Raw genomic sequence first — 144,179 nt, forward strand, 5'->3', positions numbered from 1 at the left:
AAGTCACCTTGTGTAAAACAGCCTCTCTCTCACGCCAAATTCTCTGGTAGTCGATCTGGCACAGTATAACTGAAATTAAATAACCATCAATCATTTGTAAAATAAGAAAGTTCAATGCTCTTTTTATCAACAGATTTCTGATGTGCTTCTTGAGAATAGACTTTCCCAGGGAAGTCCGGTGTGCATGGCACAGACCTGAATGACAACACATGCCTGCTGATATCACCATGTCAGTAGACTTCCTTAAAGTCTCTTAAGTGAGAAAAATGCCCATTCTTTCAGACACGTCCACTTGAGTCATTGCCAGAGGAAATTTACAGGCCATCCTAGAGAATATAAAAGTGGTGATTCTTCCATCTGTCTTAAACCACATGAGTACTAAGCATGCTCCCATAATCAGTTCACTGCTCAGTTGCACAACATGCTCAAGGTTCAACACTTTTTATGCTTAACAAAGTCCTCTGCAGAGAACGACATACATAGATAAAAGCAAACTTTCTTGTGACCATCCTCACTGTTCCTCAGCCCAGGCAGGTCTGATTCATGTTTGCTAGATAGGGCAAACATCTGCTAAATCGCCAAATTTACAGAGAAGAAAAAAACAAGCAGTGTCTTCCCTTCAAGTTTGAAGACCTAATTTTCTCCATCTCTAATGCTACTGTGGTATCACAAGGCAGTATTCAGCCTATGTAATTGTAATGGGTTTGTTATTCTCCCTGAGAAGGAAAACGGAAATAGGATAGGTCATTTGATGTGTCTTCTGCCAATAAGATATTCCATACCATGTTACGTCAACTCAGATATATAAACAGATGGGAAGGAAGCGAGCTCTCTCTTTTCTTTCGGGTACTGAGCAGAACGGTTGGGGTAGTTTGTTCCAGAAGGAGAAGAGCATCAGCTGTGGGAAAGTATCTTTATTTTCAGTTTGTCTCTGTATGTATAGAGTTTATATCATTTTCCCTCTTTGTGTAAACACATAAACCATCTTTCTTAGCACTTTTGATTCAGTAGTAGTGTTTTCCCTTCTTTTTCCTCCTCCCCCACCCTTCCTTCCGTCTAGAGGACTGGGTGCAGCCTCAACAGATATCTGGTGTTCAGCCAAAGTAAACAACCACATATTGGTGCTGAAACCGGGAAGACTGCCAAGGAACATTGTTTATATAAACAACTGCCTCACTTATCTGTTTGTTTTGCTAACCCGGGAACATATAACAAAAACATAGCAATCCACCCAGTTTTAGTGGCTATACCTGTAATTTTACTAACAGTTTTGATAGGATGTGGAACTTACCCCTTAAAGGACCTACAAGGGGATAAAATCAATTTTTTCCCCTTCTTAATTTTGACATAGAGGGTCTTGTAATGAAGGTGCCCACGATCCTTACTAATCCTTACCTGAGCTATCTGGCTATGTTACTGCTTATAACCAACACTCTTAAAACAGTATGGGGAGTGGGAAAGGTAGTGTTGTCTTTGTTGCCTTGTGTTAGGACAAAACCAATTTCAAGAGAGAATTTACTGGGATGTTCTCTAAAGGGGCCAGTTCCTGGGTGGCAGGGCATGTGGATGAATTTAGGCAGGTTCTTAGTGCGTTTAACACCCCCTGTTGCTTGGGACTTCACACCAGAACAAGTATTCAATCCTAACAAACTGACACGTTGTTTAATGGAAGGATGCCTTGCCTACCCTGATCAAAACCAGCAACTACTTGCCCTGTACTTGGGCCTGGCATGTGCCTATGGAGCTGCAGTTCAATACTCTAAAAAGACTGTGACTGAGGCAGGGACCCAAACTACGACTGAAGTCTGAAGTCACTATTGTCCCTGTAGTGAAAAGGAAGACACGGGCAAGGATATCTTCAGGACCTACAGGCCTACCTCCACGATTATTAAGGGAGGACCAAAGTGAAGGACTAACGGAAGTAATAACAGGAGAAGAAAAGGAGGCAAGGCAAAGGGCCAGTTCTTCACTAGAGGAAGGTTGATCAACCAGACAGGAAAGCGAAGTTACCCAGTCCCTGAGCCCATCAGAACTTTGGAATTTGTGGAGAGATTATAGCCGCCAGCCTGGTGAATGAATTCTTACCTGGCTGCTCCGATGTTGGGTTATGGGGCTAGAAGTCACCTGTTAGAAGGTCGTGAAGCACAGCAACTAGGATCCATTGCCAGAGATCGTGAAATTGAACAGGAAATTGGAATGGAGAGATTTATTCATAGTCTTTGGGTTCGGCTCCTCATCGGTGTGAGAGAAAGGTACCTGTTCAAGGAAGATCTAATGAGGTCTCCAAGAAGGTGGACTACTGCAGAGGAAGGCATCCAGTACCTGCAGGAATTGGCCATACTGGAATACATTTACAGTGACCCAGGCGATCACCACTTCCTAAATCCAGAGAGTGTCCCTTGCATGCTACCCATGTGGAGAAAAGTAATTCAAGGTGCCCCTGCATCATATGTTAATTGCCTGATAACAATATATCATCCAAAGATGCACTAACCAAATGTAGATACAATCTGTGCCTGGATAGGAGTATAGCAGAAAGCATGGAAGCCTCCTCACTCTCCTGGTCCAGCAAGTCAGACTTCAGAGAAAGCTCCGATCTCCGACACTGGCGTACCCCCACTGGGGAGAGGATGGAGAGGCCTTACGAGTGCCCCAAATGTGAGAACTGCCGCAGAGACGGCCTAAGAAATTGGTCTTGGTCTCCTCCTGCTCCGCTCAGAAGGAAAGGAATTCCCAAGAGCAGGCCACGTGGTGAGCTATGGTTCTTTCTGCATGACCAAGGTGAAGACATGAAGAAGCCTATAAACTTGAAGCCCGGGCAAGAATTAAGAGGGAAGAAACCTAGCAAAAAGGCTGTCCATGCAGTTGATACAGAGGATCCGGAAAGAAATTGAGACGCAAAAAGACTGAGATCAATTCCTGTGATCCTGGTGAAGGGACCTCTGGCTGGGCAATGCAAGGATCAGACAGTGAATACTCTGACCAAGAACAGTAGAGGCACCCTGCCTTCAGCTAGGAGAAGGAAAGGGACAATAGGGTTTACGGGCCTGAGTGGGTTCGATGGCCTGGCACATCGGATCCACAGAGATATAAAGCTTTAGTCAACATTGGTGCACAGTACTTTTTGATGCCATCAGGGCATAAAGGCACAGAGCCCATCTGGATTTCTGGAGTGACAGGAGGATGTCAAGAATTATCAGTGCTAGAGGCTGAAGTGAGTTTAACAGGGAACAAATGGGAAAAGCACCCCATTGTGACTGGTCCAGAGGTCCCTTGCATCCTAGTTATTGATTACCTCAGGAGAGGATACTTCAAAGATCCAAAGGGGTATCGATGAGCTTTTGGTGCAGCCACAGTGGCTACAGAGAAATTTAAACAATTATCGACCCTGTTTGGCCTCTCAGAAGATCCTTCCATTGTGGGATAGTCACAAGTCAAAGATCAACAAGTGTCAACAGCCACTACAATAGTACGTAGACAACGATACCGAACGAACGGAGATTCTGTGATTCCCATCCATAAAATGATCTGAGAGCTGGAAAGCCAAGGAGTGGTCCGTAAGACTCCTTCCCTTCAATAGCCCCATCTGGCCTGTATGTAAGTCTGATGGAGGATGGAGACTGACTGTGGACTATCACAGCTTGAATGAAGTCACCCCATGGTTGAGTGCCACTGTGTCAGACATGTTGGAGCTCCAGTACGAACTGGAGTCCAAGGCAGCGAAGTGGTACGCAACCATCAATATTGTAAATGCATTCTTCTCCATCCCCTTAGCAGCAGAGTGCAGGCCGCAGTTTGCTTTCACGTGAAGGGGTGTGCAGGACACCTGGAACTGGCTGCCCCAGGGGGGAAACACAGTCCCACCATTTGTCATGGACTGATTCAGGCTACACTAGAGAAGGGTAAGGTTCCAGAACACATACAATATATTGATGACATTATTGTATGGAGGGACACAGCAGAGGAAGTTTTTGAAAAAGGAAAGGAAATTATCCAGATTCTCCTTAAAGCCAGTTTTGCCATCAAAAAGAGTAAGGTCAAGGGACTTGCCAAAGAGATCCAATTCTTAGGGGTGAAATGGCAAGATGGATGTAGTCAGATTCCAATGGAAGTCATCAACAAGATCATAGCGATGGCTCCACCAACTAAGAAGAAAGAAACACAAGCTTTCCTGGGGGCCATAGGTTTTTGGAGGATGCATATTCCTGAATACAGTCAAATCGTGAGTCCTCTTTACTTAGTGACCCATAAGAAGAATGATTTCCAATGGGGTCCTGAACAACAGCAAGCCTTTAAACAGATTAAGCAGGAGATTGCACACACCGTGGCACTTGGACCAGTCAGGACAGAACCAAATGTGAAAAATGTACTTTATTCTGCAGCCGGGGATAATGGTCCCTCCTGGAGCCTCTGGCAAAAAGTGCCTGGTGAGACCCGAGGCCAACCACTCGGTTTCTGGAGCTGAAGCTACAGAGGATCTGCAGCCAACTACACCCCCACGGAGAAGGAAATTCTAGCAGCTTATGAAGGAATACAAGCAGCCTCAGAGGTGATTGGCACAGAAACACAGCTCTTCCTGGCACCCCAACTACCGATGCTGAGCTGGATGTTCAAGGAAAAGTACCCTCTACACGTCATGCCACTGATGATACATGGAGTAAGTGGATTGCTTTGATTTCACAGCATGCCTGAACCAGAAACTCAAATCACCCTGGAATTCTAGAGATCATAACAAACTGGCCTGAAGGTGGAAACTTCAGTCTGGCCGATGAGGAGGAAAAAGAACAAGTGAATCGGGCTGAAGAACCTTCACCATACAATCAGTTACCTGAAGAAGAAACCCTCTTCACTGATGGTTCTTGCCGTATTGTAGGGAAGAATTGGAAGTGGAGAGCAGCTGTATGGAGTCCCAGCCGAGCTACTTAAGGAAAAGGTAAAGCGAGTCAGTTCACAGAGCTCAAAGCCGTTCAATTGGTCCTAGACATTGCCGAATGAGAAGGATGGCCAAGGCTTTACCTCTACACAGGCTCATGGATGATAGCCAATGCTCTGTGGGGCTGGCTGGATCAGTGGAAGAAGACTAACTGGAAATGTGGAGGAAAACCTATCTGAGCTGCTGATTTATGGCAAGACATTTCGCTCGGGTTGAGAAGTTGACTGTGAGAGTCTGCCATGTAGATGCCCATGTACCCAAAAATCGAGCTAATGAAGAACATAACAACAAACAAGCAGACCAAGCTGCTCAAGTCAAGGTGTCACAAGTAGATCTAGATTGGCACCATAAGGGAGAGTTGTTCTTAGCTTGATGGGCACATGATGCTTCAGGTCATCAGGGCAGAGATGCCACTTATAGATGGGCACGAGACTGAGGGGTGGATCTAACTATGGATACTATTTCCCAGGTTATCCATGATTGTGAGACATGCACTGCCATTAAACAAGCAAAGAGAGTGAAGCCCCTATGGTATGGTGGACTCTGGGATAAGTATAGATACTGGGAGGCTTGGCAGGTTGACTATATCACACTGCCACAGACCCGCCAAGGTAAGCACTATGTGCTCACCATGGTGGAAGCAACCACTGGATGGTTAGAGACTTATCCGGTGCCTCACGCAACTGCCCGAAATACCATTCTGGGTCTTGAAAAGCAAGTACTTTGGTGACATGGCACCCCAGAGTGAATTGAGTCAGACAATGGGACTAATTTCAAAAACAGTTTAGTTAGTACTTGGGCAAGGGAACATGGCATCGAATGGGTATATCATATCCCATATCATGCACCAGCTGCTGGAAAAGTTGAGTAATGTAACAGATTGTTGAAAACTACTTTGAAGGCATTGGGTGGGGGAATTTCAAAAATTGGGATCAGCACCTAGCAAAGGCTACTTGGCTAGTCAACACTAGAGGCTCCATCAATCGAGCCAGCCCTGCCCAAACAGAGCCCCTTCACACTGTGGATGGTGACAAAGTCCCAGTAATTCACTTGAGAGGTATGTTAGGTAAAGCAGTTTGGGTTAACCCTCCCTTGAGCAAAGGCAAACCCATTTGTGGGATTGTCTTTGCTCAAGGACCCAGATACACTTGGTGGATAATGAGAGAAGACGGAAAAATCCAGTGTGTGCCTCAAGGACTTTTAACCTTGGGGAAAAACTAATTCGTATTCTGAGTTGTATGTTGCAGGAAAAGTCACTAGATGAGGAAGACCCGAACTAAGCTGACGCTGGTGATCAACGATGGGACAACCGCAGAAGATAAGACTCATATAAGTGCGGGATATAGGTGAATAAAGGATATGAGTGTGATGTAAAATGGTGTGGAATAAGGGGTGGACATTGTAATGAGTTTGTTATTCTCCCCAAGAAGGAAAATGGAAATAGGATAGATCATTTGATGTGTCTTCTGCCAATAAGATATTCCATACCATGTTATGTCAGCTCTCTCTTCTCTTCCGGGTACTGAGCGGAGCGATTTGGGCAGTTCCTTCAGGGGGAGAAGAGCATCGGTTGTGGGAAAGTATCTTTATTTTTAGTTCATCTCCGTATGTATAGCATTTATATCATTTTCCCTCTTTGTGTAAATACATAAACCGTCTTTCTTAGCAGCTTCAATTCAGTAGTAGTGTTTTTCCTTATTTTTCCCCTTTCCGCCACCCTCCCCTTCCATCTGGAGGACTGGGCACAGCCTCAGTAGATATCTGGCATGCAGCCAAAGTAAACAGTAATGTTCCTGCAAAGTCTACTATATGGAGTGATAAAAATCCTATCCTATCATATCCTACTATATGGAGTGGAAAAATAACAAGATTACTCAATGCTGAATAAGCATTAAAGGCCTGTTAGAAGCTCTCTGCTGAAGGATTTTAGTTTTCTCTAGCAGATTCTCTGTTTTCCTATATCCACTAGCTATCAAATCCGAGAACAATGACTTTTTTTCACCTGTAAGATGTTGCATCAGACATCAGAAGACAAATCTAGATTCAGAAGGCAGTAAAACCAGCACTGGTTCCTATGCCTGTTAGTGGGAAGGAGAAAGGGAAAAGAAATTACAGACTCAGTTGTAGGTAATGCTGCCACAGTATTCATAGCTCTCAGTGCAAAAAGGTTTGAGACATAAACCATCGTGCCTTCTTAACTAATGTGAATAGATCTCTTCCAGTCTTCTGTAGAAAAGATAATGAACTTCACTAGGAATATATGTACAAGAAATCTGTTATTTCCAAAAAAAATTCTAAAGCTCCACCTACAAAGTAAAGTTTGCTTTTGCCCTGCACAAAAGACAATTTCTACTTATCCTCAAAAAATAGAAAACTAGTCATAGAAATTGTTAAAGATTTAATTCTTACATAGTACTGTTTTTTTCACTACAATTTAAATAGGTCCTAGGTTCTTATGTGTGCACTCCATTACTGAAAGTTACACTGCAAAAGCACACAAACAGTTCTTCTCAACCAAATGCAAGTAAAAATACTAGTAGAGTAGACTAAGTACAAGGCACGAAAAACTGAGGGAATGCAAGACAGAACAAAACAGGACATGAGTAACAGATTATCTGTTGTAAACTGCAGAAACTTCTCTGGCTGCAGTACTCTACAATGGCTTGCACAGATGAGAGGTCTCCTGGAATAAGAGAGAGAGAAGAGGGATCGGACTTAACAGTGTGTCACAATACCTTGTCAAAGTTGAATTTCAGGTGTTAACCTTTGTTTTAAGAGATCTTTGATCTTTGGGCTATCCAAGATGTGTATTCAGTGGTGGTGACTAGAGGTGAGCAAGCAAAAACACTTGCCAAGACAGAAATATCCTTTTGTAATAGTAACTGACTACTCACAATGGGTATTATAAGATGCATTGTTTGGAGGGGGGTAAAGGTTGCTATTTTGTTTCTTTCTACATAACTATGTATTTGACTACAGTTTCATGGTTACCATTATTTTTTGGCAGATTAAATATTTGTGTGTGTAAATGGATATACAGTACTGTGCATTTTAAAAAATAACTATTCTTGCAACATCAGCAACAGTATATAATTCTTGTTGCTCTTATTCATTAAAAAGTATAACCTCAGTGTGCTGGTTTAAAAGTTAACCAGCAGGGGAAATGAACTCAACTCAAAAGAGAGATTATAAATCAGAATAACAATTTATTAAAATAATGCAATAAGTACAATTATACAGACAGACAATTGGTTTTAACCCGCAAAACCCAAATGTATAACCCAGCACTCTGGGGCATGAACAAAAGTGGTGTTCCTTGGCCCCCCCTGAGTCCAAAGTAAAGGGAGAGGGGAAAAACCTGCTGGTGGGAGAGCTGTTGCAGTCTGGTCAGAAAGTGGTGATTGCAGTCCAGCTGATGGTGGTGGTCTCAGTCTGGTTGAGAGCGGTGAGCTGCAGTCTTCCTCTGGATCCCACGAGAGGTGGTAAAGGTTCCGAAACTCCCAGTTTATATATTCTCCAGTTCAGGTGGGAGTGCTCAGTCCCTCCCTCAGAGCGGGGAATTCCATAAAAAGGTATCAGGATGCTCAGTCCCTCCCTCAGAGGGAGGAATTCCATAAAAGGGTATGAGGACAGGAACATCCTCCCACCTCACAGGCCTCTACTGACAACAGTTTCTGGGAAATGGCATGGAAGGCTATAGAATACACAGTTTTGGGTTACACCCATCCAGTCATGAATTGGTCCCAGCCGTTCTAACCAGGACACTCAGGTATAAAATAATTCACATTTTAGTCACCAAAAAAAATCTAAAATTTGATTCTCAGAACTGGAATACACTCAGGAAGCTCTGCTGCCTCCAGTGAAATGACACTTGATGCCCTTTAGAGGATTTAACAACAAATATCTGCAAGTGTGAATGAATGCATTAGATGTCTGACTGTTCTTCTTGCCTCCATTATTCTTAAGGCTTCTTTTCCATCCAGTAAAACAATGATATCAGACTCACTCTTTGGTTCTGTGTCGGTATTTTAATCTGTAATAAGTATTGTCCCTTCATCTACTTAATTCTTCTGACTAAACTGGTATGAAATGGAGTAAACAAAAAAATACTGGTAGCCCTAACTAAAAGCTGGGGGTAACATCGGCTAACCTCAATTCAACAGGGACCTCCCTGTTTAGCTAGGACTGCTGATAAATGATGGAGTGTGCCTCAGTGAGCCCTTTCACCAGCTTGCTCAATGCCCTCAGATGGATCTATTCCAGCCCCATAGACTTCGGAGTGTGTAAGTGGGGAAGCAGGTCATTTTCCATTTCCTCCTGGATTATGGTGGCTTCATTCTGCTCCCATCCCTGTCTTCCAGTTCAGGGGTGGGGTACCCTGGGGATACCTGCTCGAACTACTAAAGACTGAGGCAAAGACAGCATTAAGAATCTCAGCCTTACCCCCATCCTTTGTTACTACTTTGGCATGGATTTTTTACATGGCATCTCACAGAAGCTGAACTCCCTGCATTACTACCAAACACAAAGGCTACCTCTCACTACCCGAGTTACTTTCCAGTACTTCAACTGAAGTGACGAAGCATAAATGAAGCAAATGAAGCTCAGATAAACAGTGAGGTTTAATTCTCAGACATTAACAGTCCCCAAGATGCATTATCACCATTTAAAATATGTGTAATTAATTCTAATCCTGCTTGGAATTTGCATATGAGGAACAGGCCTAAATCTTCGCTAGAAAAAAGTAACATGACATATATCTGTTGCTCACTTTATATCTAGTACTCATCACATTCATGTACGTTATTCTTCAGGAATATCAGCACACTGTTTGGGATCATTTCTGAACGAAGACTATATGGTATATCTAGTTCAGAAATTTCCTGATAAATTTTCTGCTCCATAAACCATCAAAAGACCAAAAAGTTTTCTTGCCACTTAATTAAAACTGATGGCAACCTCTGAATGCTTCTCAATATCCATCTAAAGGGCTAGAGCACAGAGCTCCCAGCCTCCAAGCCCCCCTGAATTCTCACCAAATCTAATGACCAATACCACCAATGAACCATTTTCCACAGTGCATGGCTGGTTTTCACAGCCTGCAGTGCCCGAGGACATCTCTTACCACTTGCCACAGATGTCCAGCCAGGACCACAAGCACTTTATGACTTTATAGGAACTGAAGGAAGGCAAAAACTGTGGTCAAGAGGATAACTTAAAAGATGAGTGCTCTCATTCCATTTCATCCAGAATTTTCCCAAGTAAAATCACCAGTTATTTTCTAAGATCTCTGCTTTTCCTCTCTGTGGTAAATTTTGGAATTTCTACTTCTCATTTCCAAAAGCCTGAATTTTGACTTTTGGACCAGCTCTATTATCTTGTTGTCTGAAGTAGACAAATCATCATCATAAGAAAAGGAACACCATGGAGGCGTACTTTCTGTGTGAACTATCTTTCGATATTCTTCCGTGGGTTCATCTGATGTTCTTAGCATTAAAATTTTAAAATAGGGATCAGACATCAGACATCTCCTTTACTTCCTTTTAGAGGAGACCTGCATGGGAAAGGCAGGTAAGATATGAGCAGGCACCCAATGCAAGGGGGAATTGCATTGGGTTGATCTGCCACCCTGCCACTCTCAGTGTAAGTGAAGAAGCAGATTTTGCCCAGACAACCTGTCCCAAGGAAGGCCAGTAGCAGCATCAGTTGCAGCGCAAGCAGCCAGCACTGGATTTGCCACCAGCACCATCGTATCCAGAGGGACCTGTAGACGACTTGCACAGCTCATCTCTCAGAAGATGGAAACAGCTAGCTCATCTGGCTGCACTACTGATTCCACCTTGGTTCCCCGGGGGAAAAGGTGGCATCCCCCTTCAAGGCTTCCCATAGCTGCTCACAAGAAGCTGATGCAATCAGTATGCTAACCTTGAGAAGGGGCATTTTTGGCAGCAGTCACCTCATGGATGGGGTAACCTCACTGTGGGGCAGAGACACCCAGTTACATACTCCGGTCTCAATTTATTTTCTGCAAAAGGAAATCTTTATGCTGCTCCACTGCTGCTGTCCATTATGCATCCCAGAGGAGATGAGGGAGCTGTCAGCAGGCACTAAGCGGACTTAGAGCCACTGGTGGCCATCTAGGGAGATGAGAAGATCCAGGTCTAGCTAGATTCAGTCATAAGATAATTTTGGTCTCTACGATCATACATCTGTGATGGGCATTACTCAGAGGTACAAGCAGTGCCAACTGGGGAGATATCAAGATTATTGTGAAGCCCAAAACAATAAAAATAAATCCAGGTTTGAGGAGAGAGATGCACACGTTTCATCCTTGCCTAGACATGACTCATTAGTACCCTCCTCTCCATGCAGCCTGAGCAGCTGCCCCAGCACTTCCATCACTCCCTCTCACTTACAAACTGTGTCAGCCATGAATTTACAGCTGTATCACTTTCCCTGCACACAGCTGGGCATATCGTGCATAGTAATTCAAGGACTACTGTTACACTACTGTTAAATAACTTTTTATTAGCAAATCAGGATGCAATTGGATCAGCTTTCACTGACTGACCTCGCAGCCGCACTACCCCCCACTTAGAAACACTGCTTCATTTGCATCACAACTTTGATGCAACAAAGAATTATTATTACCATTTTATGGAGGCACAGAGTGATTAAGCTGTTTGCTCAGAGTCAGCAACAGAATCCACAGCCAAAGTCATAAAACCTAAAATCCCACAACTTGAAAAATAGAGTTATCCATCGTCTGTCTCCTTGATAACTCCGATGCTACATGAGAGAGTTTCCACGGACGGTCATGTTCCACCACTTCTTTCTAGCCTCAATAACCATTTCCAAGATTTGCAAATAATAGAATAGAAGAAGGGAAATATTATAGAACAGGTTTATCTTTAAGCTTAAGAACAACCTGCAGACTAATTACACAATAAAAGCTCAGGGGATTATACAAAGAAGTACCACATAACACATTGAAGCAGAAAGGAAAATAGCTTGACTACAAAGGAAAATACTTCAAAAGTACAACTACAGTCAAAGAACTACAAATAAATTTACTTAGGAGTATTTAATGGAAATCTTACTAAGAGATTTGATCACCCTGGAGATAGCCTCCTGGGGGAGTTTTCATGCTCCTCTAGCCTTTAAAAGTAGCCCTGAACAGGCCTTTAAGAAGAGAGTGAGGCATTTCAGTGCATTCCTATAGCTTCCAATTCCCCCACTTCTCACTGCAGCACATGTTGTTCTGCAAGATGCTCCCCAGTTCAAAAGAACAAGATGCCAACTCACTGCATAGCTTCTCTCTCAAAAGATCAAGTTTAAGCACCCAGAAATCTAGTTTCCAAAAAGAATCTTAACCCTAAAGAAGGTATTTGCTACAGAGAAATGCATTAAAACTCAACCAGAAGGCTCATTTTCCAGATTTACAGGATATAACTTAAAGACTTCCACTGTTATACCACATCCAAGATAAAACACTTCTCTTCCTCCTATTCACTTTACAATTAGAAACCATGTGAAATGTGAAGGAGCTACGCATGAACTACACAATTTGAAAGTAAGTATAACGTAAGCAGAAGCGTTTCAATGCTCTTTTTCTTCCTTATAAACTGTATCCGATGTGTTTCTCAGATTTTTTTGATCCAAATTATTTTCCTTGTGTTTTTAAAGGGCTAACCATTTGCTTTGTTTCAATATAACTAGTACTTTCAAAACATATTAAAAGTTTGCACCATTTTTAATTGTCAAATAGCTACACAAAAGAAAAATATAAGCTTCTGACCATTTTATAGATTTTTTCTACCCCTCTACTCTGCTCTCGTGAGACCCCACTGGGAATGCTGCATCAAGCTCTGGGGTCCAAGCACAGGAAGAATATCAACCTGTTGGAGTGAGTCCAGAGGAGGGTCACCAAGATGATTAGAGGGATGGAGCACCTCCCCGATGAGGAAAAGCTGAGAGAATTGGGTTTGTTCAGCCTGGAGAAGAGAAGACTTCAAGGTAACCCAGTTGCAGCCTTCCAATCCCTGAAGGGAGCCTACAAGAAAGATGGAGAGAGACTATTTACAAGAGCCTGTATGACAGAACAAGGGGAAATGGCTTCAAACTGAAAGGAGTAGGTTTAATTTAGATACTAGGAAGAAATTCTCTACTGTGAGGGAAGGGAGGCACTAGAACAGGTTTCCCAGGGAAGTTGCAGATGCCCCATCCCTGGGTGTGTTTAAGGCCAGGTTGGATGGGGCTATAAATAACCTGGTCTAGTGAAAGGTGCCCCTGCCCATGGCAAGGGGGTTGGAACTAGATGATCTTTAAAGTCCCTTCCAACACAAGCCATTCTATAATTCTGTGATAAAAGTAATTTAATTATTCTGATAGATCTGTCATTTTTAGGTAGTTATTATTGCACTTGGGTTATATAAGGTGATATGTTCAGTTAAACATTGTGTTACAGTGAATAGTGTCGCTGTTGGGTGGACTTAAATGTTGAGAGTTTAGCCTGGCTGATCTCTAGTGATTCATGAAAATAAACTCATTATAACTTCCATAAGGAAATCATATATCACATGAAGGAACATAAACCAAAGGAAGATGCAGCTGCAGTACCAGGGAAAATTGCTATAAATATACACAGTAACTGCATTACGTACCTCAGAGGAATAAGAAAACAGCAAAGCAAAAATACAGTTCTCTATGAAAAGAAACACTGTTTTTAGGACATTTTCATAGGTTAAGAGCAAGGCAAAAAGGGGAAGATAGATAGATAGATGGATAGACAGATAGACAGATAGATAGAAAAGAGAGAGAGATTAAACTATATTTCATGGGTAAGTGAAATTTTGACAAATAGGATAAAGGTTCATTAACTGCCTCACTGTTAGTTATTCTCTCTGAAGACAACTTTGAACTCTTTTTATGGTCTGGAATTCAGAAACCTTTCTCTATGTCTGGATATCCACAGACAACAACAATGTCTGAAAAAAACACTTCACAATGGAACAACTAAGAAAAAATAATGAAAAAAATACCATAATCACTCTCCTTTTAGTGAGACTTCTTATATTTTTTTCCTGAGGGATGAAAAATATCAGTGTATGAGATTTATGATGGTAAAGGAATACCACTTTCTGCACAATTCCACTGTTCAGGAGGTTCTGCAGGATCTGCAGAAATACATGCCCAGATGATGTAACTTACACATCCCCAGTATAACCTTCCTTCTTTTCCTGTGTGAAAGACCTTTCTCTGCACTTTATTCCAACTGTAATGCCCTAACTGTACTCTTATCTCCAAATTCATAACAGTATAGCTGAGAGTCTGCCTTGTGGTTTGCAGACTGCTCACATACCTCTTATCTTTCTCTTCTCTCTTATTGTCCTGTGTTGGTTCTGTAGCTGCACAATATTACCACCATCCCAAGCATCTTCTACTGTCTGTCCGACAAGCATGTTTCACCTTCTTGGTCACCAGCCCTAGCAAGGTACTTGTTTGCTCAGTTATTCAGTAGTGGTTGACATCTTGCACTTTCTTCTAATTTGACATCAGGTATTTCATTATTTTCCCATCTTCCATGCAGAAATCCCATAGGTAAAAGTCAGTTGAGAATGATGCAGTTTCTCTTTTTCTCTCTGTCTCTCTCTTTTTTAAATCAAAATTCAAAAATCCTGGCAAATGCCATTGCTTTCACTGGACATTGAGGGGGCCATGTTTCAGCACTGTTTGTACAGAACTTTCCACTCAAGCCACAAAAGGATATCACTTACTTCATTTTGATAACACATCAACTGATGAACAGTTTTCTCTGCCTACCTCAGATTGTCCTCCTTCTTACATGGGCACCTCTCGTGTCCATGACACAGACTCATCAGGAAAATCTCATGGAACAGGACACTCAAAACTGAAGTTGTTCTAATGCACAAGTCTTGGTGCTTGGGTATTAGCTTACTCCTTTTCCCACGGGGAGTTCAACATATTCTTACTCTATAGTTCCCTTCACTTTGTCCAGAGAATACAAAGTGTTTGCAGATCTCAAACACATGCATAGCATTTCTCCCCTAACCCTTTTTAAAACAAATACTTGTCTTTTAATCTTGGATCTTTAATGTAACATTTTTATTTTTCAGGTAAAAGCATCATGAGCTGCTGTAATCATAAACCTCAGATGTCCTCAGGAAATTCAAAGTGCTTTAGCTAAGATGTCCTCAGTTTCAATAATGTGGATGTTTGGAATTAGCACTTGTCACATTTATCTTATGTTAAGAGTGGTTACAAATGCATCACTGAAACTATCACACTTTAACAAGCTGCCAGAACAGATTAGTGCTACCTAGCTTTTACATGTCATTTTAGATGTGAATCTCAAAGTACACTACAGAAAATTGTAAGTAACATGTCATTTAGCAGACAAAACAAGAGTGAGAGACAGTGTGGTTAAAAAGCCTGCAAGAGGAAAGCAGTTCCTTGCAGGGTGAGTAACATCCTGACCAAGGATGCTTTCTGCCTACCTGCCTGCCAGCAAAGATTCAGAAACAACTTGGAGCCATGGTCCAAAAAGCAGGGTTTCCATGCCATGTTATGGGTGTTGAACTCTTATTGCTGAAAAAGAGTAAAGGCGAGGCACAAGGCTCCCGACAAGAACTCATTTCTACAGATTGGCCTTTCCCTAAAACGTTTTCTCAGTTGCTTTTTCATCGGCTTTTTCCATTATAGCACATTCCAATGCCATATTTTGAGATTCTATTCAAACTAAATGCTACTGCTGAAACCACTTGAAACTTTCCCAATTTATAACTGAAAACCAAAGAACTACTCTAACCAAAACATGCTTTCATATGAAAATGTCAGTAACTATCTAAAGCTGCAATGTATTTCTTTAGCAGATGATTAAAAACAAACTGGCTTTTAGCCAGTCAGTCTAGTCTGCTGTGATCTACTCTATCTTCTTTTACTAGAGCATATTGAAGCCTTTTTTACTAATCATGCAGTCTCTAGCGTTGATAAAAGACAGGTTAAGCAGCAGACAGAAAAAAGAAAAAAGCACATTCAAAAATCCTTTAGGTAGAATACAACAAAGGTAGTTTATGCCAGCTTAGAAGGTGGCAAAAAATAGCAAAACCTCAGTTTTCAGAAGTAAACAGCTTTTAAAAATATTTATTTTAAAACATCCTTGTGAGAAGACTGTGGCTTGAAGAAACAAAATTCCAACTGCATTTTTCAAGTAAGAGAAGTCTGTGAAGCAGAGCTGGATATTCAAAACTGAATTTCTTGGCTACTTACAGTAGGTAGGAAGGAAATGCATAATATGCATAGAGGATCATCCTTAGGCATCTTTAAATCTCTATATGCCCCACACGTTTGAAGACTACTCAAAAGAGTAGTCCTCCTTCTCAGAGAGGACCACAGCACTGCCTAACTTCTTTACATCTAACATCTTGCCTCAGCACCACCTCCTCTGTCTCAGCAACACCTAAATATTTGCTAAGGTTGGAGAAGGGATTGGTGTGACATAGCATAGGTTTTCTGTTGCCTATCCTGAAGTCTTTTTCAACACTTTGAAGAGTGGATTCATGCTTCTTCAGCCATATAACATGGTTTAGAAGTAACTGGAATGGGAATTAAAATTGTAATTCGCACATTTAGGGTACAGTGCCCAAAATATAGAGTGAAAAACACTTTGAGATCTACTTTTGAATTGTTGGGCTTTCATGGCAATGGCAGAGTTCAAAACAAAACATATGTCCCACTTTAAATTACTCAAAGTATTATGAAGAAAGGAGCAAGAGAGAGATAAATTTTCAAAGGACTACAAAAAGTTTTTAAAATATATTTCATAATGATATTACATGGGGTTTCTAGTTTGAAGATTTCCTGTTTATATTCTCCTTGTAGGTAAGTCTTCCCAGTTATCTCATGTTCCCTTGTGATGCATCATTTGTACTCAAGATGGTTGTATTCCCTCCTGGCTTCTCCATAGTGAAACCCAGTCAGGAATTGTGAGCACTAGGAAGAAAAGGAACCTGAGGAAACAGAAGATTGCAGATCTGAGACTATTTTCAATAATAGATTTTCTGTGGAAAAGATTACAAGTTTTTTCGAAAAAATTCAGATTTTCAATTAGCCTCAGTTACAGACAGCAACTTCTTTTTTATTGGTAGATGGCCAGCAGATATTCTAAGAAAATTTCTAAAATTAATCATTACAATAGCAAATAACAAATTATCTAATTAGACAGTGATACGGAAGTTATATACACGTCTAAAGGAATTACTTTGCAAGTGAGCATATTAATATATTTCTTATACTACAATTTTCAATTTGCCAGCCTGACAAATAATACATACTGAGAGAAAATTATGGATTTTGGTGTCAAATTAAGGTTCTGTCCCAATCTTGATATTTACTATATATACACAAAAGGGCATGGAATAAGTGGAATCATTCAATAAATCACACATACATTCATAGCCAGAGTATTCAGCATGTTATATTAAGTAATAGCTATCAAAGCAGTAGTAAAGATAGCTATTGATATTTCTATCTGTGTATTGGTTGGTTTATTCATTTGTTACTGGGTGAAGAGTTTTTTGTTTTGAGTTAAATAATGTAATTTAGTTTTTTCAAAACTGAGAAACTGGAAATAATACCGTAATTTTTGGCTAAGAAAGGAATTCTCTGTATTGTCTAGAGGAAGAGCTGAAAAAGATAAAAGCAAGAATGTGATAATCAAAAGATTTTAATGGCACATAAGAGGGTACTCAAACCATCCCACTCGACTTTTTTCTTTTTTTAAGTGAATGGAAAAAAACAACAAAAATGTTCACAAGGACAGTGCAGGATTATTTATTTCAGCAAACACAGGAGTTCCCAGCCATCTTATTCCCTGAGCTAATATTTGGAAAATAGTGTATTCTAGAAGCAATTCCTAAAGCCCTCTACATCTTTGGAAGACAGAAGAGGGTATGAAAATTTCAGTGACCCATATAAAAGAAATACAGTAAGTAAAATTACTAAAATGATACTCCAGGGATTACTATACTGAATAGATGTTAGATTTTTTTTCTTACAGGATGAGGGTTAAGAAAAAGTGGTTTCAGGCTCACAGGATAACATTCATGCTACTTGCTGAGTTACAAGCTTCATTTTCCCTTCTGTGCCCTAGGTCCAGAAATATCCAACTTTCCATTCCTAGCTTCCCTTCGTACTCTCCAGGCTGCTCATTTTTTTTCTTTATCAGTTTCTTGAAATCCTATCTGAAATTATTAGAAAGACATCATTTTTCAATTGAACTAGAAGGTAGAAGCATTATTCCATAGAGAAATGACAAATCTACTCTCTATTACAAAGGAAAAAAAAGGAAATTAAAAGACAATTATGTGCACTTTGTTTGTCAAAAATACCTTTTCCTGGGCTTTCTTTAAAAAAATGTTCAGTGCATGCTTTCCACTGACGAGTAGCATTTCAAACAACAAAAAATTCAATCAGTTACTACCAATTCTAAAAGTCTCAATGCATAGGAGACTAAAAAAAAGGTTAACATAAATCCCATAAAAATATCATGAATTAAAAAACTTGCCTTCACAGGAATGTAACCATCTAAAACAACAACAATCACTATTCTTCAGTTTCTCCTCTCTGCCTGCATAAAGAAACCCAGTCTTTTACCGAGTGCCCTCTTTTCTTCTCCAGTTCTCTTCCCATTGCCTTTCTTTTCAAGAGCCATTTAGTTCTAGTTCAAACCTGTTTAAGCACAGCTTAGGGTATGCTGCAGCAAGTCACACCTGAGGCTCGCTGCCTCCAGATACATAGCTAGGACAAGGTGAGCCTCTTTCTTGTTCAAAATTATTTTCAAAGCCGTAACTTTTAGCAGAAAATTAGGCAACAATAAGAGTGACTCTTTATTTATATTTTCCCCTTTTTTAAGCCCTTCCACACCTTGGTGAAAGGATACATATGGGGAAGGAATCACAGAATATGCTGAGTTGGAAAGGACCCACAAGGATCATTGAAGTCCAACTCCTTAGCCCTGCATGGGACCATCCCTAAGAGTCACACCATGTGCCTGAGAGTATCACCCAAACACTTGAACTGTAAAGCTTGGTGCTGTGACCACTTCCCTGGGGAGCCTATTTCAGCACTTTCCTGGGTAGACAGTGGCTCAAAGCCAAAGCAATCACCAAAAGTGGTAGACACTGGATTTTGGCTTTCTGGCATCTGGGAAGAGGTGTTTGGCAGCACTCCGGTCATTTCCGTGCCCCCTGCTCCTTAGCGATTTTAAGGCAAGTTCTTCCCATTTGTGGAAGAGCAGTTTCTAGATTCCAGAACTTTCTTATGTTCCTTCATGTCTCACGTAAGGCAGCAGCAGTTACATAATGAGTATATTAAAAACAATTTTAAGATTAGGAAGAGGTAATTGAAGTATTTAAACAGTTCACACTCCTGTTGATCCTGGGAGTGGCACCATCCTAGCTTGCTTTCAGATGTTAAACACAACCCATGCAGGTCATTTCTGCATTGGATGTAACAATGAAATTTTAATATGTATTTCCACTATTATACATATCACATATATTTCTGGCATTACTTAGTGTTGGTTTTGTCAAATGCAGCTAAATAACATCATCAATCACTATCGTATCCTTGTTCCGCAGTTATTACATATTTACTGTACAATAACAGTTCTTGCCTTTTGCCTTATGTTATTCAACATATTTGCCTTATGTACTTCAACGAGAAGTACAGTTGCAATTAGCAAAAAACTTGTGAAAGCAGAGCCAAATCCATCAAGCTTTGGAAAAAAGAAGAGCTAAAGTAGTACTGATGTGATTCAGCTTCCATTCTGGGGGCTGACAGCTGTGTAAGATTGCCTTTCAATGCAGTGAGAATAAGTATTTCCCTTCCTCACTTGTACTGAGTAACCCACAGATGTAATTTATGATGGATTCACAAACAAACTGGTCAATGGTTCAGTACAAACCAAACATAAGCAGACACATTTCTAAAACCATCCGTCATGCTGCTTACACAATCTGTTGATCCATTGAACAAATATATGTTGAAAGATTAGGTGGGAGTTGACTGCCAATCAGTAAAATAAATGTAGACTAGACTCATTTTCTGCCTGACTTAACACTTAAGGATTTGTATTATAGGGGAGGAGGAGGGAATTCCAGCCACCTAGATCTTTGGAATGAGATCACCCTTCCAAGGACCTCACACAGAGGTCCCTACCACCCCTCTTTCACATACTGAACCATCTGTTTTCTGAACAAAATTGCTAGGCAAGCGAACTGGCATTCAAGGAGCACTAATTCTAGCTATTCAGGTGGGTTTTTTTCCTTGTCAGAAGACAAAAAAAGAAGAAGGATGAAGTTGTATGGGGTAGAGTTGTAAGTTAAAAGAGCTAGATGTGCTGTCATGATCTTTGTAATACTGTTGTTTCACAACAGAGTTGCAGGCTACCAAGCCAGAGAGAAAACTGAAGACCATTAAGTGGGGAAAAGCACTCATGCTGCCTACAGCCATCCCCTGGCATACAGTAAACCTAGTCTTTACTCCGCTGCTTTTTGGTGACAGTCCCTCTGAAAGCAGCAGCTTTCCTACAGGAAGGCTCTTTGGGTTTTGTCAGAAAAATCCTTCACCAAAAGGATTTTGGTTTTTGGAAGCTGTGTCCGACAACTGTACTTGAAGCATAATTTGTTGAGATTAGAAATAGTACCTAGAGGGAAATGATCTTTTTTTATGACTTGTGTTTCCCATAATACCTGGGAAATACTGGCATCCCCTGCAAAAAGGGTTACTAAAAGTTTAAGTGGGTGATCTGACAAGAGCTTCAACAGATTTAAACCATGTCAGGTAATTCAGCATCACAAAGCATTATCTTTTCCAACAATCAAAAAAAAATTCCAACATAAGCAGAAAGTTTCTCATGTATTTTTACAACACCGTGAGATGCAATTCTGATTATTTCAGGCAGATCTGCAGCACACTCCTGAAGAGATTTTGAAAATAAAATAGATACAGCTATTTTGTCAGGAAGACCTGGCTTTCAGAAATATGGCATAGAAAATGTGATAAAATTCCAGATTCACTTAAGTCAATGACAACATTTCTGCAAGTTTCAATGTATCCATGTTTTCACAAGCTTACAAAAAAACCCGTCTTTCCACTGTGTGTCTGAAGTTTGAATCCTATATGCTTCTGGGGATGTGTCTTATTGTAATGATTTCAGCAATCTATACCAGATGTCTATCTTATGCTCCTAGGTCTACTTGCAGTATCTCAGAGCCTTCCATCCCGTGATACCTGAAATGTACTTGTAAAGATTTTGGGGCAAGTGACAATTTTCTAAGTGTCTTGATTCTAACCTCCGACTCTTGCTCCATTTCTCACACAAGAGAAGAATTCTCAGGCTGGACATGAATATCATTACACAACCCCTTGTCCTGCAGTACTCTCTTGGACCAACACCAGCATGTTCCCTTGAGTGTTTTGCTACCTCACAAATAAGAACGAAAGCCTTGGAAGCATCAGTGCCTATTTCCCTTGTATTATAGGAAAGCTACTCTTCCAATTTATTTTTTTTCTCCAACCAAAAAAGCACTTATAGTGCTTACCTAGACTACGTCTTCACCTTTCTGCCAGTTTGTTTAATTTACATTTTCTAAAGAAGATCCTACAGTCTTTAGCACAGGATGCCTTTTTGTGTGGATCCTAATGGAGTGCTGATTCCTACTGGACACTACTGCAATACTGAAAGCAGCACCTCAGAAAAGTAAGTAAGCCCATTGTACCAGGTGCAGTAAACACTGTCCAAACACTACTATAGTTGATTGCATCTCTGTCTCATGTGCAAACACTAGTCTCTGAATATTTAAGTTTAAATTCACTGTAGAAATGGAAGCATCTTAGAAAACAGAAAAGGTTTTGCTTAATAATCACCTAACACATATGATAGCAAACCCAAGCATACTCATGCATCTATGTTGATGGGTTAGTGTTTTCTTGGTTTTTTTCTTTTATTCAGATGGAACTTTCTTCCTTCACTAGTAGTAGGTACTACATTTTCTTTAAAGATCTAATTCTATCAGAACCAACTCGCATAAAAACATTTCATTTAGGTTCTCAGAATTGCTTCAGTTTTAGCCTACTTTTATTAAACAACCAAATAAGAACATCTGTCCCAAATTTTGCATACTTCTGGCAAATCTTTGAAATAAGTTAAAAAGAAAATTCAAAACAACAAAAAGGTACAGGAAGAGAGTCTGGAGACATGGGTAGATAAAGACATCTAGCATACTTAGGACCAATGACTCTTATTGAATAAGTGACCCATCCATGATAGCAAGAAGGCAGATACTCTGGCTGAATATATTACCATTACAGCTCCATGTTATTCAAACATCTAGATTAATCCCAGACAAAACAGAATGTATTAGCTATCTTTAGACACCCTAACCCTAATTCACACTGTTGTACACTTGTGTAAATAAAAAAAAAAAGAAAAAGGGTAAGAAAAATTAGAATCCTTCAAAAATTAAATAATCAGGCACTTGAGATTTGTTTGCCAGTCCCAGGCTTTTTAACCTAGCTGCCAAAATTATACTAGAAAAGAAAGCTACAATATGGTTCTAATGAATTCACTGGAGACAGTTTGCATCTTAAGAAAACATAAACTTGACTGTCTGGATGAAGTTACAGCAGATTGCTGAGTATTTTTCTTTCTTTAGTCCCATGTATATGAGTAGCAACATCATATTTGGCACAGCAGTAACCTGTGATAGGCTCCATGGCTCTTTTGAAAGCCTGCTCCAAACTTGTGTAATTGAAAGGTAATTGTCATGACAAATGACAGACAAGAAAGCCTTATTTTGTAGTTTCCTTTGCTTAAGATAGTTTCTACTATCGTTCTTTCTTTTCGTGATGCCATAACATACTCAGCAAGTAGCATTTACCAACAGCTAAGTCAGTATGTCTGACCAGTTAGTGGTCAGACTCTAAAATGAGTATTTGACACCAAAAAAACCCACCAACAAGCCAAGACAAAAAAAGTACCTGCCCATAAGACCCATGTTATTGATGAGCAACTAGGAATGCAAAATATGCATAGTTCCGTTCTCCTCAAGATAGATGGATGTTTCAGTTTTTATCCCTACTCAACTGAAAGCAGGAACAGACAAGCTATATTTTTTATATTAGAATTAACAAACAGCAACACAGAAACCAACAATTAAAAGTACACAGACAACACAAAAGAAGTGCTATGCAGGAAGAAAAGGTTCAACAGCTACTGAAGTAGCCCAGTTCTCCATTCAGCAAAAGGTATTTGCTCTTCACAAAGCACACCAAATTTACATGCAACTTCTAGGCAGGTCAGGCATATAAAATCCTTTAGATTTTCTGCCCTGCTTGCAGATAAATTTGCCAGTTGCTAGAACCAAGAATTTTACAATCTATTCCTTACAGTGTACTTCACAAAGACTTTGAAGCTTCAAACACAATTAAATTAAATTTTTCAATGATAACAAAAAGAAATCCTGTTTGAAATACAGTAAGTTGAGAATCAAAGTTTTTCCCAGAGAGTAAATCTTGTAGCATATTAAAATACCTGATTCATCAGAAGGTAAGCAGTAGCAAAAAGAATGTATTATGTCTTGAGAACGCACAACAGATCACCCCTGATTTCTGTTTACACTGCAGTGAGCCTTGAAGCTCCTGGAGCAATTTGTTCAGCTGTGTCTACAAGCCACATTATGTGCCACATTTTACCTGGTAGGCCACATTTTATCTTACCATCGATATCCTCACATAGTTTTTGTTCTGTGGTCATCACACTGGAAAAACAATGTTTTTGCATAACAGGAACTTTGCCTTACACTTGATAACTAGCAAACATAATCTGTGTATCTCATTGCCATGGTGTCTAATTGGACAAGAACACAGTGGATTTTACAATAGCTGAAGCTACAAGTTGCTGCATAAGGAGCAAGAAGAGTAGCTCTATTAGGATCTCCACTGGCCCGTCACACTGAATTTGGACATATGTGCATATCTGACAGCACTAACAGCACAGTTGAGTACTCCCAGGTTTACCCAGTAAGCCCACCCAGAGGAAGATGGCCATGAAAAAATTGCTGTCCTTGTGAATTCATGTTTTGTATTATCACTAGCCAAACTCATTCTAGTGTTCCAAGTTCATTCCAATGTTCCCGTAACTGACTGCTCAAGCTATACAAAGAGCTCTTAGGATAACTTGGACACAATAAGAGCACATAAGAGTTTTTTAGTGCTTTGCACTTCACCTGAAAATAAGTCCTTCTCCATAAAGTCAGTGCTGCATGCAAGTTCTGTGCTTAAAGTTAAGGAGAAATCATCTTAGCTACTGCATAGGAGGGTTGATCTATACACAGAAGAGCTTCAATGGTTCTCAAGGATGGAAACCACAATGGCATTTTTAAGGTAAAAATTTCTTCTTCATATAATGTAGGGCAAATAAAATGACATGATTTTACAGGCCATTCAAGACTGAGCCATAACCATGGAGGAGTTAAAATAACCATTTCTTTTTTCCTCACTAGGGAGAAAGAACAGTCCACAAATTGTTTTGCCCCATAAACTATTTCTGCCAGACAGGACAAGGCACAGCTCTCTAGATTGCACAGCCAAAGGAGAAGAGGCAGCAGTCCTAAAGAAGAAGAGGTAACAGACCTTAAACTGACTGCATTAAAAAAAGTCATAATGTGAAATATTAGGCACTGAAACATGCTGACCAGTATCTCCATTCTTAGATTTAAGCAAAACCCAACTGGACAGGTCCTAAGCAACCCAATTTAACTTTGAAAAGGAGCTAGCAGGAGGCGAGAAGACTTTATGATAAACATCAGCATAAGGATTATGTTTCCTCATGGGTTTTACTAAACTGGTCATGAATAGAGACTAGGAAGCAAGAATGAGAAAATATGAAGGTTGAGGCCTACGTTAAATAAATGAGATAGTTTTATGGCATGAATAGAAGAGAACTGGCTGAAAAATGACTAGATTTTAGCGAAGACTGACATAGGTGTATAATTGAGGAGACCTATAGTGGGTGTGCATGTGCCATGCTCCCCTTGGTGGAGCAAGTAGGTCTAAAAAGAAAGTTTTTTTCCAGTCAATTGTTTGTTTTGGTTGTGGTGCTTTGTTCTGGTTTTGTGGTGTTTTGGAGGTTTTTTTGTTTGGTTGGTTTTTTCCCAATAAATTTCCTGCTGGATATGCCTGAATTGGTAGTTATGAGATGACCTCCCTCGACCCGCAGCAGGAAATCAAGCACATATTTATTGCACAACATGACATTCATTGCAAAGCCAACAGAAATAACAAAAAAGCTCCTTTTTCCAGTACAACAATATACTAACCACTGTAGCCTCCTAAGCCTCCTAAGCTGCAAACACTGCAGACTGGGATTTAGGACCATTTTTAACTGGTTTCATCTGAAAAGATCAGTCCTGATTTACCCAACCCACACACCACACAGGTTCCTCAGGACTGGATAAGAGAGAAATGGATATTTTGATTGTGTGCAAGTCCAAGACAAACAAAAAATCAAGGAGGAAAAAAAAGAGTAGAAGAGTTAGAGATGTTAGGAAGGTCTTTCAAATCCTCCCCATCTCCAATTAGAGATATTGAAAAAGGAAATGCTTCCTTTAAAAAGCTCAAAACTGCAACAGAAAATAAATCAGTGACAGTAAGATCAAATTAAAGCTGTTCCTCTGGATGGGGAAAGTTGATTGCTGTGGGATACTCAGACAATTGCTCAGAACTGAAGCTGCTCTTACTGTTTAATTTCTGTGTTCTTTCATTTTGCTTTTGTAATGTTTCTTCACATTGCTGTAGCAGCAAGCTACCTCCCAAGGAGCTAGATAAACAGTCAAATAACTGCCAATGTTTTATTTTTGATTGAATGTCTTGCTTGAGGCATATTTTCTGGCTTTGGATGAAAGCATGGGAAATTCCTATTGTAAGTGTTAGAGTTTTAAAAGTAGTGTAGTGGTGAAGATACTTTGCTACAGTACATATTGTGGAACATTTCAAAGCAACATGGCAGAACACTATCCTGCCACTACATATGAGAATAACAAGACTCACATAAAACCCACTTTTAAGGATTTCTATAATAGCAGACCTAGAAAAGCAACAATGATTTTGAATTATACTTGCAGTTTTCTGTATTATTTAAAAAATTTAGAGAGCAAAGAATTTTCAGTAAGATTGACAAAGGATTTTATATTTCTTTTGGTGATTGAAATTGTAAATACCATACAGTGCTCAGCACTTTGTGACACTGGCCTGTATTAGTTCCAAAACAGGAGCTAGTAATGTCACACTGTAGTTGCCCATGTTGAAAAAGGCAGAGCCTTCATCTGGGCAAACACCTCATCTGTTTCCTGTGCTATATGCATGTTCCAAAGTCTTCGGCTTGACTGATCAGGAGTTAATAGTCAACATGCTTGTACTGAGCATTTTCAGTCTTTTCTAGGTATCGTGTTCCTGAACAGAAAGATAAAATTCCCTACAAGTAAGACGTTTTCTTTGGAACAGAGAGGAGGATCTCTGATGGTACTTATATACATCCTACTTTCATTAGAACACTTGCCAGCAAGCTGTCTCAAATGAGAATGCTGAGTCTTTGCCAAAGGCACATTATACCTTAACCACAGTTGTTAGCCATCACTTGGTTGGATAAGACCATTTCTCAGGAACTTATCAAACATGCAGATAAATATTTACTTGGTTATTTGCTCTTCCACCGCCTTATTTCCTGAGGATACTGAGAAAAACTCAAAACAAAGAGTCATGTTGGTTGAACACAAATGCAATAATTCCATCCAGCTATCTTTAATCAAGTAAAAAGTCTTGACTTACCTTTTTGGCGTTACATCTTCATTAGTGTTCAAGTGTGCTGTTTCTAATGTATCTCCATTTCTTCTGCAAATGGAAAAGTCTTCCCTGCTGGTAGAAAAACAATGTTGTTTTCCAATCCGCAGGCATCTTCCTTTCCAGTAAACAAGCCCCAGATAAAGCAGTCCTTTGCCCTGGATGGAGAGAGGCAGCAGAGCCAGGGTGTAGAATTCCTTCCCCTCAGATGCTTCGAACCCACTGCAGAGCAGACTGCTGCAGGGAGGTGAGGGAGATGAGAAGTTCACTGTTAAATTAGTGGACACCTCACAAGTGGAAGCAACCACAACAGACCAAAGACTTGATGTCACCTCACAAACTCCTTTGTTTGAGGTCTTTTTCTTCACTTCTCCCAGGACCATCTTGGACAACCCCAGACCCCAAACAACATTTAGTGATGGGCCTGTAAATTATTTATTCAGAATTTTTTTGGCTCCTCCTCACCCACAAGAGATTTATTTATGCTGCATCTTTTGATCCCAATTTCCCACTTCTCACACTCTCCTCCCTTGAATTTCTCCTGGTGACCGTTGCCTCAGCAGGCCACACACAACAGACCCCTCCCTTACCTCCTCATCCCTCAGCTCCTTGCCCAATGCCCCAATGCCCTTTCCCAAGCACCACTGGGGATGACCAGGCAAGCCGGAGGACAAACTACAGCTACTACCTTGTATGCACACTGTTGCTCACAATCCACTGCCACGAATTTAATGGAGGTCCACGAGACATGGCACCTGTGCCCCTCCAAACCCTTGCTGGCCCTTTCTTGAAGGCCAGTGGCCTCTCTCAGCTCACAGTCCAGCATGAAATAAAAACTGGTCAAAAGGGAGGCTTTGCTCTTCACCTTCCTCCCTTCCTCTCTATTTCAAGCTGCCCCCACACTGTCCCAGCACTAAAAGCCTCTAGAAGGGCTGTGGTCATGTTATATGCCTTCTTAGTGGGCTTTTATAAGCAGGAAGACGAGTCTTTATTAGAGTAAAATAAAAACTTTGGGGTATTTCTTAGAAAAAAAAGGCTTCTTTGCTAAATGGGTCAAGCATTATTTGGATTTTGTTTCAGTGTTGAGTTCTTCAACTGAGTGGGGACTAAGTTGGTTTACTCTCAGCTAGAGTATCAGAAAGGTATGACACAGGAGAAAAGATATTTTCACTGAGCCCAGTAATGCTCCAATCAACTATTTCATAAAAATGAAACACTCAGTGAAAGCCCTTGATTGAGAACTTGAAAAAAAATTGTGAATTGTTCCAATGAATGACTGAATTCGATCTTGTGTACAATGCATAATTAAAAAAAAAAAACATAGTCAAAAAAATTTTGCTGGGGCTAGAAAAAAATGACACCAGCAAAAAATTCACTACATATCACAGTAAGTTAGAACCATCTTATGACAGTTGGAATACTGGAATTTTGAATAGAGATGAGCAAAAAACCCTGCATCTTCCTAGTGTGGAAAGTGAGAAGTGTTACACAGGAAGACATAATTAAAAACAAAATCAAGTCAGGTTGATTTAAAGAATTCAGATCTTGTTTTTCTGATGTATTAGTGGCTGTATCTATGCATTATGAAAAACATGGTCTGACCAAACTCAGACTGACCAGAGCTTAGACTGACAACAAGCTCTCTTTGAACTAACTACAGAAAAAGAAAGCAAGCACAGTTTACTGTGCTTTCTTTTGCTGGAGCTCATCAATTCTTATAGGATGAAGGGTGCTACTTACGGTTTGCACATCTATTCCAGTCATTAAGTGTTGGCCAAAAACTGGTTTGTCAGGAGGTTTTCCCCCCACCCCCCCAATCCTCTCTTAAACCATTCAACTATCCAGAGCAGCACTTGGAGCACTCCAAATCCCTCACAGCCCAGTCTGGATTTTGGTTCTTTCCATAACAAAGCAAGAGCTTGCAGCTTTGAATTTATGGCAAGTTTCTGCTTTTCATACAGAATGATTTGTTACCTCCTTGCTCTGTGTAGAATAATAGGCTTGGCCTCATTAAAGCCAGAGTATGCCTGCTGTAACAGTGTTCACAATCCCACCAGCCAGAAGAAATGAAATTCTGCACACTCTATCACTCAGTTCAGTTTGTCTGTTTGTGACAAGAGAAGGCAAATCCACTGGTCAGCCGGGGCAGATTTTCTGTATCCTCTAAATGGGGTAGATTTTCTGTGTTCTCTGAATGTTCTTTCCTCATCCAATACACGTATTGCACTATACAAAAAACCCACATTAATTACTAAATGGCAAGGTTTATTTTGAGAATGCAATTAGTATGTAATACCTTGGAAGATGAACAGCTATTGTAAATACAGAATAAAGGCTGAAGCACCATAGCTCTTCTGTTCCTGCATTTGTTTTACACATAGCACTAAACTGCATAACTTCCAAAAAAGGTGCTATAACTAATTCAGAAAGACAATGCCTCAACAAATTAGCATTTCAGGTTGACATATATGTGCATTCATCATCACAAGAATTCAAAACAGGGATCCAGATAGCCCCAAAACATGAAGTTCTTCTGATCCCCTTCAGCTGGGCTTTGAACTACAAGCAATACCTGTTTTGCCATGCTGCCCTATACTCTGCTCTTCTGCCTCAGCTCCATAAGGCAGCCCACTAATTTTCTCTAATCAGCTGTGTGAGGGTTCATAAGCCTTGTCAGCTCATTTACAACAGTGGACACCACTGTAATAGGAAATGAGCATATTGATTTCACTCAGATCCCTGGGCATCTGCCAGTTACCAACAGATCTCAGCTGCGTTTGAAAACAGCAGTTGCAAAATGACTTTTTCCCTCCTGCTGCCCTCCTCATACTTGCATCTGATCAATACATCATTCTGATTCACAAACACATCTTCCTCAGGAGGCTTTGAACCAACGAAGTACATTTGCAAGCTCAAAGAAAACGCTGGTATTTATTTTTATGTTGCAAATTAATTCTACATATCCCCTCTCTCAGGATTCAAGGAAAAGTCAACTTTTTTTATTAAAAGGTCCTATAAAAACTGAGGTAAAGTACAAGATTAGAAAGGTAGCTCTAGTAGAAATGACAGAGGATGAAATTCATTGCATATCACACCATAAAAAGCACATGGGAATTTGTTTAAACAAGACAGAGGTGAGCCTCATAGCAGCAAGAAATTTAATGCTAAGATCTATCACAACTAATGTCTGTTCCATGAATTTTTACACTTAAGAGTTACAACACAAATCAGTTCCATTTCACTGTAACTGCTCCAAAATCAAGTGTATATACACATAGAATGAAATAGTCAAAAAGCTGTTTCTAATCTGACCAAGGCTCAACTAAGCAGAGGCAATTATCAATTTTTTTGAGATAAGCTTCATAAATTATCTTTCAGCTTTGTCACTTATCCTTTGAATTTCATATGTACTAACATCATTTAAATATATAGTGGGTTTTGCCCATCTGAACAATGACATTTCTGTGTAAGGCTCTAATATCTCCCATCTTGCAATGGGAATGAGCTGGGGGGCAGCAAAACCTACCACTCATGCTTAAGCTCCCTGGAACAGGCTGACTATAAGCATAGCTAGGATAATAATTTGTTCCCTCCTTCAACCACACATAATACAGTCTTTATTCAGCAAAGTTGTTTCACACCATGCCAAACGTCAGCTTTTGCTGTGTTAATAGGTGCTCTGGGAGGATCAGTGTTGTGCTATCCTACATTTTTTCCAGGGCCTGGAGATGCAATTTCCTACAATCTGCAGGCAATTTCCCACTGATTTTCTTGGGGACCTAATAGGCTGTGACAGGAGATGGAGCTAGCAAGCAGCAGGTGGCTTCAGAAAAGACAAATTGCATCTCTGCCACCTAACTGGGCAATCTAAAAAGACAGAGTTCATAGCTTTGTAGTGTTATTGGGCCCCATGCTAACAGCAAACCATTCAAGCTGCTATCTGAATTTCATATTCTTTTCCTTCTGAATTGCTATCACCACACATCACTTTGTTGCACTTTTTCTGCGAATGACAGTTAGACATAGATCATGTATGATTACTAGTTTAACTGCCTTTTAACTAGACAAGCCCCGATAAATGCTATTCACACTCAGAAACATGCAGTCTCTCTGTCAAACACTAAATATTTTGATTATTTTCATACTTGTTAAGGTACAAAGGAGATGCCTATGGAAGGGATTTATTTAAAAACTAAATTCAAATGAGTGAGACAGTGTATAATACGGGAACACTAAAAAAATCAACAGTGAGCACACTTATTGTGCTAAGAAAGTCCCACTGATTATATATAGTACAATATGAAAGCATTAAAAAAAGCCAAATATGACTGGTAAGTTCTCCCTCTACTCTGGCAGTTTTTGAAACCTAAAAAGTTAACCTGAGCAGTTAAAACAGTTCAAAACCACTCATGCAACCAATTACCTTGCAGATCGAAAATTATTTAAAGTAAGACTACTAAAGCTGTAAGAATGTATCATCATATCCACTTTGATAGAAATGAAACTGATTTAAAGCTGCTAACCCCCACCTAAGATACAAAAAAAAAAAAAATTAATGAACTAAAGAAAGTGATTCAAAGGCACATAACACTAGCAACTATTGCAAGTTATATCTGTCACTGTACTTCCCCTTACTGTTACAAATAACCCAGGGGATAAATACTGTAAACACATTCTATTATAAAACCCTGTATATCTGTAAGTTTTTCTTCAAAATATAGAAGAATAGGTTTCCAAAGGCATGGAGATTATTAAAGACAACCAACAATAGTAAGGAAATTATAATTAGCAAAATTTGCAAGGTTAATATTTTTCTCCTCCCCCCTACCCCCAAGAATAAATTAGGTAAAAACAATCCCATCTAAATTATTGCTGTCTATTGGGAGACAAAATTAGTACTGAGATGTATAAAATTTTACTATAATTGAACCCTAAGGATTTTTTTTAATTACTTAAGTAATGAAAAAATGTAAAATTACATTGAACAAAGTGTTGAAATATTCTAACATGCATTTTGAAACTCTCACATTTAAACCACTTGTCATTAATATCCCCATTTTATATTTGTGGTTTTTAATAAGTTACAGCTTGATAAAATACTGAAGAACCAGTCAGAATTATAATTAAAGAGTACCAGGACAATAACTTGCACTCAACAAAGAAGAGTGTCTACATAAACAAATAAAAAAGCTATGAAAACCATTCAAAATCCAGAAGTATTTCCTTTTACAGAATCACTGATAAAAACACAAGAGAGTATTAGGATTTGAAAATCTTGAATCTGACAAATAAAAACTAATGATTTATCTATACAAGTTGATAAACTTCTTGAAGTACACATTCAAAAATTCAATTATATCATAGATTTGTGAATATTCACTCAACCGCTGTTAGAAATACACATCTCACCATAATTAACAATGAGAAAGACAGAGAAAGGTAGAAGCATTATGTACCCATAACTTATTAAAACATCTCTAGAGGTCTAATATACATTTAGGAAGAAACACAAGGGAGCACGGTAGTAAACTGGTCCCTGCATGAAAAAGGAAACTTATTGCAGGAAGTAAATTTAATGTGGCCACAAAAGTTGAATCACTTCAAAGTTTTGTTGCATGCATGGCATGCTAAGCAAATACCAAACTGACATTTAGAACATTTACACATTTAACAGCAGTGTTTGGCTGATTCATCAACAATTAAAAATATTTCAAATTTGTAAAGCTGTCAGATTGTATATTTACTTGAAACCAAATTAAAAAAATAGTCAGGTCCAATTGCAAAAAAACCCTCAATATCTGACTATTTTCTAAGAATAAAGGGAATTTTCATAGCTCTGCAAAATATCTTGCTACAGCAAACCACAAAATAAAGAGTTATTAGCTTACCATAATTGCAGCCAATTTTTTAAATAATGGGGTAATCCACTGTGGATTGCTGAAGGAAGTGTGACAAAGACTGTGAAATGAAGAGATGAATTTTATTTTAAACTAATTAGGCTCACTACCAGGAAAGTAACAAGTGATTTTTAAGTTTCCCAATGCTATAGGCAAACTTGCATTTACAACCCCTTCAGTCTGCTTATTAACTCCTTTAAACTGCCATTAAAATCAGTGCTTGAAGGAAAAACATTTACTGTTTGCATTTACAGGCTATCATCTCCATTTTCTATGCTAATGACAGAGTATACAAAAGGGATAATGATAACAATATGTTCGATTACTTAATCTCTTAATCTCTGTTGTCTTTGCCTCTAACTCATTTTTGGCAGAAAACAGATAGAAACAGGGTTTGAGAGACATTATACCTTTGTGCTGTGAACACAGCAAAGGCAATCCTTGCACACAATGGAATTGTTTAGCGTTCCTTGAAGCATCCTTTCTATGAATCAACATAACCTTACTATGGGCAAAAATCACAGGTGAAATTTTACGAGACAAAAGAAAAGATCTCAAAATTTTAAGCTTTACCTCAGAAGCCACCACAGAATTTTTCTATGGAGAGTCAACTACACTGACCAGCAATTTCACAAACAATAAAGGTATGAGTATGGAACAATGCAGCTATTTTATCTCTGGGTGCTTGCTTTAAGAGAAATTATTATAACATACACTAACTGATAAAATCTATGCAGCTATCTACCTAAATATTCAAACAGATTTTTCTGTAGTCTATGTATCACCAACAGGCTTATAAGCCACAAAATTCTTCCTAAGGCATAGTAGAGACCTTAGAGCCAGAAAGGACACAGATTGTTGTTCACCTTCCAGAAGTGAACTGTGGAACCCCCCAAAAAGAAACATGGGTAAAAAAAAAACAAACAAGATTAAGATTTGAAAATGCTCAGATTTGAATATGAAACCTGCTCAGATCTGAAAAAAATTAACATTTGTCCCCAAAACGCAAATTTTTTGGTATTCAGTTTTCTGAACATCAAGGAAACACAAACCCATCTCACTCAAGAATTATTATATCACAGAAGCAATAGGTTCTTAGTTTTGAGATACAGTATCTTCAAGAATATCCCACCCTTTAACATTCCACTCTTATTCATTTTTCTAATTTTCCTTCATGTTTTCTTGTTGTATTCGATTTATAGTTTTTATGTAAGATGAAAAAAGAAATAAATCAAAACAAAATAATAAAAAAACAAGCCAAAACATAAAACCAACTAAGCCCATCCATGTATACTTAAAGTACATTTGAAACAGGTTTTGCTGCTTTAGAAAACGTCTAAGTGATTGTTTGAGCTCTCCTAGCTGAACAGAAATTCTGAGTAAATTCCTCAGAAATGTCAGTAAGCTAGAACCATAGGGCAGATTTTTCAAGCACCCAGGTCCTACATATCTGGTTTCCCTAGCAAAATCTACCACATTGCACTAAGCCCTTAAGCTGCAATGGGACACATTTTCAGCATGCTGAAAATGGGATTATCAATTGCTTAGAAGTGGATCTTGAGCTACGAAAATATAAGGTAATGGGAAATATTGAGAACTAACTGTGATTTAACTCCCCTTTCTCTTAGGATTAGATGACTGCTTATGGATGTCAAAGAAATGTCCGCTTACAATTCCAATATGCAGCCCAGATGTCCTTGAATTACTATGCAGAAACATTTGAACAACCTTACAGACAAATTGCATACTGGAATCTCATTCTGTGAATTTCATAGATTACATATTAGATTACCCCTAAAATGTATGTGTGTTTAAGATCCCATTTTCTCTTGTCCAGCAATATGCCCAGCTGGCCAAGAAGGCCAATGGCATTCTGGCTTGTGTTAGCAACGGTGTGGCCAGCAGGACTAGGAAACAGATGTTCCCTGTCCTTGGCATGGGTAAGGGAGCACGTCAGATCCTCCTGTTCAGTTTTGGCCCTGCATCACAAGAAAGACATTAATAAGTGTCCAGAAAAGAGCAATGGAGCTGGTGAAGGGTCTGGAGCATAAGCCTTTAAAGGAATGGCTGAGGGAGCTGGGGTTGTTTAGGCTGGAGAAACAGTGGCTCAGGGGTGACCTTATTGCTCTTTACAACTACTCGAAAGGAGGGTGCAGCCAGGCAGGCGTTGGTCTCTTTTACCAGGCAACTAGTGATAAGACAAGAGGATATAGCTTCAAGCTGTGCCAGGAAAGGTTCACATTGGACATAGGAAGAATTTTCTCATAGGAAGGGTTGTCAAGCATTGGAATGGGCTGCCTAGGGAGGTGGTGGAGTCACCATCCATGCAGGTGTTCAAGAAATGACTGGATGCAGCACATAGTGCTAGGGTTTAGTGGACATGGCCATGTTTGGTTAAAGATGGGACTTGACGATTTGGAGGTCTTTTCCAACCTAAATGATTCTGTAATTCTGTCTCTCCATGTATTCCCTGCCATGAACACCTTCTTTCATTCTGGTGTTCATCAGGTTCTATTCTGAGTTGCTTCCCCTCTGGGAAAGATACCATGACTGAAGTCTTTTATAGACCTACATTCTCATATTCTTCCTATGTACTTGCAGTAGAGGAAAAAAAAAATCTTTTAAGGAGACAACAGAGTTGGAGTCAGTCCAGCTTCTCCAGTGAAGTGATTTAAGGGGTAAACACTTTTTCAGTAGTGTGAAATCTGAAGTCAGTACTCTTCCTTATCCTGAAAACATCAAAATCCACCTTCCTCATTACTAGAATGATGGAATTTCCCCATCAACTCAAACTTGCAACAATATAACAGAAAATATGAAGGACAATTCTAACTATGTTACATAATCCCACAGGTTCATAAGTGGGCCAATCTTTCCAGGAAAACAACAAACAAAAACCAAAACCCCTACCAAAAACCCAAACCAAAAATCAATTTGTCAATCTGAGTTTAAACACTTCAGAAAATTTTACTTGTATCACTTGTGTCACAGAAGTGTGACAGAAAAATTATGGTCAATCGTTCATAAATAAAACCATGTATAAGACTAGATGTCTAACACGTATAAGACATATGTAAACATGTATAAGACATACTCTGTATTGATGTTTACATTAAAAAATAACACTACTGTTAACAGTCTAAGAAATTAATATTTTATACCTTTAAAGGAACAAAAGCTTTTGAAATGCCAAATGAGATAAAAAGAACTAATGCTGATGAAAATTCTCTCTCGCTACCAGAGGCTTGTGGATTAACATGGGGAGCTATCATTGTTTGGAATTATAATCAAAAAGAGATAGTCTTACACACTGATAAATGCACTGTGTGGAATAATATCATGACTTTCTGCACAACTGATCTATAAAGGGTTATGACTGGTGCACATATACAAAATGTACATATTAGAGCTGACTAAGGATTTTGTTCAGTTGAATTGATATTACCACAAATCCCCTCTTCATCAGTTGCTGTTTGCACTGACATCCAAAATGTCTTTTGTAAGGACTCCCTACTTCTATCCAGCACTAGCATTTGCCAGAGTAGCATTTAGACATCTCTGAATACTGAGGGCCACTCAGCAAACAAAGACTGTCCCAAAAAGGGGCTAACCAAAGGAATCTATTATGACTGTAAATAAAATGACCAAAAAAATATTAATTACCTACACCATAGTTACTGGTGTACTTCTTTTTTCCATGTGGCCTTTCCAGTGCCTTTGCTGTCACTGCTTATCTTAGTTCATGTTTCCTCATTCAATATGCAATTATTTCCACCCACTACTTTACACAGGGCTATAAGAACTTTCAGAAGCTAAAAGCTTGACATGTTTCAAATCTTGTAGGTTGTTGTGTAGACAGATGCCAAGATTTCACTGAATCTATCTTTTCATTAAAAATTACATCTGCAGGTGGAATAGGCTTTACTGCCTAACAAATGAAAAAACCCACAATGTTTCATAAACCTAAAGTGAAATCTGAAAAAACAAATTGAGAGAACTACTTTATGATGCATGTGCAAGTTTTTAGACTCAAGGTTTAAAGTAAATCTGATGGGGGAAAAAGGAATTAATTTCTTAATTACAATCAAGAAACATATGGTACAAATATGATTAAATTCATTCACAGGCAAAAATAACGTCCAATTCCATAACTGCTCTGACACAATGTGCATTCTAAAAGTGAAGAAGACGAGGTATTTTATGATTTTCCTAATACTATTATTTTAATCCTCCTGATTGCCAAGAACGTGGTCTTACTAGCAAGCACTATGTTGTAACATATAGCACATCCATTATACTGGTGTTATTTTTCTTTAGTTTACATGGATGTGTTAGAACACTTGCATTCTTGGTTCCTCTAATATCAGCTTCAGAGAACGGCAAGAGAAGACCCATAAAGTAAAAGCCAAGGTGACAGCAATTTGGAAAAAATCCAAATGTTCCTAACTACAGCAAATTTGCCGGTACTGCTAAAGTCAATGATCATTGGCAGAATCAGATGTTCAGAGAAACTTCAATATGAAAAGTGTAAAAATCAAGTAAAATCTAGTAAACACTCTTTTTAAAAATTTTCCCTTTTAAAAATGACACAGCACTTCACAGTATTTCAATGTGGCAAATTCTCTGAAAATTAATTCTCTGAAAAGCCTGATGATTCTGCTTTTTGTGTGAAAGCAACATGGCCAGCACCTAAGCTGGTCTGTCATTTTCATACAGACACATATTGACAACACAGCAATTGACAAGGATATAGATACATATGGATAGAACACTAATTTTAAATGTCTAGGAGACCAGATTATCCTGAATGGTTAACATTTTACATTCCAAATGCAAAGTTAATACATTAAGGCTATTACAATTCTAGATGCTATAAAACAGTTTCAGTAGAACAGTCATGTAAATTGAAAAAAAACCCAGTGTCTCTTCAGACTGGAAACTAAGATAAATTTTGCCCCCAGATGAGAAATTCCTTATCTAGTCAATGCATCTGTCAGTCAAACTTGTTTCTTCCTAGATGCCTGTCTTTGAAAGAGCAGGGATATAGGTCATTGTAAAATGCTAGCAAAATGAGAAAGAAGTTCTTTACAGATGAGTCTTAAACTGTCTGGCAGTTTGTGTAATCTGAATTGTTCTGGTTATCTGTATTCTCCATTAGCAACAGAAATTCTAATTAAATTACAGAATGCAGGAAATGTATGGCCCTCACTGGAGCAATAGCTAGGTTTGTCTAGCACACAGTGGTTGAACTCATTTATCTGAAAAAACACAGAATAAAATTAACATGCTCTCCCCTGATCCACTGCTCTTGAGTACATCAAGAAAACTTGAAGATGCATAGCTTTGGTAACTGAATGCTTAGCATGGCTCTTCACAGATGTATCACACTCATGCCACAGAGGAAAGGACTCAAAGGTTTCTCCTTATGAATACATAGAGCCTATAGGCCTGTATAACATTGGACACTCAGGAAAATTAATTCTAATTAATTTGTAGAGTGAACTAGTTAAAAATCAAAATATTCCTTTGTCAATATTCTCACAAGAAATTAAGAGGCAAATTTAACTTAGTTTAGATTAATTAACTTCATTTGCAGCCCTGCAAGTATTTAACATCTTTAAGTGATCCCCTGTAAAACTCACACTTTTGGTAATTTAGTTAAATTTACCTGAGTATCTAAGTATAGACAAGACTTTAAAAAGGAAATGGTCATTAACTACCACTTCTCTGTAAAATATGAAGGATGTAACCTATCTAGCTTTTCTCATCACAGACATCCTCAGTTAATAAATAAAGGCTCTGATGCACTTAGCTGAACTGCAGTCTCACACGAATTCTGTTCAACTGGGGGAAAAAGGAGAGGGAAGTCCCTCTTTTTCTAGAGAAATGAATGAATTGAGTTATGATCAGGCACATATTACTGTTTCTGCCAAAAAAATTATACATAGGACATCAGAATAAACTTAAAATAACAGCAAAGCTTTATGAAATGTTCAATTTTTATATTTACACTATAATTAGTACAAAACTGCCTTTTAAGTTTTCTGTAGCACAAGACAGTATCTACCAGACTTGACACCCTAGTATGTCAAAACAACTACTTTGAAGTATGTTAAAGGAATCTAGGAATAGTTATAAAGAATAAGACACCATTTTCAAACTATACATAGTGTTTGCTTTTGATTCTAAAAAGGTATTTATATCCCCAAAAGGTTTTTAATTTTAAATAAGCGGGGCAGGCAGGGAGGGGGCAAGGGGGAAGACTGGTTGTTGATACTAAAACCTTTACTGTAGTAAACTAAATATATTTACAATTTATACAAATGTTTGACCTTCAACAAAAATATAAAAACATATCACAAGATGCAAAACCATGAAACAAGTTTATCTGAGACACTGTTGCTCTACACAGGACAGAATGCAACTTGAACTGCAAGGAACAGAAAGGTATTTATCCCCCATATTCAGGCAATGAAAAAAATTTGCACAAGGTCATAAATGAAAAAATAAAAGGCTGCAACATTCTTCAGTAGACTTGGCTTTTAAAAACTATGTCAAAAACCTAGGCTAAATCTGTCCATCTTGCCTCTGTGTTCCGTCTGGTCCATGTAGCCAGAACTTAGTTGCTGGATGTTGTCTTCTATTTTGAAAAATTGGAGTAGTTTCATGGCAAGGTCTGGAACCTCAACACTTTTGTTCCTTATAAAAGTCAAACCCCTTCTACTTCCACAATTAAGAACAATTTGGGCCAGTTCAACTTCTAAAAGTTATATCCCCATCATATTTTTCAGTAGATAACTTCATAGACTGTAGCTTTTTTGTCTCCAGAGCCAGTGACTATGTACTTATCATCCACAGAGATGTCACAACTAAGCACTGAAGAAGATTCTTTTGACTAGAAGAAAAATAGAAATATATTACATCATTAAAAAAAGTCTGTTACCCATTTTGGATAAATCACATAAATGAAGATATCTGAGTCCACTCTTGGGACTCTGGGTATTCTAACTTTTTCTTTAAAAGTGACATCACCCTCACCTGGAAGATACTGGCTCCGTAAGGAGTTCTCCATGCATTAAGAAGGTTATCCTTCCCAGTACTCACAAACCATTTACCTAGAATATAAACCAGAAGGACTATGAAAACATGAAATAGAACATCTGACAAATTTTGTGGTTTGAATTCTTATCAATGAAATCTGTTAACTAATTACCATTATAAAAGCTCTCACCACTAATCAAAATAATACTTTTGCTTACAATCAGTGTGGACACTCATGCTTTTGCAGTGCATTACATACTAGGAAATCCCTAGACTCTGTAAACAGAAATAGCTTTTTACACATGAATCAATCCTCACAGCAGCCTTTAGACAAACGGATGGCTGTTTGTAGATAAACGCATGTTAATTCATAAAGCAGAGATATTAATTCATTACTTAAACTGAGATACTAAATAAATTTTGATGATCAAATGAGCCATGGCTATATAATAATTAATCAGCAAAACACAAATTAGAGCCCTGATCTCCAGTTCTGTGTTCAGAGCAACTTACCACAGTAAGCAAACTTGAGTGACAATACACAACTCTCATGAAGGTGCAGCTGATATTTGTCCGGTTTATTTACATGTAGCACTTCTACATTGCTGCTCTCCATTCCCACAGCTAGCCATTCACCAGTAGGGCAATAACCAAGGGAAAATATCTGAAAATTATACCACATTTACATCTTTTATTAGAGAACTAAAGATAGTTATAGAAAACTATCTTTAGAGAACTAAAGATAGTATATAGAAGTAAAGATAGTTCTTTCTTCTGCAGTTAAAATTAATTGGGAGAGGGAGAGAGAGAAATAAGGGCAAATTCAAACAGTTCAACAGCAAGACTGCAGAATAACTCCTGTTCTTACCTATTAACTTAGGAAAAAAGAGCAGTGTCAGGCTATCATTTTGTTCTGGATTCTAAGCATATAAGAAAGCTTCAAAATATTGTGTTGTGAGCAGCCAAAAGGAAGAGAGGGAACAAGAGTGCCAATTGCACTGGGCTCAATCTCACCTCTCATCCTGTGTTTCCTTCTCACAGCACACAGTCCCCCAAGCTGAAGGAAAATCCTGTTACCTGTGATGTGAAGTCATGCTGTTGTAGCTGTCTCCCCTCTCTCAAGTCCCAGGATCTGACAGTGTTATCCAAACCGCCTGTCCAGAGCTTAGTACCATCATTAGAAATGTCAATACAGCTGGCTCCATCTGTGTGGCCCTGGAATTGCCTGATAAAAAAAACAGATTGAATAATTATTTCCTGCCAGAGCTCAAGGTAAACACTGTCGTAGTGTTAGTTTTGGACTCTGTACATGTGTGTCATCCCTTCTGTGTCCGCTGATGAGCAAGAATCAGCCCCTCCCTTTTACTGAGCATTAAATATCAGTATTACAAAAACATTTTCCAGGTGCTAGAGGAATGAACTGCATCATGGCTAGCTGAATAAAGTCAAAGCTTTCCTATCAGGTTTTGAAAAGCAAAAAACCCCACCTTGTGAGAATATTAAAGCACAGTAACTATAGTTAAAACCACTAAGGACAACTCAGATTAAATCAAGTGCTCAGGGAACAAAACTTCCAATTTCAGAAAACAGTTTCTGTATTTTTCTTTGGCTGCAAGTCAAGAAGATAAATAAAAGGCAGATATTAATAGAAAGGGATCCAGATAGTTAAACTCTAGCATTGTTGAGTCACAAGGTTGCATTCTCTGTGGCAGATTAGAAAAATCTAAATGGTGCAGTCCTTCTCATTAGCAACTCCCAGCTTTCAGCAACCAGAAGGTCATCTCAAGTTTTTCTTAACCCTTTGGGAAAATCCTATGCCTCAGTGTGAAAGGTGGAGGGCAGGTGGGGAAAAGACAACTAGCTTGGGAACAAAGGGTATGAAATCACTAAGAGCTGCCATGGAAAGGTCACGAGGCACATTTTGTTTTGTAGCTCTGATCTCAAAATTCCATGTGTCAGCAAGATCAGCCAGCAAGTGGTGGGAACACCTACAGTAAATATTTAAAAACCAAAACAGTTACAGATGAAGAAAGTGCACCTTTACAGGGACTAAGCACGTACAGGGCAAACGGAAGATTTTATATGAATAAAATTGTATTTATTGGCTCAGAACTTCAACAGAAAGTAAAATTTGCATGGATGTTAACATGATTATTTGCATATAATTTTAAGCTAATTATTGATATACAGAAACTTTAATTGAAACACAGCAAACTAAGCATATTCTTTAGTGTTTGTGTTCAGAACTTTTAAAGTAACATGGCCTTTCCAAAATTAGACTATCTCTTCTCTATTGTGAGCCACCACTTCTTTGGTAAGCATAAATTTATAAAATTTATATTCTAGTTAACCCCTGTGCTATCCTAAAGAACTGAGGTTCCACACTTCCATTAGCTTCTGTAAGATTCATTTTCCTACTTAACACCATTAAATAAGAATTGAAAATTCTTTTTATTACTTAACAAGGTTTAAGACAAAGGAAAAGAACAAACCTCAGAGTTCCCTAAAAGGCATGTTCAGTCTATACTGATCACAAAACTGCTTGTAGAAACCTGCAGACCTATCCCAACTATTTGAAACGCACAGAACTTTTACACTGCCTGCAGTAGGTTATGGACCAAACCATTAGGCCCTGAAAGCACATTATCCAAGACTAGGCTGAAGCTACCAAAACTAGTTTCTGCCTAACTTGGGTGCAAGCCATATTCTTTGAATAAAGAGATACTATTTACTTTGCTGTCAGGAACCCTATTCAGGTAGATAAATATTTATGTAGCTGTCCAAAGCACAACTTCTAAGAAAATCTTCTGTAAACAAGTAATGACTCACCTGACCAATGTCTGATTGTGCAGATCCCACACTGCAATGTTCCCATCACTGCAGCATGAAAAACACACCTTGGAATCAGGGCTGATAGCCAGTGCGTAGCAGGCAGGTGCTGAGGATGTCAGCTCTGCTTTTATACGAGGAGTTGGTGCTGCCAGGTCCCATATGGATAATGTGCTGGCTTCCCCGCCAACTATAAGGGTGCATCCATCAGGCAGCAATTTACAAGAGCGGATGTAGTTATCTCTGTTCTGTACAACACAAATCACCTCAGTTATGTTAATACATGCCTGCCAGTAATGACCACTAATATGACTCTAACTACATCAAAGTTTTAAAGAGTTTGCTATTTTTATCATTACCAAAGTACTGAAGAGGAACCAGCAAATTCTAAAAGGTTTCAAACACCTACTTGTCATCACTAATTAGAGACTGCAACTGCAGAAATTAAAACTGCAGACTCCTGTTGCCACAGACTACTCTGTTGCAAACCTGATGAATGGCAAGTTTTCTATTTCATTACATAAAAACAGAGACAAAATAAGCTTGCATTTCTGCAAATGCACTCCATAAGTGAAGGCCACCAATAGTAGAAATATTAAAGCAAATGATCTTTCATTTGGCATTTAGACAACTCTATAGGAAAATATAGTTCAAGTCTCATGCCCTTCAGGTTTTGGAATTTTTCTTTCAAATCCTATTTTGCATTCACTGTATTAAAGATTAAGTATTCCCATACTGGTCTTATGTTTATGTTGGTCCTTTGGTGTTCAACATGATTCTTATCGTACTTATCAATTTCGCGTTTGTGATACTATTGCTGGTTGCGAGGTACTACAGAAGAGTTAGTGACAGAAGACACTTCTACCTTCACTTATTACAAGTTTGCTTGACTGGTAGCAGTTCTTTAGTAAATGGATGGTTAAGATGCATAACTCAAAACAAAGAAAAAAACACTTGAAAAATGTAGTTAATTGCATTCCTACTGCTATTTTTTTTTTCTTAATTCAGTAAGCAGTGCAGTGGAAATGTTGGTTTAATCAGTCATTACTGCTCCGTAACTGAAATTAAGGCTCTGTATCCAGACACATACCTGCCACAGAAAAGAATACCTATTCAATTGCACTGTTACTGCTAGGCAATTAACAAAAGGATAGCAATAAATAAAGGGTAAAGGTGAAAAAATCAAAATCAAACCAAAAAACTCAGCCCATTTACTGAATTATTTTCATTCAGAATACATATTGCTGTGCTTTATGACATTAGGTCTCTTCAATTAACATTTCACAAACACCTACACTGCTTCTGAAGAGAAGAATATTTTAGTGAGCCACAAGTGAACCTTTTTTGAGTTAGCTTTTCAGCTACCTATACTACTGCACCCAGTCCCTTTTGTATCCTGCACATGTGATAACAACCAACCTATATGTATAACTTGTGGATCATGAACAAAAGTATAGACACATTTAAAGTGATCTTGATACCTTATCGCATTATTTCATTGTCGCTGTTACCATCTTACAAAACATGAGATTGTCACTCATCACGCAAGTGAAAGAACTAGGAAGATTCTGAGCAGCCTTGCATAAGCCAAGCTGCATTCCTTTTGAACTTATGCACAAAAATCATCAGCATAATGGGTGGAGGAGGGGGGAAGAGGGAGAAAAAAACATTCTACTCAGAAATCTGATCTGTTATTTGACCCTTAGTGATGATATTTATCCCTAAACAAACCAGCAATATTCTCTGTAACCTGTTTTGTGCTAAAAAAACCCACCAGGAAACAGATCTGCCTACTATTTCCTTGTCATATGAACAAAATCCAGTCAAGGACAGCTATTTCCTTATTGATTCTCTAAGGAGAAGCTACCCATGTGGACAAGTTCCTGTTCACCTACCAGGCAGTCCAGCTGAGAGACAGGGCTCTTGTTGCCAGGCTGGCTGATGTCCCAGACTTTGACGCACCCCTTCCCACCCGTGTACACGTGTCTTGTGGGGTTGCTGATGGTAACTGCACACACAACTTCCCCGTGGTTCAGAGTGTTGATCTGACGGGCATGGCGAGGGATTCCTGGACCGATGAGGGCATCTGGAGGGAAAGGAACTGGTTGCATCTGACCATCTGCAGTAACATGAAAGGAGTAGGCTCTTTTGGGGAAGAGGAAGAAAAGAGAAAACAAAACAAACACAAAAATCAGCCATTACAGTACTATGATGCAAGAAAAACACAATATTTTTCATTTTAATTCTTTGCCAATCATCATTTCATAAAAACCAGAGCTATAGTGCCAAGTAATACAGGCACATGAAACCTCAGAGGGAGATAAGGATTCACAAAAGAATTTTTCAGCTTGCCTCAACGTAAGTGTTTGTGTAGTGGGGAAGCAGGTTAAATTCTACCCTTAAACCTACAGCCCAAGGTCATGGCTGCTATCCCTCAATCACCTGAATAATCAAAAGAACTTTCAGCCCCTGGTTTCTAGCCAGCAGTTTCAAGTCTCTACACCACAAGTCCTACAGCAGCAGTCCCTCACCTGGTGCTACTGTCTCATCCTTCTTCCAGGAGGCTTGCACCTGGTGCCTTGCAGTAGCACTAGCCAAAGATAAGTTGTGCTTGATTTCTGCATCTTAGTTTTAACATCACCACCAGCTGTGCTCACATGCCCCTCTTTCTACCTTGTAACTAGTGCTTTAAGGAGAAAATGGAAACATGTAGAGTGGTTGTTCACACTTTTGCTCAGAAAGCTGATACCATCATATCATAATTGTTTTCCTGAATAAGTATATTGGAAAAGCTGAAAGGCTCAGTTTACCAGATAAGTCTTGGCTCTTCTGAAACACCTTTATTTTTATTCAGTGCATGATTTCAAGCACATGGAAATTGAGGGCTGAGGAAGTGAAATCCCAGCACTGAATAAAAACACTCCTCCTTAGGAGAAGTACCATGAAGAAATTATTTCTTCATGGTCACTCAAATGCTGAGTCAGCTCTACTCAAGGACAAGGGCACAAACACCAACTAATAAAGGTTTCAGGTACAGGGGTTTCTTCATTTGTTTTAAATAATAATGAAAATACTACTGCAAAAGGCTGGTTTTTGTTATACTAGTGAGCTAGCTTTGTAAAAGAGTGAGAAGAGGAGAGATGAAAGAACTGTACAGTTCTTTCATACAAAAGATAACAGTGGAAATGGTCACCCCATGAAATATCACAGTTTTCTCTGAAAGGAAGGGTAAAACCTGGTGAACAGTAACTGGTTTAAGACAGAGAAGAAATTAATAGTGCATATACATGCAATATCTGTACTTCATTTATGTTTCATGGTAGGACATATGAGCGGAAAGACTGCTCAGAGAATACACAGAAACAGAGGATGAGCAAGTGCAAAAGATGGCAGATCTTTTATGTCACAGAAATGTCAGGAATGGGAAATGTAAGGTAAGAAAGTAAGTCTAAAGTTCACTCATGTATACAAGAGTATATCAAACGTATTTTGTCCCACACCACCCTTGCTCTTTTTTGTATGAAAAATTACAGTAATAATAAAGACTTAACTAGAAATTTGTATCCAAGAGAAATAGAGACAAGACTGTCCTGAAGTAGCTATTCACTAAATATCAGATCAGACACAGGATGGGAGACGAAACAGAACAGGAGTGGCAACAAGACTGCTTGAGGCTGAACAACTGCTCAGGTTCATCTATAGAATCCAACTAAAGAGTCATAGCACTTAGGACACTGAAAAGCTGGGCCCCATCCTGGGGTCCAAATCTAAGTCAGTTGCAGAATATTTGTTAGCAGTAAGAGTACACAGAACTACACAACTTTGAAGTCTCAGCCTACCCTTGCTTTTATCATGGACTGAACTAAGACAATTAAGCAAGTATCAGGCAATTCTTCCAGCATGTTCAAGATAATTAATTTACTTGTCCGTGACTTTTTTTTTAATGGAAGGTTATAGCTCAAATGTTCTGTTCAATTCAAAATACCTAAATAATTGGTGTTTTGAAATGCTTAGATGCATACACAGAGATTCTCAGTTCTTGATGACATGGGGTATCAGGAAGACAACAGAACACTTTTCAAGTACACAATTTCGTGTGTACTGCAGAATTGTGATGACTCTCCTGCTCTGAAACATGAGACCTACCCAGTGTATGTTTCATTATGTACAATTTTACCAGTATGCCTGTGTTTAAAGTGTGGCTATACCAGTCATAGAAATAGTCTGTCTTTATCATCATGAGCTGGCATTTGCTTCCAATACTAGTTGATCAGGACCCAGGATGACTGAGTTTGATGGCCCAACAAACAGACAAGTGATAGTTTTGTACAAGGCAAGAGAGATTTTTCTACAATGCAAGTTATCTGCAATTCAGTGTAGAAAGAAATGGCTAGACTTTGCCAAATCCCTCTGCCAAGACAAGCACACAAAAAAGTAAATGCTCCTGTTTGCTTGAAGATATGCGGCATGTAATGCTAACATCACCACTGCCAGCATACTTATGGGTATGGTGGTCTAGTGACTTGTATCTGCTAAGTATTATGGTATAACTTTTTGTTACACATACCTTGTAACTTTGACAACATTTGCATTGTTTGCCAGACTGGCTCTCTCTAGACAAGGAAAGCTTCTGTCTCCAGAAGAACACAGTACTGGTGACAGCAGTGCAAATGACTCTGCAGCTCAATCACTTGTCCTTGGCTTCCTCTGCACAGGTCACCATGGTAAGAGGGCCTACTCTGCTAATTCTGGAAAGGACTGTACTTACAGTGCTACACTAACAGAAAATTTCATTTTTAATGCACGAGACATATTCACAGGCTGAATTCTCAAAATTGACAAGCATTTTCACTGTCCAGCCTCAAAAGCCCAAAAAAAATCCAGCGAATCCTTGAGTTCTCTAAAGCTCAAGATATTTCTTAACAGGTACCAATTGACCACTAGCTTTTTTTAGAACTGACAGGGTCGGTTAGAAAGTGTTGTTCAGCCTCACGACTAGCACAGATTTCTGTCTCACTCCAAGCATTCTGCCTATATGATAGATGGCTATCCAATCATGGATTCCATGAATATCCATCTTTGGCCAAATGACAGTTAGCATTAAGAGATCCCTTCCTTGTATTGGGCTAACAACCACAGCAAACAAAGAAAATTGTCTTATACAAATGCACTTACAATTTAATATAAAACAAGCTAAGTATATATCAACTAATATGTAAATATACACTTGTAATTAAATAAATATTATTAAAAGAACAACTACAAGACAAACTTCTGTGCCTTTTATTTAGAAGAGATCTGAGAAACAGTATACTGTCACTTATACTATTTCTGAATAACAGAAATATTCTTCTCTCTACTTCATCTAAAGACTTTTCTTCATCTGTGTCAAAGCAGCACGGAGAACCCACAGAGTTCCTATACACAGCAATACAACCCAGTTTCTCAGTTTAAACCTCCAATTTCCAAATAAGTATATAGCAAATATCACCTGACATGCTGAGGAGAGTTCAGAATAATTAATTCACTGCTCAAGAACGTAGCAAATAAACTAAACTATCTGCCAGCTACTCCAAGTATTCAAATTGATATAATGCATACAATTCCTGCCTAATTAAAGTGCCATGTCTTAAAAAAAAACAAGAAAACCCCCACAAAAATACACAGAACCTTTTACTTCATTCCTCCAATTCAAATAGAGTTCTTCAGCTAGCACAAAAATACCTCCAACAGCAAAACACAAAAGCAGAAAGTTCCTTCTACTCATGAGTGCATTTTACTTTCAGCTTTTCTTTGCACTTCAGCTCATTTTTAATTCTAGTTACCACAAGGAACAGTCAATATCTGAGTGTGGTGTTTCATCATATAGAATAAAATACCAAACAGTATTTGTACAATGTTCAACTTCATACATGTCATCAAATAATTCTATCCAGAGATATGTGGCAGGGACACACACTGCCCTTGCTCTCTTTCAATACAATAAAATTAGCCTTCCTTTACAATATCTCTCATTGTACATTCACTGAACAAGTGTAAAGACTGGTAGAACTGAAATCAAGCAACTCCAAAACAGCATACTACACCACTCCAAAACTACTAGTCAGCTTATAACTAGACGTTGGAAGAGTTAACATTTACCACATGAAATTTCCCTTTCCTACTAAAATGAGAAACATGCATTTTCAGCTCTTTCTAGTGTCTGGGAAAAAAATACTGAGAAATATATTTATCCTCAATGCTACCACTAAGTCACAATTTAAGACACCAAGGAAGCAATACTGTGGATATAAACCTTAGCACTAATCTTGAAAATCTGTGTTCAGTCCACAATCCAACTATTAGAAGGTATGATTCACATCAACCAGAAAGACTAAAAACCAAATAAGTACCTTGCTAGAAATACCATGGAAAAAAAAAAAGTTACAGTGACACACCACACACCACAAACTTACAGTGCAGTGCATAGTTAGATGCATCAAAACAATGGAGCACAGGACTTAGACACCACATCTATGTCCAAGGGGGTTCTTAACAGGTTAGTAATTTTTCTAACAAGCTAGTCATTAACAGATCTCAGAACACACACGGGTTAAAAAAACCTGTGTTCTAACAGAAATGTCTGTCTTTTAGAAAGAAAGGAATTCAATTTTTCCTCTTGAAAGGAGGACTGGGTGAAAAAAACAGTACCGGTATAACTATTGATAAAAATGTGAAGCCTTGAGCATATGGGTGGGGATTCAGTAGTTCAATTTGAAAAATCTCTTTACCACTTGCAACAAGACCCACTAGAACTCCATATCTCATAAAACAAATTCAATGTGACACCTTGACTGCACTCTAGGAAAAGTCATGCAGTCATGGCTAGGCTTCGCGAATGAAGATTTGGGAAGGGTTCTACCCACGTTTCTTGCAAGCGCGTTGGTGGCTAAAAAGGCCAATACGAGAAAGGCATGTCCGGTTGCAAAAGGCACAGCAGAAAGACTCCTTAGATGGTATATTCTGCAAGGCTCGATTCTTTCTGCGTTGTCTTTTCTCCTCAAGAGTGATCCTGCATGCGTTCTGAAAGGAAGCAGCAGCATTATAGATGGTGTGTCTCCAGACCTCCCGATTGGAGGCCAGAGGAGACCAGTTATGGTGGTCAATATGGCCAAGGCTGAGATGTTGTTTCAAGGAGTCCTTGTATCTTTTCTTCGGAGCTCCTCTCTTGTGGCAGCCGGTGACAAGTTCACCATAAAGCAGGATCTTAGGGAGGCGGTGGTCCTTCATCCTGGAGACGTGCCCTGCCCATCGCAGCTGCGTTCTCAGTAGCATGGCCTCAATACTTGTGATTGCTGCTGTTCAAGAACAGATGTATTGGTCACATAATCTGACCAGTGGATGTTTAGGATTGTACGGAGGCAGCGTTGATGGAAGCGTTCTAGGAGACGCAGGTGCTGGCAGCAGATGACCCATGATTCAGATCCATATAAGAGAGTAGACAGCACAATGGCTCTGTAAACACTGATCTTGGTACTTTTCTTCAAGTGTTTATTATGCCATACTCTTTTATGGAGTTTTCCAAAAGCACTATATGCCTTTGCTAACCTGTTGTCTATCTCCCCATCAATCTTACCATCCAAGGAGATGAGGCTGCCTAGGTAATTAAACTGTTGGACTGATTTGAGCACTGATTGGTCGATGGTGATATGGGGATGATGGTGGACTTCCTGAGGTGCAGGTTGATGGAGGACTTCAGTCTTCTTTAAGCTGACTTCCAGCCCAAAGAGCTCAATGACTTAGAAAATAAACGAGGTGTACTCCACCAGTTTGTATGATTATATCACTCATGTACTCTGTACAGAAAATACAGGAAACAAATCTAACATAGGTGAGATACTCAAAGATGCTGCAGGTAGTAGAAGATATCTAGCTAGCTGCAGCCAATCAAGCCTAAACATGAGATCATTCTAAAGTTGTCAATGGAAAGAGAACAGATGAGTTTATGGAATTTCAGGCTTGACTCACCAAGATAAACAAAGAAGTAATTTTAGAGGAAATGTACAAGTAATAAGACCACAAAAAAGCCCAAACATTCTAGAACACATTAAATCACGTGGACAGCAGGGAGTACGTAGCAAAGTAGGTAATATATGAAACAGTGTGAATAAAGAGCTAAAAACATTAAAAACAAAAAAACCCACACTGTCCCCCTCCCCCAAAAAAGAAAAAAAAACCCCAAACCAAAAAACCAACAAAACTCCACAGACAGTCACTTAACTATGAAATACCAGGATACAAAGTGGAGCAGCAGACATGCACTATCCTTTTGTCTTGAACAGTGTAACAACCAGAACTCGGCTACAGAAAAATAGGGTTTGATAGCTTACAATATAAAATATTTCCAGGTATTAATAATGAAATCTGAAGTCACTGAAAGCTTATGAATACACTTATTTAAAAGTAAAAACTTACAGCCATTGGATTATGCAATCTTCAAAAGCATTTTATGTAAGTATGCCAAATTCCATTAAAGCCAGCAAGGGTGAGTCTGGCACTTAATAAAAGAATGTTTTGAGAACAAAGCCTACTCCTTACTGCATTGAATTTAAAAACACCACCATCTGATATATAACACCAACTCACTGAGCCCTCACCCCAGTATTCTTGTCAACATACCACCAACTTTAAGTAAAACCAAGATTTAATAGGTTTTTCACACTGCCAACAGATTGATAAGCCTGTTCTCAGAAGCATGGTGGGTAACAACAAAAACACATTCAGGATGGCTTTCCAAATAAAGTCTGCTGCTTTCCTACAGTTATAAGAAAAGATCAGAAGAAAATACAGCTTTTTTGCCTGTAATCTGGTGTACTTTTAAAGATGTTTGCAAGATTGACATTAAAACATATCCCTAGTTATTAATAGGAGTTTAAAATGAAAGCAAACAAAAACATGTGAGCATATAACTTCCACCACCGCCTGTCTTGGAACTTAGACAGTATCCTACCAGTAATAATTTCTGAATTTTTCCTGAAACTGCAAAAGGAAAAATTAAACCAAGACCAATTGGTAAATAAGACACTAGAAACATGTAACATGAACATTGAGCACAGAAAGTGCAAAATATGAGTTTCAAAATTATATAAGCACCTGGCTAGAGGAAAACTACTCTAATTGCAACTTCCTGTTGAAAGAGAAGACAGAAATGACCGCCAAACATAAGGGGACAAAGAAGACGTTTTAACAGTGTTGGAAAACCAGTTATAATTCTCTCTGCCTCATTCTCTCCAGATAAACAGCTGAGTCAAATTTGCTCTGGTAGTACCTGCACAGACTACTTGTCCAGAAATACCTAAAAAATAATCACGTATTTTAATAGGGCATACATGCTCATGAGTCTACTGCGGTGGTAGGTTCAGTTTCAATGGTACATCAAAGCCACATTACCTAAAAATTTAGTGTATGCTGGTGAATTTATTTTACTGCAACATCAATAACCCACAGCATTGCAGAAGTATTTTATTTAACAACTGCTTCATCAATAACTAAAACTTTTAAATAAAAAGAACCTGTTGTCAAAGCTATTCTACATCTATGCGCCACCTGTTCCACAACTGCTTCATCATTCTTTTGCTCTCCAGCTGTACATTCATACAAAAGTTCTAAATAGCTTGCTCCATTATGTAAAGTGTGTGTAATCTGTTGCTTAAGTAACTGCTTCAGATACCCATTGCTGTCAGTTGCAGACTCTCTTGCCTAATAAAACAGGTGCCAGACAAGAAAGTCTGCAAGCTTGCACTACACATTTATCCTCAATGTAGTGCATAGTTTCAATATGGTTTTTTTATCTAACACATTTTACCAGCATCTACCAGTTTGTAGTCCCCCTAACCTCCCCCAGAAAGGATGAAATAAAAAAAAACCAAACTTAAAGTATACCTTCAACAACTCCTTCTTGGAAATAGGTATACATACACCTGTTCCGGGATATGACAAGTACCATTTGAGAATCTTTAAGCTTCTTTTACCAGGAGAAGACTAAAATAACCTCTTGAGAACAACCAGACACTATCCCCTTTGAAATTCTTGTTCTGTGACACAATATAATTTTATTCTCTCTAGATATTGTAGATGTTACCAAAATCTTAAAAGTTACTTACGGTTTTCCCCCAGGAATCCCTGCTAGATTTGGAGGGATTCCAGGTACTCTCATGTGAGGAGGAGGATCAAACCCAACCTGACAATGAAAAGTGAATTAATCTCACACTTGCAATTTCTCATTCAGCAAGACTATTTTCTTCATTCCCAAGATATTATGCATTTTACCAAAAGGTGTCTTTTACTCACAGTATTAAATAAGTGCATGACACTTCATTGGGGGGCAAAACCAAGATACTTTTCCTGGGCATGCTTCTGAGAGAAGCATTCATATGCAAAGAGAAAACCAGTAACATACATCATGCATTCACACCACTGAGCATAACACAAGGAGCCCTGTGTTAGTAGGGAATCAAAGTCCTGTGTTAATCCTGGAATTAGAGTCCATGGTATGTCAGCATGAAGCCACCTAGGGCTCTTTACCTCTGGGAGAGCTAGCATGTACCCAAGCTGGCACAGTGAAGTGCTGGAAAGCAGCTCTAGGCCTCAGCTAGGATCTGTGCATGGCTCCACACTGTTCTGTGTGGGCACATCAGCTGAGAGATCTCTCCCATTGTGGCATGTAAACAAATTTTCTACAGCTTAAATAGACTATGCTTTCTTTACATACTGCAATTCCACTACATTTTTATATCCTGAGTAAGTACACACATCAAATAATCCAAGCAGAAATTCTGAATGAAAAATACTTCAATTTTTCTTCTGAATGTTATACCTGAGTAAAAACTGTTATTGCTTTAAAAGGAGGGTGTCTGCTAATTAGAATTTCCACATTTTCACATAAAAGCCCTGTTTACCAGTTTGAAAAAAGTAGTCATACTTCAGTAATGAGATGACAAGCTTAAATCCAATTTTGCAAATTTACAAGTAGGTAAGTTCATCTACACATAAAACTGCCATCAAGCTCATGTTTGCAGAATCAGGCCCCTAGATTATTCCATGTGACAGCAGGTATAACTACTATGCTCCATGTACTTACTACATCCATAACAGCAACTATTCTTAACACACCTTAGCAAAGAGCTCCAAGATAGGTACCGATCAACTTCTTAGGTTGATTTCCACCAAAAAAGAATAAAATACAGGGACAGAGACATAGATAAAAAAAGCTTTTGCATGCTTCAAGATTTATTTGTTATGTCTGTGTGGAACACAAGTGTGGTTCGGCAAAAAAAAGGCACAGCTTAGAGTACTACACGGCTACAATGAAATACTTTGTGGCTAGCAAAACTATCTTTTCATTTACAGCACAAAATAATTTTTTGGCATTACTCATCAGTTAAATCACTGATGAAGATGAATAAAAAAAAGGAAATGCACGTTAATACACAGAGATTCTTTGTTTTCAAGGTGTAAATTTGTTTCTGCAGCCACGCAGCAAAGTGAAACACAGTGAAGCTGTAAAGCCTCTGGTGCTGTTACAACTTGGGAATTTAGCTGTGCTATAGGAAGCATTTTCTCAGTGAACCACAATTCAATGTAATGTAATGGCCAGTCTTCGCGAACGAAGATTTTGGGAAAGGTCTTTTACCTTTCAAGCCTGCGCAATGGATTTTTTAGGTGAGACACAGCTTGCGCTGAACTGAGCCCACCCTTTAATCCTAAGGTTCATTTGCCGGGGCCAAGCAAGTTTGGACAATGCCAGTGAGGTCCTCAGGACGTAGGTTTGTTTAGAGTGACCTTCTCATAGATGGATGGCCTCACAGGGCTAACGAGCTCCATCTGCCCGGGGGACCGGGGAATCGAACCTGGGTCACAGCAGTGAGAGGCCTGCATGCTAACCACTAGGCCACCAGGGGTCCACAATTCACATGACTGAGATTGCATGCAACGTATGGCTTACCATAGGAGATCTTCCATAGGCAACCACAGCAGCTGCAGCAGCAGCAGCACTCATCTGCGGTGACATATTGTGCAGACTGGCATAGGCTGCCCCTGGACTGGTTAACTCCCCATTCATACCAGCATGAGGTACCATTCCAAATGGAGCAGGGTATGGTCCTGGTACTGCCAACGGTGTCCGCAAACCTGGAGCTAGAGAATAATGAAATTAAGTACATTTATTCATATATTCCAGCATACAGAGAAGAAAACAGCCCTTTTCTTCCCCTACAATACCTAACCTTCCCCTCTTACATACACACACTGTCAAGACACATTGCCATAATAATAACCACCAGCTCTTTTTAGTTAATGTAAATAAGATCTACTGAAGTTTGAACTTGCTGATTATTTCTAGCAATCTCCACTAGCATTACCTATTTCCATTCCTGTAATATTCCCCTGTTTACATTAATCTCTTCTTTGACAAATTAAGCAGTAAAGCTGACAGACATGGTTTACACAGCTCATGTCTGAAGCTAACTTTGTGTACCAGCCTGAACAGCAAAAGTAAACTTCCCCCAGCATTTGTCAAGCTGTGCATTGCAGCAAATACTAGTAGACTCAGACAAAGACCATAGAAGGGATTGCGCACAGAACAACTACCAGAAACTTCTGAGAAGTCTTTTTATTTTGCATTCAGTCTCTGGATTATTTGCAAAAAAGATAAAGATGAAAGTAAACAAAGAAGAATAACAGATAGAAACATATTCAAAGTCTTGATAATCCAAACACGTGCTTCTCATCAAGCCCTCTCTTGATATCAAGAATAAAGCAATATATTTAGTTAACAGTTGTAAAGAACTATGTATGTAAAAACTGACTAATTTTGGAACCATAAAAACACATGAGGTAATGCATTACCAGCTTGGTTAACCAGAGGGTCCATTGTTGGAGGTTTGCCAAGGCCTGGACGAAGTCCTGGAGTTGCACTAGTGCCTGGGGTTGGTACATCACCCCGAGGAGTTGGTGTGCTGGATTTCAGAACAGGCGTACTGGCTTTTTCATGCTGGTATCATTAAACAAATTACAACAGTATTATTTTTAATCTAGGCCATATTACACAATTTATCACAACAGGGGCTGGAACGCTGGGCACCTACTACCTAGTCCCTCAGCCAATTTTCATAAATCCACGTAATGCTGACAACATTAACTTGTGAGAGAGAAATGTTGACCTTTTTGATTGCTGCCAAAATTAAAATAAGAAATGTAGAAAGATATCTTTCCTCTTCCACTAACATAAAAAAAAGATGCCTGAGTTAAATTTTTCAGGACAACACCATATGCATTACCAAACTATTTTAGCTTGAAATCCTTAATATCTCAATTGTTATTGGGCATAGCAAATCCAGAGTACAAAAACAAAATACCACCTCAATTGATAGTATCAAAAAAACATGACACAAAAGGTACAGAGAATCTGATCAAATTATTAGTGATACTGCAGGAAAAAGTTTTCAGAGAATAACAGCTTATTTTAGAAGAGTTTAAGAAAAACCTGGAGCACTTCTTAGTGACTATATACAGGCTATGTTAAACCATAAGCTACTGCTCCAGAAAAAAAATAAACAATGCTTAAGCAACCCTTGTATTTTGTAATAAATTTGCAACTCATTTGACAGAAATGTAGCAAATACAAGAAATCAAAACAAAGCAGAAAACTATGAGAAGGGAAGCTGAGTAATACTATAAAGGTCTGGAAAAACAATGGTCGATTTCAGCTTCAAATGTTTAATGCCAGGTACTTTGTGTCAAAAGTAGTTGCAAGAGAACAGAGTTAGATTTTACAAGAAAGAATATTTATCTAGACAACAGACAGCTACCTACCAGACCCATTTCTTTGGATTTGAGGGAAGTGGAACTTCCTGAAGAGGCTGTAGATGCTGGACTGCTTGAGGCATCCTTCTTTAGTAAGCGAGTTTTATCTACACCATTTTCACGGGGTGAATGAGTGGGACTTGCCCTTGGGGAAGAAGGATCCTAAAACAATGGGAAGGGAAGAACATTACAGAACCCTGTCATGCCTTGGTACAAAACACCACTAACAGTCTATGACGAAAAAATCTAGGAGAATTTAAGCAGCAAGTTCAAATAACAAAACACTTTCTTATCTTTATAGAAAAAAAGCTGAAATCCCTTCATCAACTTAAAGACATAAGTAAAATCATATAGCAAGCAATCTGTTTTTATTTTACACTACATGTAATCACAAATTGTTCCTAGCACAGAGCTTGCAATCTAAGTATACCTAAGAAAAACTAAAGCAAGTGCACAAAATGTATCGTAAGCACAAGGGAGACCACAAGTAACTGCAGTAAGTTGATACCGTTTTTCTGGGTACATTCTCTACACTTTGCTGGTGACAAACATTTTGATAATCTCTTTCAGGCAATACAGACCTTGCTAATCTCTACCTTCAGAAGAAGAGAAAGATGCATGCTTTTGCAGATTTCACAGAATATTCTGAGTTGGAAGAGACCCACAAGGATCATCAAGTCCAACCCTTAACTGAATGGCCCGTACGAGGATTTTTTTATGCCACAACATCAGTCACTTTTTTCCTAAACACCAACTGCAATTGCCTTGCTACTTAAATCTACAGGAAAAACTGAAATTACCTCTCAGGTGATTATTTTTCTCTGTTCCAGAAGTACTCTCTGCATTTATTTTAACCTGAAATACCCAGCCCCACAAGCTGAAATGCCATCAGAGCTCTGCAGGTTCTCCATGCTCCTTTGGATCATAAAATTAGCATTAGGGAGGAAGTATACCTCACAAGAGGGCACTAAGTCTACTGACCAATTATTGAGCAGTTTCATTGTAAGCAGGGCTTCTGAAAGGATTACTAAAATCACTAGTTTGATACCTATTTTTCTAGTTGGCTGTAATTTGGGCACTTGGAGCTGCTAAAGATATTCCTCTACCAGCTTCTCTCCCTGTGCTTTTCACAGAGCTGAAGAACCTCACTACCATATTCAGACTTCCAACATCACTTAGCTGTATAAAATAAAAGATGAAGAAAACGGAACACCCATCCCCTCACCTTGATGCCATTGCCAAATCTCTGCCCTGAAGAAAAGAAAGTGTCTAAAATCTCTGGAAGATCTTGTGAATGGACTGACTTCATTCTAAAAAAACGTTTCTGGAAAATGCTGTCTTTAACAGAGGATGTTAAAATACAAACAATTTTAAAGGCAATCTTTTTAATAACAGTCCTACTATTAAATACAACATTAGATGTCTTCCTTTTACATTTGAAGACAGTAGTTTTGAAAACCTCAGCCTTCCACACATAATCTTACCACAACTCTCTACATTACAGAGCAGCTGTGAAGCCTCAAAACATTAACTGCAGAGTGAACAGACCTGGACAAAGCAGCAGAAGGAAAAGCTGAGAAGGTAACCAGACAAAGCTCAGAGGAAGACATAGTAACTGCAGGAAAGCAGATATTGTGAATATTTTAACATATCCACAGAGAGGATTGTTTTTCTTCTAGCATCTAAACCCACTTTTCCTTTAACTGTTGGGCAAACATCAAGACTACAAAAAAGAAAAAAGTTACCTCATTGGATACATCTACAACCAAGTTATCGTCACTCTTGTCCCCATCACTGTCCTATTAAAAATAAATAGTGTTCATTTCAATTAGTACAATAAGAGCCCAGAGAGAAAGATTATGCATCTATTCAGACATTTTTTGTTTTTCCTAAATAAAAAATAACCAGCCTTTCATTAATTTATTAGCAATAGGGAGAACCATGAAAACAGATACACAACACCTTATTTCTGCTTCAATAATAAATCCCAAATAAAGTAGTACTAATTGAAAGATGACGATCTCACCATCAGTTCAAGTTGCAGATAGTCCAAAACTCCTCCTTATTACCATCATAAACAGTGTTACCACTGCTCTTAAAACAGAAAGGCATTCTGTTCATACACTCATGTGTTAATCTTAGAGAAATTACTGCTTGTGCATTCCTAAAGAAGTCTCAGAAAAGGGGAGCTTTTTGGCATGTTTGATGGATCATCCTCCTCCAAGTGATAGGAGCATTTTTCCCCCTTTTCCAGAAGGGTAAGTTTTGAAATGCAAAGTCCTGGGAAAGAAAAAGCTTCAGAAATGCTAAGACATTTCAACATTTCTGCCTAAGAAAACCAAAATACTTGGACATTCCTAAATAGAAATGTTCTATTGCAGCATTTTGACTGTTTCACTTAGATCTGTGATCATCTGAGCTGCTCTAGTGCCGCATGATTTCTGCTACTCAAGTGCCTCCTATCTCCAATATAGGCTGAAATGTCCCAGTAGACACATTCTATGATACACAGTGGTCTAGTGATACACAGAGTGCAATAGGGTGGTTCAATCAGAAAGTGAATCTTGACTCAAAACCAAAGAAAGAAAGAATTCAAGTGAATGTCAAAACTTTAAATTTTTGTGGAGGCAAGTTTGACATTTCTAATAAAAGTACTTCTAGTAAAAAAGTTTCTACGTAAGCAAATCAGACATGTAAGATTGCTCAACTATCCCCCATCTCTTCCTTTCAAAAGAACCCCAAACCAACAGGTAAATTCAACCCTACCCTTCTGTTTTAACAGAATCTTGCTCCAAGAAATACCACAAACATATTAGGGGCCCAAGAGTGCCACTGGAGACAGAATTACTGCTCTATTTGCTACTCAGGCACCTATCCAACTAAAAGATGCAGAAGAAGGAAATGAAAGCTTTAGCTCCAATTATCCAACACCTCTTGAGAAGTATGAAGCACCCAGGGTGCTAGAATAGGTAAGAACACATTCGAGAGTGTGGGAGAACAGTAGATGGGACAGTTGTTCACCAAAAATATCACTCTGAAGGAGGGCAAAATTATCTACCAAGCAACATTTAAGTGAACTCCACTGACTTCATCATCTTGATAAACAGAAATTTACTGGGATAATCAAAGGCATCTCTTAAAAGTGCTATTAATATCAGAAGATTCTCCCAATTAATAAACCCATACATTGAAACTACACAGATCCTAACATGAAAATTAGTCAGAAGTCAAAAAGAGAAAAAAAAATTAATTTTGCATCTTTTTCCAAAAGCAACAATTCCTACAACTCATTTATGTGTTCTTTGACAAAAGCAGTACTTCATTGTCCGTACAAGGGCTTCATATAAAATGAGCTCAAAATCAGCAGATTTTGAAAAACTGCAAAATTAGGGAACCCTCAAAAAAACCCCACTAAAAACATCTTCAAGATTAGAACCTGGAACTTTTAAATTGTTCAATTCTTTATTTTGATGCTGCCTTCTTTTGTAAAATCCATTTCAAACAAGCAGCAGGCAGAAACACATTTAAAATTTGGATTAAAAAAAACTACTTCTACAGCACAGTAATATCCTCTCCCTCTGCTTCCACTAGAAATACATGAAAAACATGTATTTTCTTCCTTTTCTTTTTATATCAAATGTAGCTTAAGAACAGTTAATCTTCAAATATTTAAAATGAAAAATGCCAATAGAATATCGAACCCTCAAAGTTGAGGGAGTAAAATGGGGCAGTTTGCCAAACCCATCTGTAATCAAAACAGTATTATTAGAAAGTGGTGCAAATACAACTTGCAAGATTGTAACAGCACTAACATACCCAATAGCTGTTCAAAGATATTCTCCAAGTGGAGAGAAATTACCAAATACTGAGGAAATAAAGTTTCTAATTTTCTCTTGGGTTTCACTAGTAAGAAGTAGCTATCAAAGTACAGTATGTTCTGTTAGATTTAAGTTCTGCTTTTCAGAACTCTCTCACACCAGTCCTAGTCTCTTAAACCTGTTCAAGTATCATCCTGTGATTTGGCTCAACTTTAGACTTGAAATTGAAAACCTATGTGAACCTTCTGACGCTCACATATCTTACACTGTTGTACTGAAGTGCCTCTTTGAAATTAAAAGTTCGCAGTTTTGTGTTCTGTATTTTTGACTAGCTTGCTTGTTGCTTGGTTTCAATTTGCTTTCTGCTGAAACTACCATATCAGTCAAAAGCAAACTTTAGTAACTTGGTAGAGCAATTTGCAATGGTAATCATTACTCAATGTGGTAATAGCTAGTTACTAGAAAAATTTACTAAAACCCCCTCAAATGCAAAATCCTCCATTTCAAACAAATCTTCAGGTTTTAGAGCGGTTCAGAAAGGATGTCACAAACTCTAAGAAAAGTTTCAAAACACTTGTGAATCCCAAACAACTACTCCTGGCTCAGTTTTCCCTGTTGAGGAGTATTACTTAACAATATCACAAACTACTGAGTCTACTCTTCCCACAATACAAATAATATCTCTCTGGCACATATATTCACGTACTACTTCTGCCATAAGAAACACATTTCCACACTTCCTTGTTCTTCACAGCTCTTTTACAAGCACAGTATATGCAAATAAATTAATCATTTGTTTGACACAGATTTGCTTACATAGTGGCTGGAATCCTTATCATCCACCTTTCTCTTTTTGATGTCATTGGCGTATTCAGGCCCATTCCTGCGTTTATCTGTGCTTCGTAGACTGTCAGGGACCAACAGAGAATTACTCTGTGAAGACAAAAAACAAGATCAATTAAAAATTCCTTTTAAGATTCCTTCACATATGCTTAAAAACTCAAACTGAATGTGATAGATGCTTTAGAAATGTGATACCCACTTAAGTCTTTCATTCAATTTAATTCAAATCAAAGTCCTCCAGGCAAACATACAGACCTTCACGCATTTTAAGAAGCTTGGATTTTCATTGTTCAACTTATCAAAAGTTTAGTTCACTTGTCAGTCATCACCTAGTTAACTAATTAATTCAACTGAATTTATTGTTTAGGAGAAGTGGGCCTGCTGTTTATTCATGAGCAAGTAAGAATGATTTCATAATTTTTAATATTCAGATTCCATTTAATAAAGGATATTACTAAATATAATCTGATTGACTCACTTCTAGACTATCATAAATTGATGAGGCTTTGGTATTTCTACACCTGCAGGTACAGACAATAAATGGCATCTTGTCTTTAATGCTTAAAATAACAAACATTTGCTGAATAAGGTTATGCAGTAATCAATTATTAGCTGTGGTGAACTCCAATTGGATTCCTTCAACAAATGTATTGCAAACAAAGATCAAATATTTTTACTTCCAGCATAACATTCACTACTACTGTGAAATTAAGGCTAAAGTGTTGTTTAATCAGAGTTGATCTGAAAAACTGAGGCCAACACACACACAAAAGACAAAGCAAGGACTAATCTTTTCCTCAAACTACATGGACTGCTTTCTTTCATGCTAAGTTATGCTAAGTACAAACTGTTGACCCAAAGAGCATTTTAGACATTTTTCAGTCACATGACAATTTGACATGCCTTCATTCCCATCTCCATCTCTGTTCCAGCTAAAGCATTAAAACGTGTTACAATGAGTTCTTTTAAGTGCAGGATTAGCATATGCAAGAGGGCAATTTGTTCACTGATGTGTTAATGCTGTGAACAATACTGAATGAGTTGAGAAAAAAATCTCCTTTCACAAAGACCTGGTAAGCCTAGATCCTAAAAGCCAAGTACATGCTTAGATAAATAAAGATATGCTCACATAAATATATAAGTAAATAAGCATTTACACGCACACATGTAACTCTCTCAGGAGAAAAGCCTAATGCCGATATATACTTCGGTATAGTATATCCTGATACACTACACATCGATATATAGATAAGCCCTCAAAGGAAATATTAAGATCTACCCAAGAGTCAGAGATATTTACCCTTAATATAGCATAAACATATACTAATTGCCAGTGAACTGTGCACTGAATAGCTTCCCCTTTAAAATCTGAAGACATCAGGGTAGTTTCATGCAGACACAAATGTTTAGCCCCAAGGAGAAGGAAATTGAAACAGGGTACAAGGCAATCTGAATCCTCTTTTTCTAATTCAGAAGCTGAACTTTAATGCCAACTCTAAGCTCTTTTATTCATGACTATTCAACCTAAACAAATGCCAAAGGGCTTACATAAAGCATATAGGAGAGTCTGTTGAAATTCAGTATCAAGAAGCTCAAAATAATGTCTTTACAAATTGTTTTGCAGCTAAAAGGTGGGCTTGTTTGATCATTGCACTAATTGCCTTGACAAATACAGTTGGAATTTAACCCCATATCTCCTCCCAGGTGCACACGAACTCAGGGATTCACTACTTTGAAAAACTTTAAAACCCATTTTCAATCTTATAATATTGAATCCATCATGTTTATAGCAGTAGAAACACCTTAAGAAGCAATCTGTCCATTCAAACGTGACCAGAGATGTTTTTTCTCTTAAGGAGAAAAGTCCGTTAGTTAAGGATACTTTCCCTAACAAAAATAATTGAATATACCTATTTTACTACTGAGGAGTTTAGAATAAACGTTCAAGAGCCATGTAGTAAAGTGAATAAACTCAGCTCCTCGCTTTAATTTGCCAAAATAAGGTGTGAATAGCAGAAAGGTAGCAAAGCTGGGAAAAATTTAGCTGCCTATTTGGGAGTTATGGCTTGCAAATTTTGACAACCAATATGTGTAACTACAATGGCTATTTTTTTTTTCTGTTTTATTGTAAAGTCTACCTAGAAAATACTGACAATATTTTGTACTGTTCATCTTGTAGAAGTTCAAAATTGTGAAACATACCTAGGAACTCCCAGCTCCCACTGTGTCCTAAACGCAAAGATTATTAAATTTGAGTTTTCTTCAAAAGACTGATGGCATCTCACATGAACATGTAATTATATCACAAGCCTATTTAGCAAAACATATCCCCTATGGTCATAATTACACTGCCTTTCTATAACTTACTACATTAATTTAAAGCACTGTTCTCTGTAATCAGAGCATCCATGCTAGAAGCTGTTGTAGAGCAGCTTCTTTCACAATAGCTATACTTGAAATTGCAAATATGATTGTGCTGTTGTTCTGAAAAAATTTACCAGTAAAATCAAAAATTAAAAAGTTCCTGTTTTGTTTCCCATAGGAATTCAAGGAAGTTCTAACAACTGTGACTAAAATCAGGTAGAGTATAACACTGGATGAAAAAATAGCTTGCTAATGTAACCTATTACCATTATTCAAATCTCCAACTACGCAACATTTCATTCAACAATGTGAAAATATTAATCTTTTTAAGTAGCGCATATGGTAGATCCAGAACACTGAGGAAAGGAAGTGAATGAAAACACAATTAAGAACTGAGAAAGAGATGATCATACAAACCTTGGGCTATTGATATCTCTTACTTGTGTAATGATACAGTTCAGGGAACAGTATACTAAAAGCCACATTTCTTCACTTCAGCTCTGGTAGACATTATATTTGCTGTATGTCCACTATCAAACATAGGGCCAGCCAGAAGACAGCAGCAATATTAGAGTCTCCTTATCTTCTCTTTAAAAAATAATAATCTGTTAAGTTCTTCTACCAGGTCTACTAACAACTAACTTTGATTTTCAAAAGTAGGAGAAGAATTTTTATTTTGGCTATAATGGGCTTTTTTGAATACCACTACAGAAATTTTCAGTTGGGACTGATCTTGAGTAAAAATCAGTTTGTACAAAAAGGGTAAAAAAATACATACATAGTTAATTTCCTAAAGAGAAACTGCATGGCACCAGTTTTGTCTTGTCTTAATTTCAACCAAGTAGATGCATAACTGAGAACAATCCTTGCTTTCATACTAGAAATTTGATTTATTAGGGATTATCAATGCAACATCTGCAAATCGTAAACCTCAGATCAGAACAAGTGGTCAAAAATAGTTTTAGGTATTTTCCTTTTTTTCTGATAATTCACTTTATACACATGAAGCCCTCCTTTTCAAGTAAGTCCTGAAAGAAGAAAAGAAGTTTAATGTAGCACTGCTTCCTGTCAGTTACCAGACTCCATAAGGGACACACATAACAGGGAACTTTTGATTCTAAAACAACTCTGCTGCCAGCAGACGTTAAACACTAAACTACCAGCAGGCAAATGTGAAGCAAAAACCTTGCCATGATGCACAGAGAGAAGGCAGGTTTCCTATCAGCAATATAATGCACATTATTCAGAATGCACTTCTTTGACTGCCACACTGTTCCCCATTGGAACCATTTCCAAACCACAAGTGTATGTGTCAGAAGTACAGGTTGAGAGCCCATAGTAACTCATTTAGCCCAGTTATAATACAGCACAGACAATTCACTACTACATACAGAACTGACAATTTACTTTATGCTGATCATTGCAGACATTAAATTACGATATTTGCACTACATTTCTGCGCGTGACTCAACTGCATCTGGTCCCAGTTACGATCTTCTTTTGTGCTGGCTCAACTCTCACAATCCTTTCCCCCAAAGACATGCACAGACACAGGCTTGCTCTGTGTTTGGTCATTCCATGACCCGCTACACATCCAAGCCAATGGCAGCCACCTGCCATCACAGCCAGTTACTCAGGTGACAATTTGGGCTTGCCCATATTGCTGAGAAAAGCCTCTGCATTTATTTAACCATTGCAATGGATCTCTGCTGCTGCCACCTACAGAAGTGCTATCTACTGATATGTATATATAGACAGTAACAGGTAAAATCCCGTGCTGAGTAGGGAAAACAGGACCAAGTCTAACACCTACACCCAAAATGTCAGTTGCTTATTGCCAGGACTCACTGATAAGAATAGAGTAGATGGTGGAAAATGGACTTAACTAGTCCCAGCAAGGCACAAGAAGATTATGCTCAAAGTTATTCTACTCCAGAATCATTTACTTTGATTTGTTGAATATGCTTATAGCAAACACACATGTCAACAATTCAAAAGTTGACTTATAAAGTTAGGAGGTTTTGTTGTAAATTAGTGGTGATGGAAAGCTACTGACTTCACCTTCTTTTTGACCACCATTTTAAGTCATATTTAGACTAATATGTTCATATTAGGAACAATGAATTTTAGAAGCCTAAACTGATTTGAGTCACTCTCCACATTGATTTTACAATCGGAAGATGGTAACAGGGAGTAAGATTTCTGTTGATTTCAGTATTTTCTCACTAATATTTGTTAGAATCAGGGCATCCAAAAAATTTACATCAAACACCCCCAAATCCCTCGGTCCTTTGTCATGAGACTCATGCTGCTTTTCAATCAGTTACAAATTAAGCTGCAACACAGCAACCCATAGCTCTTATCAACCTCTGTTGAAGTTAATCTGTGGTTTGGATCTATACTTTCTTCACAAAGGCCAAGAAGCATACTTGCGCTATGCTATGAGTAACCTACATTTCCATATAGCAACTTTTATGGTTTTCCTCCCCCATTTAAAAGAAATAAAACACAAAACAGCTTGCACATAATATCATCCAAAAAGTAGTATTCAATTTTTTATGTCCCTGTTCTCCAGGACTGGGAGAGGAAGAACAGGACAGAGAGCTTAGTGCACAGAATATTTTTCTACTCTAAGAAAAGAGTAGAAAAGAGTTTTGCTTTACAAAACAATAGCAACAATGATCAATAGTGAGGGCAAAAGAAGGTCTTGAAAAATTTATGAATACTTCCTAAGTCTTAGAAAACAAGTTCAAAGTTTTCCATGAGAGGAAAAGATAAGCACAAACTTCATATAAATCCCAAGCACACAATGAGATAAGATTTCACTGTCTACAAATTATTACTGATAAAACTGATTGTATCGGAACATTTGCATTTCTATGCTGTCCAAAAGGATACTAAACCAGTGGGAAGATAAGGGATAAATGAACACCTATGATGAGTTTGGAAAATATTGCCAGTATGTTCCCTAAAGAAAAAGATGTGGACATCAAAATTCTTTTGTATTGATGTCTCTCAAAACTTCAAGCTTCAGTTGCAAAAATTGCTTACTTTGCCTGGCTTCGTTACCTGCGGCCAGACAAGAAGACTTAAAAAAATAACCCCAAATCTAATTTAAAAATTAATATGTTCAAATATGCCACAATATGCTTCAACTCAAATTTATGTCACAAAACCTCAATTTAAAAACAAGTAGGTGTGTGCTAAATTGCAATTTTTCAAACTTGTGCATTTAAAGCTGTCAGCTTCTACTGATGGTACTCGAACATCACGTTAGACGGATCTGATAGAAATCACACTGTAAAACTGCACAGTAATAGCAAATATCATGGTAAATTTCAGTAACTTACAAACAGCATGGGTTTTGGTGTCTTGGATGATGAAAGTATGCCTTTGTCAGGATTTCTGGCAGCACCATTACTCTTACAATGTTACTCTGTAAATCAAATTGGTTTTATCTTGATGACCCAGGTGTTATAAAGTGATTTGAAACATAAAAGCCTACTGCTAGCTTGAACCACGCGTAATAACCAAACAGACCTGCTGGTATGTCTTGTGTACTTGAGCCCAATGTCATATCATCCTTAAAAATATATTTCAAAAAGAAATCAATTAAAAATACAAGAGAATTAGAGAAGTTTGAAGATCAAATAATTCCCAGCTCATCATTTTAGCCACAGACTTGAACTTAACCATCTTTTAAATTATGATTCTTTCATTGAAGATATCATTCATTGTTAAGCCAAGATTTTAATGTAATATTGTATTTAAACAATTTTAAGTTCAAGTTCACCTGTATTCAGCTATTAAGGTTTAATTTAGTTATGAAGTACTATCCTCCACTGAGACAAAAAAGAAACTAGGATGACCTAGTATTCTGAACTCAATATATGAACATGGCAAAATTCCTGTATGAAATAAAGTCTCAAATTGTTTAAAGGTTACTTAGTGGTAAACTCAGCATAAAACCAGCCTACTTCAGATAATAACCAAGCAATCATGAGTTACACATATGGAGACAGAAGTAACTACAGTGACAAATTTACATAGTTTAATTAAATAAAATTTACGTCTATAGTGAATTAAGCAACTCCCTCACAAACGAAAGCCAGATTAAATTTTTGACAGTTTTCCTTCTACATGCAAGAACCATTCTCAGCTGTAAGATGAATTCAGAGTCCAAATTTCACAACACTGAAACATCTGATTTTAAACTCAAAAAGCAAATTACATGATGGACATGACAGGAAACAGGGTAAGCACAGGAAATGCAACAACCAAATCAAAACACAAAGCCATCACTACCACGTGCATATGTATGTGCACAGACACACACTGCAACATCCTTAGCTCCTAACAATAGTTAATGAGATTCCTGCAGTCAACTAACCCAATTCAAAGAAGTATGCCCCACACAGAGGAATATGTCCTTAATAAGTCTGAGACTTCATAAAAACCCAGTTAAAATTATTTCTGGGGTTATGCTGTCTTTAATAACATCAAGCAAGCTGAAATGAACGCTTCTTGCTTAGTAATCTAAAAACAAAAGACTGCCACAAAGGAAAACAAAACAGACAAAAAGTGCAACATCTGATTATTACATTCCTAGATGTGGAAACATTAGCATGAATGTTGGTACTTACTGTGCCTGGCTCTCTATCTGCTCCCGCAGTAACCAAGAAATGGACAGACATGCCCGTTCAGACAGAGGCAAGAACAGAAATAAAAAAGGGGGAAAAAAATTAGAACACAAGCCGCAAACAGTTTTAAAATGGCTTTTATTTATATAAGTCATTGCACATTCCTAATACAGTGATTTACTGAAAATTACAGTATTTTGTAAACATGATTTACAGTTTAACCATACACAAAGCCTAGTTTTATTTCATGACAGAATAAATTATTTTCTTTTCAAAAATTAGTCAAGAGTGCAATTTTGCCCAATATTTAACTGAATACTAGAATTTACGCCTATGAAACTAAAGTAACAGATGCAATTATCTAAGTATTTAGTTTGAATACATTCACTTCAAAATTTAACTTCTTGTTCCCCTTACCTTCCCACCCACACATTATTTTCCTTGAAAAAATTGCCCACTATGCTGTTTAACAGTTTTTCACAATATGGTGCAGGCCACTGCTATTACAACCAAGCATTTACCAGGATGTCAAAATGCCCTGCAAAGTATAGAGCAGGTGAGCAGGTGACCCCTAGTGATCCCCTTTTAAAATACTGAAAAATTCCAAGCTGAATTTTGCTTCAGTGGTATATATGTACACATTTTAAAGTTTGCCAACAGTTTTTTCTCATTCTATATAACTTGAATTCTTTAGAGATGCTCATAATTTGCAGCAATGTGCAAATCTGACAATGTCCTAATCAGGCCTGCCATGCCTCTCACCTCTGTGGTGGTCTGCATCATGATGCTTCTTGTCATCTTTTATTGCCAAGTGAGACTGCCCACCCAAAGCACTAGAAAGGGCAAGAAGGCCAGCACTGCTTCCAAGTGGAGGGATTCCTGGAGGCTGAAGTCCGGATGGATGCGGCGTTAGAGGCACTGGAGGTCCATGGCCATGGGAGAGATGCTGAGCCTGCAACTGCTGCTGCTGTTCCCAGTGGTATCATCATCCCCAGAAGAATAACGTATAGCACATAGTTTGGGAAGGATAAGGTAGAAGTTTGGTTAATTATTGAGAATCAATAATAGATTTTGATATTTATTCGTTTTTTTCTTAATCTAGCCTCTTCCCTCTGTCCCACCACATTATATATACTGCATTACATCATGCTGTCTGTGGATAACTGTTCACATCCCATTACCCAAGAAGGTTAGCAGGGTACGTATTTAGCAGCCTGAGGAATAAGTTCAACTACTGTGGGTTGTTTTAGGCAGCTACTGCCTGCCACACTGTCACTGGTAACAAAGAGTAGCAGCAGAAGGCCCAAATATTTTTCCCTGTCAATAGAAAGGCATATCACTGCTCTGGAAAATAACAAAAAAAGTTTCACTGGCAACATTGATTCAAACTCACACCCTTCTCTTCCTGCAATTTGGAAACAGCAAGTATGTTTCTATTTTGAATACTAAAAAGTATAAAAGATACTGCTTAACTTCATATTTAGTGAAGTTAAATTTGCATTTTATTCTAGCCAAGGTTTTCGGGGGAAAGTGTGTGGGGGAATTATTCATGACCTAACATTGTGTTTAGGAACCAGCTTTGAGCTCAAAATCCAGGTATTCCAGATAGCATCAATGAAGTCATGGAATTCTCAACAAGAAACATGGTATTAATGAATTAAAATACCTCCATCTGTTTCAAAAGCACCTCGCAAGATCAGTATCATAATGAAAGGACATACAATCCTATAATCAATCTGGCAAAATAACCTGTAAGCAATTTTAGAAACAGAGTTCTTATAATAGAATGTCTTCCACATAGTTCAAATATTAATATATTTTCCAGTTAAAACCGTTACAGTTTTATTAATGTTTTCCAAGTTCAGCTATTTGTCCAAAATGCTCAGCACAATTTTTTTTTTAGAAAATGAAGCTTCAAAACCATCCTTAGCTTAGTCATAGCTCCTGTTTACTCTGCTACAGGTAAACAGATTTTCTGCCTCTTTCCTGTTTCCTTGTGTCTTGGCATATGAACAGAAGACAGGACAAACCTCTACAACTTGGCCACTCTCCACTATCCCTCTGCTGAAGGCAAACACCAGGAAAAAGCTAGATCCCACACAATTTATGGGATCAAAAAGAAGATAAATAAACACGTCTGAACAGGATGAACTCAGCTAGACATCAAGTTTGACCAGGTAAATGCAAGTGATCCTGTAAAAGCCAGCAAAATTGTTACAGTACTGCTGACAGCTACCGACAGCACACCTAGACTACAGCTCACAATATTTCACAAGTTACCACAAAAAACCTCAACTCAAAATATTGTAGAAATATTTTATCTGCTTCTATATGTGCGAAGACTCTTCAAGACCAACTGTCAACAATACCTGCACAACATCTACTGGCATAAGAATGAACTTATTTATTACTATTTAGATAACTACTGCACTCCTACACTTTTACTCATGACCCTATCCCAAGACATGCCTCGGGCTGCTTGTAAACTTATGAAGACACAGGGGCTGACATTCAAGAACTATGGACTGGACCTGCTTATCTTTCACTCTTCTGCTGTCCCAACTGTCATGTAGCCATTATTTACTTATTTTGATATATAAGACAAATCTTAAAATTTACCACAATCTGTTTAGTCAATTTTATAAAGCCACATGTTTAGCAAATCTCTCACACACCATGTATCAGAAATTTATTTTCAAGGGCCGCATAAAAATCCTTGCTAGTGTTCACTGCAATACACACATTTGACCACCACTCTTGACAGCTTTTTAGTATGTTTAAAAAAAAAAAAGGTAAAAGAGAGGTAGTTCTTATTCTTCTATTTTAATGTGTTTACAATGACCCAAAAATAACATTTTGAAGGAATTTTTGAGACTTATATTTGTTTTAAGCAGTTAACACAGTAGACCTTTAACAATATCAAGCAGCTATTGCTAATGAAGTTTCCCTTAACTGAAGAGCTATCAGTAAAAAGCACTGTAAAGTCTGACAGGACTGCAGGGGTTTGGGTTTTTCGTTTTGTTTTTCTGATCCAGCATCTAAAGAACAAGAAGACATCCCTCTTCTCACAGACGTATCAAGACTTTAGTAGTTTCTAGCACATTTCCTCAATAACCTGATAACCTGATGTTTTGGCAGGCTCTCTCAGAGATGGTATATCTTACTCATCCCTTTTCTCATTGTCCTCTTCAACTAGGTCAGTCATCCGCACTCTAGCTATGAGACAACATGAATCAGCAGTGCTGTGCAGCATTGATGGCACTGGTCTTACTTGTCCCCAGCTGCACTAACACCCTGGATTACCTAGCTGTAGCATGCAATTGCCTGAAAATAAAAAGTCATTTATTCCTTCAAATTGGTTTTGTGGAGAAAAGCTCTTCCCTTCTCCAACAGTGAGCTCAAATTAGCTTCTCTTGCAGTGTGAGCACGGGAAGGTTGAAACACAGAAAAGAAGTTAAATTGCTTCCATTCTTGTTCCTACTGTTCAGGAAATGTATGAAGATTCCCCTTAGCCATGCATCTCTTACTTGGTTCAATTAGCAAACAAGTCACTCCACCTGATTTCACAAAGCATAAGTTAACAGTTTAAGAAATACTTACAGGCATGTTACCTATAATTTCGCTGGCTCTGCTTAGTAGCCTACACACCCCACATTTTGAAAGTCCAAAAAATGAGGAACAGATTAATCCCCTGTAAGACGTTTTCAAGCTGAAAGCACATATTGAGGAGGGCTGTCCTGTGTTTTCTGACAGTACTGTACAGGGACAATGGAGAGCACTGTCCAGTGTAAGGCATAGAACAGAGTATGAGAGCTGCAAGTGCATTGCAAAGCTGCTCTGCGCACCTTTGTAGCTCTGCAAATGGTTACTTAGGGACAATGGTACACAAAGATCCTCAAGTATGGCACTAAATTAAACTGACTTAAGATTGAAATTCTGATCATGGTCTTCTAAGCCATCAAAGCTATATTAGCTATATTAGGACTTCATGTTTATTATCTGAGGTGCTGTTTAAGACTTTAGTATATTGATTTGCTGCTTATATATTACCTATTATAACAGGTTTAAAGTTCTTCCTAACACATAAAGATGATCCTTTCCAGAAGTTCATACTCTTTTTATTTAGAAAACTTGAATTCTTAAAAGTATATTGTATTCTCTTTCTAGAAGGAGTAAAAGGAATATGTGCTGCACACAAAGGAAGAAACTAAAGACCAGGGAGATGGCTAACAGCAGCATTCACCAGATATATTTAGTAACCAAACATTTGCCATAGTAGATCCTAGAAACAATTATGTTATGCGTATATTCACTTTCCCATCACTTCAAAGACACTAATGCCTGCTCTGTAACCCTTTAAGAGCTAAGCAGCAATGAGACATAAAATGGAGTAAGTTGGCAGCAGTATCATGGTCTACTAGGCATGTTCATTATCAGTTAATTAAAAACTAGACATCTGCCATAAGAAATGTGCTCAAAAAAGAATGAGTAACAGGTCTGTCTTACTACCAATTATTATCATTACTTGCAGAGCAAGGGCTGTGTCCACTTTCAGAGGGAAGTAGGAAGGTAGAGAAGAGTGCAATGATGCATACTTAAGTGACTGCACTGAGATAATTAGCCACAGCAGTGATTTTAAAAACATCAAGAGTTCACCCACCATGTTGCTGCAAAGGTAAAAGTTCTTCGTATTTGCAAAGGGAGCAAAGGAATTACAAACTTATATTAGTATACTGTCTAGATGTAGATTTTATTGCCTCAGATTTTTTTTCCAGTATCCCCGTAACCAAACCATAAAGACCCAAAAATCAACATCTAAAATCCACAGCATTTGCTTCTCTGAGCAAGCACCTCTTAACAATTTCAAAGATAGTACAACTTTTCACCTCTAACATTCTAGGCAAAGTCCAGCTATAAAGAGATCTTTAATCAGGACTTAAAATTTGGAATTATGTTTTCAGTCTCTGGCAAAGACTTGCAGAGATATGAGTTAGTATCTCTTTATGAAACACAGTTCCTATAATTAAACAATGACAGGTCTCCTTTAGGTTCCTTGCTTCTCAAGATAGTGCACAAGTTCCTACAATCCCACTCCCCACGTTAAAGTAGTTCTGTTGAGGTCACAAACACCTAATTTTACTTAAACACCTTTTTTACTTAAAAAGACGGTTTTGAAATCCTATCATTTAACAGTTAGACCATTGTTCTGTTCTTGTACAGATGTGTAATGTACTATTCAGTATCTGTTGAAAAGCACTGAATCAAAAATTCAGACGTGATTGCAAATGAACAGTGGAAAAAACATTATGCATAGTCCCAAACTACAATAGCTGTCTTCTCTTGCATCCTTTTAAATAAACACCTCAGAGAAGAAAAAGTTTCCAAAATCTTATCAGCACTAGCACCAGTAATACTATCAACAGATTTCCCCAACCTCCATATATGTGTTCTGGAAAAATATCTGGCAAGTGCAGAAGCCATTCAGAGACCCAAAATGTAAAAGACACTATTTCATGTCACCTATTGTAAAATTGAAGAAATGTGATTTCATGAAACTCAAGCAGGTGGAAAGACGAGAGTAAAACATGCATGTGTTCAGTTTCATTGCCATATTCTCTTCCTTCCCAAAGGGAAATCTTCAGGGTTTTAATTTGCCTGCTTAAATAGCAGAAGTAAGTGAGGGCCACTCTCTAGCACACACAGGTAGTTGATCAAGGAATAACCTTTTCCCTCACTATTTAGAAATATTCTTAAAACCAACATTGCAAACATAACCTTCCAAAAAAGGAAATAATCCAACATTATGCTTCTGTTGCATCCAGTTTTCTGCCTCATCCTAAAAAAACAAAAACACTGCACACACAACCCACACTACTAACAGTCAAATATGGTAAGAGGAAACTCATTAAACAGTCTAAGCCATTAATTAATACTTGCATTTAAATTTCTGTACATACTTTCCAAAGAGCATTTCAGCTACAGGGAAGAACATATTGCAGGAAAACAAGCAACCTTGCTTAAGAATATGTTCACATTCTTCTATAATAAAGTGATTGTATCCATGAACATGGGAACAGCAACAGATACTACCTACTCATGACTTCTAGAATGCCCTTGATATAGTACCTCACAAAATTCTTGATGCTAAATTGGGAGATACTGCACTGATGGACTATTATATGAATGAGGAACTGGCTGGATGACTGCATCTGAAGAGTCAATGAGACTCAATCCAAAGAGTCAATGGCTCCATGTCTCTGTGGAAACCAGTAACTAATGGTGTCCCTCAGGGAGTCCATAATGTGACCAACACTATTCATCAGTGACACAGCTAATGGGACTCGGTGCGTCCTCTGCAAATTTGCAGATGACACCAAGCTGTGTGGTGCAATTGATTCACTTAAGGGAAGGAGTACCATCCAGATGAATTTTAACAGGCCAGAGAAGTGGGCCCATGTGAATCTCAGAGGTTCGACAAGGCCAAGTGCGAGGTCCTGCATCTGAGTTGGGGCAATTCCCAGCATCAGTACAGACTGGGGGATGAAGAGGTTGAGCATAGCCCTGCTGAGAACGACTTGGGAGTGCTAGCAGATAAACCATCGGACACATATCAGTAGCGTGCACCTGCAGCCCAGAAAGCCAACTGTATCCTGGGCTGCATGAGAAACATTGTGGCCAACGTCATGAGATGCCTACCTGCTCACCTCTGGGGTCCACAGTGCAAGAAAGACACTGACCTGCTAGAGGTCCACAAAAATAATCTGAGAGGGTTGGAACACCTTTCCTAAGAAAAAAAGACAGAGAGTTGGGGTTGTTCAGCCTGAAGGCTCCAGGGACACCTTACTGTGACCTTTCAATATACAAAGTGAGTCTATAAGAAAATGGAAAGACACTTTTTACCAGGGTGTGTAGCGGCAGGACAAGGGGCAATGGTTTTACACTGAAATATGGTAAGCTTAGATTGGACACAAGGACAAAAATTTTTACAATGTGGGTGGTGAGACTGGATGCCCCATCAAAGCCAGACTGGATGGGGTTTTGAGCAACTTGGTATAGTGGAACCTGTCCCCGCCCATGGCAGGGGGTTGCACTTGATCTTTAAAGGTTTCTTCCAATCCGAACCATTCCATGACAGGTGTTACCATTCACAAAGGGTTGAAAAATGGACTCACAGGAATCTCATGAAGTTCAACAAGAGGAAGTACAAACCCCTGCACCAGCCAGAACAATCCCATATATAGATACTGTCCACCCAGCTAGAAAGCAGCTTTGCAGAAAAGGTTCTGGCAGACCAAGTTGCTCATGAGCCAGCAATGTGCCTTTCTGGCCAAGCAGGTGAATGACATCCTGGGTTGCATTACACAAAGTATTGCCAGTGGGTCAAGGAAGGGGATCCTTCCCCTCTACTCATCACTGTTGAGGTCACACCTAGATTACGGTGTGCAGTTCTGGGCCTCCCAGCACAAGATGCATGGACAAAATGGAGAGCATGCAACAATGAGCCTAGAGATGGCTAAATAGTCCCAGCTCTCTGAGCCTGTCCTCATATGCAAGATGCTCCAGTCCCTTATCTTTATGGCCCATCATTGGATGGCCAAATGACAAGACAAGAGGCAATGGGCACAGACCAAAAACATGGGAGTTCCTCCTAAACATCAGAACACACTTGCACAGGCTGCCCAGGGAGGTTGTGGAGTTTCCATCCTTGAAGGTACTTAAAAGCCATATGGACATGGTCCTGCACAACCGGCTCTAGGTGGCCCTGTTTAAGCAGGGGCAAGGGGATCAGATGACCTTCAGTGGTCCCTTCTAACCTCAAGCATTCTGTGACTATGCCGTTTCAGAATCACAAAGAGGGTCAGGTTGGAAAGGACCACAGTGGGACATCAGGTCCAACCTCCCTGCTCAAGCAGGGCCACCCTAGAACACATTGCACAGGATTGCATCCAGACAGTTCTTGAATATCTCCAGTGAGGGACAATCTGTTCCAGTGCTTGCTCACCCACACAGCAAAGAAGTTCTTCCACATGTTCAGGTAGAACTTTCTGCACATCAGTTTCTGCCTGTTGCCTCTAGTCCTATTGCTTGGCACCATCAAAAACAGCCTGGCTCAATTCTGTTGACACCTTCCCTTCAGATACTTACAGACATATCTTTTCAAGACCAAACAGGCCCAAGGCTGTCAGCCTTTCCTCATAGGAGAAATAGTCCAGTTCCTTAAGCATCTTTCTAGCCCTCCACTGGTGTCACCACTAGTGACAAGCCTTCCATTAGACCTTGTGCCAATTCTTGTTCCTCACTGCTTTCTTCCTGTTTAAATGTGTTCTAGAAAAATGAGAATCAGATACTACTACAATTTCTTCATTTTCTACCTAATTCTTTTCAAATATCTGTTTATTTTTGTTGATTTGATTTCTTTGCTTCCTCTTCTTCTAAATCCTTTATTCTAATAGATAGAAAGCTACACTGGACCACAGTAAACAAACTTTAAAGTGCCCACCACTGCATCTCTAGCTAATGAGCCAAGAACGTGGTTTTGTATAAGCTGTTTGGAAACTACCCTTATGTGAACAAGCCACAGTGCCTAATGTGGGAAGAGAATGTCCCTTCAGAAACAAAGAACAGTGTCTTCAGCAAGTCTCTTCCATCTATATAAACCACAAGAAATGTCATTATACTACAGAAATTTAAGTCCATAAAAGGAAAATACTGGCCAAAGCTATTCAAAGCTATATATGTCATGCATACAGAATTTGTGTGACATGATAATTTAAAGGCCTAACTGCCTCATTGGAAAAATCATGTTTCTTTTTCATGCTTTGTTAGAGAAGATACAAAAGGTAGTATCTCTGGGTCTTAACACTGATTTTTCTACTCCCACCAGAAAAAAAAAAAAAACAACAACCAAAGAAACAAAAACCCACAACTTTTCGGGGAAGATAATTTATGTCAGAAAGCAAATATCCAAGTCAAAAATATGTAAGTTACCTTCATTTTGCTAGATTTCTGAACAGAAGGTTCTTCAAAGTTTTTCACATTTCCTGTTTTCACTTGTTCAGACAACACGTATCCATTGCACAACAACTTGTTTTAAGCAGTAAAGGGTTGCATAAATTGTCTCTCATAAAACAGAAAACTGATGCTATACTGGGATAAAGGTAGCTTGACAGACACACACACACACACTCTCACCAAGAAGTCCCTTTTTCACAAATTATCTTCAGCTCTCAGGTAACTGAAATAAGGCTGAGAAGTTGTAATTCACTGCTCCGCTGATACAGTGATTACTAGGACACTAACTAAGCCCTTCTGTCACTTTAACTATGAAAAAAAAACCGATATAGGACATCCAGCAGCACACATCCTAAGTAATCCATGAAGTTATTTCAGAATAACATGAAGTTCATGGTTCCCAACTAGTCTCTTATGTTCTTTCCTTTCTTAAATCCTTTTCTAGTTGGTCACTAAATTCCTTTCTCAGAATTCACTTTCAGTCCTCTGCTGTGGGATCCTCCCTTAGGAATCAAGTCTTTTCTTGTTGTTATTCAGAAAAAAAAAAGAAGGAAAAGCAATGCTGATGAAGATTAAAAAGATCCCTTCATGCTCTGGTGCTCTCACTACACTTTTACACTCATGCATTCCTGTCTCCCTGTAAAATGCATTTCTTTTACACATGTGCATTAGTTTTGCCATAGAATACTATACCTGTCCAGCTTTAGCGTTTTTCTCCTTACTTTAGCAAGATTAACTTACATTCTTTAAATATTAATAAAGTAAGGAAAGTTAGCACACTTACAAGAATAATTCTAATTATCTATACCCTTGCTCTAAAAGGTTAATAGTTCTTTATCTAAAGAAAGAAACTAAAAGTTAGTGGGAGTCATGAAGCTGCCACACTAACTTACCTGAAACAAAGCTATATATTTATTGATTGGTGTAGTTCAAGAGAAATGCTATTCCACAATTAACACAGGAAGAGAACACAGATCCCAATATGAGGCCAGCAAACAACTGGTCACCTACAGAAGACTTAAAGTAGGCAACCAAGACAGTCAACAAGGGTCAAAGCAGTTAACCCTTGTTGCATCTACCTAGTAAAATTCTAAATTCAATTTTCAATTACTACAACAGGAAAACATTTTTGAAAGTGCCTTTTATAAGAAATATAGATACTAAATCTCTCATAACATCCTCATAAGCGTGGTCTGGATGAGTGGACAGTGAGGTGGATTAGGAAATGGCTGAACGGCAGATCCCAGAGGGCCATAATCAGTGGCACAGGGTCTAGCTGGAGGCCTGGCACTGGTGGTATTCCCCAAGCTTCAATACTAAGCCCAAGCTTTCCATGAGCCAGCGGTGTGCCCTGGTGACCAAGAAGAACAATGGTATCCTCAGGTGCATTAAAAAGAGCTTTGCCAGCAGGCTGAGTGAGGTGATCCTGCCCCTTCACTCAGCCCTGTGAGGCCCCATATGGAGTGCTGTGTCCAGTTCTGGGCTTCTCAGGACAAGAGAAACATGGAGCTCCTGGAATGAGTCCAGCAGACAGTTACAAAGGTAATTAGGGGGCAGAACACCTCATTTATGAGGAAAGGCTGAGAGAGTTGGGTCCATTCAGCCTTGAAAAGACATGACTGAGAGGAGACCTCATCAATGCCTACAAGTATCTGAAGGGAGGGTGCCAAGAGGATGCAACCAGGCTCTTCTCATTGGTGTCAAGCAACAGGACAAGAGGCAGAAACAAGTGCACAGAAAGTTCCACCTGAACATAAGGAAGAACTTGTTTAGTGTGCAGCCGATTATGCACTGGAATAGATTGTCCAGAGAGGTTATGGAGTCTCTCTCACTAGAGATACTCAAAATGCGCCTGAACGCAATCCTGTGCCATGTGCTCTAGAATGACTCTGCTTGAGCAGGGAGGTTGACCAGATGTCCCACTGTGGTCTTTTCCAGCCTTACTAATTCAGTGATTCTGAATATGTAAATATATTCTTTAGCTTTTATTCTAAAATACTTTCTGTTTTCATGAGAAATTTCAGGTTTTTTAAACGAAAGGAAAAACAAAAAATTCTTCCAACGTGAGAAAGGCTTCAGCTGCTATCATTACATGGCCAGTACCAGTACACACTTAGTCCTTTTGTTGAATTACAAGATCCCATTTTCAAATTTTATGTACTGTAAATTTTATTACTTTACACTTACAGAACTAAGAAACAGGTCTTCAGTGTTTCCCAATATAACTCAAAGAGCAAATTAAAACTCATTTTCAAGGGTAGCTTATTAACCATTGATTAGTTCCCCCATTACCACTATACATCACAGACATATAGGCTGCAAGGGAGAAAGGACTCTATCTTTCCCTTAGCACAAGTCTTAGCAGCAACTCTGTCTTCGCTGTGCCTTTCTGTCTTGCTGCAAACAGTTAAGTTTCACTGCCCTTCCTTCTGGCATTTTCAAGCCCAGGCACCACAATTAGAAAGATAAGAGATAATACATTTCAGACCACTTTTGTAAACAGTAAATGACAGATGTGGGTTGACCCCACCACAACAATTTGTCACCGCACCCAGTGAATAAGCACATCAGCTGTTTTTCTACTACAGTGATCAGCAATTAACTATTTAACAAATTTTTAGCTGTAATTCTTTAATGGCAGGATTTCTAACGTCCCATTGACATAGAGGGAATAATTATATAGTGCTGTCAGCACGACTGGTGCTTTCACCGGAGCAGATCTGCACCAGCAGCCTAGCTTCTCTCTGAAGCCTCTGCAAATCAACCCATCCCATGCAACAGAGCCCTGCAGTGAGGATGCAGGGGATTGCCAGCAGATGGAATTCTTCCAGTTCAGTGACATCTTCTCCCCAAGGTGCATTAGCACTCCACTGGTGTAGCTGCATCCACATAAGGGCTTTTGCCAACAGAAAAGGGCTTTCTTTCCCCCTCTGTGCTTTAAGGCACTGCAAATCAACCTAAAACTCTGTAGGTTGTACCACATGCAGACCCACTGAACCATGAGTAAAGCTTCTATCAGCAGCTATACTGACAACACAACAAGCAGCCCACAAACTGAAGCCCTTATGCTAGCAAAGGCTTATATATGTACACCCCACACACACATATTATATATGATATATACACAATATTTTATATCACATATGAATATAAAGAATAGTATGTATAATACATAGCATATGTTACATATATACTGACTGTTTATACTTTTATGTAAAAATATAAAAGATCTTTTGTGTGTTTGTACATACGGTTATTCTTCTAAAAATACGTATTTCAGGGAAACAGTTTCTGCCTCAAACATTTTATAGCAAAAAAAAAAATAGAAACAAGTCAGAAGATCAAGTTTTTAAGGGTTCTTGTATTAATCATGTAATTCAGCTTTTTTCTTTCTTTCCTTAGATTAAATTATGTTGGAGGGTTTTCTTTCCTTATGCTAAATTCTGAAGAAATACAGGATGAATAGCAAAGCTAAAGGCAAACAGAGGAGAAAGACTGCAACAATGGAGGAGCCAGAGAAGCCTTTGTACAGGACAGATGCCACAGGGCAGAAGGGATAGTTAGTCACCAGAGAAAAAATTATCCTTGTTCAGGAAAACATGGCTTCACCAAAGGACTTCCCAGACTCTAAATGAAAGTAACAAATTCAAAACCACTGTCTACAAGTCACAAAAGATGACCTTAAGTTCTCTTGGTCCCGACAAGACAAAGGCTGGTTATCTGAAACCACTCACATTCCTCTGATGGCTGTCAGTGTCAGTCAGTTCAAGAACCATTATTTTCTTTAATTTTAAAACAGTACATATTGCTTTCTCTGAAGACTCAGAGGCAAGCCTCAAGTCTCTGGAAGGAAGCTATCAGCACATATTGCTTCTGGTCTGCAGAAACTGCCAGCATATTTCTTTTCTGCAGTAACTATAAATTCCTCCTATTACTTACCTTCTAACCTCAAATCTATGTATTTGCCTTTTTAGCTACTGTTAGCATACTGCCACCATCCAACAACATTTCAAAAGCATGCTCCTGCTGCACAGCAGCCAGAAACAACTAATTCGACAAGCAACAATTTGGAAATGGCTTACAGATATTACTCTAGGAGGTTTTATTACTGACATATGATTATCTTAAAAAGTATCTATTTTTGTTCCAGGTTCTTTTAGTCTCCAGAAATTTTACTCTTGCTGAACTTGAAAACAGTAATGCCTTGAGTAGCAAGGCTTTTTGGTAAATTAAAATCTAGAAGTTAAATACATAACTTGAAATTGTACTCATCACCTTTTTGTCCAAGCCACTACTAACTACAAAAACATTTCAGAGTCAAAAACTGAAAAATATGACAGTTATAAGACAAGCATTACACCAATTTTTATTTACTGTCCCAAGCCACAGGCCAGATCAATGTAAGTTTCCTCTAAATTCCATAACAACTTCAGCATGTCAAATGATGATCACTTCTGAACATGCATTTGAGCAATCCACTTCTGCTAATTTTTGTTTTTACTTCCTCAATACTACTGCTTGTCAGTATTTGATTTGAAGAGTTAGTTAGCCAGTACCTTAATAAACACTACTGAATATTCTCAGGCAATTAAGTATCATACAAAACAGCAACCTTGGTAGTTCAGTAAGTACTCTGTAAAATTAAAAAATAACTCAGTTACTAGACAACAGGAATTCTATAACTGATACAACCTCTTAAGCATATTGAAGAATTACCACTAAATGCTGTCTCTTTGCCCTCTCTTTAATGTTTTCTAAAGTTATCCTAAATGCCTACGGTAGCCTCACTCTGTGCAAGAATAAGGAAAGCAAGCTTCTTGTCTAATCCTCCCACACAGTCCCTACGTTTTGTCTTGCTCTTCCTCTGTGAAAATCATAGCCATTTTCTGTTTGTACGTTGCTGTTTTCTTGCACATTTCCAATGTTTATTACTTTTAATACTTGTGTTCCCCTGTATGTTCCTCCAGTCTCTCTGCACCTTCCTACTCCCATTGACTCCATCTTTGTCACTGTCACCCAGTTAGAAGTTATTTTGCCTGTGAAGTCCACATCACTCCCGTCTGCACAGTGACGATTAGTTCACTTCAGTGTATCAGCGTTTGCTTCTCAAAATCTATATGGTTCATCCTTTGCACCTCTCTCCTACTGCAAAGTAGGCCAACTTAAGAGCCCTACGTCATTCAACATATAAACTCCCAACAACTTTCTCAACTCCTACTCACATTGGGATGGGACAACTCCATGAACATAACCACACTTCATCCTTATTCAACTAACTTTTTTGCATTTGATTTCTCCTCATATGCCATTCAAGCTGAATTTCTCTTCTGTGTGGGCCAACCAATTTACTCTTCCTGTCCAGCTCCTCCCTCCTCCAAACCTACTGTATTTCACACTACTTTAAAGATGAGAATGGCAGGTCACACCATACTTTTATCTTAGCCTACTGACTCTTCACTTGCTACAATTTCCCCCCTTATCTTACTTGAAATATGAACACAAAGCAGACATTTGTAGGAGAAAAGAAATTTTGTTCATCTTTTCAGTGTCTCCTTTTACTTATTTCATAACTTAGGTTTTGTGAATATTATCTACTTTATCCGTATCTTCAAACATGGAAAGCTATTCTGCCTGCATATACTTTAATCAAGACAGGTGGATTGAATCACTCCCTAGAGGAAGTAATCCTTTCCTCTAGGATTAAATAAGTTACGCTCTGTGTCAATTACATATACAAATAGAGACATACATTCTGCTCCAACCACATTCAAAAGCAAACCCATCCCTAACATGCATTTTGTCTTTCTAGCAGCCCTTCCATATTGTCCGTATTAAAGCTCACTGAACACATCTGCTGCAAATTCTTGCCTTGAACTGTACTATTCCAGCATTTTGACCCAACTTTAGTCCCTACCATTCCACCAAAACTATTCCTTCCAAACCAGTCTAACAGAATCATTTGGAGCCAAGTTCACAAAATGAATTAATCTCCCCAGCTTCTATCCACCTAACTCTTCCTGAAACCACATGTTCCATTGACATGTCTTTTTTTTTGTTCACTATTACTACATACACAGTTTTCTAATTTTACCAGTCCCTCTGCAGCTCTATCCTGCTGCAAAACAGACCAGCTCAGAGCTCTACACCATTCAGTGCCACATCCCCAATACCTGCTCAATAGAAAGTAATCTAGGAAGTGGTACCAGCTCACGGCTGGTACATCACCTGCTATCTCTTCAGAACCTACCTTCTTTCTGCATTCGCAGTTGTAGCTGCATATCTTCAGATTTAAGCTCTAGCTAACTGAACTTCTGTCCAACCATCATCCTCTCGCTCCTTTCCTGAAAGCTGTTAAGCTTCAGAAATTTGTAACCATATACTTGGATTCACCTTTGACTTGAAGCTTAGACACTAGATCTAAATGAGAGAGCCACCTAAAGATCTTTTGGTTTTCTTTTTGTACAAGATCCAAGATGCAGCCTTTTCTATCCACCCCACAGGAAAGCTTGCAAGACAAGGGAGGTCCGGCATGCAATTCAATTCTGTTTAACTTTTGGATGTGATTTTGCCCTCTCCGGAATGACTGAGAATACCTTCTGCAGGATATTGTCTCATTTAGACACTACCCTCCTTTATATTGCTACTCCAAGGTTCTCTGTTTCCCCATCAGTCTCTAGTGCACGGGGGAGTTGGGGGCTGGTGGTGTGTAAGGAGCATGTGTCAAGTAGAGAACAAGTTTGGTTAACATTATTCGTTCATTCACATTTTACACACCTCCTCTCAGGTTTTCTCTTTTGAGTAGGTCAAGCTACCAATACACATCAATAATGCTTTCTTATTTTCCCTCAAAACTTAGTGGCACTAACAATAGAAATCTGAGCATTTTTCGGGGATTGGTATTTTGAGAATACTGACTGTCATGCTGACAAATACATTCCTCAGTTGCTTTAGTTTGGAGCCTTTGTATTCTAAAAGCAGCTACCATGATAGAATCCTAGGATACAGTTAAGATTTCCATGTGTTTTAAAATATGAAGGATAACCCAGGATGTTACCATGCAATAGAGCTCCTATTGCCAGAGTTTAGTAATTTAGACTTGTGGTTAGTTTACGTCAAAAGTGAGGAGAGTGTCTTGTGCTCACTAGATCTCATTTTTTTTAATTTAAAAGAACTAGGCAATTTCCCCTCCCTCAGCACATAATGCAGATCAAGGCTGAGAAGGATCTAAAGTAATGCTACAGCTGCTTAGCTCTTCCCTTGCACTAAGTTCTGCATTAATTTCTGCTCTAGTCTGTATTTCTATTTTATAATGAAACACACAGCCTAGTTATTTATAGGTTTTCTAAGGATTAACTACACACTCATAAGAATAAACCCTCAAGAGGTTAACCTCATCCTCTTAAGCTTCACACACTACAATCCCAGAGAAAGCTGGCAACCACAGCCAAGAGAGAAAAAAAAATCCCACATCTTGCTAATCCTTTAGCCAACCGCCTCATGCAACAGTGGAGAGGCCTCTCAGAGGCCAACAACAACTCAATCTGTCTCAGGAGCACTGCCAATCCAAAAGATACATATTTCACTGAATCACAACTCATCTCAAAAGACAAAATAAGGCATATCTGGCTTATAAGTGGTATGCTAAAATCATGCATCAAAAATGCAATGCTAAAGAAAGTTTTCAGTTTGCTGCTTGCATTTCTCATTCAGATGTTAGCATATTCTACTAATTAAACTAGTTTATTGAGTAGAAAGTAAGTCTAATAAATTCTGCATTCACACCTAGACATACCAATTTAACTTTCCCTTATAGCTGCTAACACAGAGTACTTGTGATCTTCTAGACAGAGCCTATCTCAAGAAAACAAGGCACCCCTCAAAAAAAACCAAAACCAAACACACAAGAAAAAAAACACCCACAAAGGAACCAAAAAATCCTTTCAAGTTAAACCATAATAATCTACCTAATTATTTCATACCATGATCTGGATTTTTCCTTAACCCCAGAAGAGGACATTGCCCAGCTGCAGCAATGCCAAGGATTTAGTTAATGGGTGCACTTATCTTTTTAGTCAAAGGTTTCTGCTTTATTATTTATCTAGTGAAATTGCTACTTTATTCTAATATAAATGCCATTTTAAAAAACTGAAAAGGAGGTTGCTTAGCCACACTGCTACCCCACGGTTGAAAGCTAAAGCCTTATACTTATCCATGCAGGCCAGTGATACGACTCTTAATAATCCAATATCATCCATGTTTTTTTCCTGCTTGCAAGCTCACTGAGTCCAACTCTGTCACTTTTTTAAAGGTGTCAATTTATTCATTCTGTTTTGTATGTGCTTAATATACACCAATTCCAAAGTCTGGCTTTGGACTTTGCAGGCAAATTCTCTGAAAAATCTCAGTCTTGTGAGACTGTAAGTCTCTACCCTCACAATCTGTCCTCTAATAGGCCTCCATCTTTTTAACTGGAAATAAAAAAAATAAAAATAAATATCGTTCAAAACCATTTTGTATTTCAAAACATTATTCCCAGTAATTAAAGTCTTTGTTCCCTTCCAAAATTCACACACAGCACAGCAGAAACAAAATTGCTCTAACTCAAGTAACCCACTTGCAAAACTCTTGAATTATCTAGTGTCAGGAAATACTGGCCTATACGGACAGAAAGGAAAGAGGACGGGAAAAAGCCAAATCCTGACAAAAATGCAGAATTTTATTTAGTCAAGAGAACTATATAAGTGAACACAAGCTAGGAAAATTAAAAACTTTCCTTCTATCCTCAAAATTTATCTTATGTAAGTATCCTCTGTAGCATGACACCAGAGGCTACTCAATTGCTTCCTCTACTGTTACGGATTGGTCTAGCCTATTTGCATTCTAAAAAGAAGTTTCATGATCTTTCATCTTCATAATAAGTATCTAAACTGTTAAATTACTGTATCTTTTCTCATCTTGAAAGGCTTGGCAGCATGGCCCTTCCACAGTTCTTTACACTAAGTTGGGTCCCTGAACAATACTGACAGCTGCTATCAAACTGTGCCATGCTCAGCCTCATGGCAGCTGCTGCTTGTAGGAACAGACAAGCTTCTGATGTGTCCTCCCCTCTGGGGAAAGGGCTTGACACCCTTAGTACTCAGTGAGGGGGAGCAAAGGTCCACTGAATTGTCAACCTGATTTTATGCTATTCAGATTTTCCAGGATACACACCATCCCTTTCAAAGAAAACCAAGCATATGTCAGAGCATGAAACTTATTGTGCAGCACAAGATAACTATTGATTAATAAGACTGCAAAAGATCACTGGGATGTACATCTAATTTTAGCATTATGTATACTCGCGTATCTACATGGTGAAACAAACTTTGTGCCCAATGTGTTAATTTCCTCATTCACAGTTTTGGATTTGTATTGTATCATTTGGAAGTCTTTCATAAGACACAGGAAAGTATCTCTTCAGGTGAAATATTAGATAATTAAAAACCAAAAAAGGTGGAGACTTCTATTCCTGCTTCCAAAGAATGTCCCTCCACTCTCAAAAAAAAAAATTAATTGCATGTGATACTTGTAGATTCTATGGCTTTTAAAAGACTATGTCATGCAGACATGCATGACATGCCTGAGAGAGCAAAACTTGGTTTGTCTAAGTAGCACTATCCTAAGTGGAGCAAGAATGTTTTTAAATACATTTTGATACATATTTCCTTTTACTGCATAAACTCTTCTTTAGAACTCATTCATTAAGAAGGGTTTCCATTCCATTTTCATCCTAAACAAGTCATTTGTTTTAAAAATAAAAGAAAGTACAGTTCAACCTTTGTTAATCAAATACTACAAGTGTACATGTGCTGTACTTCAAAGATCAAATCAAGTATTCATAAAGTATTACACAAGCAAAGAGTAGAGGAGAGTCTGACAAATACAGATGTAATTGTGTTGGGTTTCTAAGATATGATTAGCAAATCAACTAAGTAACAGTCAAAATTTGATATGAAGGAAAAACAGCACAGATTTGAAGGGGGGTTATGTTTATGCAAAGATAATCTGTCAAGTGTAATAAAGCAGCTTGAATAAAATTTAAGCTGAAAATCCACTGAAGCTCCCCATTTCAGGGAGGAAAAGCTATTAAAAGGAAATGAAGGTCACCCTCCCAGTTTATTTCACCTAATTGACTGCCAATACCTTACCACAGGCAAACCGACTGCAGATCTGCAATTGAGAAACTGATGAAAGGAGCGTTTTCAAGCTGAAGCTCATTCTTTTAATCCTCCCTCACTCCTATTTTTTTTTTCCATCTCCAGTTGGGATGTAATTTTAAGCACAGATGGATTAACCGGTTCCATTGTCTGTAGACGTCATTGGACTATGGCACTATTAATCCATACAGCAGCATGTCTAATTATCATTACAAAGTGTCTGAGGGAACTATAAAGACCAGCAGGGCATCTTTTCACAAGCAATTAACATAAATTGATAAATGAGTAATTTGAATCCGCTCAAGGCAGATGAATTTTATGAATAAAATCAGAAAGGACAGGTTCTTGTTTCGGCTACTTCTTTCTTTTAGTCTGGAAGGGCACAAAACATGAGAAATATTCTACACTTAATGGCAGGGGAAATGAACTCATACAGTGGAAGGAATGTATGGTTCAAAAAGTTCATTAATACAAAGCCAATGACTTGTGATTGACAACCAGTCACAAGCAAGTAGTATTAAATTTTTTAGCATATTTAAAAGCACATTCTTGGTGAAAGGCTATTAGAACACTGTGTCAGACAATTAATACTACTTCAAAAGCAAGTGAAGTTTCTATTCAGTAGCTTGCTAATTTAAAATTCATGAAAGATTCACAAGAAAGGGAAAAAAAGAAGAATGAATAGTTGTACAGGCTCCAAGAACTCAAGTGTCACAAAAAGCAAGAGGTAAAAGTAACTAGATCAACTGACATTCAAAACCTATAAATAAATTAGTAACTCTCCTAATAATTATATTTCTTGAAGGAAAAGTTTTGTTACATGCAGCATTGCTGAACAAAATGATGTTCTGACAAAGTAAACTATTTTTTTTTTTTACTCCTGCTAAAATCTGTGCGAAGCATAAACACTGCAGCAACACTGGACATCAAAACAGTGTTAGATATGAAGACATTAGGTTTATTTTAAAAACAGCAAAGCCGTAAGATATGAAAGCAAGTTATACACACTGCAGGAGGTAGACCTGGAAGGCCACGTACCCCAATGATGGCATTCAGTTCAGCCATGGTCACTTGTTTGGCACGTTCTACAGCTTGGGCCACTTGTTGCTGATGCTATTAAAAGAAGAAAGGGTATGGGGAGGAATTTTTGTTAAAGTATTGACCACACCAAACCAGTATCACAAACACTTGAATAACCAGTTTGAATGCAGAAGCCCAGACTACCTATTGCAAGACATCTTATGCAGGTAAAAAAGGTAATAGGGCCCTTTTTATCACCTGTTCACAAGGAAACAAGAGCCCTGAAGGCAGACACTTTATCTCTTACTTCATGCCATTTCATAACTAATTTCCTGGCAAATGAATAATCATTTTAATTAAGCTGACAGGACAATAATGTCAACTTCACACTATTGTCAATTTTAACATTTATATACTCTGTGACCACACAAAATTTACCGAAATTTCAAATGCGGAAAAGTGCTTCACTGAACTCAAGAATAACAAACACTCAACTGTAGAGTTTGAAAATAACAAGCTTCAAAACATAACAGCAGCTGCCCACAATATGCTAAAATCACAGTCATTCAGATCATATGTAGGTTTATAACCTTAAACAGTGTTTTGCAACTTAGCTAAATACTCACCTTTACACTTAAGTTTGATACAAATTGTACAGAGAAGTTAAGCATGTTTATTTCACTAGACAAACGTTTGACAATTGAATATCTAATAAGCAATCACCATGATTAGAAATGAAAGCATTTTCTCGTATTGGTACTATTTTACAGACTCCCACTCTCCCTCAGGCAATGAATGAGGCTGAGCCATTCTCATCAGTTTGAACACAGATTTGTTAGCAGGGGGTTTGCACACTTCAGCTCTAACAGATGTTCCTTACACTTGTGTATTGTGATGAAATTAACATCTTAAAACTAGCTAATTTGCAAACAGAAAAACAACATAATTGCACTTTAACAGCTGAACAGTTTTACTTACTTCCTGAGACAAAAATGGGATGACTTGTGCACAAATTGTATTCAATCTCTTGGCGATTTCTGTCTACAGAGGAAAAGTATTTTGATTAAAAACTGTGGTTTAGGGGTTTTGACATACATTAGCTGGTACTCAGGATTACATTAAGTTCAGACAGTGAAAAAAGTAACAAAAAAATCCCCATTTTTCATACTACTGCAAATGTAAATACTTAATATATAAGACCAGATGAGGAAAGAGATTTAGTTAGCTACTCTAGGACGTCTGCCATGTCTAAAGCACCTAATCTGTATACACAGATATATATATTTGGGCACAAATCTGGTCCTTGTATAAAGTTCATTAACAAGAAGAGCATTTTTGAAATCCGTTAAGTCCCAGTTAAAGCCTTTTAAAGGGTAAATTTATTATTACTCAAATTATCAAGCAGCATAACATGAAGGCAACAGGTATGGAAGAAAAATACTTTTTTCATGATCAATTTTATCTGCCTATTAGAAGGAAAAATTATTTTTTCTGAGAGAAACACACCATCAGGCATATGAAAGAAATACCAAAACAGAACTAAGGAAGAACGGAGACAAAAAGTACAGACTTCAAAAATCCATATTGAAAGAGAATTAAAATATTGCAGAGAAGAAAAAATTAGATCAGAAAATGTGATAGCATTAACCCATAAAGATATTTCTTGGTTTGCTGGGGGTTAGACAAGAGGTCACTGCTGTGAACATCAGGCCTTCCATGAAATGACAAGTATTAAACCTGAGCAAAGATAAACTCACTTAAAGAAGTCACTCTTCTGCCAAGCCCTTTCCTGAACCTTCCCATCATCCTGAGCTTTTTTAGAAGACGCTGATGTGTTGATCCTTATAGATCAGTCACACAATAATTAGTATACAAAACCCTCTCCTTTTATGTTTCAGCAGACAGGTGATTTGGGATCTAAGTCAGCAAGCTTTAACACCTCTTTCCCGACCTCTGACAGACACTGGGAAAATACAGGATAGCATCTAGTGTCCAGACTCGTGAGACTTGTAAAACACCACTACTTTCTGACATGAACCACTCCACCTGACCAAAGACTGGTATTTGACACAACCACTCAAGTTTTGCAGTTCTGGGATAGTTTCTTCCTAGAATAAACAGGTTTTCCTTAACTAAGGACAATGAAGCAACAGTTACTTTAGAGCAAACCTTTTCCTCCCTGCAACAAGAGGAACACGCATATATTATCAACTTAAACATCTATAATTGCACAGAGTACCACAGTGATTTATTTATATTCTGCTTCACGACCATAAAATATCCATAATTCCATGTTTAGCCTTTAGTACTAGAACTACATACCTACTAGCAAAGTCAATACTAGGAAGTTACCAGCTTAACTATTATCAGTTATCAGACTTAACTATTACCAAATCTGTTGGTGCTTCTCTATTAACAAGAACAAAAAAGCACATGTACTCAAGGGTATTTTTCCACATACCTACTATATCTCTCCAGAAAGCAGGGTAAGTCAGCTATGGAAAACAATTCTGAGAGACAGGCACATCTGGTTGCAAAAGGCACAGCAGAAAGACTCCTTAGGAGGTATATTCTGCAAGGCACGAATCTTTCTGTGTTGTCTTTTCTCCTCAAGAGTGATCCTGCATGCTTTCTCAAAAGCATCAGCAGCGTTAAAGATTGTGTGTCTCCAGACCTCCCAATTGGAGGCCAGAGGAAAAAACTCTAACCCTATAAAACATGGAAGTTGTCCACATCATTGGGTTTTTCTCCCCAAGTCCCAAATATCTGAGCTTCACTATAATAACACTGCAATAACATAGCACACACACCACAGAGTAAGCAAAAGAATGCAGTATCACGTGATAATTACCAGTCCCAAAACTGCCTAATTAGATTTTATTTACTTATTTTCTAAAACAGAGGGTATAATCAACCCTTTCCACATCACTCTTAGTTTAAAATTATTGTCTCAGTACTATCATGCCTGACTTCATATCAGAACAGAAAAAAATAGTACCCTTCTTATTTCGTCTTTACCAAAGCTGGACATCATTGATGATCATATATGAACAGCAACCTTAATTCACCCACAGTGCTAGGTAAACTTGTATGAACACGCCATAAAATAAGTTTATTTTGGGATTTCTTGACCCTGTTACAGGTGCCAGCTAAGAGACATCTACACTGAAGAGGCTATCCTAAACATCATAACAAAAGTATGCTTACATTAGAAGGCAGTCTGCCTACTAGAATTATTTCACACATGTAAATAAGGTACTTAAAATTATTTATCCATTATGGAATTTCATACATCTCCTGTTTCCTGCCATCAAATGTTTAGTAAGAACTATTCTTATTCACTAACATGTTAAAAAATATTTGTTGTCTAGTAAGTTGTGAAAGTGAGGTTTTAATGCACAATTCACCTCATCTTGCCAATCCAGAATTGCAAGAGATTGTTTTCAGAATTGAGAAAAAGGAATATTTGTTACTTTGAATATAAATCTAACTGTTCAAAAAGCATTCACTTTTTAAGACGAGATACCTTTGAATATACAGGCATAAGCATGTGTGTGTGTCTATATTCACTCTTGAAAGCAAAACCTCTTTCTGAAAGAGTCAAGGAGTTTCATTAATCAAGACTAGACATCAGTAACTCGTGTCATTAGAGTAAGCCCCCGGAATTGGGGCTCATGAATCTGAGTCTTAAAATAAAGGTACTTATGGCCTATTCCTAGAGGCCTCCCAATATAATAAAACTATTATCTAACTACTGATCTCCAGACATATAAAGAAGTCAGAAGAATGAATAAACAAAGGAAATTTTGCAGAAAGCTGCTCAAACGTAGACAAACATGACTAATCACCCATGTTCTTTGGTTCCTCGTAAAGCAAACTACAGAAGCCTGCATCGCTCATGAAAGTCCTCAGAGCTCTATGGCAGCTCTTAGAAAAGCGTCTGAAGTGCCCTTAATTGTTTGTGTTCTTAATGCAGAACCTCTTGAATACATTCATTTCTAATAGAGGACTTGAGTGTCGGGCCCATCAAAGAATAACAAAACTATATCATTCACTGGTTCTTGCTGTTGTAATAACTATCTTTTGATTTATTTGCAAATGACAAGCTTGTCAGACCCCTGACTGAAGTCCTACCCTCCTTTCTGAAGTGTCATTAAAAATTAACATGAAGGAATTCAGCAGTATTTTGTAAAATTAAGTTGAGCTGATGGATTTTTTTTCTCTTCACTCATGTAATTTTTTTTGTCTCTGTTCCATTTAGTTAAGGACTTAAATGTTTTGACCTAACCACTGCCAAACTCAAGCGTTTGCATTTAAGTTTGTCTCTTGCTAAAGTGAATTCTTAACATAATGACAAAGAACAAGCAGCCAGACTAGTTACTAAATATACTTATTTAAATAAGGTATTTTACTAAGCAGTTAAGAAAGCTTTTATATATAACTGCAATTTTTTTTCAATGTTGTGGTGGGGGAAAAAGCAGTTTTGCCCCCCTGAAGTTATAAAATGGTAACCCCCCAGGGGGTGGTTACCCTTGGGGTTGAGCCAATGAGCGCTCCTGCAAAATATAAACATATCACCCAGACTGGAAAAGAAGGTAGTTGTAGCAGTGATTGGAGAGAGTGGCCATGTTGTGAAAGCCACGAGCTGAAGGGGCAGGAGCCCCTCTGGGGGGCCACAGCCCCCCAGCCGGGGCCATAGAAACTTGGAAACAGTGTTAAGCTGGACTGAGGTCTGTGACTGAGAAGCTGGGAGTTTTTTCTCCTCCACCGTGAGCAGCAGCAGGAGCAGCGTACGGAAACAGAGGCAGAGAGCCAGCAGAAGATAAGGAGCAGCAAACAGGCATGCAGCCAAGGAATACACAGAGATCTCTAATGGAGAGAGAGAGAGAGCAGGACTAAGCCCTCCAGAGACAGAGTTTGGGTAAGAACTGAAAACCAAAACCCCCAAACTCCTTTTGAGACCCCTCCTAGGAGGAATGAGATGGACTCTTACTTGAGAAGAGTCTTAGAGTGCTACAGCACCGAAAAGAGAGGAGCTGAAAAGCTCAAGGCTTCCCAGAGCTGGACCGGGACGGCCAGAGACAGAGCACGAGAGCTCTGCAAGGGGGCTTGAATCCCCTGAAGATAGGGACTGTCACGAAGGCTCCTGTACTTCATTGATATGACGTGGTGAAGTGACCTTTGTCCTGGTGAACACAGCCCACGGAAGAAAAAAAGACCCTCGTTTGGAGTCAAAGGGCCAAGAGGGGCTTGGAGACCCCCCTCGTGTGTACTGGCAGAGATCCAGCTACAGCTGCTGCATGGAAGAAGAAAGCCTGCTGCCCTAGAGACACTGCTGCTCTGAGAGTGGAAAGGATCTCTTCCTTCTTCCCTCCTGGACTTTTATTTGGAGGAAGAAGAGATTTGATCCATTGTAAATACTGCTTTATGATAGAAAAGATAGTTAAAATTGTATATGATGTATTATGATGTTTATTTGTAAAGTCATTGTAATATAATCCCTTTCCCCCATTTTGAGTCTTGTGTGGTGTCCGGAAAACTCATCTCACACTGGGGTGAGATGTGGGAGGGGGATTTGGACTCGAGAATTGGATTTTGGGGCTCTCAAACCATTACACTTCTGCATTGTTAGAAAAAAGTATAGAAGTGTTTTCCTTTACAATAGTCTATTCCAGATAATTTTGCATTTTGATAGCCTGTACTTTCCAAAGCACCACATAGGATATACTTAAATCAACATGATTCGTTGGAACATACAGATTTTTGCACTGGAATGAAAAGAAGGAAGTATAATACAGGTATCCAAACTATTCCACACCATAATAAATACCCATGTGTATGTAAGTATTAATGCTGGAAGCCCTAGCTTATGGGAACCAACATTCTCACTCCTAAATGAGAAATGCAGACTTTCTCTGAGGAAAATTAGTTAATCACCTTTCAGCTTCAGAGGTTTCGACAGTAATAATTTTGGTTTTGCTCCAAATAATGTCCCAGTAGTAATATACCATACCAATATATGTCCCAGTAGTAATTTTAGCTATAGCATCCATGGTGATTTAAGGCAAAAATTAAGTCTTATAACATATTAGTTTCAGCAACCAGTTGTGCTGCAACAGCTGCTCTATTATTAGTGCTGAGATTCCTCAAAGGAGGAGTGCTCTCTCTCCTCAAAGACCTTATTTTACAAAGCAACGCTCAGCTAAAAATGTCCATTGTATGTCAAAAGCTTGTTATTCTTTCTTGCACTGAAGTTCCATTAACACAAAGTTAGATCAGATTTGAAAGTACTCTATCACCAGTTCTTAAAGATGGGTTTCTGTATTCTCATTTATTACATTTGGATTTACTTTATTATTTTGACCAATTTTTAGAATCAAATTTGTAATTAAATGAAGAAAAATATAGCTTAGGAGCAACACTATTAGCGTAAAGCAAGAAAACCCAAAGTTCTGATGATACCAAAAAAGCACAACCTAATTCATTCTTTTCATGCAAAAGAATCAAGAGAATCAGTCTCTAATACACAGAAATGAATATACTGTCAAATCATACTCACAAAAGATTTAGAAGGTAATTCCTAAGCACTCTGCTTCTGCTTACACTTTCAACATGTAGAAAGCCAAGTACAACACTGAATTCCTTCTGGAGGGACAAAATGGACTTCCTGCCATTTACAGCATGTAACAGTAATCCACTGGAGAGCAAAGGTCAATGTTGCACTTTTGGTCATTACTGAATCATTTGAGATTATCTGTGGTGGGATGGGAAGAAAAATCAAAGCCCATGAGAATGCTGCAAATGGTTTGACTTCAGACCAATTTTCATCTAATAGACATGTGGATAAAGCCCTCTTTATGGGACATGTTTGACCGTTTTTTTTTAAATCCCTGTTCCAAGCCAGAAATCATTCAAATACCCAAAGACTTTTGAAATGTAGTAAGAAACTGCATGTGTGTTTTTTAATCTTGTGCTTAAGTTTACTACCTACCTAGTATTTTCATTTTTCTGGCAAAATCACTGAAACAAGCAGTACACTTGAACGATGAAGCCTTTATTCTTCCTGTGATCAATATCTTTGAACACAACAAAAAGTACACATATTCACAGAGCAATTGGAGAAAAAGAAACATTTCACTGTGGTTAGCTCTCTGCATCCTTTGTTAGAACTTGCTACAGAAAGACTGTAACACTTCCAAAAATTCATCACTAAGAATTGGGATGAAGTGATGTTGGAGTTATAATTAAATCTCAAATTTAAACACTCAAAAGCTTCAAATGATTAAAGCTAGCATTCTGTGAACTTTGCTGTTCATGAGTTATTGAATCCAGGGTAAGCACTGAGATATGCATATATTATGAATGCCCTTTATTTAAAATTAATACACTACATTCCATTTTGGCAATGGCTGCAAAAGAAAAAAAAAAGGCAACATGCCATTTAAAAGTTTAGGCCCCCATAGCACATCAATGTCAAACAACAGTTGTGTCAACGTAAGACACAATTCGGGTAAGTGCCACTGCCAAATTTTCTTGTTCCTAGACGTGCTTTAAGATTATTTTACTGCTTGAAATGTAATTTGTTCCAACTTGCATCTCCATGACAACACTGGCTAACCCTGCAAATCATTTGGGTAATCGGATATCTTATCTTTCTATTGCTTTCAAATCCAATGATTCTAGAAGAACTGCAGCAGCCAATGAAATTTACAGGCCTCCAGAGTAACAGACTACTCACACAAGTAGACACCTTCATCTCCCCTGTACCACCATATTAACCATCCTGCAATACACTGTGGAAGTTGGCCTTCAAACTATATTTTAAATTATAAACACTGTCATCACTAATATTCTCACCCATAGGAGGGAATGGGAAGGGTTATTCTCAACAGATACTTAATATTCAATCTGACAAGCAGCAATGGGTAGCATTCATTTCAGTGACAGGAACAATCTCTGTATTCTGGGCATAAACTGCCATTTTAGCATGACATATCATTAACAAATACAGCCTTTCCTCTGCTCCACATTTGTTCTATTCATTTTAATTGTGAGATCTGTCACCCACAACATGATGACACTAAAATCCCAGAAGACTGGCATGAAAAATCTTTAGCAATGAAAAAAAAACCAAAACCACCACCATACTGCAAGTGGAAATGGGGAGAGGAAGAAGTAGCAGAAATATTAACAGAATAAAACCTCAAAACAATAAAGCCACAGAATGCTAGACAGTTTCCAAAGTGAAATTAGTGGGTTTTAATTCAGTCCCTAGACTGCAGAATCTTCTTAGATGTTAGTTTAAATTGCAGAAAGGTCATGTTCATTTAAACATAAGCTACATATGATGCACAAGACAACAGCTACACTTGCCAAATAACTACTGCAGGTTTGGACCTCATTCATCCGTAAAGGGACTAGGTATACTTCAGATGTCTAATTTCAGTGTGTAACTCTCAATGAACCACTGTACACAACTGCCCATCCCATCTGCAGCTGTAAATCCTGTTGAAACCAAGCCAACAGGCAACAAAGAAGCTGTTGTCAGGATGTCAAAGTGCTCCTTTCATATATCTTGACTATATCAAGTGTCTTCTTAAACTTTGCTAAACAGGACAGTTACCACATTTCTCCTTTAATTCAACTTTACCCCATCTTGCTCAAACACTCACAACTACAAATGTGTGTTTATCCAAATTTTAGTTCCACTGTTTAGTTTCCATGCTAAGCTAGCTTTCAATACACACAGAACTATTTAAATCTCTGAAATGAGCACACAGCTTTGTGTTACTTTCAAGCTGTTTTCCAGCACACACAGTTCCCACTTTTATTTAGATTCTGTGAGATACTGAGCAAGTCGGAGACTGACTCCAATCCAGAATAAGTCTTTCCCATCTTTGCTTCCAGAGGCACACTTTCTCTGAACCACACCAGAGACATCTGGAGACTTATCCAACAACTTAACAACTAGTCAGGCAGAAAACTAATTACTATAAAAAGGTGGGAAAGGGCCAGCTTAATAGACCACTATATCAGTGAGTTAAATAGACTTGCAGGAGGCATCTATCCAGTAGGAGAGGAGCCCAAAGTACAGGAGAACCAAGATGAGAGCAGAGGTTTTTGGGAGAAACAATAAGCTCTCACATGAGTTCCCCTCTTCTCACAGGATTACATTCCTGTGTGCTGTTACGATGCTCTAGAAGCAGCATAGTCTCCAAAATTATCCAGCATGCTTTGCACTACTATCCTTGAGGACATTAAGGACTTTATTTACTCTGGACAACTGAACAACACTCCCCTACACAATAACAGTGAGAAGACGAAGAGAACGGAAAGTGAAAGGAGACATAAAAAGCAGTATATCTGTAACTGCTATGCTCCTATCAGAAAAGAGTCCTGTTGACTTTTCATTCAGTTTAGGACATTATTTTAAAACTACTTCCTATTTTGCTCTCCCTCCCACAAGCCACATTCCAAATTCTGCCTATATTCTTTCAGCACTTGCCTTACTGAGTCATTTTACTGAGATGGCACTAGAAAGTCAGAGCTTTTAGGTAGCTGGAGAAGCACCTGGAGTCACAGACTTTCTAAAAATTAGAACATAAAGTTCTTCAAATCAAGTACATATATTTACAGTATTCAAGTCAATAACAAAACTCCCAGTCTTTATCAACATTCAACTAAGACTATAGTAGCAGTAGAATCGGCACTTTACTAGAACAATAAGCATGTCAGCCAACAAAAGAGACACATTAAGGCAAAGGCCTGGAATATGGGGGAAAAAATCAATACGCTACAACCAGTACTTTATGTATAACTACCAAATTACACTTGGTAATTCACATGTACTATTATCTCTTAAATGTAATTTCACCATTTTACAATGCTTAGCATATTCACTGCTCAGTTTCAAAAATCTATCAATTCAGAAAAAACTATTAAAGGTTTTAAAATAGTGTTCACATAAATGCTTCAGATGCCATCAGGTGAACACTAAGGAATAACAGGTTAAGAGGATTGAAAACTCCTTTGACAGCAACTAGCAGAACTATCCATCACACAGGATTTGGAAGGAAGGCGAAAATATTGGATATTTTCACCATGTAGGAAAAAGATTCACAAATCTTCCAGCAAAACTTTGGGAACATGACAGTAAGTTTCTCACCCATTTCATTATTTTTCATTTATAGTCTGTTGCTTACAGAATAGAAAAAATAGTAAAGACATCATCTAAATTGCATTCTAAGAGTTGATTGAAACTGTCCAAATAGAAAAAAAAATTATGCAGACTGCAATCAATGCTGAGTTTATAATGATCGTAAAAGGAAGAAAGAATGAAAAACCCAGTAGAACTTGAGAAAAGCAAATGCCAACTGGTAAGATCGGTTTTATAGGACCTGGAGAAAGGATATCTTCTTTTTGAAACAATATTAAGGACATGGATGACAGTTAATAGATCTGAAAACAGAAAAGGGACAGAGGAAAAATGAGAGGGATGGAATTGTGCCAAGAGACTAAATCTCAAATTCTTCACTGACTTCAGACAAACAGGAAAGCATATATGAAATGGAAACTAGGTCCAGCGAGACATATATAGGCTTGTAGATATACAGCACAACCACATATATGCCCCTAGTAAAGAAACAAAGCTCAAGTAATGCTCCTGCCCTACACGTTGGAACACTCAAGACGTCTGATACCCTCAATCAGAAAATGAAAGATATGGTCAAGGAACACCAAGAAGGCCAGAAGTCTATACTTTTCTGCATGGATCTTAACTATGTAAGATTTATTACAAACCACTTATATATATTACTAGTTATGGAAGGTCAACATTGCAGCTTAAAGAGCAAAGGAACAGGTGAGAGTGTTCCAAGTAAAACATCTTCATATTGGCTAGGTCTGATGAAATACAAAAAGCACATTAACGAAGACTAAGCAGCTAGTGGACACCTGGTGGAACCTCAAACGTCAAGAGGACAGGAATCCACAGAAGAGCCTAGCTGTGCCTAGCAGGCAGAAAACGGCAAATGGAAGAGCAAAGACACTCGAGCTTAATTACTATTCATCAAATCAGAGGTTAAAAAGCCTCTTATTCATAAAGATTTAAGTGAAAGAGAGATAAACCACAGTTCAGAAGTAATTTTCAACAGTAAACATCAGAATTATGCAAAGTCAAAAAAGGTAAAGTAATTATGGCTAAGAGAGGCAGATGATGTTAACATCCTCAATATGGATTTGACATTCATAGCACTATAAGGAGCAACACTAATACCACAGCCCATCTGAAACTTCATAGAAACATGGACAAAACTGCTTAACTGTTAAACTGTGTATGAAGAAATTCTCTTCTGCAAATTAAGAAGTTCTGCATTCATGATAGGTCCAGAATTTTTCAGTATTTCCCACTAACAGGCATAAAGATCTCTTCACTCACCCTAATCCTTAATTTGCAGAGAGTTTCAAGCTGAGAAAGACAGAATACGCTGGAGAATAGCTTCAGAACTCATTTTACAGTGAATGGAGAAATGGACTGCAAAGTAAAAGGAAGGACAGGGATAAAGGCCCATAGCATGTCTAGACAGGAACATAAAGGAAAAGGAAATAATGGGCCTTAGGAAGGAATCTCTCTGTCACAGCGCATCAGAAGTTGAACATAAGTCAATAGTATGCTGTTGCAAAAAAGGCTGCCACCACAGTAAGCCATACACTAAGTAAAGCTGCACTATTCAGCACTGCACGTCCTTCCCCTGGAATACTGCGCTGGACTTCAGCTGGGCAACAACATTCAGAGAATGAACCCTCGACTTTAGAGGTATGGAACACGGTTCTGGAAGGCAGGGGAATGATTTGTGCTCCTTATTCAGGGTGAAGAAAACACATAGTAAAGAGCTGAAGCTGCAACAGAAAAGACTGAAGTTGTAACTGAATAAGCACTTCAACAGCAAGGACATAAAAGCAATCTGCTACCTAAAGAGCTTGCAAGTTGCCATTACTGTTAAGACTTTGCTAACATATAGGATAAGCACCCAATCAGCAATGACAGTGGTACAGCTGATCCTGCTAGGAGGACACAGAGGCACTAGTGATGTGATTCTACAGTACATATTTCAGAAACAAAGCTTCCCATAGGTCTTGTTAAAAATTTTGCATTTGCTTAACTGGAAATTTATGTTCATCATTTGAGGCCACAGCTAGCTGTCTGCAAAGTAATGGCTGGACACCTTATAACCAGTAACAAAAATAGAAATTCTGCATGACTTTACACTCAAACTCACACTTGAAGAGCAATAAATGTTTTAGCTTTTTTTTAAAAAAAATTAAACTAAATTTTGTTGTAAATGGAAACTATTGTGACAACAGTGCAAAAGAATGATCTTTCTCTAAGTTATTTTTCCCAAGAAATTTTGGGGTTTTCATCCCTTCCCCCCAGGGACTTAATTCAAACTTCTATACTTAAAAAAGTTGAGATCATCATACCATGAAGCAGAGAGCACAGCAATTGAGGGGTTTAGAACACTTGAAAAACAAAATCATAAATAGGTAGATTTCCACAGATCATAAAACCTACCCAGTTTCAGATGTCCTTTCTTTTTCTTGAGCTAACAAAAGCAGGTTCTCTCATAGACTTAATAACTAATCAAGATGCAGCAGAACAAGCATACCCATTCTTGCTCCCCTTCTCCAAAACTGAAAGCTATCTTTTGTTTTTGCTTGCTAATCCATAGAAGGCTTTAAAACGGCACAAGTAGAGACGGCAGCATTTTGTTCTCTAAATCAATTTTATCCTCAGCCATAAACTAGATGTTCCAGTACATAGAAAGAACAGTCCTTCCCTTTTAATTCAAAAATCCATACTACCATTGCCCTTGCAAACTGCTAAACAAGCAGTATTGGCAATTCACTTGTGTTCTGTAATATATTTACTGCAAATCCCAATGGTTTACCTCCTAATGCAGTTTTCTGTTGTGTCTGTTCTTGTCAATACACTGACTGGTCGCCTTACAAGTAAGTTGCTTTGACCAATTGTTTACACAAACATCAAAAAGATTCAACAGAAATTTCAAGATAAAGAAGACTGAACTGAAAAAAAAAGAACACCCATGCTGCTGGGGGAGAAATCTAAAATCCTAAACCAACTAAGTCTTACACCAAAACACAAACTAGCCTCAGTTTTTCGTTTTGTTATCACATATTTAAAAAGGATAGTTAGCTCTTTGGATCATGTAAAAGCACAGAATATTTTCAGTTAAGTAGCCCTGACAACAAAGCTTACCCAACACTTAAAAGAATTTTAATCTTTAATTTAATCATCACTTCCAATTTGTTCACACATCTGAAGAACATAAAGAAAAGGTGGGAGTAACTTAGCCAATTCCAATTAGTGATTGGACTCAAACATTCTGCAGTTTCTCATTAGTCACAGAATACTATCACTATAAAAAGTTCAATGAAACCTACCAAATGGATTAATTTCCTGAACTGATTTCCTCATACTAGAAAGCGCATTTTATAACTAGGTTTTTTAACAACTGAAATAATACTTAACACTTAAAATAAAAAAAACCTGAACAGCCCACTCTGATGCTATGTCAAGACTCATACAAGCCTATGGAAACAATATTGAATTATCTAGGTTGAAAATACAATCACAATACTTTCAATTGAAATTGGAATGGAAAAAGGGTTATAGCATTATTTCATAAGGTAGTAGTATTTTAAGTTTTTGTTTTGTTGGGATTTTTTGTTTGGTTGTTTTTCTAATACCCAAATCAGTGCAGCACTAGGCCTTCTTTTTTAAAGAGACAACCTCAGGAGATAACTGGTTTTTAAGCCTAACATGATTTAAACCAGAGTTTGGTTAAGATTTAACTCAATTTCAGCAAGCTCTAATCTACTTTTCAATCACCTCCAGCACTATGCCAGAAACAGTTTACTGGTGGAGTTTCATAGGGCCTTTGCTGCAAACTTTTTTATGAATATGATCAGCAGCGCAGCCTGGAAAAGACAGCAACCAGTGAGTCAGAAAACGTGCTCCATAAAAGAATTAGAAAGAAAGTAAATACGAAGGCTGTAAGAAAATGGAAATACAGCACTCTATTCCATAAGAAAGTAAAAGCAATGACTGAAGAACTGCAAAGAGACCTTTTATATCTAAGTGGGCAATGAAAAGAATTGTATCTAAATTTACACCTGCTGGGAGTAGACATCCCTAGCCATGTAAAATGATGTCTCCTGAGCTTACAATTATCATTCATGAGCAAGAACTCAAATGTGAATAGCAACTCCAGCAGTTCAGCATTTCATGGCAGCCAAAAGCAAAAACTTGGAAACCTAACTGAAAAAGAAATAAAAATAAAATTTAGGAAAACAAAAAATATCCAGAAAACAGAAGTTTGTGATAATATAAATCTCTGGTTCACCTGCACCCAGAGAACGGCATGTAGTTCTAGTCCCCTCATTTCAAAAGGCTAACTTAAAAATTAAAAAGGTTGAAGTAAAATAGCAAGGAAGATGATCAAAGAAAGCCATACAACTGTTTAGGCTGGGACTGCCCAATCTGAAAAGGAGTCAACATAGATGGGTTGCAACAGGTATAACACTTTGACTCCATTGCAAATGCAGCTAGGCATCAACAGCTTCTGTTCTGAGAACCAGGGCCATCAAATAAAGATAGTGAAAACCAGGTTTAAAGCAAACAAAGGTTGGGGTTTGTACTACATCTTGGACAAACCCTTTCCCACTCCAGCACAGCAAGAGTGGAAACACATTAGAAAGCACTCTTGCAGCAGAGGGCACAGGAGTACTGTAGAACAAGTTGAATACGCATCAGCCCCACACCCTGGTGCTGCTGAAGGCTACACCTCACATTAGGATGCAGTAGTATGACTGTAACCAACTGGCTAACTGAAATAATTCCCTTTCTGTTCCCCTTGTTTGGCAAGGAGACAGATGTTGCTAAACTGGAACAAGCCACTAAGTGTAGCAGTGAATCTGACTTGTATGGGAAGCTGTGGTTTGAGTGTGTTTCAAAACAAGCCACTAAGTGACACTAGTAAGACCATCAGGCAACCAGAGCACATATCATACTAGGAAGAAGTTAGATTTTATTAGCTTCAAGAGGAGGATTAAGGGAAGAGATCTCATTGCTGACAAAGAGGTGATTATGGAGAAGACTAAGTCAGCTTCTTCTTAGAAGTGCACAGTAGAAGAATAAAAGGCAGACAATGGTCACCAGTGCAGAAAGGCAAACTCCCAGTTGGTGAAGGACAAAATTCTTCATGGTAAGGGCACTAGAAAGTGTTGCCCTGAGACGTCACACAACATTACCTCTACAAAAACTTTAAAGGTAGAAATTCACTAGAACACAGGTTGCAAGTTCAGGTTGAACATGGGACGAACTTGCAAAAATTTTAAAAGCCATGGCCTACAAGCAATCACAAGGACTAATCTGTTTAACTAGCTGTTTTGACAAGCAAAAGCCGAAATAATCTTGAATTCTCCCTGTCCACCTTTCTTTTTCCCCTTTTCGCAAGGAACTATGTGAGCAACTACTACTGTTCAAATACCTATGGAGTCCAACGAACAAGTGTGATGCAGAAGATTAAAATAGTAGCGTTTGACATAATTGCTATTAGATATCCCTAAATCTTATGCTAAATGGAAATATAATTTCATTAGTTCTATTCAAAATCATTATCTTTTTAAAGTGAAAGGTACCATGCAGTCTTCTTATAAGTGCCAGTAAACCCAAAATTATTTTTAAAGGCTTTTACTGCGTGCCAATGGTGATCTATCATACCTAAAACATCCTACCTTCTATGTCGCAGGGGAGATGCTACAATTTTACCACTTTGTTACAAACACTTAAGTAGAGAGGGAAGAAAAGCAATTCAAATGCTCAGCTTGATTTGGTGTAACAACCAGAAGGAAAACTGTTAAGCATTCCCCATAGATTCTGTTGTGACAGAAGGGTACTGCACATTCACACAGTATCTTCCCTCTTACTCTTCTTCTTACCCCAAAAATTACCAGGGCTTTTTTTTTTTCTTCCCTCCACTTAAATACATGCACAAAGTACATCAACAAGACATGCAGCAATGAAAGTTTCAGCAATGCAAAAGAAGTTTAACAATTTAGCTGGTAGGAATACCTTTCCTCTCTCCCTCTAGGGCTCTCTGAGGAACCTGAAATCTGGCAGACCAAGTCTAAAATGAGAGATGATCGGGCAGTATTTAATATATGTACAGTGTTTATATTGTGACACACTTTTGAATTAAGTTGTATATGGAGTTGACATAATAGATGGCGTCTGACAACATGGTTATCTAAAAGCCACAGTGCCCTGAATCTGTCTGATAATTCCTTCAAAATAATGCTGGCCTCAAGCTTGAAACGTGGTTCAAAAGTCATGAAAGTTGAGGTCACCACTCTGATCTTTTCTCCCCTTTCAAACTGGCAACTCTAGTTGTAGTTGAAACGGTTGCACTTCCAACACAACTGTATTTATTTAGAAAACAAATATTTGTAGAATAAGTACAATTTTTTGAATGAAAAATACCGTGTAACAATCAACCCTGCCATTATCTCTTCTAAATAAAACCAGTTTTTGCATGTCTTATGTGGCCATGCCAACTGTAAAATGCTCTTGAAACATTCACTGCACACCACCAACACCTTAAGGAATTTTTCATTCCAATAATTAAACCGTAGCAGAAAAAAAAAATTTATCTTTAAATCCCTTTCAACAGCACAGCCATCCTACTCAGAAGCTGTATAGAGATAACTAAGCTCCTTAATTCCCTCCTATTTAACCCACTCCTGAAGACTGATGTTCTAATGAGATATCATTAGAAGATTCTATCCTTTGATGTAAAGTGTTAGAAATGACTACATAAAACAGTCCAGGCTAAAACAGACATTTAACTCTCGTACAACTAGTTAACACAATGCAGCTTTGGAGTTTGTGTACTTTTCTACAACAGACAAAGTACTGAATGACAGGTCTGCCTCCAGGCAGGTCAGAGAGATCAAAATAACCCACCCAAAGAGCAGGAAACCTTTCTGCAACTGTTGGGATAGCAGAAACCCTGACACCATAAAAGTTTCTAAGTCTGTCAGTTGGTTCAGTACTGATTAATTATTTTTTTCTTTGGCTGCCTGGCAGCAAACAAAAGATAATCTTGCACCTCAACAATCTAGGCACTAAACATACAGGAAAACTTATCTCCTGACTTAGGACATAAGATGACAGGCAGAGCTGGTGAAAATAAAGATGCACTGCCCTAAGAGCCAAAGGCAGCAACTCTAAGTGCAGCAGGATTTTTAACACCCAAGCAACTCTACCTCTTGGCACTAGCAGTTGATTTATCTGCTTTGCCAGCCACAGATGTCATAGTGGGGAAAAAATCTCACTTGGACAGTATAACACTGAAAAGAAACTTAAGACCACATCAAACATTCCTATTCATTCTGTCTTCTTGACACATATGAAAAAAATATCTAAATCAACCTACACCTAATTAAACAAATCTTGAGGCACTTGTTTCTGTTTCAGGAATGCAAAACTTGGTCAGTAACTGTTCACCTTAAAATAATTTCTAAGAAAACAGCGTAAGTGTCCACGCACAACATCCTCTTAAGAACTAATCTTTGAAATTCTTTAATAAATTTAAAAACCCACGCAGAAACAAGATGAAAACAAGACAAGCAAACAAACAAATCCAAATACAAACCAGCCATGAATATGTCAAAAGATTATTTCCTGGTCACCATTCAGCCAGTAGGTTGAAATGCAGCAGCACCTTCACTTAAGCATCGAGTTTTGCAATTAAACACCACAAAGTGCCAAAGCTAAAAGTTGGGAGGGAAGCCTTACCATGGCCATTTCTGAACTTAAATGCAACATATTCAAGTGGAAAGTTTACCTCAGTTAGCTCTGTTTATAACAACATTCAAGTCCTGACTAACTCTATTTTAGTCAAATGATAATAGATTACTACATTAAATGAAGAGGGAACTGCTGATGCAACTGTATCAATACAAGAACTTAAACTTTTCATTTATATATGCAGGCTAACTGCAACTACTTCATTGTATCTAAATGACTTTACTTTTAACAGTGATGTACACACCACACTCCATAAATAAACACTGCTGCAGTGCAATTTTTGGTTTTTCAAACAGCACCCCAAGCAGTCTGAAGAGCTTCACACAGAGCAAGTGCAGCATCCAAATAGGAGGCAAGCCTTAAAGATGTTAAAGCTTGTTCAGTGGAAAGTTTCCCCATCACTGCATTTTCCAGTAACAAAGATGTTGTCAGAAATGACAACTTTTCGTGTCCCCTGATGATGCCTTGCTAGCATTTGGTTATAAGCCATAAAGCAGGAATAATTTCAGCCTGTCAGGAGTCTAGCTAATGCCCAGTTTTCCCCTAGAGAGAATTCCTGTCAAATGTAATGAGAGCTCCAAAGGCCCTCTCTAGAACATAATGAGCACTTAGGCCATGCTGGTGATCAGCCAGTAAAAAGCATCAATTTGAGTCTGGCTACACCCTTGGGGGTAGACATCACCAGTTAATAAGAATTATGATTACTATCTGTCAAAAGCCTCCTCAGAACTCATAGTTAGCTATGGAAATTCAGAAGAATGTCATTGTTAGGCTTTTTTTCATTTCCTGTAATCTGAGACCACCTACATACTGAACTGCAACACCATTTGGCATCCTCACTGCAGGCATCTAAATCAAGAGTCTTTAATATGAACGTGGTACTTTTACCAAAAATTAGAATTACTTAACACGTAAAAGAACACTATCTGAGACTCATATGCAGAGAAATGTACTTATGCATTCAAAAGCTTATTCTTTTTTTAACAGCATACACAGAGCAAGCATGCACTACTCTCCCCAACTAGAATCAACACTGGTATAATGCTTTGTCATAAATCTTATAAGCTTTCGAAGTATCATTGCATAACGGGTACATAATTATAGTTGCCATACACAGAGAACATTAAACCCTTAGAATACACATATGTTCAGGTCAAAGTGGAAACCTCAGTTCTCACGCATTTTGATCTTGTGGGTTTAATTGATTTTATCTAAAGTTAATTCCTAATCCATTGACTGAAGCAACACATTCTCTTAAATATCTTCTGAAACTACGATCCATTTTGCAGCAAATGGACTTCCTATACAGATGTTGGCTTTCTCACAGGTTACTGTGTGCCAAGAAGTTGTTAAGGAGAATAAATCCAAGAAAAAAAATCTTCAAATAACAAAGCCAGGAGAAGTCACTGCACAGAAAAACTGACACCCTTCTAAAACACAAAATTAGTTAAGCTACAATAGACAACCAAGCCAAACACTACAATAGCTGTTTCATCTACCTATTTGGCTCACTACTTTAAAAAAAGAATGAGGTTGTCATAATACTTCTTCTTTTAATGGCATTTTGCATTGAAAAAAGTGTACCTCCAAAAACCAAAAGAATACCTACCCTGCTTTGCAGACAGAAAGTTATCATGGAATTACAATGTCACCTTTCCAAATATAATATTTTTAGAGGAAAGCAAAACAAAACAAAATCAAAGAGTTCAGAGTTACAAAAGCAAAATTCAATTCTGCAATTCACTTGCTTAATGAATGTCTTTGAATATACTGAAGATCTGAAGCCTGAACTAATCAATTTCTTCGCTGTGCCCTAGCCGGTCAGCCATGCTCTTTAATTTAATGAAACAAGAGTTTTAGATGAAATAGCACATACACATCAAGAAAGAATCGTATTGTTGCACTTTGAAATGTGTCCAACTGTGCAACTTCATCTAATGATAATTTTTTTAAGAGGCCATCGATTTCTGAAAGACTTATTGTACTAGCATCTTGATGAAAAAGTGAATGTCAGCATATCTACAGAATACTTACACCCTGCCATTAATGCTTTATTTGACAGACAATGACTACTCAATTGAGGGTCCTCTGGGCTGAGCAATCATTTAGCTTTTCTTCTCTTATGAGGTCCTTAGTGTCTTGTTCCAGTTCAATACTCTTTTTATTCACCATTTTAGTGGCCATAAGTGTGAATTTTAGGGGAACTTGCAAACTCATAACTAGAGCTTTCCAAGTCACTAATCTCTTCATACCTTTATATGGCAAGGGTTTAAGCAATTAGCACAATATATGCTACACATGCATAAGATCAGTTATCAGAGTCTCTACCACTAACAAAAGAAAAACAGTCACCCCCCAAAAAAACCCACAAATTTGTAAAGTACTGAATTATATTTTAAAACCACAGACACAAGACCCTTCCTACTTATGCCAGTGTCTTTCAGCACCACTACCATAAAGGCCTTGTTGCTTATTCTAATCTACACCATATTTGACAGGAGGTAGGCAAAGTTTTACTAATCACAGCTACAAATCAGGCTATTGATTCAGACACATGATACAATCATCTGAACATAAACAGCACAGCTACATTTAAATGCACGGGAGAAACTGCTGATTTTGCGGTTTAGAAAACAAAATGCCTTACCTGCTTGTGCATTTCAATGTTTAATCCATACGACATTTCATAATACTGCAAATAAATGAGCATACATTATTTTCTTAGGCTAATTTACATTGTATTAGGAGATATTTACTGAAATAAAGATAAAACAAATACACTTACCATCACATAATGCCTCTGCATTTCTGTCTTTTCGCTTGCCAGTTTCTCACATTCCAATTTAAGGCTACAAAACAGATCACACTTTAATGTAACTTATGTCATTTGTTTTGACATGTACCCACTGTATTTGTATTTTGGCAAAAGCTTCTAATTAAAAAACCCTCATAACTAACTCACAGAGAGAAAGACTTAATTCATACTTTAAATACAAAGGCTGGAGAAGGAACTTATAAGTCATTTCATGGATGCTGTATGAGGCCCAAACTGTCTCCAGAACCTAAACATATCCATTCTTCATGCTTTGACAAAGAGCTGCTATTAAGCACTACAACTTTCAAGGAACTGAATTTCTCCAAAATACTTCTCAGGAATAAAATGGATAAGACAGAGGCATCTCTCTGTACACATGTTTAGTAATTACTGCCGAGCAACACTTTTACAATTACAACTTGAGGATAATTCTTACCTTAAGCACACTCTAGTAAATGTTACCTTGCCCACAGCCTGAAAGATCGGTAACTCTATCATTTCCAAGCAAGTTTCTTTTCGATTTTTGTTTCCATAAACAAAAGTAAGTCGCATCCAGCACTTGCATATCTCATCACAAACAACGGCATAATTCTACTTTCACTGAGGGCCTCAATATTCCCTTTGTTTTCTGTCAAACTGTTGGTTTTTTTAATGATACTAGTTAGCATCCTACGGAACAGTTCCTGTGCAAGCCAGCATTTTTGACTTACAACTATGATAACTAATGTTTATAGTTTACATTGTATTTCTTAAGTAACAAATGGCTTACATAAGTTAATGACTTTTGATAAGACTACAGTATTATAGGTAAAGGAAGATTTCTAACTGGGAAACCTGCAAAGTTTTTACGTCTCTCCAAATATTGCAGGTGCACGTTAGGTACATAATTAAGGTAGATTAGTCCTCCTTAACGCCAGTTGTCCAGGCTATGAAAGAACCTGTACCCTAAATCTTTGCAGGGACTTCAGCAGCAAATCCACACCCACCAAGGACTTCTAAAGGCCAGCAGAGCAACGAGGAGCGCAATCCCACCACTTCCATGGATTCACGTCAGTTTGTGTTACTGCTCAAGGTACTTGTGTGCTTTAACAGTCCTCCCTGGCTCTTTGAGCACGGGACGTTGGCGTTTTATTTATCTTTCCATTAACACCACACACAAATAAGCAAACGTGACAAGTAGCCTCCTTAACGCGCTGTGCCACAAAATCTGCGCAGGCCCTCACTCGATATACTGAAATGACCCCTTCTCATAAGAATCCCTAACAAACACTGTTTTATTTTTTATGCCCACAAGTGCTGAACTTCTCCAGCTCCGACACCACACCCCTTTGGTAGCTACCCGCCCAGCACACCAGCGGGCAGGCCCGCCCAGAGCAGGGCGGGCCCCCCCACGCGCCTCGTCCCCCCGGCATCCCGCGGTACCTCTTCGGCCGGGGCTGTCCGCGCCGCCCCTCCCCGACCTGCCCAGGTCCCTCGGCGGGGCTCAGCCGCGACGCCACACGCCACCGCCTGGACGCGCCCGTTCGGTGCAGCCCCCGCGCCTGGCCTGGCACGGGGCGGTAACCCCTGGTCCCGGGGCGGCCCGCGGGCGCTCACCTGTGGTACTGCGCCTGGAGGAACTGGAACTCTTCCTTGATGCGGTCCAGCGACTCCGGGATAGTGAATTTGAAAGGCTGTCCCGCAGCCTGGTGCGAGGTCTGGCGCGGTGGCGGCCGGCACGGGAGAGAGATGCACGTTCAGTCAGAATGCGGCCGCCCCGCGGGGAGGAGGGGTCGGCACTTTCCACCGCGGCCGGGCCGGAGGGATGGAACGAGCACCCAGCCTGCCCCCGCCCCGGGGCGCTGCGCACTGGTTACCCACCTTCCCGTCCCTCATATGCGGAGCAGGGGTCGAGCTTAATCGCGCTCCTGGAGCCGCTTCGGCTCCGACCCACCCGCTCCTGCCGCCGCCGTCTACACCAAAGCGGGGCGTGCCCGCTCGTCACCGCCGACCCCGCTGCGGAGGCACAGCCAGCCCCATCCCGGGGGTCGCGTTCGGCGGATGCTGCCCGGACCGGCGGCGATCCCCCGTCGCCATTTCCAGGAAAAGTAAGTTGCCCACAAAACAAGAAGGGGAAGGGGCACGTCCCGTTCCCGGCCGCTCCTGTAGGCAGGATGCGCCGCTCCTCTCAGGAGGGGATGAACTTGTGAGGACGCCTTCTACACAAATCCCTACCTCCAGCCGGACTAGGAAGCCGGAGTTACGCCCCGGACCGTCCGGCTCTCGCCCCGCGCCCTCGCCCCGCGGAGCGGCGGCCCGGGCCGTACTTACGGGGTGCCGGCTCTGGGGGAACATGGCTCCGGCCGCGGCGGGGCTCCCTCGCAGCGCGGTTCTCGCGGCGAGATTCCCCGCCTGCCCCGGCTTCACACCTGGTGCGCCGAGGGGACAGGGGCGGCGACACCCGCCGGCCCCCTTCCCTCCGCCGCCGCAGGCAGGAGTGGGGCGAGGCGCCGCTCAGTACCCCCGCCGCGGGAACATCCTCCGGCCGCGGCGTCCTTTGTTGTTGTCGTTCCCGGGAAGGCTAGGGGTTGCCGGGAGAGGCGGACGGGCCGCGCTCGGGACGGTCACCACAGCTCCGCGCTCCTTCGGCGGCGCTTCGACCGGCGGGCGGCGCCCGCAGCGCCCGAGTACGGCGGGACGGGACCTGACGAGGCTGGGGGAGTGAATAATCCGCCTCACGGACTCACAAGTGGCCGATGAGACTGTAAACCCGGAAACCCCAGAGCGGAGGCGACCCCTCTCCCCACTTCTGCCCCTTGTCAAAAGGGGAAAATCCAGCCGGAGGAAGCGGGACGCAGTGTCAGCGGCGGCACCGTCGCAAGCCAAGGGGGATAGAAAAAGTCTCCAGGGAGGGACGCGCTGCTCCCGGGCGTCGACGCAGGGGCCAGGTCATCGGCACTATAGAAAGCGATGAACAAGGGAGGAAGACAAGAGGTGGAGGAAGGGGGCGGGCGGGGGCTCCGCACAGCCGTCCCCGATCGGAGCAGCTCCAGTAGCACATGCACGAAACGCTGGAGGGCAGAGGAAGGGATACCACACACGCAGCACAGGCTCTTCCGTTGGTTGCAGACAAGTCCCTCGGACAAAAGGAAAACAAACCCCTCAAGATGCCCGCTGGCCCGACCGTCCAAGGAAACAACCCCGTCTGGGGAAGAAAGAAAAAAAAAAGGAAAAAAAAAAAGATGAAAGCTTCCGTATTAGGGCTAAATCAGACGGGAAGCTCGTTCGTGTAACGGCACCACTGCAGCCTTCTTCGGGCGGCAGCGCATCTGGGAGCTGCGCGCCTCATCAGAGCCCGACGAGCGCGGTACATCGCGGCGACATCATCAGTAGCATCATCCTCATCTTCCCCCTCCCCCGCGCTGCCCTACCGCTCCTCGCCGACCCAGAATAAAGTTCTTGCCGGCTGAAAAATCCCAACCCAAGTGGACGGGAACCCCACTGTCTTCTTTCCCCCCGTCCCCTCCGCGCTAGCGGAGGGCAATGCGCGGGCAAGGTGGGACAGGAGCGCAGCTCTGCGCGCACCGCTTACATTAGCACGCGGTTTCACACTCCGCCGGCTACCCAGCCTGCGGCCCCGCCCATGCCGCCGCGCGGGGGGCTATCCGCCCAATCGCCGGCCCCGTCGCCAACGTGGGCCCGTGACGCGACGCGGCGCCGCGGGCCAATGGCGAGAACCGGAGTCCCGCCGCCTCTCGGCTTTGGCTGGTAGCTGTTTTCTGGCTGAGTGGCGGGAGCGCTCCGCGCTGGCCAATGGGAGTGCGCGGGGCGCGCGGCGCTGCGGGGGGCGGGGAAGGTCGGTGGGAAGGAGAGTGGAGAGGCCGAGCTGTCCATCAAAGTAACGTGGGCGACCCGCGCGGGCGGGGCTGCCGGCGGGCCGTGGGTGCGGCGCCTGCGCGCGCCCGGCATGTGCTGGCGCTGGGGTCGCTGCCGTGTGAGCGGAGCCGCCCCGCGCCCCGCGGGGGATCCCGCGCGGCGATGAGCCCGCGCGTTCTCAGCTCGGCCCGCGTCCAGCGGCGTCCTGTGCGTTCAGAAAAGGCGCTGAGCCGCCCCGTCCCAGGAACCCGCGCCGTCCCCGGGGCGGGCACCCGGCCCCGCCTCGTTCCCCGGCGACAGCGGCCGTGCTGTGGCACCAGCCAAGTGCGCCACGGAAAACGCCGGGAAGAAGGATGAAGACTTGCGCGTGCTTGCGTGGCTCGGGGCATGGCAGCTGCGTGGGTGGAAATGACCCTCTGGTCGGACGGAAGTTGTCCTTCTGGCTGCTTCCTAAGAGGGCCTGACAGAGGAAAGCTGTCAAGAACTTGGCTGTTGTAAATGGTGTATAGGCCCACTTGAGATAGATGAGGATCGAACAAATTCCACAGACTGTGTGTGATTGTTGAGGAGATAACAAATGGTGACACAGCTTGCAGTGGAAAGTAACTCCAAAGCATATCCTCTGTTAGCGAGCACCTTATTCATAGCCGATTTCCACAATGAAGTGTGGAATACTGGTACCCTTGGACTTAAAACAGTGCCTTAAGATATATTTGTGTTGTTAGTGTATTGTGTGCTACCTAAAAAGAGGTCTTAAATGTTGAATCGCATCATTTAAATGCGGTAAGGGTAATGTTATAATTTGCATTTTCTTACAATTGCCCACTAATGTTTATTACATACAGATTACTTACTTAGAATTGTATCCTAATGAAAGAGCAGTCTGTGCTTAAAATTTGATAGGAAATTTGATGTTTTGCACTATCAAGGTACAGCTTTGCCCATTCAGAGTGATAATTTCCATACTAGAGTATTCCTAGTTTTACATAGAAAACAACAACAACAACAACAAAAAATGAAACTGCCTCAGTCTTCTGCAGTGAAAAGTTTGGACTTCATTCCAGGACTGTGGAGTTTTGTCAGTGAGCACTGATGTCTCAGTGCACGTGTCTGTGTGCATGTATATGTCTTCATATAATGATGTCTGTACCTACGGGTGTACATATGTGTGTATGTTTGTGTTTATATATATGGTGAATATGTGCATACCTCTTTGGGAACAATAAATAAATATGTGGGCTTTTAATGTTTTTTAAGAGATGAGGCAAAATACCCTTGATAGTGACCTTTGATAGTATGTGGTTCCCAGGACAGGAATGTAAACTTGTCTGGTGTTCCGCCTCCATTAGCAAAGCTAAAAATCTTGCATTCTGTTCCCAGCTCTTCCCTTGTTGTCTTGGACAAGCCAGCTCAGTGCTCTGTTCATGGCAATGGAAAGCTTAATTACTTAATTTTAAGTACTTAGATCTTCAGATGAAAGATGCCATAAAAATGCAAACTATGATTATATACTTTGTCTGTGTACCTAGTATCTATGGAGTCTGCAATAATGTAACACTTACCTAACTTTCCCTGTACTTTGCTTAACCTTCTGGCACAAGTTGTTAATGGGATATTGACAGATATGACATTAAAACAACAGTGTGTTTTGAAACACAAGCTTTTTCTTTTTTTTTTTTTAATTGCTCACCTACATGAAAATTGAAATGTCTTGTAACCTGTATGTGTCAACATTGAAATGTCTAAGGCATGTTTTAACAGAAATAAAAAGCTCTGTTTTCCTGATTTTTATTGGCAAGTGCTTTTAACCTACTTAGATTCTGGAATCAGACACTTAAAAGCATTTTGAATCTTACCCACTGTAATTGAGATAGAAGAGCTGTACAAGCAGGAGCAAAATCAAATGTGATTTTTTTTTCAAATAAGAGCCACTGACATTATTTAATATAAATAATAACCAGCATGATCTGACATTTAACTTATTTATAATGCATCATCATTGGCTGATTAGAGCCTAAGAAATTCCTTTTGGTTAGATGGGTACAAATCTGGATTAATTCCAGAAAACTAAACATCCTCATTCCATGGCAGTACTCACTATTTACACCACAGAAAGGCAGGGCAAAATATGGCTAAGCATGTTGTAAAGAGATGTGTTCAACTCAAGGTAGCATTTTATACCAGATCGTTATGCCACAGTACTGTACATACTCTAGACAATTCTCAAACTTGGATAAAAATAATTCTTTTTAAACCTCTGTCTGATGTTTTAAAAGTACAGTAAAAAGATTGCCTTCGGTATTAACCCCCCAGTCATTCTGTCGAATCATCCATTTAACTCTGTTGTTTAAAATCAGTTGGTTTTTACTGTAAACAGTTTAGTGTGGTGTTCCTACCTCATATAGGAAAGGGCCTAATCCTACATTGGCTATGTACTGAAAACTCGCACTGGAAGCAGTTGCAGCTTTGAGTGAAAAAAAAAAACAACATTGGTTCCAAAATGTAGGTTGAATATACTGAAAGGGTTTCAGATGTAGTGTCTGCTCTTTAGGTAAATGATGTTCTGTTTATTGTAGTATATTTTTTTCCTTTCACCGTTCACAGTACTATTTACAAGCAATATTTTTTAACTTCTTGCAAACTGGCACATGTAACAAAAATGTTGATGGTGTTTATCACTACGAGTTAGGTGCAGGTGGGCGGTAAACGATTTAGCAAATGTGTGATTTGTCCCACTGTTGTACTCCCTGTGTTGTGAGAGCAAGTCAATGGAGAAAACAATTCTAGAATTCAATAGATGTTATGCCTTCACAGTTTTAGATTGAGAGATCATTGGATTTTCAACTGAAAAAGTAACATGCATAAATGCATGGGGAGTGGGGATTGTTTTATTTGGCTTTGTTTTGGTTTTGTGTTAGTTTTGTGTTGGTTTTGATTTTTTGTTTGTTTTTTTTTTTTCATGGCAGTATGGCACAGGTGAAATAGAGAAAAAAATCATACCTGAATCATACAGTACATGTGGTATAGCAGGGACTATATATACAGCTGAAAGAATAATAATTATTATGAGGGCATGCAAAACAATATCACTTTTAAAATATTTCTTTATTTATGAAGTGCAAATGATGTGAACACGGTAAAGCAATTACATTTCTAATTATTTGCTGTCTTTTGGCTAATAGCATCAGCATACCGTCTTTGTAATTTGATTTCTTTTTAATTAGTAGCTTTCCTTGTAGACAAGAATGTTCAAAAAGTTGCACTAGGTCATTTTACCATCCTGACTGCATTCCTTCACCCTTAAAAGTTCCCTGAGTTGAATTAAAAAAACAGAGTCAGTAGCAGATTGTGTGGCAGTAAAACCTCAAAATAAAATCAGATCCAAAGAATCCCTTTCAGTTTCTCACAATATGGTAAAATTAGAGATTGCAGGAAACCAACAAAAATAAACTAGGAACACTTGAAGAATGGTGTTATGAAAATGACACATTGACTGGCTAGTGTGTTTTTTTATCGACAATTTCTTTGTTGAGGCATAGATCAAAGAAACCTGCATATGTTTTCATTTTGTTCTAAGTCTAACTAGAAAATTACATCCAGATGTTAAATAGATATTCTGTTGTTTTTTCTGCATTGATTAGATATGTTGGTACTGTTTGCTTACAAGTGTAGTCGGATCATTAGCTAATGCAAAGAAATGTTTGTAGCGAGTTGCTAATTAGGTCTTTTGGAAGCTCTCCATACTAAGGAACAATTTGTACAGTGGCCAGAAAAACTTGCAGTACTTGAGAAGTCGCTTTCCTTCTGTGTCTGGGAAAAAATAGTCAGTTGCTTTCCCTAATCTTCTTTTGCCTACAGGGATTGCAGCTTGATCCCAGTGGGTTGAAGGGCAAATAAATTAGGAAGAGACCACACACGTGCACATGCGTGCACCCACACTCCCCACACACACTCCCCCCCATCTTCTCCTTCAGTTAAAATGCAGTTGTACAATCTTACAAAAGGCTAGCCAAAATGGAGCACTTAAAACTAAAACGTGTTAAATTCTCAACATTCGCGTTATCAAATACAGAGCATTTTTGAGCATACTTTAGAGACAGATGGGGAAGCCCTTTATGATAAATGAGTGTACTTGAATTCATTACTGTGGTACTTGTAATTAAAGGAGCTCTTTCTCAACTTCACTACTTCTGCAGGCTACTTCAAGACAAAGCTTGGGGAAAGTGTATACATGGATGACAGAGGGATGAAAGAGGCACAGAGCTCTAGTCATCTGTGTTTTGTTAAGTCCCAAAAGAGGTCAGATATATTACCTGTTTACAATATTGTCAGAGACATTGTTATAGACTTCATGGCTCTGGCCTGATAACCTCCTAGGTGCAATGTCACCTTTCAAAGAATGCTTGACAATGTCAGTGACCTTTCTAATAAAGATCACTTGCCCATGTATCACACTTAGTTCTGTAGCAGAATGAGGCCTCCACCACAGGAGGTGACAGCAGAAGGAGCAATGTGTGTATATTTTGTACAGTAAGTGGGGGTGCATGCTCATACCAGCTCCCTGATCCTGTCATCACATACATGACAAAGTTTTACTCCTAGAAATAGTCCCTTTGAAGTCCATGACAATACTAGCTTGAAAAAGGACATCTTTGTGTCAGACTTCACAAGATCAGGGCCACGCATACATAATAGTTGGCTGTATGTGACATACATATGCAAAACATGTGTTTTCACCAGTGAGGCCATGCAAGTGGCCTTTTTGGGAGCTACCTAAAAAGGAAGGGTGCCACAAAAGTACAGTTAACCATTTCACTTCAGTGGACTAGTTGTGGTACATTTTTTTTCCTTGCCTTGCTAAATACTAAAACTTTTCCATTCTCTTTTGGTTCCCTATATATTGTCTTTTGACAGAATAAGTAGATTTTTTAATTTTTTTTTTTCCCTAAACTCTCAAAAACATTAGAAAGAGTCTACAGATCACCAAGGATCCTTAGACTTAACAAGCACAGGGGAAACAGCATTGAGGCAAATGGTCTTACGGAAAAGATACTTCCAAAAATTGTTGAAATGGCTGAAGGAAGTTTCATTGTAGAAAGAAAGGGATTGAGAAGGCAAGTTAGATCCAAGTGCACTGACATTTCAGGCTTAGGAACAGCAACTTGCTTGCTGCTAAGGTACATGAAGTCCTATCATTTTGCCTTAATATCTATTCTCTGTGTATGAAAGCAACAGCCTTCAGGAATCTTTAAAGTACAGAAATGATACAGAAGTATTGTGTGCAGAACCATGACCCTCCACCAGCCAGTAGGAAGCAAGTTCAGCTGAAATTTGGCTGGAGTTTGGCAGCTGTTTTTCTCTCTAATACATCTGCCTCTCAGTCCTTCAGAAGATGTTCTTGCCTACACTGAGGTTATAAACACCATATGAGCTGTTCTTATACCAGCCTTCTACTCCAGAACTCAGATTTCAGTCTGGTGGGGTCTTAGATGAGAGCAGATTGTGCCGTCCTGCTGTCTCTTCATAATGCAGATGCTGTAATGCGTTGGCATGCTACAACTACAACATCTGCAGAGATGCTATTTCAGCACTGGTGGCACAAAGGCACCAGATCTGTTTCCAGCTTTCCCCATGCCATAAAAGCTCTGGGCTCCCATATTCTTGGAGAAATGGATTTACCAATATGTCTTTTAGCATCCAATGGGAAGTGGAGAGATTATGTGAAAGACGTTGCTGGACATGGATAGTGATGGGGAGAAGAACTGGGGAGAGGGTAAGGAATTAAACAGATTGGGAACATTTCAGTAGTAGTGTGATGCAATTCTTAACAAATGTGGAAATTTCTTTAGAAAAACATCATTGAATTTCAGGCAAGATTGTAAACAGTTATGGGTGCTCACAGTATAAAAAGAAAATAATTAACTACCTGAGTCATCCAGCACTGTCCACTTCTCTGTTTTTCTACTTACATTGCCCTTCCAGTACTTTCAGAGCAGGTTTGTCAGTTTATATCCCGAAGGGCTAACATGTAATGATGTCTGTGATTTTTAACAGAGCATATCCAATTTCGAAAATATGGAATAATAAATTCCACAATTTGTCAAACGTAGAATTGTCGTCAATATAGATCATCTACTCAGTCCTCAAGTTAATTTCCATGTGAAGCATTCCATCAAAAAGTAATTCTGATCTATTCTGATATGCTTGTAATTGGTGGCATTACCCAGTAGAAAACTGGTGTGAAGAAGAGGAAAAATAGATCCACCCTGTTCAATTCCATTTATATATCACTGCTTATAAAATACCAATAAACCGTCTACTGCAGAAAACCACACCATGATTACACAGACAATAGAGTAACCATGACTAGTAGTCCAAATATGTGAATATTTAGATATTAGGAAGCATGATGAAGAGTTAAGAATAATACTGGCTGTTGAGGAGAGAGCAGCCAAAGGCGACAAAACTATATTTTTGTGAAAACAAGAGGCCTATTGTGTGCAGTATAGGTGAGATTTTGAAAATTGAATTGTTTTGGCACAGAGGAGATGGTAGGAATGCGGTGGGGCAGGGGAGGGATGTTGTGTTTTGTTGTTTTGTGGGTTTGGAGGTTTTTTTGTTTGGTTGGGTTTGTGTGTGTGTTTTGCTCAAGAATGATTTGCCATCTATCCAGCTGAGCTCAAAAATAATCAAAAATGTACACATGTCCATAATTTACCATTATAAATTCAACAGTTGATAATAAGATGTCTTCTATCCAGCCTCTCGCATTTTCTGCTGTAGCTTTACTCTCTGTTAATGTGCTTATGCATCCTCAGGTGCTCAGCTGTCTGAGTTAAGTAGCGCCCATGCAGAAGAAAATCTCAATGTTACATGATCCTAGAGCATAGTTCAGGAGACTGTCTATGCCTTAAAACTAGCACTAGATTGTATTTTGGGAACAGACTGGATCACATAAGTGAAATCATTATATATTCATAAATTTTGCAATAAAATAGTTTGCAAATCTCAACCATGCAAACCCCTGAAAGCAGAGAGCAAGCAGCACAAGGCATACTGATGTGCATATACACCATTTAGCATTATTATACATTGGATTAAATATTCTCATACTGCCTGTATGGACAGATAATAGTCAAGTGTCAGTATTTTGCTTTTGAATTAAGGTGTTTCACTTCAGTGAAAGAGATAGTGTTTCACTTAAATGAAAGATGATTAGCCTTCTGAAGATGGGCCAATACAAGAGCACTTTTACTAGTGCTCTTCACATCTACAAGTGAGATGTCCCCTCCCCTCTCCTCTCCCTCTCTATGGAAAGAGAAAAAGGTCTATTCTAAACAAGTTTACTCTAAGTGATTCATATAGGGCTCCTGCTGAACTGCTCAGATGGTGCAGACAAGGTCCCACATGTTTTTAAACAATTTTTGAATATTGGTTGTTTTTCTCCAAACCAGCTAGCCAAACCACAAGACAACTTCTGAATCCTCAGCTGAGCAGAATTCCCCACAAGCGAATTGCTCAACATATTTTGCCCCCGTGTTTGAAAACAATAGGAAAGAGAAGCATGTTTCCTGACTTACTTCTATCGCAAGCTGTGAGACACCTCGCAGAAGGCCCTAGGAGGGGAACAGGTCATTTATGGAGTATTGGATAGGGATGATTGTCTTCTAATGGTTTCCCTTGAATGTGGCTGCCAGTTTCAGCAGAGCAGTAAACCTAGTCTCCTTTTCTCTGCCTCATCCTACCTTGTTTCACAGCATAAGTCACACTGTGTACTGGGTGATAAAGCATGAGAGACTCTTAATGCATGATGTACAGGGCTAACTATAGGGATATCAACTGTGTAGATTGTTCTGAGCATTCAAGAGGTCCCATTCACTTCAGATGAGGGAGGATTTCATCCTAGGTGCCCGACATCTTTAGTAAAATACACTGAACACCCTAAGATATACTGAGAGTTTTCCTTTTTTTTGGAGACAAAAGCAACCATCCAGAATCACCTATGTTAACTTAATTGTCAAGCACAGCTTTCTTCTCAAGAAACCTAGGTAACTGCAGAAATGTTGGTGGGTGTAGAATTTTACTGTAGGGAATATTTGTTCCTTTTGTCCACTCTTTCTTATTTTAAGGTCTTTCGTAATTTTGCTGCTCTACAAGAATGCCTTCTTCTTTTGCCTGTGAAGAACATCTGGGACTTGTTTACTTACTTGCACAGAGAAGTGCTACAATATAAGTGCTGGAATACAGTACTCAAAAATATTTAATCAGCAGCTTTTGACTTCAGAAAAAAATACTTCTTTCTCAGGATAGTCTTCTGTCACTTACTTTTGGGGTTTGAGTTTTTTTGTTGTTTTGCTTTCTTGTTTGTTTGGGGGTTTTTTGTTGTTGTTGGTTGGGGTTTTTTTGTTTAGTTTTTTTGAGGGTTTTTGGGTTTTTTTTGTTGGTTTTGTTTGTTTGTTTGTTTGTTGGGTTTTTTTTATTCCACAGAATTTTTAATGTAGTGGAAGTTTAAAAATAGAAATTTTCAGGTCAATTGGCTGATTATATTGGTAGTCCCCTGGAACTTTGTTATATCATTGCAAGACATCCACAGTAAATCTCCAGTAAAAGTGAAGAACATGTTCATCAACATGGTAAGTATTTAAAAAGCATGAGAGAGTGCAAAATAGAGTTTAATTTATTTTTAAGTGCTGCTTCAGATGTTTGTTTTGTTGGATTATTATTTTTTTCATTGAAAACATTTGAGAAACTATTACATGATGCCTTGGGCCTAATTAGATATCTTTTAATGAGTGGGAGATTATTACCAAAAAATGGGCTGGTAGCATCTGGCCCAAGCCAGGAAGATTTTTCTTTTATAGAAGCCAGACTGTACTGCTTTAAGCCTCTGATTGAACTTCATTTTCTATCTAGTATGCGACTATTAGTTACCCGCTTGTGAATAAGATTTATCACTTTTAAGGTGTTGCTTGAATGAAAAAGGGAATGTTAATGCTTTCTCAAATTTTCTGGAAAAGTACAGTTTTATAAAGGTCCTGTACATATGAAATAATAGCAAAATGTATGAATGCTATTCCCAGCTTTCTCTAATATCAGCTGAGAAGAAAGGGAGATTCACAGAAACTAAATATCCAAAATGATGGATATGATGCAAAATATTGTATGATACAGGGTATAATTTTGTTTCTTGATGGCTTTAAAAAACAATTTATTGTTCTTCAGTAAATCAGAAAGTTATTTATGCATGCATATGTATATATGTGTGTATATATATGTGTGTGTATGTGTATATATATATGTAGTGACATCCACGTACACATAGACATATACATATGCAACACCATGAGGTAGGAACTGATTTGTTCAATTCCCAGGCAGGGCATTCCGTGAATCCGAAGGTTAGGAAGAGAACCTGATCCAGAGTGTAAAATTTTCAGTTTATGGCATGATTCGTTGAAGTCAAACAAAAATAACATCACTTTATTTTTCCTTTCCCTGTTCCAAAGGATTATTCAAAATTAACAGACTGCCTAAAAATGTCCCTGTTAAGAGCATCAGATGCCTAGGAATGATGTTCTCTTCTTCTTTTGCCATTTTATATCTTCTGTTCCTCAGTATAAATGGAAAACTGCAACTGCAACCTGAAAAATAGTGTTAAAACGCACTGAAAGTATTGGTTTAATGTTGATAAATGCAAACAGCCTGCCTGAAGAAATACCACCTTCATTTAGATTGTCTGTTTTCAAATCTGTATATCTGTGAAAACAAACATATTAATGTAGCTTTTACCACAAAATAAATACATGGAGAATAATTTAAATTAAATCATAAATATCTGTTGATAGCTTAAGAGGAAAAAAGCTCCTCAAGATAATTCTGTAATTAAGAGTCAAAAAAACCTTAATTTTTTATTATGTGATAAGAAAATTGTGAAACATTCTTCTCGCAGTGTAAGAGATCCTATTTCTTTTTTTTCCCAAAGTTTTACTGAAAAATCAGGCAAAGTATATTTCTTCCTTTTCATTAAAGAATCTGATTTTATTAAATGCAAACTCAGCTGTAAAAGTGCCACCATATTAACTGATTTAAAATTGTGCTTCAGACTTTTTTTGTAGTTTTTTTTTTCCTTTCAAGTATGGGCTATATGGTTCATTCAGATTGGTTTTAAAATTCACACTCTTAAATATGAGATTGTATTGTTCCACTTTTTCTCTTCATCCATATACACAAGTGTGCACTCTCACATGCATTCACACAAGCAAATACACCATGATTCAAAAGATACTTCACAATTGTAGAGATGGAAAGCCACTGGGATTTTGATCAGTGTATGCAGAATAGAAGAAATTATGAAAAGTATTTGATTGTGTTTTGGTGAAAACACAATATTTTATATATACACTTGGTCCTTTAGCTTATTAGATGGGAGGCTGACATGACATTTTACATTTATAGATGGAAAGCAGTGTGTGAACTTACCTTCATCCTTGAGTCTGGTTAAAGGAGAGGATGTGAATAGGTGTACCTTTTGTCTGTGTACAAAGGGTAAACTATGAGACTTTGTAGCTGTCTTATGTATGGCTCACACTGGGTCTGGTAGCCAAGAGCAAAGTGACTGTGATGAAAGACTGAGGTTTTTGTATAGCGAGGAATAACATGTTAGAGTTCATATGGGATGGTGATATGTCTATATCTTCTCTGTTAATTTAAAACTCTCCAATACTGTTTTTAGAATGGATGATACTTTTTCTGTTCCACTCTCCATTCCATCCTTTCCCCTTTGCATTACTCCTGCTGTGTACTGGTGAGAAGGCAAAATATTTGTCTTGAAAGGCTGCAGAAAATCGCAGCAGGACATAGAAGTCATGGCTTGCTCTCCAGATGCTGTACAACAAAATGAAGGAGTCAGTGCTTCATCAAGGGAGTCTAAAAACTTCTGCTGTGGTGTAGTCCTCTGGTTTTATGAGAGAAAAACTGGAGCCAGTCAGTTCAGAGATTCCTGTGCTACCTCATGTGTACAGTGGTGTCGGTTTGGTGCAACAAAATAATCTCTATTTTGTTTTTTTGTTTGTTTGGGAGGGGGTTTGTTTGTTTGTTTGTTTGTTTTCACATACCAAATAACACCCACAGGTTTTTGGGTAAAAACAGCCACAAATATGAAACCCTGTTTCATCAAGTATTTCCAGATTGGAAAAAAAAGTTTAGCTTGATGTCCATTGAAAGGGAAGTCAAAATGTTACTGTGAAAAAAGGAAAAAAATAGTCAAATAACTTCTTTCATTATATTAAAAATATTCTAATTTAAAATTTTGTTTTCATCAGTCTAAGTCAAAGGGTCTTAAAACTAATCTTTTACATAAATCTGATGAATATTCATGTGTGAGAGGTATTTAAGAAAAAAGATGTAGTCAAGTGGAGTTATTAATTATTTTGTTGCAAGTAGGTTGGGCCCAGTCATTTCCCTGCTACTTGTAAACCCAACCTTTTATCCATGATTATCTGAAGGACTGAGGATTTTCTGTCACTGAGGATAGGTCTGGTTATGTATCTAGTGTTTCCAGTTCAGTAAGAACTTACAGGTCCAGCTTCAGCTCACTGCTAAAAGAACTCTCCTTTTAGTTCAAAAGGAAGTTCGAAAGTCTGCAGTTTGGAAATGAAGTATCAGGGTTCCATCTAGAACATCTGTAAGTGTTGAAGGTTATTACAGGGAAGCAATCACAGTGACAGGATCGGGTTTTATCCTTTTTGATTTTTCATTTTACAAAAAGGAACCACATAGAATTTAAATTTAGGGTTGTATCTGTTTCAACTAGAATACAGTAAAAACATTGGCTAAAACCCCCAAGGACTTATTTTAAAGTTTTGGGTTTTTTTTAATAACTGCTTTGGAGTATTTTGCAAAGTGCCTAGGTTTTAGCTTTACCTACCTGATTATTGTGTCATCTTTGCAGAAACAGAGGACAGGGTTAGGAACACTAAAAATTAAGTGATACATATTTATATTTTTCTTTCATGTCATCAAAGGTGTGCTTTTAAGGGGAAGAAACAATGATTCATGTGACTGAACTGTTTTTCACGAACTGTTTTTCACAAACTGTATTTAAGATTCTGCTTCAAAATATATGGGTCTATGCTCATATCCATTGCAGAAAAGAAGATTTAAAATGAAGGAAGCATGCTAAAATACAATAAAGAGGCACAAACTTCTTTTGCAATTAGTGGTTGTAGCTAAGTCACTACCAGTGTCCATGCTACCTCATTTAGTGTCCACGCTACCTTGGTAGTTTGGTGGAAACAAGTCCTTGAAGCATTTCTACAAGGGAAAATATTCTGTAGGTGGATGTACTTTTCCAGTACATTGACTTTCCTTGTTGAGTAAGGGCGAGGTAGTTCAATCCATTGCAATGTGGAAATTGCTGTTATAACTGCAAAACAACCTTGAAGAACTGCAGAAATGTGACGGGGTGCTAACATTATATTAAAATAATTTTCAAAGAGTACACTCAGATCTCCACTAGAAAAAACAACAGTCAAAATATTGAATTTTTCATTTAGTTGAATTTTTCGTTTGGCATTTTCAACTGCTGAAATACAGGAACAGCAACCCTACTTTATTGACCAAGGCATCCTGCTGAAATGGCACTTGCACAAAAGCATAATGTGCCAACATGAGAGAGGACCAACAGCAGCCGTTGTGAACCTTGTCTTATCTCTCCACAAAATTTAGGGGTAGCCAATAGGTACAATAGCAAGACGAGAAGGCTGCTTTTTCAAAAGAGAGTAGTGTAGACTTTCCTTTTCAAGGAACACTGACAGTGGTTCCCTTCTCCATATGTCAAAGGGGGTCCTACTATCAGATACTTTTCACCTGATAACTGCATGACAATGCTTTTGATGTGGAATGGTTCTGTTCAGGTTCTTCTGTACTGCCACAATTTCCTGCTACTTCATGAAAACTTTGGGGCACATAGTCCGATGTAATCAGGAAGATACCTGGAGTATTTTCATTTTGGTTATTTGTTTTTGTCAAATATTTGCTTTGAGATTTTTGGACAGAAATTTGTGGTAGAACAGAAATGCAACTGAAGAAATAGTAGAAGACATCTGGTATACCCAGCAATTTAGCAACTAGGCCAATGTGAGAAGAATGAACTCCAGGTAACATGGATTACAGCTTTGTGCTCTTAAACATCTAGATCTAATAGAGCTGCAGTTATCTCCAAAGGAAAGGAAGCCACATCAGCAAAGAACCAGACTTCGTGCTAGCAACCCCATGCTACATTGATAATGTGTGGTCTTAAGCCATGACTTCTTTCTGGTAGACTTTCTCCTAATCTTTAGACAAAAACAATTTTAAAATAATCTTTTGTTGGAAGTCATAGCAGTTGGGGGAATGTAAGCAAGCATTTCTATACGCAGTGCATGGCTTGGTTTATATATACTAAAAAGTTCTCTTTTACCCATACTTAAATGATAAAAACTATGAAAAGTATGAAAAAAATCAATCAATCTACATTTTAAATCAAATATATGTTGAGCTTTCTCATAAACAGCAAGTCACAGGTGTTCCTATATGTTTGTATGTATGTTTGGAATAATAAAGCTCATTTAATGTGATTATGATTTTCTTTATGCTGTTGTTCAAGTCCTACAGTATTTAACAAAAGGAACTTCTGGAATTTATGTTTTTTCTGATATTATCCATTTCACAAGTCTCCACTCAGGTTTCTCGAACCTGTGATGTATCTTAGTGAGAAATAATAAGCCTTGTTTAAATAAGAATGAAACCTGATGTCTGTGAGTTGCTGTGATGTGGTAAAAGTCAGACTCAATTTTCTTTCACTTTACAATATCTACAAAGATACTCTTTAGAACCTCTACCAGGTGTCCTTCTTAATTTAGATTCTAATATCTGAAATGCAGTGTAGTGAGTAAAAGCAAAGACCAAGTCTGTCCCGAAGAAGTCTGACTCTTTCTAATGGGAAAAAAAAAAACCCTTCTGTCAATCACAGATGATATTTCCTCAGGACTGAGACTTTTTGTAGTAGTCTGAATTGGAATTAGTAGATTGATCAACAAATGGTCACATCTTTCAGTATTCAACAATCTTGACTGTACTTCTTGCTGTATTATTGTTGTTACCTTAAATTTACTTCCTTGTCTTTCAGAAATCAATACTTTTGACTCTTTTTATTTAAAAAAAACCATACACAAACCAAAACTACAGGAAAAAAAAAACAAACAAAACCAAAACAAAACCAAAAAACCCACATTGGCTTGTTATAGAAATGCAGGCTCATCCAAATTGCTTGGGGAGACTTTGAATTTCTGCATCTTGTAATGTCACTGCTTCCTTATTACATGTTCCCATGTATCAGCAGATATGCATATTATGGAATTAAAAGCACTTACAAGTGAAAAATTATATTTAGAAATATCTCTTTTCCTAAAGGAAAATACTTTTCATTAAAATGGCCTGGTAAACTTTTCAGAAATTTTTGTATTCCCTTCAGTCATTTGCTGTTCATTGCATGCAAGCACCATTGATACACATCAATATGTAGAAATAGCCAGAAATTACTTAGTAGCATAGAAAAGTTGCAATTTCTTCTGTGCAGTAGCTGAAGAAGGACATTAACTGTTGAAAGGTCTACAGCAATTCATGGGCTAAATTTTCTGGAAATATTTTTATTGGAAACATAGGTTACTTCTATCTCTTCTATATCTCCCTGTAGGATTTTTTGCTTTTGTTCAAGGTTTCCAGTAAAGTGTCTTTCAGAAGTTGTTTTGAAGGGGATTAAAATTAAGAAACTACTTTCCTTCTACACAATGACACAAATCAAAACTACACAAGAGAAAAATCTCCTTAACATTCTTACATTAGTTCTTTTGGGCCAAACAATGCAAAAGCCTATGTGTGCTGATAAAAAAGAATTATAGAAAGAGTAATTTATGATATTATTCATCAGACAGTATACTGTTTATCAATCAGATTTTTGACTGAATAGGCCTTTAACTTCCAACACAGCATCTGCTGTATTAAAACCTGGTGTTAAAAAAGTAATGACCTTGAGATGGGCAGAGCTTTAGTCTCCATGCAGGAGCTGACCAACTTCATAAAACCAGTAAAAGGCAAAGTCAGAATAGACATAATGTAGTGGATTGACCCTGGCCAGATACCAGATACCCACCAAAGCTTCTCTCTCACTCTCCCTCTGCAACTGGACAGAGGAGAGAGAAAAAAAACAGCTAAAGATTCATGAGTAGAGATAAGAGCTGGGAGAGGTCAGTTACTGATTACCTTCACGGGAAAAACAAGACTCAAAGTGAGGGTAGCACTTATATTTATTACGAACAGGATAAGAGCCAAAGAGTGAGAAATAAAACAGTATTAAAAACACCTTCCCCCCACCCTTCCTTCCTTCCATGTTCTCCCTCCTTCCCCCCAAGTGGTGCAGGGGGATGGGGAATGGGGGTTATAGTCAGTTGTTGTTTCTGCCACTGCTCAGGGAGAAGAGTCCTTCCCCTGCTCCTGTGGGGTCCCTTCCATGGGAGATAGTCCTTGATGGACCTCTCCAATGTGAGTCCATCCCCTGGGCAGCAGGTTTTCTGCTGTCCTGTGGGTCACTCCTCCATGGGGTGCAGTCCTTCACGAATGAGCTCCACTGTGGGGACACTGTGTGTCCCCCACAGGGGCCACAAGTCCTACCCAGGAAAAAAGCTGCTCCAGTGTGAGCTTCCCTCTCCAGGGGCTGTAGGTCTCTGGCAGGACCCCGCTCCATCCTAGGCCTCCCACGGGGTCAGAGCCTCCCTCGTGCATCTACTTGCTACAGCATGGGCTCCTCCATGGGCTGCAGGTGGGTCTCTGCACCCCAATGATCCTCCATGGGCTGCAGGAGGACAGCCTGCTTTACCATGGTCTGCACCACGGGCTGCAGGGGCCTCAGCTCCGGCGCCTGGAGCAACTCCTGCCCCTCCTTCTGCACTGACCTTGGTGCCTTGTTGCTCCCGCGTTCTCACTCTGCTCTTCCCTGGCTGGAATTTTCTTCTGCGCAACAATCTTCTGTTCCTAAATATGTTATCACAGAGGCGTTACTATTGCTCCTAATTGGCTCTGCCTTGGCCAGCGGCAGGAAGTCCGTCCTGGAGCCGGCTGGCATTGGCTCCATAGGACCGGGGAAGCTTCTAGCAGCTTCTAACAGAAGCCACGCCTGTAGCCCCACCCACTACCAAAACCCAGCCACAGAAACCCACTACACATAAGAATAACTCAGAAGTTCTTTTCCTCTCCTACTTTTCCATTTAGAAATTATTCCACTCATCCACCAAGTTTATTAAAGATAATCTACTAATTAGATGATGATTACACTCTTGAATGTTTTGCCACTGGATTTCATAGTAATGGTTTATGTGAATGTCAGCTGTGTTGTCAACTCAAGTAAAAAGCTTACCCAGCACTTACTCGTTATGTGCTTTGCTGAATTGTCCATGACAGCAGGATACAGAACTTTGGTGTGCATTTTGTTTGTGCAGTTCATGGAAAGACGCTTAAGGTGAGTCCTCCTTTTCTTTTCCTGCATTACACCTTTCACAGTGACTCAGTCTGCAATGCAGATAGATCAGGTTGTTTGTCTGTTAGAAGAGAAAACAGCTTCCAGGAGGGATGAATGTAAACGTTAATTTCACATTCTCTGAGGCAGGAAGTGTCTTGTGTTTTCTCTGTGTTGTGTATTTCACAAACTGATGCAAAGCCTCACCTGGGGTCAGTCAGTACAATAGGGAGATGTTAATGAACTTGTGTGAAAGGCACATAGAAGCACAATCACATTAGCACAGATTTTGCAGCATAAAATGTCTATCATCTATGTAAGAATGTGGGGGTTTTTTACAGCATTAAACAATTTTTATTTTTAGAAAACAAGGGTGCAAGAACATGGTAGTATCTACAAATTTTCACAACCTCTGTGAATTAAAATGTTAATAATTCCAGTAGGCAAGATATAACCCATGACTGAACCTCCTCCTCTTGTCTACTCTTGTCTCATCTCATCTCATCTCCATTCATCTCGCCTCGCCTTGTCTCATCTCATCTTATCTCCTCTCCCTCTCCCTGTCCCTCTCCCTGTCCCTCTCCCTCTTGTCCCTTGGGGTGAGTACAGCACCAAGCCTGACAGAGTCCAAGAAGTGGATGATAGTCTCAGGCACATGGCGTGACTCTTGTGGATGGTCCTGTGCAGCTCTAAGGGTTGGACTCAATGATCTTTATGGGTCGCTTCCAACTCAGCATATTCTGTGATTCTCTGACTCTTATGACAAATATAAACAGGGAGATATTATTACTAATAAAAAGCTTTGAGCAACAAGGAAGTTAATTCATTTTCTATGGAGGCAGGTTTTTTTAAAAACAGTGTTTACTCATAGAAGTGGATTACCAGAAATGAGAGACAGGTAATTGTTTCTTTCAGTGGTAAACATGAATTACTACTTTATTTCCAAGGGAGTTTCACACACACACTACAAGCTGAATGTATGTAAGGTGAAATCCAAGATAGAAAAGAGAGAAAAGCTGGTTGTTGATTTTAAGCTTAGTGGAGAAGGAAAAGAGATAATGGAGCCATGGGCTGGCATCAGGCATGAATGATGCAGGAACATTAGTCATGTAAACAAGGGAACCTGAAAGGACTAATAAGATAAATTATACCCTAGTTATCACCATCTGAAAATCTGAAAGAAAATATTCTATTTAAACAGCACATCACAATTCCACAAACAAAGGATAAAAGTTGACAGTCTAGCTAATAAAACAAATTCTTTCAGGTAAGTTACTGATTCAAAATGGAGTCCATGCTTCTGGTTTTGCAGTAGCAAACATCTCCCTGCTTGTCTACTTGCGGACATCTCTCTTTTAATTGCAATATAATGATTTTCCTTGCACTAATCAAGAATATGGGCCAGAAATTTCAGGCACAGAACTTCTAAATAAACTATTTTGCGTAGTCATAAGACACATGCTTCAGACCCTTCACCAGCTCCATTGCCCTTTTCTGGACACATTCCAGCACCTAAATGTCTTCCTTGTTATGAGGGGCCCAAACTGAACACAGGACTCAAGGTGTGGCCTCACCAGTGCCAAATGAATGGGGATGATCCCTTCCCTAGACCTGCTGGCCACACTATGTCTAATACAAACCAAGAACCTCATATCATTGGCCTCAGCCCATTGATCCATTCTGTCTTAGAGCCTGCCTTCCTTCTTCCTCAACACTCCTGACCACGTTGATGTCATCGTGAACTGAATGAGAGGGCACTTGATCACCTTGATCAGTAGTTCCAGCCTTACAGATCTACCCCAAGAAACCAAGGCTGTTTTTCTGCCAGAGCACAGGCTCTATGACTTTACACTGCTCATAGATATTCCTCAGAAGTATGAGAAATTTCTCCATTACTTTTTAATTTCCTGATGGACCAGAAATTTTCCTGTTGTATTTCTACTTTTTGCAGCCTGCCTACACACTTTACCTTTGGATTTACCTGCCCCCTCTGCACGAAGTCTCCTTAGGGAGGCGCTGGCATATATTGTGGTCTGAGTCAGACCAAGTCACAGAATGATAGAATCATTAAGGTTGGAAAAGACACTCAAGATCAGCAGGTCAGCCTTTGACCAAACACCATTGTCAACTAAGCCACAGCACTAAGTGCCACATCCAGTTGTTTCTTGAACACTTCCAAGGATGGTGACTCCTTTTCTGCTGGGCGGCTATCCAGCCACTTTGCCCCAAGCTTGTAGTGCTGCATGGGGTTGTTGTGACCAAAGTGGAGGACCGAGCACTTTGTCTTGTTGAACTTCATACAGATGGCCTTGGCCCATCAATCCACCTTGTCCAGATCCCTCTGCAGAGCCTTCTGATCCTTCAGTAGATCAACACCCTCACTCCACTTGATGTTGTCTGCAAACTGACTGAGGGTGCCCTCGACTCCCTTGTTCAGATCATCAATAAAAATATTAAACAGGACTGGCCCCAACACTGAGCCCTGAGAAACCCCATTGGTGACCAACTGCTGGCTGGATGTAACTCCATTCATCACAACTATCTGGGCCTGGCCATCCAGACGTTTTTACTCAACAAAGGATGCACCCATCCAAGACAAGGTTAGAGAAAATGTGAGGGTAGTCTCATGGAGGACACACAGAACAAACTCCTACTTTCAGTAGTAAGCACTCAGTCTGAATAGTATCATTATAAGGGCATTCTGGCAATGAGCAGGAGACTGTACATCTTATTTTTCATTTCTGTTTGTATGTCAGCCTATCAGGGTCATGTAAGCAACAGTGCTTTTCCTGTTGCATGACATGTTCAGAAGAGGAGTGGCAAATGGAAATACTGCTCTGATTCAGAAAGCTGACACCTGGGAATAAATTTTTGGCAGATACTAGATATTTTTTATGATTTTCTGCAGGCATGGAGACTTCTGAACAGACGGACAAAAACGTTATTGCATGCACTCCTCCAATTTTGTCATCACCCACTTTCTTATAGAAAAATGTTATTGATTCTCCTAGGGAAAGTGACAACAATTAAAGTTACTTTTAAACACAGTAACGGTATTACATATGAGACTAATTGTCCATAATTAAAAAGCACTGTTTCTTTTCTAAGTAATACTCTATTACACTGTAGTAGGACTGCCAGATGGTTATTTTTCACTGTGACAAGGTTAATCTTTGCTCTGTGCAATGTAGTGCTTGGTGTTAAGATGAAGGCCACAATTACAGGGATGTTGAAGAATACAGGAAGGAGGATGATTTAAAAAGCCTTCTGAGTTTAAAAATTGTTCCAATATTTTTTAGTTACACTTTCCTCCATTTCGAGTGAAACTGATGCCTCACCCATAGTGCAGTCTGATCTTTTTTTGAATTGGGTAGGGATATTGTCAGGCCCTTAGCTGAGGCAGTGGTTTATGTGGGGATTTAGGACTTTTGACAACCCTTGTTTGTAGACACTTGTCCCTCATACTCCATGGTGAATGTGCAGTTTTGTGTTGTGCATTCAGACTCAGTATAATATATGTGAAGGGTGAGGTCCATGGAGACCCCCGGAGACAAAATAGAGCTGCATGAGCTACGATATATAGAAATTTCAGGACAGTTGATGTCTTAATTTCTGTCTCAGTCCACTGCTTAGGCATGGGATGGTGGGGTGTATTTCTTACAAGGAACACTTAAACCCAGGACATTAACCTTTTCCTTAGACATCTGGGAAAGCCAGAGTGTCTTAAGTGCATTAAAGGAATAGAGGGGAGAGAGAAAGACTGGAATTTCATTCCCTTTTCTTTCCAGCATATCACCATTTCAGTTGTGCACCAGTAATCAGAGTACTCTCTAGGGAAATGGTTCATCCTGAAGAATTCAAGTCTATTCTCATGTGAGGATACTTTATTTTTTTCCTTCTTTGCTCTGGCATACCTATAAGGCCAACCATTAAGTTATAAGACTTCACTCAGTGTGTATATTAGGCAATTATAACTAATTAAAACAGTCACAAACTTCAGAAGTGATGAGGGACACCATCATGCTTACAGTGAAAAGCCTGACTTGGAGCTTCGTTACTTTTTTGGACCAACAGGATTTCCACTTTAGTGTTACTATATTGCTGCTTTCAAGTATAATTTTTATACATATTTCATTCTACCTTGCTTTCCTTGGAGTGGATTAAAAAAAATCTTAGCTACATTTCAACCTCTACTAGTATTTCTACCTCTATTAGTATTTCTACATATTTTGATGAAATACTATTTCATAGCCACAGCAGCATTTTTCAGAAGATGTATCTTATCCTTCCACAAATAAGAATGTATTTCACAGGCCTTTCCTAGTTAGCATAAAATCTGACCAACAAATGAATTCTTGTGTCAGAGCTGGTGAGCTGTTCCTGTATACCACATTATTAGTAAACTTTTATTTTGAAAATATGTTTTGTTATAAGCCTCTTCGTAAAACTTTGATGAGGAATTCTGTGTAAGATCCACACTTTCTTGGTACAAATTAGTGCCTCAGATCTTCCAGTATTTCACTAACAATAACTGTGGATTATGTGACCAATACATCTGTTCTTGAACAGGCAGCAATCACAAGTATTGAGGCCATGCTACTGAGAACGCAGCTGCGATGGGCAGGGCACGTCTCCAGGATGAAGGACCACCGCCTCCCTAAGATCCTGCTTTATGGTGAACTTGCCACTGGCTGCTGCAAGAGAGGAGCCCCGAAGAAAAGATACAAGGACTCCCTGAAACAACAGCTCAGCCTCGGGCATAATGATCACCATAACTGGTCTACTCTGGCCTCCAATCGGGAGGTCTGGAGACACACCATCTATAATGCTGCTGATGCTTTTGAGAAAGCATGCAGGATCACTCTTGAGGAGAAAAGACAACGCAGAAAGAATCGAGCCTTGCAGAATATACCATCTAAGGAGTTCCTCCTTTTTCCTCTTGAAAGCATATCACTAGCATTATAAAAATTAGTTTTGTGAACTTTTACCCACTCCAAGAATTTTATATTATTTTCTCAGAACAGGAAGCTGAAATACCATCTGTTTTCATCCAATCTTGGCTAAATATCAATGATTTAGAGGATTTTTGACATTTCTTTATAAATCATATACTGATAAAGTACTTTCACAGAAGTAATCATGTAGGACTTGTGATCCCATGACATTCTACACTTGAATCAGCAATCTTTAAACTGGTGGTATATTTGTCTATTGCCAGAGGCGTGAACCCTGCAGTACCTTAAAACTGATATATTTTATTTGTGCCTTTTGTTGTTTAGAAATGGTATTCTCCACTTTAGTGTTCCTACTGAAACCACTCAGGGATCGTTCACTCCCCCCACCCCTCCTCCTTTCTCCTCTCCCTCTTGTGAGTGGCTGGATAGAAGAATGGGAGGTACAAAAGGTGAAGATCACAGGTTGAGATAGGAACAATTTACTGGAAACAGGAATGAGATAGGAAAAAAACCCAGTATCAGCTACACTATCAATAACAGAGTTTACAAGATAGGCAAACGATTCACATGTAGTTGCTTGGAACTGAGACCACTCCTGCTCTCCATCCACGAGGCTTACTGGCTTACTGGAAGGGACTCCCTTTCCTCTTGCCCCTGGCAATGAGATGAGGTATGGAATAACCTCCATGTCCTGACCACCCTCCTGGCTACTGCAAAAATTAACCCTGTCTTGGCCAGAAGAAGGACAGTCACTTATAAGCACATTTCAGTATTTGATCATTTGGGAGTGGCATAACAGTATGGTAGACTATATGCTAAGTCAGTTTTGTTACTCTGCCTTGTGTTGAATGAAAATATTAACTATAAATAGCTGCTATAATTTTAGTGGGATTATTTGTAAATAAGGGAAAGAATATAAAGAGGGGGCAGAAAAAAATAATAACTGTTCACTTTAAAGTAGACCCTAGTACTAGTTTTGTCTACTCTAGAACTTTTATGTCTTATGTTCTACAAAATGAAAGGAAAGAGTTTACAATTTAAGAATATAGCTCTATTTTTACCCACAGAATTTTTATTTATTAATTGCCTGCTGGGGATACTTGCTGGTTATCTTAAGTACTTAATTATGTTTGTTATTATTTTGTACTCCAGAATCTTTATGAAACTCCACAGGTACAAGCTGCTCTTTGTGTGTGGAAGCTACCAGATGCAGCTAAATAGAAAACATATGGGAACACCAATACTGATCGGAGATTAAAAAATTATAGGCAACTGTATGGGTACAGCTGGGAAGTGAATCTGACTGCTAACCTGAAAAAACAGGAGTAATCATTCTCATTCCTCTCTCATCCAAAAACTATCTTTGTAGGTATGTACTTTCTTAAATTCAAATAAGTGTTTATACCACTTGGATATTTTTTATGTCTAAAATGGCAGTGAGTCAATGAAGGGAAAAGATTTTTCTATTTAAAAACCTCTGGAAGAGTTTTTCTTTATTTCTAGGAAAGATAAACTGCAACATTATGTATTTGTGAGGCAAATTCAAAGAGCAACTCTGAAAAAACTATTCAAGGAGACAAATAAAAAATGTCCCCTTTAAGAGACTGAACCAATAGTAAAATATAATCTGAAGATACAATTTCATATAACATCATCACATTAAATCATATTCAAATTAGAGGTGAGAATAGCCTTGGTGATAGAGTTTCAAGCTGAAATAGTATGAAACAAGCTAGAAGCATTTTTCATTGTAAGGAGTGTAAACTTCGGTTTTTCAAACTTGGATGTGCATGTGAGGCTGTGGTCAAATTCTCTATAAATCTCTTAAGAGTAAACTCAAAAGTGTGATACCTTCTGCTATGGTAGAGAACTGTCAGTATGTCCTTAGGGAAACAATATCTAGAAGTTTTAATACTTAAGAGGGAAAGATGCTAGCCCCTTACTGAAGGTATGGCTAGTCTGAAAGTTGCAGAAGTTTGTGAAAAGGGAGGCAAGTAAATTTAGCTGTGTAGTTATCGACTGCATGCAAAAATCTGCCTATGCTTGAGAGCCACTGAGACAGACCATATACTTTGCCAGCCTAGGGAGAGGAGATGCAAAAGCTGGCTATGGACAAGAGAGCTATCATTCTTTCTGTGAGGGATGAGGAAGGGCACGGTGTTGAGTCCCTTCAGCAACACTAGAGATAGGGTTGATGGTGAGAAGACTAAGTTGTAATTAAAATTTGCTTCTGGTTATTTCCATTTATAAGACAACATCTTCAGAAGCCTGTAAATTCAGTTTGCATGCCACTTAATGCCACAGGGGTGCCAGAACTGGTGTGACTCTTTTTTCCATTGCTGTTTTGCAAGTGTAGGCTTGAGAACAAGCATTCAATGAAGACTACCCACCACCACTGTTTCTAGCAAAATTCAAGATAATTCCATGAAAGAATAAAGATTTTTATTCAGAGGCAGTTAAAATGCCATTGAGCTCTTAGTTAAAATCCAGACAAAAATGCAGTCAACATCGACCTTAGATCAGAAGATCAACTTTAATGGTAACTTATTGTCCTGAATTTGCTACTCTTAGTGGCCAATCCGATTAAAGAACATTATGTTACAAAATCTGTGTTTGCTTGGACCAGTGTCTTTTATGATGTGGGATGTGCCTATTTTTTTTTTAAATTAGATAAATTTTAGAGGCAATCTTTTTAACTAGTGTTAGTATCTGTGGTTGTATAGAGTCCACGAGCAGTATACGTTTCCAATTGTGTCCTACTTTACAAGTTACTCAAAGTTTATGCTAAATTCCTGTGCCATTTGAAATGGAGATTCATTCTTTCTTTGGTTATCACTGTAAAGTCTAGGCTATACATAATTTTGTTAGGATACGAAGAAGGAATTCTAGTAATTTGTTAAAATGATACTATTACTAATGCTTTCAGGCACCTCTGTTGTTTTATATGCAAGTTGTTGCTTAAATCATTTAATACTATGACAGTTTCTTCCCACCTCCCATCTCCTTATAACAATGTGCTGGAAGAAGCACAGGGTCTATTTTCGAAGAAACAAGAACTGTGCAGACATCTGAAAAACATTTTTAGTATTTCAAAAGTCTGAACTGAAAAGTTCTTTTACATGCTTCGTTATAGCTACTCTGACAATCATTCACCAGAATACTGTATGTTGCCAATAAAAAAGACTTCACTAGATAGCCATTGTCCTCTACAACAGACATAAACACTTGTTAATTAAACCTAAATAAGCCAATAGAATACGTAGTGGAAACACATACTGACTAATTTGCTAAGCAAAGTTTCTTTCAGCTCTTCAGCTGAAGTCCTCAGCTCTTGGCAGATTGCTGACATCTCAAAGGCATGTGCATTAAGAAAAAAAAGTCAGGCTATTTGGGAAGAAGGACATGTACACAGACACAAACCTCATGTCTGTACACGTTTTTTATGTGGTCTGACAGCCAGAAACACTTCCAATTCAGAGAATTCAGTCATAGAAAGGGTCTCAGAGAAAAGAGAAATCAAGTTCTTCACCACTTAGTTGGTGGCTACGGAGAAGAAACACCACTGGGTGTATGACCAGAAGCATTGTGCCATTGCAACCTCACAGCCAGCCATGTGTCACCTCCCAGTGCAGACATCAAAGATGATTCACTAAAAGTACCTACCCACCAAATACTGCATAAAACCATATGCTCTTGATTCACAGATGTCTGTGCTTTCAAGACCAGTGAAACAGAGACATACTTAGGAACATTGACATAAAAATATGATTCTGTTTTTCCACTAACTACCAATCACTGAAGTTTCTTGTACTTTTATACAGAGATAATTTTTTATAGTATAAATTTTTAATAAGATTGAAGAAAAGCAATATGATTATGCATCTTCTGATATCCATAGTTGCCTTAATCTTGCTGTGTGAATTCATTCACTTTTCCAATGTCTAGTATGACATTTCAAGCCTAATTCAGTAAAATGAAGGTGCTTTTATTTTTTTATTTAATTCAAAGAAAAACTTAATTCAGATGTCTCATATGTGACCAAATATTTTTATGAAATATCCTGGGTTTATGAATATTATATTACAAACATTCATTAGTTGGCAATTTCAATTAACCTATATTTACATATGCAGTATTAAGCCACAAAATTGCATAAGTTTCCAGTTACTATAAAAGAACCAAAATTATTTACAATGTTTAAAGTAACAGCAGGAAACTTATGGCATTGGAATAATGGGACAAGAACTGGATTTTAAAAAATTGTCGTATCTATGGATTCCTTAGAGGAGTGATTTACACATAATTCCCTTCACTCAGGAATCAAAAGAAATATTGCAGTCATTTAAAGTTTAGAATATGGTGCCAAGAGATAGTAAAGTTCTGACCAGATGACAAATTAGATCACAATGCCACCTCATACAGTGTGATGGAAATTTGCAGAAAAATGTACAAGTAATTGTTCCTACTGAAAGTAATTTGAATTGTTTTCCCTCCACATACAAAAGTGGGATAACAACAGGTCCAAGAGTTTCCACTGCATTTCTAGTTGTCTAGGACTGTATGAGCCACTAAATGTACGAATATACTTCAGGAAAAATTAATTAGCAGTATTTCTTTACCTCTCCTGATTTTTGAGAAGTCATGGCACATGAAGATTACCTGACTCCTTTCTCAAATGTGACCCTATATGGCTTCTCCCCAAATGTTACACACACAAGCATGTATATGGATATTCATATAAACTGTTCAGTCATACTGCTCATACCTGCCTCCAAGTTTCATCGGAAATGAAGGAGATTCTGGGCCCACAATGGTAAGCCTTAATCACAAATTTGACTGATGCAAATTTACTCATTAAAAATATATTAATATGGATAAAGGATTACCTTTTTTTTCTATCTTGAATTGTGACTTTGTTTTTTTCAGTTAACAGATTGATACCAGAAGACTTTCCCATATCTAAGAAGAAAAAAAGTATTTTCCCTGACCTCAGGAAGTGTTCTAAACATGAAGAACATTCATTTCATTTAGAGATTTTATTGACCATAACTAGTCCTGATATGTTTTGTTTGGCATGCCAGTCTTGGTGTACTGGCTTAGTGGTTAAATTCTGCAGACTTTGTGTAACAAGATCCACACTTAATGGTTTAGTCGGACCATGTTTCAAAAACAGACAAAATGTGATGAAGTTTTATTTTAAAGACTTCTTTTCCAATCTGTGGTTTTCATTCAGGAAATATATTTTTTGATAACACAGTATACCCTTTTACATTTCCCTTTTTATTACATTACAACCTGCTAGGAAAAAAGGCTTTTTGCAGTATTTGATGTCAAGAATGTGTTTGCATGTTGCTGTAATACTTTTTAAACCTTGAATATCACTGATTCAGATAGTAATCTAATTGGGGACACTGGAAGGTAGCAACAATTTTTACCAGGTGCATGAAGACTCAAAATTTGAAAGTGTGTAAGCACAGTGGGATGATTTGTAGGGGTTTTTTTGTATCAAGAGATGCAAGCAAGCACTAAGAGTGAAACACATTTCACCTAGATGGCTTACAGCAGGAGTGTCTGTGTCTTAGCTAGGAATCTCTGAGGGTCAATGGAGTGAATTTGGCACTTCTGAAACATGATTCATATAAATTATTGCAAAAAACATACCATAAGGAAGAATGACAACCTACCATTACCTCTCTGTGCTCACTATAAGGAAAACACAGGAAACTAGCCTATCTGTAGACATGTTGGACAGACCACTCTCACAAGGATCCTTGTAGGATATGATTATTTCTACCGTATTTTTAGGCATCTAGACACTTTCAGAAAGATCTGGCCTATGGTTCCCAAGGAATTTGCTTAGATAATTGAACAGACTAGCACCCAAGCACCATGATTTCTGCCCACTGAGAACACTGGAGCTCATTGAGTTCAGCAGCAGTTATAGTTAGTAAAATATAGCAGAAGCGTAGTTAATAAAAATGAAAATATAACCTAACATAAAAATGTATTTTTATAATGTGTATATATATACATATATATATGTGTATGTATTTCCGAACATGAAATATTGTTGGATTTTATACCATAGTACTTTCATATGGGGGCTTATAGGAAAGAGGAGGAATGAGGTGCCCTGCTTTGTAATTTTTATATTGAAGTTGTGATAAGGATGCAGTTCAGATATAGTGGTGAGTTCATAAGAAGTCTCTAAATTTCAGTGATTGAAATATGAACAAGTAAGGTATAGAGAAAAACCAGAAAAAATAAGTACTGTTTTTGACCTTTTCAGGCAAAAAGTCTCTGGAATCTTGCAATCCTTAAATAACAAGGCATGTAAGGAGAACTTGTGCCATCAAAGATGCATTGTGCCAGCATAGCACAATGTTATATATTGCAAGATAACTTGCATAGCCGCAGACTGTGCTGCAAGGAAGTGACGACACTGCATCAATACAATTCCAGATGTAATATTGCTCACTGCATGTCACTGCTTCATACTTTGCAGTTCATGATTTGCCCTCCCCATTGTAATACTCTGGTGTGCAGCCATAGGTGAAGGACAGAAAGCTTCTGGATAAAGTCAGTATAGGTGGATAAAGGACCTAACACTTCTGCACTTATTTTTTATAGCTTTTTAATCCTTAGTTGTCTTAGTTGCCTTCAGCTGATATCTGCCATTTGTGGTTTTCTCTTATTCTTCGTCTTATATACAAAATACGGTCTTTTGTTTTGGTAGGGTTCTATTTATTTTTACTGTACCCATATAAATGTTTCTTTTGTTGATGCTATCAAAGCACTTGGTCTTGGAAGTAGGAATAAAAAATGGTAAAAATTGTGAAGGCTTTTAGTTTTTTTTCCTATTCTTGTACTACTTCATACAATGACCATTTCAAAGTAATTTCATAATGACTAATAGGCTTTAAACTTGCTTTGCTTCAGAGGTACCGGCTGACAGTCATGGTCTTTATCCTGGCATATTTCTCTTAGATACAGTGAGACTGTCTGATGAACATAAATATAAAGGTCTAAACATTTCTCCTGTCTCCATATTCTCTGATAAACCAGCTTTATGAGTAGAGTGTGTTTGTTATCTTTATGTCAGCTTGTGCAGCAAAGTATGCTTTACAGGGCAGATTTCCCCGTAGACTGACGTCTTTAACCTTGGTATAATTTCAAAGTGTAATGCTTCAAATAACATTTGGCTCTCACACTAAGGTAAAATTCTGGTCTTCCTCCATCCCATTTGTAGTAAACCAAGAGGGAAATCAGTTATAGGCAAGCATCCATTCCCATTAGTGGCCTTCATGGGAATACCAAAGAAGATCTGATTTCTATGTTTCTGAAAGACATCAAAATGATTTAACAACACAGTCACACTGAATCAAACAACTACAAACATAGTGCTAAAAATCAGCATTTCTGTCTCTAGAATTTTTGGAAAAATAAAAGCTAAATCCCAAAACAACCACACGGAGTTCAATTTCTAGAACGTAAAATAGATGTTAAAAAAAAAAAAAAAGAAACAAAACATGGGTGAGTAAATAACCCATAAAAATTATACTGCTGAATTAATCAAAATATTTGGTGTAGGAAACATGAAAGCAGTAGAGATTTTGTATTCAGTTCTACAAGGAACGACGGAAGTCATGTGAACAACAGTTCAAGCCATTATTATTGAGTTCTCCAAGGTTCCTTCTGGGCTGCTAGATTTTCTAAGGCTTCCAGACTCTGGTTTCATGATACTATGAGATTCACAAATCAAGCTGTCTATAGAACTATAGTCCAGTGCCTTAGGGGCAAATTGTGCAACAGGTATGCTGCGCGAACTCATTTATCATTAGGTTTTAAAGAACCTCCACAGGTGTGATGGTAGGAGAAGAAATAGCTTTCCAAAGGTATGCTGTCTATTACATCAAAAGTTCATAAAAATGGTGAACACAAAAGTTCTTAAAAAGAACTTTTATGCCTCCTGTGACACAATAAAACCTTAATCAAATAAATCTTCTGAAAAAACTGTTTTGTTGGAAAATGCTAAGCCAGTGTCATGGAAGCCTCAAACTGTCAGTCATAAATAATATTTTCCAGAATTATTTTTCAAGTTTGATGGCTTTTTTGTGGTTATTTGGATGTGAGAGGCATTTAAAAGAGTTTTTACATGTCCACATACGCAAGCCAACCCCGTTAATTTGCTGGCTTTTGAAAAATGCAGTTGCCAATTGAAACAACATTTCTGGAAATTTTTTGGGTGTAAATGGTATAAATCAACATCAAACCCCAGCGAACTCCAAGCACAACAGCAGCAGAATTCATGCCCTTTTTGGAGCATCTCCATAGTATATCAATTCTATAAACATTGCTTCATTGCTAGGAAAATATCTCTGTCTAAATTAATTTAAGAAGGTATGCTGTGTTTTGTTTCTTCCTTGGACTGGTTTCCAGAAATTATCCACGATGAGCTCACAATATTTTTTAATTACTGTGATTGGTTTTCAAATGATCAACAGATCACAACTCTCAGCAAAGTTGTCCATGACTTTGCCATCATCACTGCTTAATATAAAAGTGAAGTAAATACAGAGTAAAGATGTCTCTGGTGGCTGGTGATTGCTACTGAGCAAGAAAGAGCATTTAAATGCCCCTTACATGGTAGCCCCTTGACATGAACCAGGTAAAAAGCATTGTTCATAATCAGAAAGCAATTCCATAGGTATGGAAGAAGGCTACATTTATAGGAGATTTGGCCATATTGCCATAATTTTAAAGATTGAGATGAATTCAACAATATTTACATAGCCTTCAAGACTTTCTTAATGCTTCTGAATTGAACTCCAGATAGAAGAATTTGCTATTGACCTTAAAGCCTTTATGGAGACACTTTCAGTAGTCTTTATGAGGAAGTGGTATGAGAATCATTGGATTGTATTTGAAGTTCATAACTGTATTTGAATTTAAAAATCAGATTTCAAATATATTATATGAAAATGAACTGCAGCTTCAATAATTTTAGAATTTCTCATTGATCTAAGATCTGTGCAAAATGAGATACCTTGCTTAGACATCCTTTCTCAGTTACAAGCCTAACCTCAAGTGTTAAAAAATCCAGCAAGGAACTTTCTGTTAGTAAACTGCTTTCCAAAGAAATCATTAAATTAATACCTAGATTTACAATTGGTATTGTAAAGCCAGGCTTCTTAACTCGATAAATATGTTGGCAGCAAAATCAGTAATAAAACATCTTTCATGTCTCCTTAAAACTCTAACAAAACTTTGTCAAAATCAGGTTCACAAATATTTCAGGTGAACTTAATTTGATATGTTTGCATTGTTAATACTTTTTGTTTACTGCCTAGGAGTCTTCACAACTATGTAAAAAGACTTAACGAACTTAATTTTAAGATGTTGGATAAATGTTATACTTGTTCAGTGGAATCTCAAAGGCACTGGCCACGTGAACTGGCTATAAGAAAGATTTTTAAGGCCTTCCTCGTGGGCCTAAAATGCTTGGTTCCCATTTCTAACACTGTGAACTTTTTCTCAAGGGTGATGTTCTCTGTCAAAGCACCCCATTTCTTTCCTTACCTCCTGCATGGCCTCATATATCTGTTTGATTGTTTGTAGCAGATAGTCACAGCCTAAATGTCAATTTAGGTTGTGATTCTCCTTCTGATGTTTGGAAAGTAGAAATAAAACTCAATTTCTCTGGATGACTGTGACATGGAAAGGTTAAGGATTAAACAAATCTCCCACTTTTTTGATTTT

At 38.7% G+C, this 144,179-nt stretch overlaps 1 protein-coding gene across 4 annotated transcripts; it reads right to left on the bottom strand.

Annotated features, from left to right (window-relative positions):
- Positions 1-35,705: 35,705 nt before the first annotated feature.
- TLE1 (TLE family member 1, transcriptional corepressor) lies at positions 35,706-111,754 on the bottom strand. Of its 4 annotated transcripts, none has more exons than XM_027670784.1 (20): positions 111,372-111,754; positions 110,658-110,758; positions 109,032-109,095; positions 108,894-108,938; positions 89,335-89,397; positions 88,375-88,449; positions 68,891-69,095; positions 68,132-68,148; positions 61,098-61,214; positions 58,209-58,262; positions 56,473-56,625; positions 55,507-55,651; positions 54,605-54,795; positions 52,764-52,840; positions 44,517-44,766; positions 42,622-42,869; positions 40,870-41,017; positions 40,306-40,456; positions 39,790-39,866; positions 35,706-39,646 (listed from the first exon to the last, which is right to left on the bottom strand). In XM_027670784.1, exons 1-20 carry the CDS (start codon positions 111,393-111,395, stop codon positions 39,539-39,541), a joined length of 2,313 nt encoding a protein of 770 aa, XP_027526585.1. In that variant the 5' UTR covers positions 111,396-111,754; the 3' UTR covers positions 35,706-39,538. The 4 variants fall into 4 exon arrangements, with proteins under 4 accessions (XP_027526585.1, XP_027526583.1, XP_027526584.1 ...); XM_027670782.1 differs by having other exon boundaries at positions 88,345-88,449; XM_027670783.1 differs by lacking the exon at positions 111,372-111,754 and adding an exon at positions 110,922-110,951 and having other exon boundaries at positions 88,345-88,449.
- Positions 111,755-144,179: the final 32,425 nt, after the last annotated feature.

The sequence above is a fragment of the Neopelma chrysocephalum genome, unplaced genomic scaffold (genome assembly GCF_003984885.1).
Source record: "Neopelma chrysocephalum unplaced genomic scaffold, ASM398488v2 Primary Assembly neopelma1_96936, whole genome shotgun sequence".
Lineage (NCBI taxonomy): Eukaryota > Metazoa > Chordata > Aves > Passeriformes > Pipridae > Neopelma > Neopelma chrysocephalum.

Coding starts and splice junctions, on each gene's coding strand:
- TLE1 (XM_027670782.1), bottom strand. CDS start 111,395: ATGTTCCCCCAGAGCCGGCACCCC. Junction 52,841..54,604: donor CCTATGGAAGATCTCCTATG/GTAAGCCATACG, acceptor TTTCATTGTCAG/GTTGGGTTTGATCCTCCTCC. Junction 39,647..39,789: donor ACGGAGCCAGTATCTTCCAG/GTGAGGGTGATG, acceptor TTTTTCTTCTAG/TCAAAAGAATCTTCTTCAGT.